At 45.4% G+C, this 144179-nt stretch overlaps 3 protein-coding genes across 4 annotated transcripts in view; 2 read left to right on the plus strand and 1 right to left on the minus strand.

Annotated features, from left to right (window-relative positions):
* The first annotated feature begins 5971 nt into the window (after positions 1-5971).
* On the plus strand, positions 5972-37063 carry CDK5 (cyclin dependent kinase 5). The gene is made up of 12 exons (XM_066585320.1): positions 5972-6060; positions 13500-13588; positions 13669-13736; positions 14511-14571; positions 16630-16686; positions 17620-17715; positions 24349-24423; positions 24512-24608; positions 26118-26187; positions 26285-26345; positions 27223-27303; positions 31537-37063. Exons 1-12 carry the CDS (start codon positions 6024-6026, stop codon positions 31621-31623), a joined length of 879 nt encoding a protein of 292 aa, XP_066441417.1. The 5' UTR covers positions 5972-6023; the 3' UTR covers positions 31624-37063.
* Positions 37064-44216: 7153 nt separating this feature from the next.
* LOC136587051 (KAT8 regulatory NSL complex subunit 1-like) lies at positions 44217-114621 on the minus strand. Of its 2 annotated transcripts, XM_066585476.1 has the most exons (14): positions 113721-114620; positions 82899-83043; positions 73262-73468; positions 66691-66809; positions 60670-60874; positions 60115-60274; positions 53143-53301; positions 52718-52864; positions 52005-52147; positions 51596-51714; positions 51317-51368; positions 49288-49400; positions 46113-46371; positions 44217-45277 (listed from the first exon to the last, which is right to left on the minus strand). In XM_066585476.1, exons 1-14 carry the CDS (start codon positions 114371-114373, stop codon positions 44969-44971), a joined length of 2790 nt encoding a protein of 929 aa, XP_066441573.1. In that variant the 5' UTR covers positions 114374-114620; the 3' UTR covers positions 44217-44968. The 2 variants fall into 2 exon arrangements, with proteins under 2 accessions (XP_066441573.1, XP_066441574.1); XM_066585477.1 differs by lacking the exon at positions 53143-53301 and having other exon boundaries at positions 113721-114621.
* Positions 114622-136920: 22299 nt separating this feature from the next.
* The window catches only part of DHX30 (DExH-box helicase 30), a 28981-nt gene continuing 21722 nt past the window's right edge, over positions 136921-144179 (plus strand). Inside the window, exons 1-3 of the mRNA XM_066585797.1 lie at positions 136921-137099; positions 139518-139645; positions 142193-142303. Coding sequence (XP_066441894.1) covers positions 136937-137099; positions 139518-139645; positions 142193-142303 — 402 coding nt within the window. The 5' untranslated portion in view covers positions 136921-136936. The remainder of the gene's footprint in view (positions 137100-139517; positions 139646-142192; positions 142304-144179) is intronic.

Genomic DNA, 144179 nt, shown 5'->3' on the forward strand with positions numbered 1-144179 from the left:
CCGTCTATTACAGTTTTATGAACACATACGTTAAAATATGGCGGAGTATTCTTATAAATACATGCAGCGACTGACCTTCTGCCAACGATGAGCCCAAAAATCAGGGAAGCCCAGAATCGAAGTGGCAAGACAAGGGCCTACCTTTCACCTGTGATTTTTGGAGTCTGGGGTCCCGTGATCCTGGTCCCGTGGTGTTGGCAGTTGGCGTCGTCAGATATCGGCTGCAGGTAAAGAATAAACTCCGCCCCACGTTCTGGCGCCAAGTAACTGTCGGGGGTCCTTCCAAGGGGGACCAGATGCTAATGTTGCCTAGGTCCAAATTGGTATAAGCAATCAACGAGCGCTCGGAGAAGACACGCTGACCAGACAGTGTGATCAAAATGGTTTCTAGTTTATTGAAGCAAAAACATCATATTATATAGATCATAGACCACTGCCCAGTCAGGAAGGGCTTGTCTTGTGGTCAGCAAATAATTGCAAGAATACATTCCTTCTTAATGAGCTACTAAGAAGAGAAAACTGGGGGCCAGGACAATCTGTGAATGTACCATAGATAAGCAGAAACCTTGAACAATTCAGAGGAGTCATTTCTGGCCACCTGGCCCCCTATCTTTCTTAACCAACGCACATTTTATATTTCAACTATTTATTCGTATTTTGATAGCTTAGCAACTAAATTAACCCTCTACACAACCAAAAGCCATGATGGAGCTACAGCCTATGGGCTTAGTCAGACGGGCGTTTTTCGCGCGATTTGCGCATGCGCATGCGTCCGGCGATTTTAGAAAACCATTGCTTTGCAATGGTATCGGACACATGAGCGCTTTTTATGCGCTCGTCCGATAAATTATAGAACAAAAAATCGCAGATCGCACCTATCTGCGATCTGCGATTCCTGTTCTCTTCTCTATATGCGCTCAATGGGGCCGGCGGCAGCAGCGCCCACCCCATTGAGAACATATAGAAGACAAATCATTCTTCTCTGCCACAGCTGTAACAGCTGTGACAGAGAAGAACGATGTTTGCCCATTGAAAGCAATGGGCTGCCGGCGTGCGTGGGGTGAATTGTCGGGAAGGGGTTAAATATATAAACCCTTCCCTGCAATTCATTCTAAAATGTGTTAAAATAAAAAAAAATTGTATACTCACGTTTCCGCTGCAGCCGGAGTCCAGCCGCGGCCGCTGTCAGTTCTCCTGAACTGCTTCTTGGCACTATTCAGCCGGCGGGGCTTTAAAATCCCCGCCTGCTGAATGATCTGCCTCTGATTGGTCACAGCCCTGACCAATCAGAGGCTGAAAACACTCACACACCCATTCATGAATTCATGAATGGGTGAGTGACTGCTGCCTCTCAGCGCTGAGCCAATCAGGGGCAGGTCTGACTCACATCCATTCATGAATTCATGAATGGGTGTGAGTGAGGCATGCCTCTGATTGGCTCAGCGCTGAGCCAATCAGGGGGCAGGTCTGACTCACACCCCCTTCACACCCACTGCAGGACGGCCACGCGGAGCTCCGGCTGCCGGGAGAATGTGAGCATACAATTTTTTTTTATTTTAACACATTTTAGGATGGATTGCAGGGAAGGGCTTATATATTTAAGCCCTTACCGACAATTCATCCCGGGCTCGCCCGCAGCGCATTGCTTTCAATGGAGACGGCTGTATTGCCGTCTACATTGAATGCAATGCGCTGGACAGCTCCGGCCCGTTTCTAATGAAACGCGGCTAGGAGCAGATTTTCGGGCGATTTGCGGGCGACTTGCGCGCACCGGTCACGCGATTTGTGGATGCGCATCCGACATGCGATCCGCAAATCGCGCGAAAAATCGCCCGTCTGACTAAGCCCTATATGCGGTATTCGCATCTCCACTCTTATGGCATATCCCCTGGATATTGCTATAAAAGTCTGAAGGGTGCAGATCCCACCTTTGGAACAGCTGAGTGAGCTCTGCTACGCTTTTCTGTAACCCATTTAAAAGTCGGTGCGATTATGCACACAGCATAGCACAGCGACTCTGACTGCAAAACTCGGGGCTGCATAATCAGCATAGCGCAATATGCTGTGTATCTCTCATTGATTTCTGATGGAGTTATGGAAACCATGTCTCAGCCAGCTTGTGGACAATGGTGCTCCCTCCATGGCCATGTCCGACCGAGCTGAGAACACCCCTTTGTAGTGCAGCGGCAAATATAAATATGGTCTAGTCAATATTAACAACTAAAGTCATTGGGGAAAAAACTTATCACATATGGCGCATTAAAGGGAACCTGCTATGACTTTAAGGCTGGATTCAGACGAACGTATATCGGCTCGGTTTTCACACCCAGCCGATATATGTTGTCTCTCTCTGCAGGGGGGTGGCTGGAAGAGCCAGGAGCAGTGCTCTGAGCTCCCGCCCCCTCTCTGCCTCCTCTCCGCCCCTCTGCACTATTTGCAATGGGGAGAGGCGGGATGGAGGCGGGGCTAATTCTTGGAACTTAGCCCCGCCCCCTTTCAGTGCAAATAGTGCAGAGGGGCGGGGAGGGGGTGGAGAGGAGGCAGAGAGGGGGCGGCAGCTCAGTTCCTGCTCCTGGCTCTTCCATCCTCCCCTCCCTGCAGATGAGGACACCGTATATTGGCTTGGCGTGAAAACCGAGCCGATATACGGTTGTCTGAATCAACCCTCAGCCCCATAATTATGTGTATATGCAGGTCCGTGCATTGCCTTCAATGGTCTGCCGGCACCCCTTGTTTTTTAGGGAAGGGCTTTACAGGGATGAAGAACACATCTGCCGCATGTGGCAGATGTTTCCTTCATCCCCATGGGGAATAAAGAATTTCCTGCTGCCCCTGCCACATCTGTGACAGATGCAGCAAAGGAATTCTTCATCCCTGCGGGGAATAAAGAATTCCCTACCACAGCTGTCACAGATAACAGCTGCGGCAGGGTATCCAGCTGCTGGCATCCTGTAATTGTTTTTCAAGGAAGGGCTTTAAATATAAGCCTTTACCTGAAAACCATGAAAAAAAGGTGATAAAAAAAAATGCTCACCTTTCTTCTGCTGCCGGGGCTCAGCCGCATCTAGACGGCTCTTCTCCTGCACTGCTCTGGGAAGTATTCAGCAGACAGGGATTTAAAATCCCTGCCTGCTGAATGGGCTGCCTTTGATTGGCTGAGCACTGTGAGCAATCAGTGGCAGCTCTCAGCTATTGAATGACAGCTGAGAGCTGCCTCTGATTGGTCACTACGCACAGCCAATCAGAGGCAGCACTCACTCATTCAAGAAGACAATGCGTGCATTCCCTGTGGTGTACACATGTCCTATCTTTACAGGCACGTAACTGTAAAACACAGACATGTGAACATACCATAGGGAATGCATTGGTTCTAATGGATGCGTGTTTTTGTGCGCACGTATGCACGCACAAAATACACGCACGTGTGACGCCACCCTGAGGGACGAGAGAGAAAAGATAAAAACATAGCAAAAGAGCAAGTTATAGATCAATCTTCTCTTTTGAGTAGTGCGCAGACTTTGTATATCCACAGTACATTGAATGATGATTGTTCAGTTCTGCAGGATCCAGCAATAAACTGAACGGTTTCACTGCGCAACAAATTTTTAAAACATTTTCGCAACAGAAAGTAATTGATCCGTTTCTGTAAAATTAAAACCTGCTGATTCCACTGGCAAAACTGAATAATAGCGTCACGTCTGACGCGCAAGTTATTTACCCCTTAGTGACCAAACATTTTTTTCGTTTTAAAAAACCATAACTCCCTTATTTATCCATCGGCGTCACTGTATGGGGGTTGTTTTTTTGCGGGACGAGTTGTATTTTTCAATGGTGCTATTTAATTTACCATATAATGTACTGAAAAACTTTCAAAAAGTTCTAAGTGAAGTAAAATGAAAAACAAAAACATTCCGCCATCTTTCGGTGCATCTTGTTTCTACGGCACACAAACTGCATCAAAAATGACCTGATAACTTAATTCTATGGGTCCGTACCAATTACTACGATACCAAACTTATGTCGTTTTTTGTTTTTTTTTGCTGTACTACTTTTATTTTTTTTCAGACCATTAATTTTTTTAAAATTATTTTCTGCCGCCATCTTCTGCGCGCAATAACCTTTTTATTTTTCCGTCCACAGAGTTGTGTGTGGGCTCATTTCTTGCGGGACGTCCTGTAGTTTGTGTTAGTACTATTTTGGAATACATGTGAATTTTTGAACACTTTTTATAGCATTTTTTTCTTGGAGACAGAATGACCAAAAAACCACATTTCTGGCGTTCTTATTTTTTTTCCGGACGACCTTCACCATGCGGGGTAAATAATGCATTACTTTGATGTATCGGACTCTTACGGATGCAGCGATACTAAACATGCATTTTTGTTTTAATATTTGGATTCTTTTCTGTAGTCTAACCAATGACCTATAAAAACACAGTTCATTAATTATAACTTACTGGTGGACGATCCGCAGTGTTTCCGCCACGTGGAAACATACTCTATATGTTACATAAACCTACCCTTATAGTGTTTAGTCACCACGTGGAAACATGCCCTATATGTTACATAAACCTACCCTTATAGTGTTCAGTCACCACGTGGAAACATACTCTATATGTTACATAAACCTACCCTTATAGTGTTCAGTCACCACGTGGTATGAAATAGTGATTGTGAAATAGTTGTGCAATCACTTTTGTTATTCTTTTCATTAAGCAAGGTTAATGGCGAGCCGACTGGATTAATTGTATAGGCAGATTTCCCAAAAATACAATAAAACAGCAGTTGGATTACATTATTCTCCATAATTGGAAAACCTTATATGGCGGAAAAAAAACGGATATCAGATTTGAATTCAGCGCACTAAAGTTACTATAAGCCGCCTATCTGCTTATCAGTTACAAAGATTGTGTTGCACAGTGTAATTGTTCGGTGTACAAGGGCCCTAACACATTCTTAATGTCCAGTTTGGCGCAAACTCAAATGACCATGGCCGTGGCAGTGGGGGACAATAAGAGCGTAATATTTATTAGGGCCCTTTTACACAGAACAATTATCGCTCAGTTCATCGCTGGATCGTATGAAAGGGAACCATACTCTCTTGCCATATTAAACATTTTGCAAAAAATGCCATCATATTTAGATGTAGCATTCCGTTATATCTCTATATTTTGGCCGGCTACACACGGCCGTGATGGGCTCCGCCGCGAAATTCTGAAGCAGAGCCCATCACGGCGCCCCCCAGGAGACCCCATACTTACGTGCGGATCCGGCGTCCTTGCTCCCGCATGACGCTTCCCCGCCCACCTCCACCACGTCATGTGACACGCCTACCGTGTCACATGACGCGGCCGGCCGTGATACATGACTCGGCCGGCCGCGTCATATGACGCGGCGGCGGTGGGCGGGGAAGCGTATTTACGCTATCTTCCGCTGTGCTACAGCGGAAGATAGCGTGAACGGACGGCTTCCATTGACTGCAATGGAAGCCGTCCGCGCATACACCCGCGGCAAATAGAGCATGCCGCGGGTGAGGACGGGTGAATTCACGGTGCAAGTGGAATTCCGCACCGTGAGCCCTGAGCTATTAGGTTCAATAGGACCTAATAGCTGCGGGCAACGCAGCGGATTTCCGACGCGAATTACGCAGCGGGAATCCGTTCGTGGGAAGGAGGCCTTATACTGCAGCGACTCCTTATTACACTTCAGAGCCAGAAAAAGATGAGGAAAAACATCTGTCACTTTTCCCTTTAAAATCATTATTAGGGTCACTACATCCATCTTGCTCCTCCTGCTTTATATGAGGGAGTACAAATATGTCTGACGGCTCCACCCACATCCGACTGATTTCCGCATTATTAACACGGATGGGCGGGTTTAGCGTCTGCCTGTTACCATGGAAATAATTTCTAGGGTGACGTCAGCCACAAGCCTGTCGCTATTGGCCAGGGGGCTCCGCCTTTCAACGCGGATTATAGGTTGAATGGCACGCATGCGCAGTGTGAGAGCGGCCTGACAGGCGAGATGCAGAAATACGAGAAGCTGGAGAAGATCGGAGAAGGTAAGCAGGAGGCGGCTGTGGGAGAGGCCGGGGATGTGCGGCCTGCACTGTGCCTGCAGGGGGGCCGTGCTGATGGGGTGCGGGGCCTCCGTCTTCTTATACTGTCATACAAACCTGCGGCCATCCTCCATTGAGTCCTTGTTGTAGTGTGCTAGTATCAGGGGATGGCCTCTGTATCATCAGAGCACTACCCTCCTCATCCTCCATAGTATCGGAGTACTACCCTCCTCATCCTCCATAGTATCGGAGTACTACCCTCCTCATCCTCCATAGTATCGGAGCACTACCCTCCTCATCCTCCTCCATAGTATCGGAGCCCTACCCTCCTCCTCATCCTCCATAGTATCGGAGCACTACCCTCCTCATCATCCTCCATAGTATCGGAGCCCTACCCTCCTCATCATCCTCCATAGTATCGGAGCCCTACCCTCCTCCTCATCCTCCATAGTATCGGAGCACTACCCTCCTCATCATCCTCCATAGTATCGGAGCCCTACCCTCCTCATCATCCTCCATAGTATCGGAGCACTACCCTCCTCCTCATCCTCCATAGTATCGGAGCACTACCCTCCTCCTCATCCTCCATAGTATCGGAGCACTACCCTCCTCCTCATCCTCCATAGTATCGGAGCACTACCCTCCTCCTCATCCTCCATAGTATCGGAGCCCTACCCTCCTCCTCATCCTCCATAGTATCAGAGTACTACCCTCATCATCCTCCATAGTATCGGAGCACTACCCTCCTCCTCATCCTCCATAGTATCGGAGTACTACCCTCCTCCTCATCCTCCATAGTATCGGAGTACTACCCTCCTCATCCTCCATAGTATCGGAGCACTACCCTCCTCCTCATCCTCCATAGTATCGGAGCACTACCCTCCTCATCATCCTCCATAGTATCGGAGCACTACCCTCCTCATCATCCTCCATAGTATCGGAGCACTACCCTCCTCCTCATCCTCTATAGTATCGGAGTACTACCCTCCTCCTCATCCTCTATAGTATCGGAGTACTACCCTCCTCCTCATCCTCTATAGTATCGGAGTCCTACCCTCCTCATCCTCTATAGTATCGGAGTCCTACCCTCCTCATCCTCCATAGTATCGGAGTCCTACCCTCCTCATCCTCCATAGTATCGGAGTCCTACCCTCCTCATCCTCCATAGTATCGGAGTCCTACCCTCCTCATCCTCTATAGTATCGGAGTCCTACCCTCCTCATCCTCTATAGTATCGGAGTCCTACCCTCCTCATCCTCTATAGTATCGGAGTCCTACCCTCCTCATCCTCTATAGTATCGGAGTCCTACCCTCCTCATCCTCTATAGTATCGGAGTCCTACCCTCCTCATCCTCTATAGTATCGGAGTCCTACCCTCCTCATCCTCTATAGTATCGGAGCCCTACCCTCCTCCTCATCCTCTATAATATCGGAGCCCTACCCTCCTCCTCATCCTCCATAGTATCGGAGCACTACCCTCCTCCTCATCCTCCATAGTATCGGAGCCCTACCCTCCTCCTCATCCTCCATAGTATCGGAGCACTACCCTCCTCCTCATCCTCCATAGTATCGGAGCACTACCCTCCTCCTCATCCTCCATAGTATCGGAGCACTACCCTCCTCCTCATCCTCCATAGTATCGGAGCACTACCCTCCTCCTCATCCTCCATAGTATCGGAGCACTACCCTCCTCCTCATCCTCCATAGTATCGGAGCACTACCCTCCTCATCCTCCATAGTATCGGAGCACTACCCTCCTCCTCATCCTCCATAGTATCGGAGTCCTACCCTCCTCATCCTCTATAGTATCGGAGCACTACCCTCATCCTCCATAGTATCGGAGCACTACCCTCCTCCTCATCCTCCATAGTATCGGAGCCCTACCCTCCTCCTCATCCTCCATAGTATCGGAGCACTACCCTCCTCCTCATCCTCCATAGTATCGGAGCACTACCCTCCTCCTCATCCTCCATAGTATCGGAGCACTACCCTCCTCCTCATCCTCCATAGTATCGGAGCACTACCCTCCTCCTCATCCTCCATAGTATCGGAGCACTACCCTCCTCCTCATCCTCCATAGTATCGGAGCACTACCCTCCTCCTCATCCTCCATAGTATCGGAGCACTACCCTCCTCCTCATCCTCCATAGTATCGGAGCACTACCCTCCTCCTCATCCTCCATAGTATCGGAGCACTACCCTCCTCCTCATCCTCCATAGTATCGGAGCACTACCCTCCTCCTCATCCTCCATAGTATCGGAGCACTACCCTCCTCCTCATCCTCCATAGTATCGGAGCACTACCCTCCTCATCATCCTCCATAGTATCGGAGCATTACCCTCCTCATCATCCTCCATAGTATCGGAGCACTACCCTCCTCATCATCCTCCATAGTAGTATTATAGTACTATGCTGCTCATCTGCTTATAGCATCTGAGTACTACACTCATCATCCATCATAGTAGTATTACAGTATCAGAGTATTATCCTCATCTCCCTCCATTATAGTATCAGAATACTATGCTGCTCCTCCTCCTATAGCATGGGAGTACTACGCTCATCATCCTCCATAGTAGTATTCTAGTACTATGCTGCTCATCTGCTTATAGCGTCGGAGTACCATGCTCATCCTCCTCTATAGTATTATAGCATCTGAGTACTGTGCTCATCCTCCTCTAGTGTTGGACTACTATGCTCATCATCCTCTATAGTATTATAGCATCTGAGTACCATGCTCATCATCCTCTATAGTATTATAGCATCTGAGTACCATGCTCATCCTCCTCTAGTGTTGGACTACTATACTCATCATCCTCTATAGTATTATAGCATCTGAGTACCATGCTCATCCTCCTCTAGTGTTGGACTACTATACTCATCATCCTCTATAGTATTATAGCATCTGAGTACCATGCTCATCCTCCTCTAGTGTTGGACTACTATACTCATCATCCTCTATAGTATTATAGCATCTGAGTACCATGCTCATCATCCTCTAGTGTTGGACTACTATACTCATCATCCTCTATAGTATTATAGCATCTGAGTACCATGCTCATCCTCCTCTAGTGTTGGACTACTATACTCATCATCCTCTATAGTATTATAGCGTCTGAGTACTATGCTCATCATCCTCTAGTGTAGGACTACTATACTCATCATCCTCTATAGTATTATAGCATCTGAGTACTATGCTCATCCTCCTCTAGTGTTGGACTACTATACTCATCATCCTCTATAGTATTATAGCATCCGAGTACTATGCTCATCCTCCTCTAGTGTTGGACTACTATGCTCATCATCCTCTATAGTATTATAGCATCTGAGTACTATGCTCATCCTCCTCTAGTGTTGGACTACTATGCTCATCATCCTCTATAGTATTATAGCATCTGAGTACCATGCTCATCATCCTCTATAGTATTATAGCATCTGAGTACCATGCTCATCCTCCTCTATAGTATTATAGCATATGTGTACTATGCTCATCCTCCTCTAGTGTTGGACTACTATACTCATCATCCTCTATAGTATTATAGCATCTGAGTACCATGCTCATCCTCCTCTAGTGTTGGACTACTATACTCATCATCCTCTATAGTATTATAGCATCTGAGTACCATGCTCATCCTCCTCTAGTGTTGGACTACTATACTCATCATCCTCTATAGTATTATAGCATCTGAGTACCATGCTCATCCTCCTCTAGTGTTGGACTACTATACTCATCATCCTCTATAGTATTATAGCATCTGAGTACCATGCTCATCATCCTCTAGTGTTGGACTACTATACTCATCATCCTCTATAGTATTATAGCGTCTGAGTACTATGCTCATCATCCTCTAGTGTAGGACTACTATACTCATCATCCTCTATAGTATTATAGCATCTGAGTACTATGCTCATCCTCCTCTAGTGTTGGACTACTATACTCATCATCCTCTATAGTATTATAGCATCCGAGTACTATGCTCATCCTCCTCTAGTGTTGGACTACTATACTCATCATCCTCTATAGTATTATAGCATCTGAGTACCATGCTCATCCTCCTCTATAGTATTATAGCATCTGAGTACTGTGCTCATCCTCCTGTATAGTATTATAGCATCTGAGTACTATGCTCATCCTCCTCTAGTGTTGGACTACTATACTCATCATCCTCTATAGTATTATAGCATCTGAGTACCATGCTCATCATCCTCTATAGTATTATAGCATATGTGTACTATGCTCATCCTCCTCTAGTGTTGGACTACTATACTCATCATCCTCTATAGTATTATAGCACCTGAGTACTATGCTCATCCTCCTCTAGTGTTGGACTACTATGCTCATCATCCTCTATAGTATTATAGCATCTGAGTACCATGCTCATCCTCTTCTAGTGTTGGACTACTATACTCATCATCCTCTATAGTATTATAGCACCTGAGTACTATGCTCATCCTCCGAGTGTTGGACTACTATGCTCATCCTCCTCTATAGTATTATAGCATATGTGTACTATGTTCATCCTCCTCTAGTGTTGGACTACTATGCTCATCCTCCTCTATAGTATTATAGCATCTGAGTACTATGCTCATCCTCCTCTAGTGTTGGACTACTATGCTCATCATCCTCTATAGTATTATAGCATCTGAGTACCATGCTCATCCTCCTCTAGTGTTGGACTACTATGCTCATCATCCTCTATAGTATTATAGCATCTGAGTACTATGCTCATCCTCCTCTAGTGTTGGACTACTATGCTCATCATCCTCTATAGTATTATAGCATCTGAGTACTATGCTCATCCTCCTCTAGTGTAGGACTACTATGCTCATCATCCTCTATAGTATTATAGCGTCTGAGTACTCTGATAGTATAATACTACTTTGAAGGATGATGAGCATAGTAGTCTGATGCGATAGGATGAGGACAGTACTCCAATGCTATAGGAGGGTAGCCATAGTGCTCTGCTTATCCTCTTATAGCATTGGAGTACTATTTTCATCATGCTTCATGGTGTTAAAGCGTCAAACGCCTATGCTTACTGCGATCTGACAGGCAGCCTATCAAGCCATCACACGCAGGGGGTGGGCGTACGGGACCCCCAAACATCATTCGCGGGAATTTAAATGACGCTGCCGATTATTGCAGCTATTGCCCGTGGGTGTCAGCTGTAGTAAATCCGCAATCTCTCTTCTACATACCCCGCACCTGCATGAATGTACATCAGATAGCGGGACGTGGTTAATAAGCGAACTGTAAACATACAAGTGGGGTTCACAAGCTGCGGAAATAACCCAGCAGAGGGCGCAGTTGCGCCTGAATGAGGGCAGTTTCTTCCCCTTTGCTGGCCGTTCATACTCCGCACCAGAGCGCAGGAGTTGGAAAAAAACTGTGGAAATATAGGTGTTGCCCGATCTTCTCCGCACAATCTGTTTACTACGGAGCAGCGCTAATCTTTTCTCTGCCATAGTATTAAAGGGCAAGTAAAGAACTAATTAAAATGAAGCCATTGAAATCCATTGGCTTCAGTGTTTTGTTTTTTTTGTCCCGTTATACGGCCGTCATTATTACAGCAGCATAAGGGGAGAACACCGTGTTCGCCTAAAAACTACCCCTAAGGGTAAAACAGACGGCCATATGTGCAACTATGTTCGCCACTACAGAGCATAGTTGCGCATGAAGGTTTTTTTTTTTTTTTTTTTAAATCAGGCCATTCAAACTCCTCTGAAACCGCCCTTCTGGTTACATTGCCATGTTGGCACTTTGCAATAAATAAGTGGGTGTTGGGTTGCAATTCGGGCACTTGGTCTCTAAAAGGTTCGCCATCACTGATCTAGACTCTATGCTTCTCTTAATACATCCCAGAATTGAGTTTGCCTTTTTGGCTGCTGCATCACATTGTTGACTCATGTTCAGTCTATGATCTAGTAGTATACACAAATCTTTTTCACATGTGCTGCTGCTTAGCTCAATTCCTCCCATTCTGTATGTGCTTTTTTCATTTTTCTTGCCCAGACGGCAGACTTTGCATTTCTCTTTGTTAAATACCATTCTGTTAGTCGCTGCCCACTATGCAAGCTTTTCTAGATTTTTTTTTTGAATACTCTCTCTCTCTTCCCTAGTGTTAGCTATCCCTCCTAGCTTTGTGTTGTCAGCAAATTTAATCAGTTTTCCATCGATTCCCTCCTTCAGATCATTTATACAAATGTTGAACACCACTGGGCCGAGGACAGAGCCTTGTGCTACCCCACTTGATACATTCTTCCACTTGGATGTGCAGCCATTAATGATCACTCTTAGGCCTCATGTCCACGGGCAAAAGAGGATCTAAAACCCGCAGCAGATCACCCGCATGCGGATACGCATCCCATAGGGATGCATTGACCACCCACAGGTAGATAAAAACCCGCGGATGTTCAATAAAAGTGAATAAATAAAAAATGGAGCATGAAAAAAAGCGTGACATGCTCCATTTAGGTGCGGGTCTCCCGCGGGGACGGCTCCCGCAGGCTTCTATTGAAGCCTATAGGAGCCGTCCTGATCCGCGGGAGACCTAAAATAAGAATAACTTACCCGCAGCGGACCCGGCAGCTCTTCTCTTCTTCACGGCCGGATCTTCTTTCTTCGGCCCGGCGGATGTGCCCGGCGCATGCGCGTGGCACGCAGCTGGCGTGCCGAGCACATCCGCCGGCCGAAGAAAGAAGATCCGGCCGTGAAGAAGAGAAGACCTGGCCGGTCCGCTGCAGGTAAGTTTACTCTTATTTTCAGCGCTCATGTCCAGGGGGCAGGAGGGACCCGCTGCGGATTCTCCATGTAGAATCTGTAGCGGGCCTGATTTTCCCCGTGGACATGAGGCCTTAGAGTACCATCACTCAACCAGTTGTGAATCCACCTAACAGTTGCCTTGTCAATCCCATATTTGGTCATTTTTCATTAAGTATGGTATGAGATACTTTGTCAAATGCTTTACTGAGGTCAAGATAAACTATATCCACCGCATTTCCCTAATCAACCCAGTCGGTGATTTTGTCATAGAAGGAAATTAGGAAGGAAATTTTCGTCTGGCGTGACTTGTTTGTTGCAAACCCATGCTGACTCTGGTTAATTACTCGATTTTTATCCAAGTACTTGCATACATGCTATTTGCTATTTAATAACTTGTTCTAAGATCTTCCCTGGTGTAAAAGTCAGGCTCACAGGCCTGTAGTTTCCTGGATCCACCTTATTCCCTTTTTTGAAGATGGGAACAACATTTGCCCTTATGGAGACAGGGAGGAGGTACACGGGCGGGGTTACTTCTGTGTCACCTCTCTCTGTTTCCCAGTATGATGTCATCAGTGATGTAGAAGTGCAGCAGACCTATCTGGCTCTCCCTGGCTGAACTCATCGTCCTGAAACTGTAGAAGTGGTAATGGTTAACCCATTCTTCTCCTCTGTCTCTTGCAGGTACTTACGGCACCGTGTTCAAAGCAAAGAACCGTGAGACGCATGAGATAGTGGCACTGAAACGCGTCCGTCTGGATGACGACGATGAGGTGAGAAGGGATGTGCCACCAAATGGTCTGTATGTGGGATGGCTGCTTATTATATGTCATCTCCACGTCTCTCTTTGCAGGGGGTCCCCAGCTCTGCTCTTCGAGAGATCTGCTTACTAAAGGAGCTGAAACACAAGAACATAGTGAGGTGAGGAGGGGAGGGGGGAAGCAATTCTAGCGAGTTGGGTTTGATCATATGGGTCAGATCCTTTCCGCAAAAAAGGGTGAAATCCGCAGCAAATAACTGACTTGCTGTGGATTTTAAATCCACAATGTATGCCAAGTGCACTGTGGAACTGACACAGATAGGACATTAAAAAAATGTATCTATCGAGATTTAAAGGGGTTGTCCAGTTGCGAAACATGCCTCCTTTAGTACCCATTGTGTTAAAAGAAAAAAATGAGCAGTACTTACCTGTTTCCTATCGCCACGATCCAGGGATGCAGCCCCGCTGTGGTCCCAGTGTTTGTTGCAGCAGATGATTTCACCGGAAGTCAGGTGACCAATACAGCCAATCAGAGGCTGCATCATCATGTTCACAAACTCCTGGCATCATGGCTCTCAGGATGTGAATGCTGATGCCAGGAAAATGAGGGGTGATACTGCAGCCTCTGATTGGCTGCATCTGTCATAACAAACAGCGGGACTGCAGCGCTGGATCGTGGTGGCAGAGAACAGGCAAGTACTGCTCATCTTTTTATTTTAGCACAGTGGGCACTTAAGGGGGCATATTTTTCGGTAACCTGACAACCCCTTTAAATCTCATCCACATGGCTTGTACTGTTCAGAAAATCCCCAGCATTTACACCCCTGTAGACGTACCCTGTTGTATTGCTTATTGTTTTCACTTGTACCAGGATAAATACTTTATCGCCCTTCATCATGGACTATTTGACGCCATTATTGGTTCCTTGTTGGCAGGTTACATGACGTTCTTCACAGCGACAAGAAGCTGACCCTGGTTTTTGAGTATTGTGATCAGGTGAGTATTGACTGCCCCGTATATATGCTGCCTCACAGAGAAGGGCGCACCGTGAAGAAGTGCTTGAAATTAGACAAAATTCAATCCAGACAACAATCCGTTTTTAATTTCAAAGAATTATACGTCTCCTCTGATCATTGGCAAGCCGTGGGGCCACCATGGTGGGCGATAGTTGCTAATGCGAGGTGGCATTGATTCAGTGAGTGCTGGAGTACTGTCCTCGGGGAGTGTTGGCCATGTGGTATTGACTGTAGTCTACAGTTCATCTCCGTTACGAGGCGGTGTGAGAACGTTCCCTCCATGTCCAACCATGTCCCACAGATTCCTTGATTGCAGAGAGATCCGGGGATCCTGCTGGCCAAGGAGTCACCTGGAGATCTTGCGAAGAATGGCGGCTGGTGTTCGCTGCGTGGGGCTACGAGTTAGCCTGCTTGAAAATGGCGCTGGGCAACCCCTGAAGATACGCCGGTGTGACGGGCTGCATCATATCATCAACATAGCGGCGTGCATCAATGTACCCCTGATGTGTACTAGAAGTGACTGTCCGTTGATGCTGATGGCACCCTGAACCATGACTTTACATTGACTAGCTGTGTGGCATTCCAAAATGGCAGAATAATCAGGCTGATCGCCTCCACACCCTCGTTTCATGATCATCATTGCCAAGACCATCTCAATTTGCAGCTGGACACCACACTGTGCCACGTGTCACGCCAGGTAGCTCTGAAGTGACCACTGCTAGCGTTTATGATGATGGTGCGGTGGGAGGAGCAGTCTTGGCAATGGATGGCTTGACTGCAAACCTGCCTCAGCCAATCCATATAAAACTGTCATTGTCCATATTGTCCAGTCTGTACACTTTGCTGAATGTCGCCAGCTGTGGAGCCGCTACTGCATGACGATGGATGCTTCGTCCCACTACAATGATGGACGTTTCCTTTTGCTGCCCGTCTCCAAACTATACCCAATACTTGTGGCCTCCTGTTGAGCTTCTGCTGTATTATGCAGCACAAACCAACCGACTGTACATAGTCCTCCGGTAAACCCGTCCATCTGATGAAACGGCTCTCGACGGCATCTTATAGGTATCTTCACTTCTCAATCTCGCAGACAATGCAGTTTCCGAAGGTTTCCAAAGTTGGCTTCACAGACTGGATTTCCACTTGGGATCTGGGAGCATGATAAAGTGTCTGGCCCCAAATGCATCAATTTACATATTCTGAAAACTGCATAATGCTGCGCCAAAACCTTCACGGTGTTGCATTCTCTGTGAGGAGGTCCACTTCAGGGGGGGGGGGGGGGGGAAGTATTTGTAGATTTTATGGTTTTGATTATCGCTTCCTTTGAAATTGCATTCTGTCTCAGTGGTTTGTATTTACTAGTATTTACCGTTAATGTCGTCTTAGCTTCAAATGGCAGATACCAGAAAGCACTAAATTCTGTTTATCCTAAACTCATCTTTCCCCAGCCTAGAATGGCTGATAACTGGGAATGATTGAATGTATTAATCTGCACAGTAAGCGGAGGGCCTGTGGGGTAAGCACATCAGATATTCTTTGCAAAGATGAATCCTGTGTTGTGCCACTGCATATACTGTAATAGGAAGTTATCCAGGTACCGCCTTGCCAGGACCTTACTCCTCAAGCAAATATATGGCAGAACCGGGACCTTACTAAATGCATGGTTGATGTCTTTCTAGGCGATGGCGGTCTGTCATCAGTTGGCTAAAAAAAAAATTTCATAGTTTTTTTTAACTTCGTTTTATTGAACATAGACCTTTTCCACATAGCGCTGGCATATAATGACAATCGTACTTGTTGTCTATTTTGCAATTATCAAACATCATTGAAATATCAACAAAACATTTTCCCAAATGATAAACTTTTTTTTTCCGTTGCTGCTCCTGCTTTAGTCTAATGTTTATGAACACGTTTCATTCTTATTCCATCTTTCCCATAAATATCATACTGCGTTCACCTTGACAGGAGGGAGTAATAGTCGATCCATGTAAATCCAGCTTTCCTGTACTGTGGAGTTTATTAATTATCTTTCTTACAGGATCTGAAGAAGTACTTTGACAGCTGTAATGGAGACTTGGACCCAGAAATAGTAAAAGTAAGATTGCTGTTTTGGTGCATTTGTTCTATTAGTGCCTTTCATCACACTCTCTAAGGCTTGGTTCACAAACGCCGGAATCCCGGCGGAAATCTTGCGATTTGGCCGCAGCGAAAAACCACGAGATTTCCATCAGGAGAAGCGCTGCTTCAAAACCCGCGGCACTTAGCCGCGGGTTTTGAAGCGGCCTGGCTGCTCGCTCTTCCGCTGCGGTCGGCGCTCCCATAGAGGAGAGCGCGGCCGCAGCGGAAGAAGAAAGAGAATAAACATGCTGTGGCCGGCGAATCCGCGCCGCAACGCCGGCTTCGCTGCCCCATGTGGACGAGGTTTCTGAGAAATCTCGTCCACATGGCTGGCTAATCCCGGGATTAGCGGTTGCAGGTGGATTTGCCGCGGCGATATTCCAGACGGAGTTTCCACGGCAAATCTGCCCCATGTGAACCCAGCCTAAGACTGCTTTGTGACAAAAGCGCCTTGCATCAGTGGGCGCATCGCACAAGCGCGATATTGGGCCGAGTTTCACGGCCTGATCTCGCACTCTGACATGTGAAACTAGCTTAATGGTAATGAGATGACTCGGACCACTCTCTCCACCAAAAGGGGACATTTTATGGGAAGCCCCGGTGTAGGCCGCAACTTGTAGCTAAACTTTGTTTTGGGTCTCTCGCCATTCTGCAGAAATTCTTTTGCAGTGTAACGGTTCTCAGGCATTGTGGTGTCACAGTTGGCTGCAATTTTGCATGATCAGTTGTCACTGTAGTGTTGAGGTGTACTAATCTAGCAAGCTATGGTCTGTGACTGCCACTCGACTTCGCATGTTGTCCAGCGTCATTGCCTGCATAGTATGTGGATGTGATTGTTACCGTTCGTCATCAGTGTTGTGATGTTTGTATCCAGTCTCTCATCTAAATTGTAATCTGCTGTCTCCTTTAGTCCTTCATGTATCAGCTGCTAAAAGGTCTGGCATTCTGCCACAGTCGCAATGTTTTACACAGAGACCTCAAGCCTCAGAACCTGCTCATCAACCGGGTAAGAATACATGGAAGGGGGGATAGAGACTTACTAGATGCCAGGTGGGACAGAGTCCAAGGTTTAGTCTAATATAATCTGAAGTCTACCATTTATAATATATAGAATTCCTATAAAAAAGCATTTTATAGAAAACTCTACAAGATGAACTCAAACGTCAGTGTGCAAGAATATAACTACTATAATACTGCCTCCTATATGCAAGAATATAACTACTATAATACTGCCCTGTATGTACAAGAATATAACTACTATAATACTGCCTCCTATATGCAAGAATATAACTACTATAATACTGCTCCCCTATGTACAAGAATAGAACTTCTATAATACTGCCTCCTATGTACAAGAATAGAACTTCTATAATACTGCCCCTATGTGCAAGAATATAACTACTATAATACTGCCCCCTATGTACAAGAATATAACCACTATAATACTGTCCCCTATGTACAAGAATATAACTACTATAATACTGCTCCTATGTACAAGAATATAACTACTATAATACTGCCCCCTATGTACAAGAATATAACTGCTATAATACTGCCCCTATGTACAAGAATATAACTACTATAATACTGCCCCCTATGTACAAGAATATAACTACTATAATAATGCCTCTATGTACAAGAAGATAACTACTATAATACTGTCCCCTATGTGCAAGAATAGAACTGCTATCATACTGCCAGTTATGTACAAGAATATAACTACTATAATACTGCCCCTATGTACAAGAATATAACTACTATAATACTGCCCCTATGTACAAGAATAGAACTACTATAATGCTGCCTCCTATGTACAAGAATAGAACTACTATAATGCTGCCTCCTATGTACAAGAATAGAACTACTATAATGCTGCCTCCTATGTACAAGAATATAACTACTATAATGCTGCCTCCTATGTACAAGAATATAACTACTATAATACTGCCTCCTATGTACAAGAATATAACTACTATAATACTGCCCCTATGTACAAGAATATAACTACTATAATACTGCACCTTTGTACAAGAATATAACTACTATAATACTGCCCCCTATGTACAAGACTATAACTACTATAATACTGTCCCTATGTACAAGAATATAACTACTATAATACTGCACCTTTGTACAAGAATATAACTACTATAATGCTGCCCCCCATATACAAGAATATAACTACTAGAATACTGCCTGCTATGTACAAGAATATAACTACTATAATACTGCCCCCCATGTACAAGAATATAACTACTATAATACTGTCCCTATGTACAAGAATATAACTACTATAATACTGTCCCTATGTACAAGAATATAACTACTATAATACTGCCCCCTATGTACAAGAATATAACTACTATAATACTGCCCCCCCATGTACAAGAATATAACTACTATAATATTGCCCCCTATGTACAAGAATATAACTACTATAATACTGCCCCTATGTACAAGAATATAACTACTATAATACTGCCCCCTATGTACATGAATATAACTGCTATAATACTGCCCCCTATGTACAAGACTATAACTACTATAATACTGTCCCTATGTACAAGAATATAACTACTATAATACTGCACCTTTGTACAAGAATATAACTACTATAATACTGCCCCCTATGTACAAGACTATAACTACTATAATACTGTCCCTATGTACAAGAATATAACTACTATAATACTGCACCTTTGTACAAGAATATAACTACTATAATGCTGCCCCCCATGTACAAGAATATAACTACTATAATACTGCCTCCTATATACAAGAATATAACTACTAGAATACTGCCTCCTATGTACAAGAATATAACTACTATAATCCTGCCCCCCATGTACAAGAATATAACTACTATAATACTGCCCCCATGTACAAGAATATAACTACTATAATACTGCCCCCCATGTACAAGAATATAACTACTCTAATACTGCCCCCCATGTACAAGAATATAACTACTATAATACTATCCCTATGTACAAGAATATAACTACTATAATACTGCCCCCTATGTACAAGACTATAACTACTGTAATACTGCCTCTATGTACAAGAATATAACTGCTATAATACTGCCCTCTATGTACAAGAATAGAACTACTATAATACTGCCTCCTATGTACAAGAATATAACTACTATAATACTGCCTCCTATGTACAAGACTATAACTACTATAATACTGTCCCTATGTACAAGAATATAACTACTATAATACTGCACCTTTGTACAAGAATATAACTACTATAATACTGCCCCCTATGTACAAGACTATAACTACTATAATACTGCACCTTTGTACAAGAATATAACTACTATAATGCTGCCCCCCATGTACAAGAATATAACTACTATAATACTGCCTCCTATATACAAGAATATAACTACTAGAATACTGCCTCCTATGTACAAGAATATAACTACTATAATCCTGCCCCCCATGTACAAGAATATAACTACTATAATACTGCCCCCATGTACAAGAATATAACTATTATAATACTGCCCCCCATGTACAAGAATATAACTACTAGAATACTGCCTCCTATGTACAAGAATATAACTACTGTAATACTGCCTCTATGTACAAGAATATAACTACTATAATACTGCCCTCTATGTACAAGAATATAACTACTATAATACTGCCTCCTATGTACAAGAATATAACTACTGTAATACTGCCTCTATGTACAAGAATATAACTACTAGAATACTGCCCCCTATGTACAAGAATATAACTGCTATAATACTGCTCCTATGTACAAGAATATAACTACTATTATACTGCCTCTATGTACAAGAATATAACTACTATAATACTGCCTCTATGTACAAGAATATAACTACTATAATACTGCCCTCTATGTACAAGAATAGAACTACTATAATAATGCCTCTATGTACAAGAAGATAACTACTATAATACTGTCCCCTATGTGCAAGAATAGAACTGCTATCATACTGCCAGTTATGTACAAGAATAGAACTACTATAATACTGCCCCCGATGTACAAGAATAGAACTACTATAATGCTGCCTCCTATGTACAAGAATAGAACTACTATAATGCTGCCTCCTATGTACAAGAATAGAACTACTATAATGCTGCCTCCTATGTACAAGAATATAACTACTATAATGCTGCCTCCTATGTACAAGAATATAACTACTATAATACTGTCCCTATGTACAAGAATATAACTACTATAATACTGCCCCTATGTACAAGAATATAACTACTATAATACTGCCCCCTATGTACAAGAATATAACTACTATAATACTGTCCCTATGTACAAGAATATAACTACTATAATACTGCACCTTTGTACAAGAATATAACTACTATAATACTGCCCCCTATGTACAAGACTATAACTACTATAATACTGTCCCTATGTACAAGAATATAACTACTATAACACTGCACCTTTGTACAAGAATATAACTACTATAATGCTGCCCCCCATGTACAAGAATATAACTACTATAATACTGCCTCCTATATACAAGAATATAACTACTATAATACTGCCTCCTATGTACAAGAATATAACTACTATAATACTGCCCCCCATGTACAAGAATATAACTACTATAATACTGCCCCTATGTACAAGAATATAACTACTATAATACTGCACCTTTGTACAAGAATAGAACTACTATAATGCTGCCTCCTATGTACAAGAATATAACTACTATAATACTGCCTCCTATATACAAGAATATAACTACTATAATACTGCCTCCTATGTACAAGAATATAACTACTATAATACTGCCCCCCATGTACAAGAATATAACTACTATAATACTGCCCCTATGTACAAGAATATAACTACTATAATACTGCACCTTTGTACAAGAATAGAACTACTATAATGCTGCCTCCTATGTACAAGAATAGAACTACTATAATGCTGCCTCCTATGTACAAGAATAGAACTACTATAATACTGCCCCCGATGTACAAGAATAGAACTACTATAATGCTGCCTCCTATGTACAAGAATAGAACTACTATAATGCTGCCTCCTATGTACAAGAATATAACTACTATAATGCTGCCTCCTATGTACAAGAATATAACTACTATAATGCTGCCTCCTATGTACAAGAATATAACTACTATAATACTGTCCCTATGTACAAGAATATAACTACTATAATACTGCCCCTATGTACAAGAATATAACTACTATAATACTGCCCCCTATGTACAAGAATATAACTACTATAATACTGTCCCTATGTACAAGAATATAACTACTATAATACTGCACCTTTGTACAAGAATATAACTACTATAATACTGTCCCTATGTACAAGAATATAACTACTATAATACTGCACCTTTGTACAAGAATATAACTACTATAATACTGCCCCCTATGTACAAGACTATAACTACTATAATACTGTCCCTATGTACAAGAATATAACTACTATAACACTGCACCTTTGTACAAGAATATAACTACTATAATGCTGCCCCCCATGTACAAGAATATAACTACTATAATACTGCCTCCTATATACAAGAATATAACTACTATAATACTGCCTCCTATGTACAAGAATATAACTACTATAATACTGCCCCCCATGTACAAGAATATAACTACTATAATACTGCCCCTATGTACAAGAATATAACTACTATAATACTGCACCTTTGTACAAGAATATAACTACTATAATACTGCCCCCTATGTACAAGACTATAACTACTATAATACTGTCCCTATGTACAAGAATATAACTACTATAATACTGCACCTTTGTACAAGAATATAACTACTATAATGCAGCCCCCCATATACAAGAATATAACTACTAGAATACTGCCTGCTATGTACAAGAATATAACTACTATAATATTGCCCCCCATGTACAAGAATATAACTACTATAATACTGTCCCTATGTACAAGAATATAACTACTATAATACTGCCCCTATGTACAAGAATATAACTACTATAATACTGCCCCCTATGTACAAGAATATAACTACTATAATACTGCCCCCTATGTACAAGAATATAACTACTATAATACTGCCCCCCCATGTACAAGAATATAACTACTATAATATTGCCCCCTATGTACAAGAATATAACTACTATAATACTGCCCCTATGTACAAGAATATAACTACTATAATACTGCCCCCTATGTACAAGAATATAACTGCTATAATACTGCCCCCTATGTACAAGACTATAACTACTATAATACTGTCCCTATGTACAAGAATATAACTACTATAATACTGCACCTTTGTACAAGAATATAACTACTCTAATACTGCCCCCTATGTACAAGACTATAACTACTATAATACTGCCCCCTATGTACAAGACTATAACTACTATAATACTGCACCTTTGTACAAGAATATAACTACTATAATGCTGCCCCCCATGTACAAGAATATAACTACTATAATACTGCCTCCTATATACAAGAATATAACTACTAGAATACTGCCTCCTATGTACAAGAATATAACTACTATAATCCTGCCCCCCATGTACAAGAATATAACTACTATAATACTGCCCCCATGTACAAGAATATAACTACTATAATACTGCCCCCCATGTACAAGAATATAACTACTCTAATACTGCCCCCCATGTACAAGAATATAACTACTATAATACTGTCCCTATGTACAAGAATATAACTACTATAATACTGCCCCCTATGTACAAGACTATAACTACTGTAATACTGCCTCTATGTACAAGAATATAACTACTATAATACTGCCCCCTATGTACAAGAATATAACTACTATAATACTGCCTCCTATGTACAAGAATATAACTACTAGAATACTGCCCCCTATGTACAAGAATATAACTGCTATAATACTGCTCCTATGTACAAGAATATAACTACTATTATACTGCCTCTATGTACAAGAATATAACTACTATAATACTGCCTCTATGTACAAGAATATAACTACTATAATACTGCCCCCCCATGTACAGGAATATAACTACTATAATACTGCCCTCTATGTACAAGAATAGAACTACTATAATACTGCCCCCCATGTACAAGAATATAACTACTATAATACTGCCCCCCATGTACAAGAATATAACTACTATAATACTGCCCCCTATGTACAAGAATATTACTACTATAATACTGCCCCTATGTACAGGAATATAACTACTATAATACTGTCCTCCTATGTACAAGAATATAACTACTATAATACTGCCCCCTATGTACAAGAATATAACTACTATAATACTGCCCCCTATGTACAAGAATATAACTGCTATAATACTGCCCCCTATGTACAAGAATAGAACTGCTATTGTACTGCCCCCACCCTCCTTCCTTCTCAGGTCCAAGAACATAATTGCTGTAATACTGCATCAGGGATTCGGCGTGGGTTTTTTTTTTTTAACCTTTTTTTCTTTTGGCTCCTAATCCTAAAAAAAAATCTATAATAAAGAAGGCATTCCTCCTAGACTGTGCACTGACTATAGACCTACCTCTTATGTTTCTAGTAATTAGTTATTAGCTGTTAACGACCCTTTGGCTCAGTCTGGTTTGGGCTTCTGTGTAACACGGACCTATGTGCTCTCTCTTCTCAGAATGGAGAGTTGAAGCTGGCAGACTTTGGCCTGGCTCGGGCGTTTGGTATCCCAGTTCGGTGCTACTCCGCCGAGGTGAGCCTGGCATTAATATACTGCACACTGCAGCCCGAGATCATCCTGCACCTGTTGAATGCTGCACTTTTTCCCATGTGTCCTGTAGGTGGTGACTCTTTGGTATCGTCCGCCTGATGTGCTTTTTGGTGCTAAGCTTTACTCCACCTCTATAGACATGTGGTCGGCTGGCTGCATATTCGCAGGTAAATGACATCCTAACGATCAGTGTGTTCTATCGGGTAGATTTAAGATAACGGCTCAAAGCAAAACCTCACCTGCCTGTGGCAACGAAGGGCCACAGAATCGTGCAGCATTGTCAGCAAGTTTGTATAGCCATTGGCTACTGTGGTTGGGCGTGATTTCCTCTGTATGCGATCTACTGCATCGTGCGGCGCAGCCTATTTATTGCAGCGGTCTAGACTTGAAGTGCATTAGGCACTCCATACTGTACTAGATTGACATATTGTAACTATATATATATCAGTTCATTAATGGTTGTCTGAAGAATGTTCTGCCATGCGGAATACATTTGGTCAACCAAATCATCAATGCACTGGCAGCTCTTTACAACTGCTGACCAATGATGTTCCAGATGTGCTCGGTGGGAGACAAGTCCAGAGTCGCTGCAGGCCATGGCAGCATGGGCAACATGCGGCCTGGCGTTTTCATGTAGAAATACTGCTTCTGGGACACTTTGGAGAAATGGCTGTATCGCCGGTTTCTCAACCAAATCATCATAACCCTCAACTGTTATGTACCTGGAATGAAGACTTCCGGGATCTGCTACTGTACATTATGCCCCCCCACTATAATCCTGTAAGTAGGACTGGTATGAAGTTTCCTTGTGAAGGCCTCTCCATGGTGTAGCCCACCCAATTTCCAGAGAGCCGTGGCGTGAACTCAGTGGGACACCAGTCCCAGGACGTTTGGCTCATAGCGCAGGGTCATGCAAGCATCTTCTCTTGGTTTGTGTAGACTGTTCAATGTCCCAGGCCGGGATGTGACATCCAGCTTCACTTTGTACCATTCTTCTAATTCAGGGGTCCCCAACTCCAGTCCTCAGGGACCACCAACAGGTCATGTTTTCAGGATATCCTATGGTAGGAACCCCTGTGGCAATGTCTAAGGCACCAACAATAATTACATCACCTGTACAACACTGAGGAAATCCTGAAACCATGACCTGTTGGCGGTCCCTGAGGACTGGATTTGGGGAACCCTGTTCTAATTTCTCTCTGTAGAGGTTGATTTTATGCACCTTCTTGCTGTCATTTGAGTTTGTCATTCTTCTAACCGCTGGGGCACGCTAAGTTGAACAGTGCTGACATCTTGGCTTACGTGTGATCCGTCGGAGTGATAAGCCAAAGTCTATCAGTTCAAGAAATCTGTCCTTCTGTTTGCAACAAGTGGCGATAACTGGCACGTTGACCAACAGGAGGCATCACCCAACCGTACCACAAGACTTTATCCAACTTGTGAGGCTTCATATGGCTGAACAAAATTAGCATTTGAACTGTTTTTTAATATTATTTGAAGCCCCTCCCACATGCCATAGCTTGGAATTCGGCGACGCTTTTTCCTCGATTTGCATAACCTTTACCCCTTTTTCCTCCTTGGTGTATATGTTACACATGCTCAGAACCACAGGGGCATATATATATATATATATATATATATATATCTGTCACCAATGTCCTATTCTTACTTTGCAGAGCTGGCCAATGCTGGGCGGCCACTGTTTCCCGGAAATGATGTAGATGACCAACTCAAGAGGATTTTCCGATATCCTTATCTAGTCATGGATGGATGAATGTGTGTATGTGCGTGCGCTTATTTTAGGGAACTAACACATTTAAGACTTTTCCTTAATCCAGCACACATTGCTTGGAACCCCGACTGAGGAGCAATGGCCGACCATGACCAAATTGCCGGATTATAAGGTGAGTGTGAGCTGATACACTGTGATGAACCAAGTACCTGTATCCGTTTACCAGCAGGATAGATTTTCAGCCTCTGAATATTATACCGCCAGTGAATTGGAAATGACGAGAGGACAAAAAACAATCTTGATCATGTTCAGCTTGTACACAGGCTTGTTGGTGTGTCATCTATTTTGTAACAAGGCATGCACCTATGTGAGTGGAGATCCTGAAAACTACTCTAATATGAGTAAATATGAAAAAAAGCTAATTTATTTCTTTTGGATCTGTTTTCTTGTACCTGTATAACTGCTGTCTTGTAGTTTTAATATTCTGCCATTAGATGGCAGCAACATCTTTTCTAGATCTACAGAATTGATAACAGGCTATCAGAATGATGGAGGTCTGGGGCTGCGAGCTCCACTGAGTACCGTGCACAGGGCCATACGTTTGGTAGTGTTACTAAAGCTTTTCCATTCATCCCTCATTTTGGTGCCACTGCTGCCGTTCTGTCATATATAAATGGTGAAGACTAGGGATGAGCGAGTATACTCGCTAAGGCACTACTCGCTCGAGTAATGTGCCTTAGCCGAGTATCTCCCTGCTCGTCCCTAAAGATTCGGGGGCCGCTGCGGCTGACAGGTGAGTTGTGGCGGGGAGCAGGGGAGAGCGGGCGGAAGAGAGGGAGAGTGAGATCTCCCCTCCGTTCCTCCCTGCTCTCCCCCGCAGCTCCCCGCCCCGCTGCGGCACCCGAATCTTTCGGGACGAGCCGGGAGATACTCGGCTAAGGCACATTACTCGAGCAAGTAGTGCCTTAGCGAGTATACTCGCTCATCCCTAGTGAAGACATGTTTCATCACGATTCAAATCATCAAATTAAATGTTTTCTTTTTCTCAGCCCTACCCAATGTATCCGGCTACTACATCTCTAGTAAATGTTGTACCAAAGCTGAATGCGACTGGAAGAGACTTATTACAGGTCAGTACTTTAACTTCTTACTACTTGGAAAGCATCAACAAGCTGTTGTGCTTATTTAATGTCTCATTAGGATAGAGTATTGAGTTCAGAATGGTGATCTGCTGTCATTTTGATGAGGGTCTGGCCTAGTTGATTATAGGAGTCTTGCTTGACAAGGAAAACTGATACTTGTCTTCCAAATAGGTTATCACATAGCTGGTCAGCAGGGGTCCCTCAATGGACTGCGGTCTGTGTATCAAGCAAGAAGCCGATAACGCTGTACATTGTGTGGTGGCCTGGCTTGGTATTACAAGCATAGCTCCCATTGAAGTGAACAGCTATGTGCTTGTACTACCAGGCCGGGCCACTGCACAAGGTACAGAGTGATCTGCTTTCTGTTCCGTATATAGTGACGGCAGCCCGTGAACAGATAACTATAATTGGCTGTGTCCTGAGTGACAGACCCCTGCCAGTCAGCTATTGATGACCCAACCTGATTAAAAATATACAGATTACTTACCGGTAGTCCTTTTTCCGGGAGTCATCATGACGGCCCCATTTACCATGGAGGTTGTCCTCTGACCTCGGTAGGGACAGGAAGAGCCCTTAAAAGCACCCCCCTTTCAACCATTCCTCAGGGACTTTCAAATTATTACGGTGGACAATGTTTACTGAACCAAAATTTACCTTTATTCGGTCATATTTACATTGAAAAGAACATAAATATTCTATAAGGGAGGGAACTATGGGCCGTCGTGATGACTCCTGGAAAAAGGACTACCGGTAAATAATCTGTATATTTCCAGGTCGTCATCCCGACGGCCCCATTTACAATGGAACAATGCCAAATTATAGGTGACTTTTAGGGTGGGACTACTGCCTGGAGGACTTTCCGTCCATATCCCAGGTCTTTGTCCGACTGGACCTTAACCCTATAATGTTTGATGAAGGTATGTAGGCTAGACCAGGTGGCCGCTTTGCTCGGCGGATGCCTGGCCTTTCTCTGCCCATGAGGAGGAGAGAGACCGTCTAGAGTGGGCTCTGATTTTCCCCGGGGGATCGAGACCACTGGCTTTGTACGCCTCCTGGATGGCAGTCTTGATCCATCTCGCAATAGTACTTTTAGATGCCGTCTTTCCTTTGCCCGGCCCCTGAAATTGGACAAAGAGGTTATTTTTCCAAAAAGAATGGGTAGCCTCTAAGTATGTTAGAAAGGTCCTTCTGACATCTAAGCTGTGGAACTCTCGTTCTGTCGTTACGGGGGTTTTGGCAAAAGGAGGGCAGGGTAATTGTCTGCTCTCTGTGGAATTTGGACACTACTTTTGGAAGAAAAGCTGGGTCTAATTTAAACGTGATTCTATCATCTTGTATCAGCATGTGTGGCTCCACACAACATAAGGCTTGTAGTTGTCCTACTCTCCGGGCTGATATTATGGCGACTAGGAGAGAATTTTTTAGCGTACGTAGTCTTAGAGGGAGTTAGTAGAGGGGTTCAAAGGGTGGTTTGCAGAAGCTATTTATGACTAAATGCAGGTCCCAAGTAGGGAAGGTTTCCCTAATAAAGGGCCGAAGTCTGTCTGCTCCCTTAAGGAACCTATGAACTCAGCGGTGCTCCGCCAAGGGAGAATCCAAATAGGATCCTAACGCTGCTGCCTGAACCCTAAGGCCTCATGTCCACGGGGAAAATCAGGCCCGCTACGAATTCTCCATGGAGAATCCGCAGCGGGTCCCTCCTGCCCTGCGGACATAAGGGCTGAAAATAAGAATAAACTCACCTGCTGCGGTCCGTGCGTGTCTTCCTTCCTTCGCGGCCGGATCTTCTTTCTTCGGCCGGGCGGATGTGCTCGGCACGCTGGCTGCGTGCTGTGCACATCCGCCGGGCCGAAGAAATAAGTTTCCAGCCGCGAAGGAAGGAAGACCTGCATCGCCCTTTAGCAGATTTTTCTGTTCTTGTGGGGACCCTGGGAAGATTAGAAAGAATCTCTTAGGAGGTAGGGAGTCAAATTCAATTCGATAGCCGGTTTCAACTATCTGAAGTACCCAGGGGTTGGATGTTATTCCCCGTCACTGGACCTGGTAACGTGCTAGTCTACCCCCTGTTGAGTCAGAAATGGGTTGAACTTCCTTACCCCGACCTCCCTTGCGGTACAACAATCTTCCAGTCTTCCCTTTCCCTTTGATTTCTGGAGGTGGCTGTCATGTCCTCCTTAGAAAGGATGGCTTCCTATAGGATTTCCTGTCTGGAAGGGTCTTGCTTTTGTCTCCCTTTTTCCCAAGTAGCTTATCCAAGACAGGCCCGAACATATATTCGCCTTGGAACGGAATGACGCAGAGTTTGTTTTTGGACGTTACGTCTGCTGCCCATGTTTTTAACCATAACGCTCTTCTTGCGGTATTACTGAGAACCGCGTTTTTTGCGCCATATCTAACGGTTTCTGCTGATGCGTCTGCTAGAAAAGCAGTGGGCATTTTCAGAAGGGGAAGACAGTTGGCTAATTCTTCCCTGGGAGCTCGGTCTTTAATCGAAGTTAGCAATGTTAGCTTCGACGGTAAAGGACATCGCTTCCCAGGTCTTCATCAGACAGTCGACCTTTTTGTCCATCGGGTCGGAGAGCTGAGATGCGTCCTCAAAGGGTTTTCTTGGCCCCCTTAGCGATCTGTATGTCGACCTTTTGGGGTTTCTCTATACAGGCGAACGTCTTCAGGAGCGAACGCCAGCCGATTCCTAATCACTTATGAGACGGACAATCTCTTCTCTGGTTCCTGCCATTCGTCCGCGATATGTTGCGGGGTCTGATTAACAGGAAACACGGTTTTCCTCCTTGACCGAAGGCCCCCGAACATTTCGTCCTGGACTGTGCTGGGTGGGTGGTCTTCTTCGATCTGCATAGTTTCTCTCACTGCTTTTATGAGGTGCCCTATGTCGTCTGAGGAAAAATAGTATTTTTTTTCCTCATCCTCTGGTAACAATGGCGGATCTTCTAGTTTTCCCTCTGATAGGAGTTCCAGGGACTCACCGGAGATGGAGCTCGCCGATTCCGCCTTCCTTGACCTTTTAGGGGCCCTTGAGGGACCAGGTTGAGGGTGAGGGAGGGATGCCATAGAGGCCTGCAATTCCTCTTTGATCGTGCACCTGATATCTGTTTTGAACGCCGCCCTTTCCTCCGCTAGGATGTTCGCAGTGCACTCTTCATATAGGGGTTTATTGTAGTCATCCTCTAGTCTCTTACTACAGATAATGCACTTTTTAGATTTTTTTCTTTTTTTTCCTGGGGTCCGCTGCTTTAGCCTTCAGGCCTTTCTTATCCATCGAACCCATACAAGAAATGGGGGAGAGGGGGAAAAAGGGAACATATATGCATCCAATCAATCACAAATGGCAAGTTGCATATTCCAATTTTTGGCATATAGCCACTCAGTTTGTAGGCTATCGGTTTCTCCATCTCGTGCTGAGCTGTCAAGTGTAGACATGCTGAGGCACTTCTGGCAGCTGCAGGATAACTTCTGTAGGAGTAGAGCCTGCTTTATGGAAAAGTTTGTTTGAATTTGGCGCCATTTCCGGGTCTGCGCCAGTAGCCACGCCCCCTGCATTGTGTGCAATGTCACCACGCCGGATGACGTCACCGTTACGCGCTCTGAGGACCAGGGAGGCCGCCGCTGCCGTTCCCCTGCCAGGAGGAATTACCTGATCGCGGCAGCCGGAAGGTGCCGACCTGATCAAGGAGACCTGCGCTACTCGGCGGCTTACAGCTCCATGGCGGCGCAGGTCGGAGATGCAGGGACCACAAGAGTATGCCACCCCGACCTCTTTTCTCCAGTGGATCTTTGGCACTACGTGCCTTCGGTAAGTGGATCTGCCTGGAGCTTGCATCTGGCCACCGTAGGGACAGGAAGACACTGAGGAATGGTGGAAAGGGAGGTGCTTTTAAGGGCTCTTCCTATCCCTACCAAGGTCAGAGGGCAACCTCCATTGTAAATGGGGCCGTCGGGATGACGAGCTGGAAAAGTTGATTATCAACTTGGGTAGAGTTTGAAAACTCCTTTTAATCTACTTGTTGATGATTTCCAGGTTCTAGCCAAATATTTTTTTTTCCTTCACTGTACATTTATTTACATAACTATAGAGAACCAGTGTTAGCCAAAAGGAATGATGGACAACCGTGCTGTCCTACCCTCCTAATCGCCAGACTGAGCCTCCATATAATTGTTTTCTTTCTGCAGACTCTTTACATGGATTCTTTTCTCTGTTTCCAGAATTTGCTGAAGTGTAACCCGGTTCAGAGGATTTCGGCAGATGAGGCTCTTCAACATCCATACTTTGCAGACTACTGTCCCCCATAATGCACCTTTATTCCCAGTCATACCTCATGTCGGTTACTTGCCCACCTTGCATGGTCATATACCTCAGTCAAACTTCTGGTCCCTTCTCCCCCTCATAGGCCACTGTAATGGAGACATAAGTGTGGCTTCAATAACACCCAACTCACCATAGAAGTATGGAAATATTGTACATCCTGGCTAACCTGTGTCGGTGGAGCCTGCTACCAGCACAGCCTGTCATTGATACACGAATTGGCAGTTGTAGGAAGATGGGGGTAGAACCCAGCAGGGGGCAGACATGAGAAATCATTCCAGTGCTCCAGAATTCCAATCATACAGCCTTATATTAAGTTCATGCATCCTCTCCCCCTAATTTATTTTCCAAGCACTGCTGTAGGTGGAGTTTTTGCAGTACCTCCCCCTGATCCTCTTGTATATTTAAATGTACATTTTTGGATGGTTTTATGCATTTTTTTTTCCTTTTGCCCTGTAAATGTATGTTCCTTCTGGGGGTGTGGCCTAGCGAGTGAGTTGAACGGATGTGCTGGAGACTGCCCCACTATCCTGCTTCTCCTGGACCTGGGGCTGCAAGTCCTGGCCTCCCATCAACTTCTCCTGCCTCCAGGGATTGTTGAGAGACCTTTTAAGGTCTTACCGGCACCCGAGCTGCGCTTAGGCCTGAAAGACTCTGGGCTCTATTACCGGGTGCTGGTGCTTGGGAGAGCCCAGCTAAAGCGCTTCTGCCCAGCAGCTTGCAGTGGAGGCCCGTCCGGAGGCGCCCACGGCGAAACCGCTGCTGCCTGCTCCCTTCATTGCAGCCGAGTGAGTGACACTGCTGCCGGCAGGCACCCAGCCTTTGACATAAGAGCCCCTGCTCCAGGCTCTCTGCACAGTGGTATCCCCTGAAGTACTAAGAGCTGACGCTCACACCCTCCCTGGGCATCCTGCACCTGGGGATAGGGGATTACACCTGCTGTGCCCCATTCCTCTGGAGCTCTCCAGAGAGGAGGGAGATTGAGAGCAGGAAGATAGTGAAGAGGAGAGAAGGAGAGGTGCAGACCCAGCAGAGTGCCCCCAATTCCTTTTTGCAGGATTTCTTCTTTCCTTTTCTTGATTTGTAATGTTTCAGGGATTTACACCTGTCCTTAGTTGGGTTGGATGGGTAGGGAAGTTGGTATTTAATTTTCAGGTTTGACCCACGATACGACAATCTATGTGAAAGTGCGCTGTTGCCTTGTGCTAGTGTGACCTTCCTGAATCTACGGAGACAATATAGACTACTACTACTTGATTACACTAAGAAAAAGCTTCTGGACTCCCACCACTGCGTTTTTTGACCAAGGGGATAAAACCGGTCGACTATTAGCTTATCTTGCTCGTGAAGACTATCATTTTCCCAATTGTGGCAGTTCGGGATATATCTGGAGCTATGGTCACTGACCCTGAGCTTATCAATAATACATTTACTAACTTCTACACCACCCTGTTTATGTCTAAACTCAATTGCCCCGGGCAAGACCTAAGCACTTACCTCAACACTATTGCATTCCTGACATGGTCCCAGAGTAGTGTGACTATGCTAGATGGGAGCTTCGAGCTAGAAGAGGTAGTAAAGGCTATCCAATCCGTCCTGAGTAGAAACTCCCCGGGCCCGGACAGACTTCCTCTAGAGTGATACGTAGGAAATACGGAATTCATAGCCTCGAAACTTCTTGAGTTTTATAATAATATCCTTCGGGAAGGGATCTTGCTAGCAACCCTGCATGAGGCCTTAATGGGTTTAATTCCCAACCCCGAAAAAGACTCAGGTCGGTATCAGCCACAGTCCCCTATCTCCCTCCTTAACCCCTTCCCACTCCATGACGTCATGTAGCGGCGGGGTATGTATGAAGAGAGGTTGCCTTGCAACCTCTCTTCATACAGTGCGGGTGTCACCTGTTTATAACAGCTGACGCCCGTGGGCAATAGCCGCGATCGGCCGCTGTCATTCAAATGCCGATGTTCGGGGATCCCGCACAGCCCCCCCCCCCCCCCGTGGGAAGATCGGGGGAGCCGTGCAGGTGTCATGGCAGTCGGGGGCCTAATGAAAGGCCCCAGGGCTGCCTAATGAAAGGCCCCAGGGCTGCCTTACCAGACTGCCTATCAAGCCAACTCCGTGGGGGTGCTTGATAGCCTGCCTGTCAAAAAGCAGTATGACGTAATGCTGTAGCATTATGTCATACTGCAGGAGTGATCAAAGCATCGCTGGTTGTCCCCCAGGGGGACTTAAAAGTAATGTAAAAAAAAAAAAACCGTTTTTTTTAATTGGGAAAAAAAAAAGTTGCAAAAGTTTAAATCCACCCCCCTTTTGCCATATTATTTAAAAAAATCTAAATCGTACAATAAAAATATTTATTTGGTATCACAGTGTCCGTAAAAGTCCGAACTATCAAAGTAGCGCATTATTTTTCCCACAGTGTGAATGTCGTCCAAAAAATAAAATAACGAACGCCAGAAATGCACTTTTTTAGTTACCATGTTTCCCAGAAAAAACGCAATAAAAAGCAATCAAAAAGTCGTATGTATTCCAAATTGGTACTATCAGAAACTACAGAACATCCCACAAAACATGAGCCCTCTCTGAACTACGTCGACAGAAAAATAAGTTATCGCGCGCAAAATAACCGCAGAAAATAACTGAAAAAAATTAAATATCTTCGAAAAAAAATAAAAAAAAATAGTACAGTTTAAAAAAACCTATACAAGTTTGGTATCGTACCGACCCATAGAATAAAGTTATGTCGCTTTTGTTGCCGTTTGTGCGCTGTAGAAACAAGATGCACGAAAAGATGGCGAAATGTCATTTTCTTTTCATTTTACTCCACTTAGAATTTTTAAAAAGTTTTTCAGTACATTATATGGTACAATAAATAGCACCATTGAAAAATACAACTCGTCCCGCAAAAAACAAGCCCTCATACAGCGACGGCGATGGATAAATAAAGCAGTTACAATTTTTTTTGAAGGGGGGGACGAAAATGGAAAAAGAAAAAGGGCCGCGTCATTAAGGGGTTAACATCGATATTAAAATCATAGCAAAAGTACCGCCAATACCTATCATACATGCTGATCGGGCAAGAGTGTGACCATGAATGGAAGGTGACTTTTCACTAACCTTGCACTATAGCACTCCAACTGGGGAAAGCGTACTCTGGTCTTCATTCCACTGAATCAAAGGCCTTAGCTTGGTCGATGGAGATGGCTGTGGGAGGTGATAACAAGGTTCGGTTTTGGGGCAAGCTTTATTACATGGGTACAAACACTATACTATCTTCCAGTGGCTTTGATACGCACAAACACCAATATATCTGCACAGTTCTCCCTGGCTAGAGGAACGTGTCAAGGATGCCCTCTGTGCCCATCACTTTTTGCGATTGCAATCGCATCACTAGCGAGCCAAATCAGGGTGTCAGCTGAGGCTGTGGGGTTCCGACAGAGCATATGAAGAACGGGTGGCCCTTTACGTGGACTATACCCTCTTATTCTTGCAAAACAAAGAATCCTCCTTGGCCGCAGTACTGTCTAATTTTGATATATTTGGAATATACTCTGGGTTGAAGGTCAGTTAAGACAAAACTCGGCTGCTGGCAGTTTATGTCCATGTGACCTCTTTGGCCCTCCCTGCTCCTCTGAGGTGGACTGCCAGAGTTACCTACCTTGGGATAGTGGTGCGAAAGCTTGCTCAACTTTCCTATGCAGACAACCTTGCCGCACTGTTGGAGTGGGTAGGAGTTATGGCAACCCGATGGGCTTCACTCCCACTGATGCTAGTAGGTCACGTAAACCTGATCAAAATGAAGCTATTGCCCAAATTTCTCTATATATTCCAAAATACACGTATTTTGATCCCTAAAAAGTTCTTTATGGCTCTCCAAGATACTCCTCCGTATACTGGGGCAAGGATCCACCCCGAGAATTAAACTAGAAGCTCTCTGCCTGCCCGTAGAAAGAGGGGGACTAGCCTTCCCCCACTTTCACTACTACTACCGGGCTAGTCAGCTGGTATGTGCGGGGTGGTGGCTGTCTTCTACTAATTATAACCCAGTGGAGGGGCTTGAGCGCAGAATAGTAAAGCCGGAATAAAGTTTGAGAGGATTATTGCTAAGGGGCCCTATTTTGCGCAGAACTACCCTGCCCTATACCTATGTGGGTGACTCTAAAGGTTTGGAGTATAGCTCTCCACGTGATACAGGACGAGGTAGCATAATGGTCCCATCCTTCTCCCTTGTGGAGAAATCCTAACCCCCCCCCACACTTGCAAGAAATGCCAGACATTATCGTCTGGAGATATCATGCGATAACTACCCTCTCGGATGTGGTTGAGAATTGTGTTCTTTGTACCTTCTCACAATTACAGATGTGATTGGACCTCCTTAATAACTCCCTTTTTTAGATATTTCCAACTGAGTCAGGCACTTGGAGCCCAGTTTGGAGACCTGAACATACCCCTCGCACTGACACGGCTAGAAGAGCTAGCACAGATGGCCAACATTCTGAAGCCGCTCTCCTGTTTTTATAGACAACTGACAAGCGGTCTTGCCTCACTGAGATACAGGGCTTTTGAAAAGTGGGGCTTGGACATACCAGACCTAGACTCGGACGACCGGGATGGCCTCTTGGCCAGCTCAGGGCCGCCCTTGATCAGTGCAAGGGATAAGTTAATCCAAGCCAAGTTCCTACATAGAATCTACTACACTCACACCTGTTTGTGTACCATGGGCCTAATCCCCAATGCAGACTGCCCAAGATGCTTGATGAGTGCGGGAACCATCATGCATGTGGTTTGGGAATGCCATATTCTGCAGACCTATTGGAGAGGTCCTTGAGTTTATGGAGATGCATCTATGATCCCCACGCATCCTGCATCCAAAAATTTGTTTCTCTGGCCTTGTGGGGGACATTCCAGATGACACAGGAACACAAACTTTATATAAATTGCTGTTTTTTTTACATTTAACTGGAAACAAAAAAAAAATCCTACTAGGGCTGCTTGGCAGCGTGAAGTGAATGGGGTCATCCCTCTCTATAGAAGTTGACATATATGGCCCGAGGCTGCCCCGCCAAATTAGCTAAGACATGGGGCCGGAGGGTTGACTGCCCTAATACTGCATCAGGCTTTTTGGCCAACAGGAAATTTGGAGGTTTTTCTTTTTCTACTCCTCACTCTGCGCAGGGATATTGAACGTTTGCTGTGATGACGGTCGTGTCGTGGGTGAAACCTTTGTTTCTATGTTTTAGTTACTACTATTTCCCGGGTTGGTAATCTTCAGTTCTGTGTTGGGGGGAGATAAATAAAAGGGTATATGTAATTACAAAGGATGGGAGGAGTACAAGAGTTCTGAATTTTGAAATTTACAAAACACTGCTCTCTCTTCCTGGGCATGGTTGTATTATAATACCACCCAATAAACGTTTCTTTAAATGTATGCCTCTTTTCTGGAGAAATACAGTTCTTTTTTAGATATTTTGGGTTATTGGTTTTGTATGTTATTCAATTTACACTTCACTTCTGGCTTATTTATCAATGAAATGCAAGTTTTTGGAGTTATCAAACATGCTGGTTTATTTTTAAGACATGCATGCTCAGACCTCTGCTGCTCCCGCCTACCCACCGGCAGGGGGCACAACGTTGTCAGGATTGCTCTTGTATACATGTGTGTAACCGTATATTTACACCTTTTAGAAATGGAAGATCCTGGCCAACTCTGGAGATGCTACAGACTCTTGTGTGTCACCTACCTGTGTATTAGAGCTGCCTTTATGCATCTGTAATACGGATGAGTATCCTGACCTGAACTCCAAGTGGCATAAGACTCTGTGCTGCTCAAGAGTTCAGGTCAGGATACGGCAGGGATGCATAGATACCGTAACATGCTTGGCCTTAGGGCATAGCCACACGCACACATTGTACAAAATTGCATATATAATTTTCTGCGCCAATCTGCAGTGAGTGGAACCTATTTATGTCAATGGGTTTTTGTGCATGCCTTTCAGTTGTGCAAAAAAAAACAAAACACATGTGCTATTTTGGTGTGTATTGTGCATCAATGAGCCTATGGTAGAAGACCTTCCTATTACTCAGCTCAAAGTTTCTCTGTGCCTATATTTTCATTGACCTTCTGGTCCTTAAAGTTTTAGCATTGTACCTTTGCTGCCGTCAGCACGGGTTAGAGCAGAAAGTTAGCTACAGTGCTTCCCTTTATCTGGAAATTTGCTAACTTAGTAAATAGGCATGTGCGAAGCTGTGATAGTCAAAGTTGGGTTTCTTTCTCACAAGCGTAGATCAGCTGGCCGTTTTCACGGCCTGCTGATACATGCTGATTTTGATGCATTGGATTCCAATGCATCAGATCACATAGCCATATTTCTGAGCCGTAAAAGCCCCCGGCCAGCCCAATATAGCACTGGACGTTTTTCCGTCGGGCCCAAAAGATAGTCCTGGAACTATCTTTTGAGCCGGAATACATCAGGCGCTGCCTGGCAGCGGCCGCAGGTGGGAGGGAGTTTAGCAGCATGGCTGCTAAACACCCTCCCTCTCTCCTCCCCCAATGCAGGCTCACCCCTCTTCTGCTTCGAGCTGGCTCTCTGCAGTGGGAAGGGGTGGGACAGGGGCAGAGCTAAGTGGTGGCCTATCCCACCTCCTCACATTGCTGGTTGTTAAAGACTGGGACTTGGATGGAGCTTAGCTCCACCCCCTATCCATAGCCATCAATGGGAGGTGGGACGGTGTTTAGCTCCACCCTTGTCCCCTCCCACTGCAAAGAACTAGCAGGGAGGAGAGGAGCCTGCAATGGGAAAGGAGGAAAAAGGGGTGGTGTCATGGTAGTCTCAGCTCATATGCACCGTGACCCATGCAGTCTCAACGGGCACCCAAACGTTTGATTTGTGCCCCCGTTCACCAATTTTCTCTCTCCCAACATAGCATAAAACGTCCAGCCGATAGCCGCTCGTGGGAAAAAAGCCTTGCGCTGATAATCCTTAAGATTTTTTTTTTACAACTTTATCCATGGCTGGCAGACATGGCTATAGCGATGGTATAGTACATATCTAAACAAAATCAAAACCACGAAGCTGAAGTAGTAGTTTTCTATTGCCTATTCTCAATACCTAACAGTTGGGGCAGAATAGCTCCGGTGGGGGGTAAGTTGTTGAGATGACCATCTAGCAATCCAATAATGCGCCTCCTCTCAAGCTCTAGTAATGGAGTGAAGTATCTTGGCTTACAGTGTAGAGGTGTCTAGTGGTGAACAAGCTCCACACAAGCAGAAAATGAGTCCACTACACACAAGTAGCCTCCGGGAACCTCTTATAGGCCAAAGGGTAAAACCACTTTTAAGGCTTTAGGGCATCATTTATCTAATCCCACCGCAACCTTGATTATTTGTGCATCATCCTGATACGTAACGGCATGCTGAGTTTTTCTGCAAAACGACAACTATGGTACTTCTAGGATATAGAGATGTGGCTTTTACAAGACATAATGAGCATCTTTAAAAATTGTTGTTTTTAAAAAAAAAAAAAAAAAAAATTATATTTATATATATATACATATATATATACATATATATATATATATAACATACATACACACATACATACATACACACAGTGTATAAGAATGCTCACTGTGTAAAAGCCACATTTTACTGCAGATTTCACCCTTTGCACAAGATGAAGTCTGTCTCTCCTCCCCCCCCCCCCCCAAAAAAAGTGCATGTTACATACGGATTTTCTGTAAATCTGTGATTACACTTGAACATCTATGATGAGACCTGAAAATAGGTGCCTGTAAATCCTGACAGCATCAGAGATCTGCAGAGAAGAATCAGAATATCGTGAAATACAGGAGAGCAAAGCTGGGTGGGTTGTATCAAAAAAAGACCCAAGTCTGAAAACCGTGCAAAAGCTCCTAAATGTAGAATTTACATTCACGTGGTGAATTTTATTTTATTTTTTAAAGAAAAATGCACAAATTTCTATAAACCAGATTCTGCTTTAATGGATATTATGTTACAGCCTTAAAATGGGTAATGTGGGAAACCAGGAAGGGGTGCAAGTGCTTTCTGAATGCACAATATAGTTTTATGACAGAAGATTTAGTATAACTTGCACATTTATACTCCTGTTCACTTTGGCCAGTCCTACTGATTCTTGGATAGCCGGTCCTGTATGAATGTGCTTGTATAAGCGGTGGATTGGGAGGGGTATAGTTTCTCCTGGTGGAGAGCACCTAATGTGTAAGGAGACTTATAAGGCCATACAGTACTCCTCTGGGAAATGTACTATACAAATTGGAAATGGTACAAGGGCTGTAGGGCACCACCTAGCAGAAGGCCTTGTAACATGACTGGAAATATAAGCTAACACCAGACTTTTGCAAGATCCCAACAAGAAATTATTTTGGCTGTGCTGTCTCATTTATTATGGGTTTGTGTGTGTTTTGTTTTTTTTATCTGACAGATTGTTTTTAAAAAGCCGCTAGTGTGACAGAGGCCTCACTGATTTTTCAGAGAATATAATAGACTCTAGGCTTCACAACAAATACATGGGGTTGGATCTGTGAGTCCAGAACGCTGCTGCCTTCACTAGCTCTCATGCACTAACAACTTCATCCCTGTACGGCTTACCCCTGCTACAGACACTAGTCTGGTATCTGTTTAGGATATGGCCTCTGCCCTTGCAGACTAGCCTGAAGTGGGTTTTAAAAGTCTACACCCCACTGTTAAAGGTCATGTTGGAAATCTGAAATTCATAGTAGTCAGAATTTTTACCTTTGATGTGACCCTCATCTGCACAATTCAATTGAAAACAAAAATTTTTAGTGTGGAAAATTAAACAAATAAGCACCTTGCCAACTATAAGAGGTATTAATATTTATGAAACCTTGTTATTGTGTTCAGAATTAGCCAATCACATTTAAACTGATGACAGTCAGTACTTTGCTGCCATTATTTATAGTGATTCTGATTCACCCCCGTATAGAGTTCAGCTCTTCTAGTAGGATTTTCCAGACCTTTTTTAATTGCATTTTTCAGCAAAAGCCATAAAGCGCTTACAACCCATCAAGGAATCTGTGTTGAAAGGTATTAGGCAAAAAAAACACTTAAAGGCATTATATAGACCAAGGGACACTCTGAAACCGGTCATCAAGAAATAGACTAAATTTGGCACAACAGTAATTACCAAGAACTGGACATCCCTCCCATTAATGAAAAGACCACAAGATAATTGGGCCGGGAGACTGCAAAAAGGCCTACAACAACATTAAAGGAGCTGCAGGAGTTTCTGGAAAGTGCTGGTAGTGTAGTTCATGTGACAACCATCTCCAGTATTCTTCATATGTCTGGACTGTGGGGTGGTGACAAGACGGAAGCTTCTAACATCGAAGCCCGGCTAGGTTTTGCCAAAAACTACATCAAGCCTGCCAAAAGGTATGTGGGAGAACGTGTTGTGGTCTCATGAGACCAAGGGTGATCGTTCTGGCATTAATTACAAATGGTATGTTTGCTGCAATGCCAACATTACGCATCACCAAAAGAACACTCTAGCATTGGGCTTTGGGGCAGCTTTTCTACTGCTGGAACTAAAGCTTTAGTCAAAGTTGAGAGGATTATAAACAGTTCCAAATATCAGTCTATTTTGGCACAAAACCTTCAGGCCTCGGATTTAAAAAAAAAAAAAAACAAAAACAAAAAAACACAGTACTTTCACTTTTTGGCGTGACAATAACCCAAAGCATAATCGCCAAATCAACCAAAGAATGGCTTCACCAGAAGACCAAAGTTTTAGAATAACCCCACCAGAGCCCAGGCCAGAATCCCATTGAAGATCTGTTGGTTGACCTAAATAGGGTGCTACACACGGGATGCCAGCACATGCTGGCAAATTTGGTCAAAGATTGCCAAGTCAAGATGTGCCATGCTGATTGACAACATTGTCTTTTTGGGTAGGTGTCTTAATCAAAGGGTACATCAACAAAGTTTTAGTTTTAGGGCATGCATATTTATGCACCCACATTATTGTAGGTTGGTTTTATTCACTCTAAAAGGGGTTTGTTTTTCAATGGGTCACACTGCAGGTGGAAAAGGCTAAAATTAGGTCAGATTTTTTCTTCTTTCACCATGACATTTTAACAGGTGCGTAAAGTTTTTATATCCACTTTATGTGCCTTCTTCTGATGAAGAAATGTTAAAGCTGCAGGGATTCTACAGGAAAAAAAGTGATAGGAATTTTTTTATTGCAGACGATTTAGAAAGTCGCTCATTTTTTGCATTCAGAAAAAATGTAAAAACAAAAATAAAAAAAACTATGGAGAGACACCCATAAAATTTACCAAGTAATTAGCAGAGACCCAGTTTAACTATTTAATATGTTGGCTTCATACCAGTACCAAACAACTTTACATACACACAATACAGGTCGTTCATGGTGTGTAGAGAAAAAGGGGAGGGTTGTTATGCGCAGAAATTTGATGTCTCACCAGTGGCGTGCCAAAATGACATCCTGATTACTGGACAACCCTCATGCAACAGGACCATCTTAAAATAATAAGTGATCCATACTTACCCCTCTATGGCCAGCAAGAGCCACTGCTGCAGCTATAGCCCCTTGATTTCCTGTGACGTATTTTCTAAAATATATTATATATAATTTAAAAAAATTTAGGCACAAATTAAGCCGTCTCATCAATATCAGCAATTGTGAATTGCTGCCCCCTCATCTCCTGTTCTCCATATGTGTGCAGGTTCTTGACTGCACAAGCAATCATTTTTCAGCTGGTTAAGTCTATTCGCCCACACATGCCAGATTTTTAGGTTTCTTTCTTGCTGTAGTCTTCAGACTTAAGCATAAACCTCCAAGTTGATCAGACGGCACCAAGTCAGGACTCTGGGAATCCCCAGCATCATTCCTGAAACTTGGGTTATGGCTCCTTTTGTCTGGAGACATGGACCATGGCAGCAGCAAAAACCCCGATGCAGGTTGATCCTTCATCACAAAAAAGCTGAGCAACCTATGACGGCTTTATATGCCTAAGAGCTATCAAGATCTCTGCCCAATAGGGTGAACACTGTAACATAAAGACTGGCATCTAATAGAACTGCTCCTAGTGTGATGTCCATTAGGCACAAGAAATGTATTAAGAGTTGCATGCCATCTCTGGCCTCTATGCTAGCCATGAGCTGCTGCAGGTTTCTGTTATGAATTTTTGCCTAAAAATATGGCAAATTGGTCAGGCGGTGGTGAGCCTACCCACTTTCAGTAAAGTGCCTGGGGTAGCTGAAAGAATTGAATAAATAGAAATTTTGTGGGCATATGGCTTGTGCAAAAATGCACAACTTACACCAATATTCTTGCACACAGCCCTTTGTAAATTATCCCCAATTCCCAGATCACTAAAAGCACAGAAATGTTTGGTTGTATAAGCCAACAGCGATTGTTCCCGTCAGTCATGGATAGAAATTGAAAAGAACGTATTCACACAGCGTTTTAAGCGCGCAATTCAGTGAATGGAACCCAATGATTTCAAAAGGTTCATAAACGTATTTTGCGCACACATCTTTTGAGCAAAATATATTTAGAAAAAAAAAAAAAAGTGTATGCTTGATTTCCCTGAGCATTTGCACACATTAAGCTAACTTAAATGCTTATTTCAATGAATGGAAGCATCCGTCTGTGTTTTACTGTACTCTACAAAATATACACAGCTGTGTGCATAAATATGCAATACCCATTGCACAAGTACTCTGATGCCTGTGAGACACCGGCCTTACACAAGTTTTGCTGCCTCAGTAGATCATGGAAAACATTACTAAAAATCTGAAGTTCAATCATAAACATAAGGTTTTTAAGCTCTTGCCAAAAGAAAGAAAAAACGGTCAACACTGTAAATACTGAGTCCTTGCCTTGAAAGACTTCTGTAAATTTGCTCTGACATGCTGGATAGTTTCCTGGCCACTGAAATTTTGTATATGTTTTCTTCACCCAGCCACGTCATTATCACTTTTGCCGTGTGACACGGTGCTCCATCGTGCTGGAAAAAACGCATTGTTCATTACCAAATCTGTCCTGCATCGTTGGGAGAAGTTGCTCTTGGAGGAGGTTTAGTTGCCATTCTTTATTCATGGCAATGTTCTTAGACAAAACTGTAAGTGAGCCCGCTCCCGTGGATGAAAGGCAACCCAACCCATGAATGGTGTCAGGAGGCTTTACTGTTAACGTGACAGGAGTCAGGGCAGCCAATATCTGCTTTTATAGACCATTTTGAAAGGGCTGTCAGATCTAGACAGCCATTTTACATGACCTGTTACATGTCCTCCAAGTGCCAGCGGGGATGGGGTAGGGAATAAGACTGCCCCGGGAAGACAATTCTACCATCTCACACAAGACCGTGTTCACAGGAATAGTCATTGGAGATTATCAGTTTGGAAAAGTAAAAAAAATAAAATAAAACTCAAAAACCTATGGTTATCTGGAATCTCTGGTAATCTAGCACCTACCAAGTCCCATTAGCATTAGATTAAGAGAATTGTCCAGCTCACCACACATGAGAAAAGTGAAACACATGACAGCTGGTCTAATATGATTTAGAATTTATTATTTGTAATCTACCTCCATATATCCATATACACCCGACTATTCTCAGACAGGAGTCAATTCTTCCCACTCATTCAACAATTACACAATTTTGTTCCCAGGGAAAGGGAGAGGAATATCAACGCAGTTGCTTCTTTATTATTCTTTCCTTATCAATGAAGCCAGTCGCCGTTCATGGCGCCATGTTCTGTGGTGTCGCTCCAGACACAGGGAGAACCTGTTTCTCCTGCTGTAAAGTTAAACAGTGATGAAAAATAGAACAAACTAAGAACTAGTAACAGGAAACTGAAACGTGAAAGGATTCTTGCTGCCTGAGGGGCCTCCAAAAGCTGAAGAGCACTCCTTATGGCGGCCAAGGGTCTAAACCTGATTCTTATTCCCCACCTCTGAGACATTTAGAAATGCCTATTAAATCCTCCCCCTCTCCTCTGCCTACATCAGCCTGCTTCATGTACCTACACTGCCTTATGCACCTCAAGGAAGCGGCAGGAAATTGGAGTCGTCCACGTCTGGAGACTTTCCCGCGGTTTAGCACATGAGGTTCAGCCTTTGCTGTGCTGCAACCTTGTCACAGGCATTTTACTTCAGCGTGCTGCTGAGCCCAGAACCCCAATCATTACTGGTGGCTCCTATGTCTCCGCTTGGGCCGGCAAGTCAGCCAAGCACTTGATACTGAAATAAAGTATATGGGGTTTGCATTCTCTGATCGTACACATCTTGTAAAGAGAAGCTTTCATCTCTTGTTAACCGGCCTGGCGGGAAAATATTCCAGGCTTGCGATTTTTTCACCACTATGGGCACGAAATCGAACTACTGAAATGCTATTGGGTAGAGGGGGATCTTTGGAGGCAGGGGCGAGGTTTTCTGTTGACATGCCAGAGTCTATACTCTCAGTCCGAACGCCAGACTTGCTCCCTGCATTCCACAAGACATCTGGCTGAAGCTTGTTCCGACCTCTGTTTGGTGTTCCTGGCAAGTTCTGGAGAGCGCAATGGTCTTGGTCTGAGAGGGGAAATGAACGAGACTCCCAGGGTGCAATAATCTGTAGAATGACAAGAACAGCACATTACTACATTTCAGAAGAGTGCAGATTAGTCATTTACCTACATAACCTTAAATGGGAACCTTTCACCGGGTTCATGCTGCCCGAGTCACTTCTGCACTGTTTCAGAACACACACACTTTGAAGTTTGAATCGCAACGAACCACAGAGTCAAAAATACAGACGACACCGGTTTCTCTATACCCACAGCATGCTGACTGACAGCTTTCCCCTTTAGTGTATAGGAAGAGCGCTGTCTGTGAATATGCTGTGGGGTGTAAGATGTGGGCTATGCCCAGCTTTTTAACTCAAAAGTTCTATTGCCAAGTCCTACTTCAAAGTGTTTATTCTGAAACGCCACAGCATTTCAGACCACCACATACACGGAGCAACTGGCATGCTCATCCTGGGTTCAAGCCGCATGAACCTGGCACAAGGTTCCCTTTAAGGACATGTTCACACACATTTGGTCATGGATTATGCATGAAATGTACATCCCATTCATTTGAATGGAGATCCCCATTGTTGTCTAAGACTTTTAAATCCACATTTAAATTTAGGGGGGGAAAAAGGAAAATTGTAAAATGCGCCAGTTTTTACACAGTAGTTCTGGTGAATTTTAGGATTGTAGAGTCTTATTTTTATACCACCTTTAAGTTTGATTCATTTGATAAAAAGTGCACCTTTTTGACACATTGTGTCAGACCCTTTTTGGCACTTTTTTTTCAGTGCACAACACGTTTGACAGTTTTTTGGCGCAGTTTACAGATTAATAGTTAATAAGCCCCACTATGTGCCTTTTAGTTAATATCGCAAAAAAAAAAAAGAAATAAACCTGTTCTTCTTCATCCGGAATCTCAGGAGTGGAAGATCTAGTGTCTTCACTCCAGGAAAGCCCCCTGGTGCGGCTGTGGATAGAGAGGCATTGGACAGTACTGTAAGGCTCCTGGTTGTCTATTGCAGCAGATGACAGGGTTAGCGGGATATCATTAAGGCTATGGAATCCAATGTCTGGAGAGGCTGGCTGCTGAAAAGACCCCTGGCTATTGGATGAAGGTTGTGGTGTCCATCGACCGTCAGATTTGTTGGAGGATCTAAGAATTGGGGTGAAGGAATAAATATTACTCCATTTCAAAACTCAATTGTCAGATGTATGCAATGGCATCCACAAGCAAACACCTCAAGAGAATAGAAAAACCCATTTCATTAATCTTTAGATCTATTTATAACACCATTAAAGTTATCCCTTATCCACTATCCACAGGATAGGGGATAACTTTATAATCGTTAGTGTTTAGACCTCTAGCACACCAGTACCTCTTGTCCTTTGGTTCAGTGACTAGCCACATATGGAGCCAAAGTCGTGCATCAAACTTCAAAGTACATTTATTCTGAAACGCCATGGGTATAGGGGGTAAGGCCGGGTTCATACAGCCGTACGCTGAATCCGCTTGCAGAGGCCTGCAGTGGATTGCAGCTGTGAGCCCAGCCATGACCCGGCGTACAGCTGCAAAATTCTACTGTGCATGACTGCAAACTCACGCAGGCAGTCATGCACAGTACACTTTTGTTTACATCTCCCATGAAGTCGACAAGTGATGATGCGGGTACTCGCCACTCATACAATGTAATTGCATATGGGCGGCAGGTATATCTGCAACTATAGCGAACAATGGGCTCGTGTGGTGGATATTTGTGGCAAAATAAAAAACCTGCTGCATTTTATTTTTCGCTCATAGGATACACAGTTCCATCACGCTTATGTGATCGAAATAGCATAATTCAATGCATTTGATTGATTCATGTAGTACTGAAGATCATATGCTCATGGAATCCACAATTCAAATCCGGTCGTGTGAGACCGGCCTAAATTGAGAACACCTATCCCAGGTTTATGCTGCCATAAATTCCCTTTAATTTAAGTAGGTCATTTTCTGAGGATCTGTTCTTTTAAAAAGTTCTTCCATTAAAGGGGTTTTCCAGTGAAATACTATTGATGGTCTATCCTCAGAATAGGTCATCAATAGTTCATCAGCTGGGGTCCCAAGTCTTGTATTTAAAATCCAAGACAGCACATCTCCATTCAACCCTCAGGGTGAGACCGTCCAATGTGCACGCCACAGCAGGGACCCAGATCGCTCAGCCCCAAACAGCACAGTATATAGAAAGGACCGTGGCAGCAGGCAGTGATGCAGTTAAAACTTCTTTATTCCTCCAGACACCATACAACGTTTCGATCAGTGAGCTGATCTGACCACAGCTGATCAGGTACCTGCTGTCATTGCCACTACACACAGGGGTACAGAGCGGAAGCTACTGCTGCAGCCCGTGTAGTGGCCGGCACTTTGCAACTGCTGGCTCATTTTCCATTTAAAATCGGTGACAGCTGCAGTTACAAGTGCTAGCTTCTGCACATGGGCTGAAGCATCAACTTCCGCTCAATTTTCATGTGTAGCGGCAATAACAGAGGGCACCCGATCAGCTGTGGTCCTGAGCAGTGGACACGCCAACTAATGATCTGAGAATAGGTCATCAACAGTTTTTCTAGAAAAAACATTTTAAAAGTGCTTTTGCAGGGAAGAAAGCCCTTTCACTTTCAGCTGCAGCAAACCATTGGTGAGATTAACAGGGACATGTGACCATATCAACCAATCACTGGCTCGCTTCGGCTGGCAATTAGCATCTTATCGTAGGGACAGACCTCTTCATTGTTGGAGCTAGAAGTGAAAACACGCAGGGGAACAGACACTGGCGGAATGGGAGCAGCAAGAGATCAGGTGAGGATAGCAAAAAACACATGCGGCTTGAAAAGGTTTAATTACCAAATAACCGCTTTAAATGCTTCCTCAAAGTCCTCTGGTGCACAAAGAGTTCCAAGCATGTTAATTCTGTACATGGCGATTAAAAAAAGAATGGTGCAGAAGTAAAGCTCGTTTATTCAGACATGAAGTGACATGATAGCCAGAATGACATGGAGATATTAGAACTCAGTTTTTAACACACTTTACACATGTATGAAGTGGGTGCAGTTTAGGACACTAGAAGAGCTATAGACCACCACATCTCCACTGCAGTGGAATTGATAACAGAAGACATACCAGAACACATCTGGGCAGAACAGGACTTCCGACTTTACATGTGTGTGTTGTGCGCACCACTGGCGATACAGCAAATGTAAAGTGCATTAAAAATTGTGTCATTCTGTCAGTTTATGTATGAATAAAACAGCTTTACTTTTTCATTCTGAATTACCCTGTACTGTGAATACATGTAATGATGACAAACTCTGCAGGCATACAATACATTATCACAGAGGATAGTGGTCTATACCCCCGTATGTGTGGCCACCTCTGCCCTGTAGCAAATACATGAGTGGGAGATATGTGAACAGAAGCGCACTAAGCACATCGCAAAGGATATAACAGTGTAAACGCACATAGGCAGGCACTTAACTGGTTTTTAACATAGTACACCTTGGACTGAGTTAAGGTTCGCACCAAGCCATAACAGTATAGTTTGATCCCTTCTGCAGTAACACATAGCTATAGGCCGGTGCAGCTCAATAAACAAAGTGAACACTTTCCAAGTACTGTATATTTGATAATGAAACACATAGGGAGTGTAACTAAAATTTATGAATTAGGTATTCTTGAACATTAAAGTTCCTGCTGGGAATAACACTAAACACAAAAATCAAAGCTATTGGCACAAAAGCGTTTATACTGGTGGCTGCAGAATGACCTTGACTCAAAAGTATTAGTGACAAAGTTCTGCCCGTGTGACAAAAGATCTGAGATTTTAACCAGGACTGCATAATGCAATGAATGCACCAGGATTTGTACACCTTCATCTATGGGAGGACCATACAGGACAGTGCCACATTCAAAATAAATTGCTACGTTCAAGAGGCATCATGGTCAGCTCTTGCGTGTGCAGTCTACAATAAAGGGGACCTGCAGAGGGCAGTCGTATCTGTTTATGTGCCATGTTAAGAGAAATAGTTAAAGTACCTGCTTCCTCGCCTTTGTGGAACAGCTGAAGTCCAGGAATCCCAGCGGGAGCGTTCCACATCCTCGTATTCACCGTGACGATTCTGATACGTCTCATCAGACAGGTCTTCAAGCTGCAGAAGCACAAACGAGTCAACTAAACAAAGCCAGAGTGTAGGAGATACAAGCTTATCATGTGGGAGAACTAATGCACTAGGTAGGGTCTCTCCTGAACCTTCAGTACCACGCAATATCAGAACAGTGTTTTATTTATTTAATTACATTTCTGGATAGCCTCTTTAAGAATATACAGTGGGTCTTCCTTTGTCAATCATTCTTCAGTCTCATTTTTGTTTACAAATGTTAATTTTGTTGCAAAAATAAAACCCTTTAAGGCCGCCTGCACACGGCAGAGCCGGATTCCACACGTGGGTTCACTCAGTGGATTACGGCTCTGACCGTGGCCAGCGACCCCGTGTACCTGTCTTCTTTAGTTTTCATCTATACTGCAGATGGATCTGGCGGCTCGCCATCAGGCATGCGCAGTACGGATTTTTCTTTAATTTGTTTCTTGCGCCATCAATATGCGATGAACTGGGTCCCACGACTTTTCCGCAATGTCAAATGTGAAAGGGCCACCGGTCAGGCGGCTTCCATTGACTTCAATGGAAGCCAGCCGCTCTGAAGCCGCACAAAAATGGAGCCTTCTGCGATTTTTCCTCTGTGAGCGGATTTCGCAATTGGTTTCCCTTTGTGTGCAGGAAGAATAGATTTCCCAAAACATGCCATGGACGGTTTGCTGTGGATTTGTGGTGCAGATGCCTGCCACGGATTCCATAGCAAAAATCTGCCAGTGTGCAGTTGGTCTAAGAAGAGGTTTTTGTTTTTTTTTGTTTTTGGAGTTTATGGGTGACAGATGCCACTATATGCTTATACAGTGCCATCTGTCAGTTAGGTCTGGCTCACACAGGCGAACTTGATTTGCGGAACCTGCGCAGGGGCACTCGCACGGGAGATCCACAAATCAAGTTTCCCATAGGATTACATGGGTGCCGCATAACAGCTTTTCAGTATGCGGGAAGAAATCGCAGCATGCTTTATTTTACTGCGAATCCCACAGGGACGGCTTCCATTGAAGTCAATCTGCGGGAAAGGAGGAAATTCAAGGGGGAAAAAAGGCACTGTATGCACTGGGCAAGTGGGTCGGTGTGCCCGGATGCATCCGCAGTGCTGAAGAAAGAAGATCTGGCTGCAACGGAGGAGACCGCACTGGTTCCGGAAAAGGTAAGAAGCTGCTTTTAATGTCTTTTTCTGCAAGCACGCACGGATTCCACTGTGGAATTCAGCACTGGATTCCGTCCATGCCCTTGTGAGCCAGGCCTCATACATCAAGGAATCCTACAGATATACTTCAGACACTGCAAATCGTAAAATAAAATAAAAAATTCCTAATGTTTCATTAACAAAATTTCAATAGTCATGCAGTGCATAGAAGAGCAAACCTACTTATGTTATTGTACTATTAGAGATACTTATGGGTCCGACACATGTTGAGTTTTTGTTACAATAGAATATGCTTGTTTGTTGTATTCCTACATTTTTTTTTTTACTCCATTTAAATTTTTCACTTTTGATTAGGTTAGGCTGCCTGTCCACGGGCGTTTTAGCATTGCACTCCCCGCGTGAAAAGCGCAGCCGCCCCTGTCCACGAGCGGAGAATCAGAGATTCTCAGCTCGTGGCCAGCAATTCGCAGCATGCTGCCAATTGCCGTGGTCAGCCTATCAGATAGGCTGACAGCAGAGATCCGTCTGCAGGCTCCTGCTCCCGGGCGGCGGTTTCCGCAGCAGAGATCCGCTGTGGGATACCGGAACGCCCGTGGACAGGCAGCCTTACTTTTAAAAGTGTACTGGAACACTTCTATATACCAGTGCATTTTATATTACATCATGTGTAGCATCCACAGACCAGTTAGGGTATTTTCTTGACTTTATTTCACACACCATAGAATGCACCTTACACCATCAGAAAGTATTTGGCATAGAAACTTACTTGTGGATCTACTTCCAGGGTGGTTTGCTCCGAAGGCTCCAAAACTCGCCAGCTGAGGAGATAAGAGGTGATAAGCTGTCATAGTAAAGACAAAGAAAAGTAAAATATTCTGTTTAAAAAAAACAAAAAAAAAAAAGGAGGAACACACAAAAAGCAACACTCAAGTCACTAATGAGCCAACAAGACTCCATGTGCAAATGACACCTTGAAAAGACACTTTGCCAAAAGAAAGTCATCCAATGGTCAAATTTTAATGCTTGTGTCCAGCTAAATGCATACCTAGGGGTCAGAATTTCCTTGTACTGTATTTTCTCCACACGAGCTGCAGCCGCCATAGACATTGGAATGACAATGTTATCTATGTCATATGAATTTTCAAACCTTTTCCGCTTGAGAGCCTAAAAAGATAAAATGGGGAGAAAAAAAAATAAAATAAAAACACAGACCACTTAGTAAAATTTGTATGACCTGAAGGCAAAAAAACAGCTATGTAAAGAGAGAACCAATGTTTAGTTTTCAGTATGGTGTACATTCAAGATTTCTGGAAAACCTGGGTTACAAAAGCTGGGTGACAATTTATGAAAGCTTTTGTAAGGCCCTTATAAAGTAATGAGGTATGTGGCTCTATTCTAGAATAACCTCGTTATTGTGAGGTTAAGCTTACGAAGCCCCAATACTCCATACTCACCGCCGAGTTGGATGAAGGGGGCGTTTCTATGAGGGATGAAAGCTGCTGGGCTGCACTGCTTGGTCTTGGAGTAACAGGGCTGGATATGTGTATGCTGGAGTTCAGCATTCCCTTGAACTGTCTGTCCTCTCGAAACAGAGACCCTGCCAGCCAAAAAGGGGAAATTATTAAGTTTTCCGATTAAAGACATAAATCAAAGATGACGTATCAATTAGACGAGATGCAAAATAATGAGCAGGTATCTTAAAGAAAGAGAAAATTATTTTTTAAAAAGTGTCTGCAAGCCTGCAGCATGCACGGCTGTACAAAGTCACCACTGTGAGCAAAAATGAGAAGTGTGAAAAGGCTTACTTAGTAACAAGACCGGCTACATGTTTACTGACCAAATCAGTGCCAGGGAGCGTGAACAGCCCCTACAAATAGCACAGAAATTCATTCCTGAGCAAGCTGAAACCTAGGTAAAAGCCTGCATGGAGAAGTACATAGATTAAAATATCAGCGCCCCATGACAACTGCCACCTACATGATTTCCTGCAACTCACTAGAAAAGTAGCTTCATGCACTTACTACTGTCCAGGATATTTTTCTCCTAAAAGGTTCAAAACCTGCAATGGATCCTTACAGTGGGGAGGAGCGCAAAAAAAAGGTACATTTCCCAAAAGGTTATATGAATATGAAGTAGCATGTGCCTAAAAGATGCAAGTTGGTCTCACCTGAATGTGTTGGATTTGGAGGCGTTCTGCGAAGCTGTAATTTAGTTCTTTCCGCTGCAGAGTCCGGGGTTAATCTAACATTCCTTGACCAGGTTTCGGTTCGATGTTGGTTTAGCCTTTCTTGGTCACTTCTACCATAACAGCTACCTGTCGCACAAAAAGGGTAATTGCTTACTACTGCCCCTACGTGTTGAAAGGGAGTACTACAAGCAATTCACATAAAAGGGCATAGATGAGAAAAGAGCCACGCACCATTCTATGTAGCATCCTTGTCATGTACAAAAGCTAGAGGATTTTATGGGTAAGTAACCGCATTATAAAGAAAAGTCTCAGAGGAAGAACAAATGACACTTAAAGGGGTTGCAATATCCATAGAACCACCAGGTAGAGGCATTTTCCAGAAAGCGGCATCCAGTGGCACTTACTGCCTGTGAAATCCGGCGTCGGGCTAGAACAGTCTCTCCGCAACTTTTCTGAGGGTTTCTTGCTGAGCTGAGAAAACTTAAGAGCTTTGAGTTTGTGAGAGAACCGGAACTGCCTGTCTTCTTTCAGCAACGCTTCAAAGTGCAAGTTAAGGGGGGTATCTAAAAACCGAAGCAGCCGATGAAAGTATAGTTAGGAATCAGAACACATGCATGTCAGTTTTAATAAATATGAAAAAAATACGTAATGATGATACAAAATTAGATGAACTGTCGGCACTTTCTTGCCAAGCACACATTTAAGACCAGGGGTGCACAACCTATAGCCTGCAATGCGATTCTGGCACTCTTGTGGGGAAGGTTGGGGCACTGAATGGCTGGTGCCGCTTATATTAAACGCTGGCATGCAAGTGTTCGGTCTTAACTCCTTTTACCTCCGTGATGTACATGTCACAGAGGTGCAGGGTGGGTATGAAGCGAGCCTGCAGTATACCCAGGTTGTGACAGCAGCGGTCGGAGATAGGTGTGATCGCGGCTATTTTGCAGCTTACATGTGCAGTCCATCCTGACCATGGCATGTAAACGGTACGCCAGAGGGCTTCCTATCCATAAGCAGTCGTTCCCTTCTCAGGCTGGTGTAAGACTTTTTTTGGTGTACAAACACTGCCCAGTCTGCAGCACTATTCCAAAAAGTCATCCAGTAAAAAAAATTATACTATAAATTGATTTTGGGTCGCAATCTACCCCAGCAGATGCTGCTGTATGCCTATTCAGAGGAGTCTACCACATGCACACATCAGGAAATCCAGCCGACAAACGCAATGTGAAAGCATTTATTCAATGTGGTGATAACCAAACATACACCATGTTATTACATAATCACAACCCGGTTCTGGGGGCCTTACACCATTGTGTCCTCTAATGCTACCTAGAGTGGAATACCCATACTCAACATGGCCGATTTGCCCTGGTTAGTCCCTAGGTGGTATTTCTGTTTAGCAACAGCAGCCATTCTTAATATATAAATAAAGAAAGCCCATCGACAAGCAAGATAAACACCACTATGTGTATTTGGAGTTTGGTGACTGTTGCCACATTTGTGACAGACATGGGTATCGGAGTCAGTTTATTAGTGGACATAACAGGATTTTTGTTAAAGTAAAATCCCTTTCTTGTCACATTCATTTGGGGACACAGCAAGACCTTGAGTGAATGCCTCCTGCCAGCTATAACCCTCCCAAAGACACGGAGCTAAATCAGTTTGTATGTGAGCAGTAGGCGAGAACCAATGAACATAGGAGGTCGACCAATATAGAAACCATGAGCATATAGATTAAAAAAAAAAAAAAAAAAAGAGTGCCTTAGGCCTCATGTCCATGGGGAAAACAACAATTAAAATCCGCAGCGAATCACCCGTACGCTGATCCGCGCCCCATAGGGATCCATTGACCACCCGCGGATGGTCAATAAAAGTGAATTAAAAAATTTCTGGAGCATGAAAAAAAATGGACATGCTCCATTTAGGTGCGGGTCTCCCACGGGGACGGCTCTCGCAGGCTTCTATTGAAGCCTATGGAAGCCGTCTGGATCCGCAGGAGACCCGCGCCTGAATTAAACTCACCTGCTCCGGGCGATGCAGATCTTCCTTCCTTCGCGGCAGGATCTTCTTTCTTCGGACCGGCAGATGTGCTCGGCGAATGCGCGTGGCACGCAGCTGGCGTGCCGAGCACATCCGCCGGGCCGAAGAAAGACGATCCGGCCGCAAAGAGGGGAAGACACGCACGGTCCGCAGCAGGTGAGTTTATTCTTATTTTAAAGCCTCATGTCCGTGGGGCAGGAGGGACCCGCTACGGATTCTCCATGGAGAATCCGTAGCGGGCCTGATTTTCCCCATGGACATGAGGCCTTAGACTTCGTTCTTGACAGGTGGACATGCTGGCCCCACGGCAGCCTGCTCAGATTTAGAAGAGTTGTAACATGGGACGTAGCTCGCCACAGTCCGCTGGGCATCACCGATATGGCCGTAGTGATGTGTGCATTTAGTTAGCTAGTAGGCAGTTGCTGCAGTCTAGTTTCTTTCTGCTTTAGCTCTCTTAAATCATTCTTCTGCCCTCCAGACGCCGCAACTAACGAGAAGAACCTAAATGATGATACCAAGGTAGGATCTGTGTCTGCTCTGTCCCGGGATGATAGAGAGAAACAACCAGACTCTTAGATGACCAAGTCCGAATGGAGAGCGAACAGCACCAGAGAATAAAGAGTCAGGATGCTGCAAGTGTCTGTGCTACTGTTTGGATTACGTGGAGCCGTTCCTAAAAAAAGTTGATTGGAAGAAAGACCGGGTTGTATGAAGCTTTGATGTCCAGAGGGCTACAAGTGAATACAATGGAATGCACCCGTCTGCCGTACTGTCCAAACGTTTAGGCTTTTAATTACCAATGGCTGTAATAAACTGCCTACCCTTTTATGGAAGGGGCTGCAGTAGTTGCCTAATGCGGACTGATGATCATGGTGGTTACGCTTTGCCGTAGGAGAGCTTAGTAACTCACAGGGGCCATGTACCAACTGAAAAGGTCCTCACAATCTTCCTTACACACCTTTTCATACCTCCACCGACAGATGTAGTTATGAGGTTGCCTAACCTGCGCCTTCACTGCAAAAGCATATGTGCTAGAGGGTACAGGGAATATACAATGCTGCTCCTGTGGAAAGGAATAAGGCAGTAACCGAATATTTGAAGTAAATACCATTAGTCCTGTATCTGATATAATACAGATTACTACTGGGAAGGAGGGTAATGAGGCTGATTACTTGCATTCACTGCAAGAAATGCAGAGATAAGATGCCATTGACTGACTGCTTTAACTGGCAATGACATGAGAACCTGAGAGTTGCCTTTGCCAACACAGCCAAGAATGACCCGGTTTACAATCTAAGAATCCCCCCCACCTGTACGGACATGAGTGATAGAGTATCACAGCAGTACAACGACTCCTACATTGAAGGGGTGACGAGGCATATGCTGCTCATCATAATTGTGTAGACCGGAGTCTAGTAATAATACAAGTTTTCCTCCTATGGAAGAGAGTAATGAGGCAAATGACTTCTGAGTAGTCCTGAGATAAAAACAGAGGTATGAGGGGTACAGAGTCTCTGTACTACAATTACACCTGCTATGGAAGAGGGTAATGAGACAGATGATGGCTGTCAGTAGTCATGGGATATACAGAGTGATGAGAGATACAGAATCTCACTGTACTATAATTACTCCTCCTATGAAAAGGGATGAAGCGACCGATATCATAGGGTAATTGGGAGAGCTATGGAGGCTCGCCTTACAGCAATTACACTACTTCTGCTGGGAGGGGGTAATAAGGTTGATGACACTAGGCATAACTGCTGTAATACATGAACATGCTGTAATACCATCATGCCTTCTATGTTGGGGGTAAGAGAGCTGGCTTGAGGTTTGCCAAAACGGTATAGTTGCGTCAGGCATACACTAGTCATACAATAATTACCCGTCCTATAGGGAGAGGCTAAAGTGCACTTGTAAGAGCTACATTCTCGCTCTGTGTGAAAGGCAGAAAATCATCCATCATCCATGCCCTGTATACCTGGTACAGGCAAAGTAGACAAGACCAGGGGAAAACTAGTACGGGACACGAAAAAAAAAAAAAAGGATATGCACGAGTATGGCCATCGTATATGGCATTTATTCTTGGATACTGAGCGAAGGGGGTTCACCCTATTGATTGCCTGGCAACAAGACAGGCTGGGATGCATGCGGCCCTTAGTTAAGGACATTTTAAGTCTAGGGCAGTACCTCTATAGCAGACATGCAGGCAATAACGGTTACCTGAAGGTCCAGAGTCATGGGCTGGGAAAATTTGGGTTTTGCTCTAAAAAAAAAGTCATGCTGACTAAGACTGGTCAGAGAGGGGTAACCATTGCTCCGTCTGAGGGCTTGTGAACGTTAACGCACTCAATGTGTAAGCTGGGTAGCTTTTATCTGCTCATACTTCCCCAAAATGCTGCCAGAGGCAGCTGGCTGCATATCCTCATCTAGAGGGAGGGTCACAAGTGGGGTGGTGTTGGAGGAAGCAGCTGTTCTATAGTGATAAAAAATGGAGAAAAGTCCCAGTTCCCGTAATGGCTTTCCTATAGTGCTACAGGACTGCGAGGGGAAAGACCCACCCCCACCAGCACATGTCAATCAGAAGACCAGCTTCTCCAGCGGCCGTCCTATAGCGACACAGTAGGAAGGGATCTTTTGCAGCAAGGTGAGGGGATACGGTGAAGAACGCCCTTAGTGTTGAGGATCACGGGCCACAGATGGCAACTAGCGCTGGAGGTCATACAAGAAAAGACTGTATATTTTCCCAGGGAAGCGGAATGGTAGGAAGAGAAGGACCTGTAGTTCTCCAACTTAGGTTTGAGGGAAGCGTATGAGATGAAGTGTGGAAGTGCGGGTCAATGGCATCATACTTACCTAGACTTGTTTTCTCACCTAATCATAATCATCCTCAGGGTCAAATCTTCAGTGACTCACATTTAAATGGTGAGAGATCGCTGGTTGTGGGGGAGCCAGCAGGAATCTCATGAGACCCCATGCTTGGAGGGAAGCAGAGTGGTTAATGTCTGATGCAGTACTAGTCACCCTCCACACTTGGGGACAATCAGAGAAGTTAGCTCATTCCTAGCTTTAGGGAAAGAAGGAAAAATAAACTAAAATAAGACCAGACAGAAGACCTGCAGAGCAGGTCTGCCTCCTACAGACACCGAGCTAAAGTGGATTTAGCTGAATGCCTATGGGAAGAGTATAGCTGGTAGGGGGAATGGAATGACTCTTTGCCTAGTGTCCGCCTCCTAGTTCTATGGCCCCCAATGCAATGGACAAGAAATACAGCCACAGTTTGAATTGTTACCATTGAAAACATGCAAAGTATTGCCAGGCAAGATCAACAGTACAACATTTATATAAGGTTGTCAAAGTACTCGACATCCTGCATGTCCATAGACAAACCACAATGAGCTGTTGTCCCGCTATCAATACTACCAACTATGTAGAAGAGGTAAGCGGCGATCATAAACATTTTTGGTGAGAAGCGATCATCAACTGCAATTATATACGCCTCCTGCTGAACTGTGACTCTCTTGATTATGTCCTCTGCCCTTGTAGGTTATGAAATGGAAATGCCAATTAGTGACTAAACCAAGGCATATTGGGGTGACTTTCCAGTGTGGGATTGCCCTCATCAGGGCAGGTATTTTGCTGTAGGTACGATTAGTAAGAGTAAAGCAAGACCTTGTACCAGTTTGTAATAAGGTGTGGTTCCAAGTTTGATCTTTAAGCACACCTAAAGCTTAAAAGGAAAAAAAAAATTACAAAGTAGCCCAGGATTTTCATTGGCTGTTTTGCTCTGCTGCCGTTTCAGCTTTATCAATTAAGTTTTCCATATAGGTTTTTGCCATTTTTCTGCTACCCTGCTGTTTGCAATTCACTCACAGGTAGTGGGGTGTGGGGGTCAGTCTTAAGCCAGCCATTCTGCCAGTACTGTACTGGTTAGGGCACACTCTCCCACAAATCCCATGCTGCTTTACGTAGCCATGCTCCAATCAGCATCTGAATGCCTACCACTTTGCATGTAGTAACAGAAGAGTTGGATATTCAGCAAAGCAGCAACAAAAAAGGTGTGTCATACACCGTCCCGCAGACCCCTATTACTAGCCCAAAGTCTCAACTTCTGCTTTGTCAACAGATTTGTGACAGCAAGCGAAACCTTGCTCAAGCCAAGTGTTCCCACTGCTAGCAGGACATCTCTATGTCCCTGGTAAGGCTCATTCGCACGCCTGCGATTTTGACACATTACGGCTAGGATGTATGGCTGCATGACACGTGGTGAATGGAGTCAATGAAAGTAAATCCTCTCATTGATTTGTTCACGCTAGTGCATAAACACTGTAGGTACGCGTGAGACACACCGCAGCATGCTGTATTTCTCCATGTACCACGCAGTGTAAGCCCTGCACTTTTGTATGGGTAGTGTATGAAACGCTGCCCACACGCAATACATTGCATATGGGCGACGGTTTCATACACAACCCTGCTATAAAAGAGAGTGGGAAATTAAAAAAAAAAAAAAAGGCAGTCACACTGTGCATGACCATGCGCGTGAGATACGCGATTATGTACAGTGCACTCACTGGGATGCACGTTCTCTGACATCTCACACAGACTGGTAAAACACTGCGGAAATCGACAGCATTTTACAGAGTCTTGTAAATGAGCCCTTACTAGAGAAGCAGAATGCATTACAGGCAATGGGTTGCAAAGGTGCTGAAAGGGAGACCCCTAGTGGCAGGCAATTAAAAACCTATTTTACTACCATAAATCAAGTTTTGAAGTATTGCAAATATATTAGAAGATTGAGGATACACACAAAGGCCGTTAGATGAGCACAAGTTGTGTAAGAGGTTGGTGTCCATTTAACTGCATTGAATTTGTTTTTAAAGTTAGCGTTTGCGTTGCTAAATATGCATTTCCTTTTTGGCCATTTTAAGTAGCACTTTGGGCCCCTGATGGCTGTTTAGTCAGTCCAACCTGCAGATTCTAGCAAGGCCAGTCAGCTCTATAAAGTATAGAAGTGCTCCCCAAAAAGTAGTCAATTATTTTGCTGGGAGGCTTTGTGGCCCAACTATAAACTTCTACCAAAGTGGAATACAGAAATGCTGATCAATACTGTGCGTAGATATATATGTAGCCTGAAAAAGGCATTATTAGTTATAATTCAAGGCAGTGGAAACTCCTGGGCAACCATAGCAATACTGAACCATTTAGACATAACTTGTGAACATGCTTTTTAAGTGATTGAGATGTACTAATGGCAGCTCCACTATGAAGCTACATCTAATTTTTAGTCATGGTGTTTTACATACAGTGCAGAGGATGCAGTCCGTCATCTCGCAGCTTACCGTAGGGGAAGGAGAGGATGGGGTGGTAGCATGGATCTACTAGTGCTATGCGCTCACTCATGGTGCTGGGATGTGCAGTCTTCGTGTAGGTCTTGCACCCACAAAGAATACAAGTAGTTGGAGGCTCACAGCTACATTTTGCAGACAGTTGCTTCTGTGGCTAAATACAAGAAAAAGATGGTCAAAATATACATAGGGGCAGGTAGAAAAGGGGAACTTATGAGTAATCACAATATAACCACTTCATTCATGCAAGGGAACTGCAAAACAAAATGATTATAATGTATATCCATTACAGAGGCTATCCCTTACACATTCGATCGGTCTAATTCAAACCATGCAGCGCTGTGCAAATTTACTACAGCTAAAATTATGGGTACCATCTGCACTAATATGACGAGGGTCAAGGATTTATAATGCCTTCTTAAGGGAACTCTGATTTTAGAAACTTGCACTGCAGAAACTAAACCTCTTTGGAATAAAACCTCCCTATGCACAAGAATTGACTTCAGTATTGTGATCTGCAGTCAGGACAAGTTAAAAGTGCATTACTACCTTCCTACTGAGAGACGCCACTTCACTGGACCTGACCAATCGCCGTTTCTTATGTCCACGCAAGGGCCGTGTTCTGGCTGCCACACAGGTGGAGTCAGGGAGCGCTGGTGTTGTAGGCAGGCCTTCTACACGGCGTTTTTTCCCCAGCACTTCTTCAGGATCCAGCTCCTCTGCGGAACCATTACAAGACAGACTGGAACGCACACTGCAGAGGAGAGAAGCAGCAAATGAAGACCCAGAAAGTCAATAACTACAGATTATTATTGCCAGCATGTTACTCTAGCAGAAGAAAGGTTTCCAAAACTAGCATAAAATAATCTTCCAGTTGGATATGTTGGCGTTAGACCATTCATCCATATCCTCCTCGGCTGCTCATACACGAATTCCAATAAAGGAGATAAGTGGCAACTCTGGTTACAGTTTATCAAATGAGTTAGGGCTCATGTCCACGGGTGTACGAAAAACCGCTGCAGGTATCATGCGTCTGTGCAGCACATGTGTAATACGCAATTAAAACAGTAGTGTACGTGAGCCCTTAGGGACATAATGTTATTGTATACGCTATGTGACAACATGCAGGGGCTCCGTGACAGATGCTGAACACAGCTGACAGAATCCCCCAAAGGAAACAAACTGCTCCATTCACTTCTATTGTAAAGATAGCTGACTACTCTATTCTATACTCTAAACAGAACGTAAACCAACAGGAACTTTGTAAGGCAGATGCCAAAGAGGTGTCTGTTTCACAATAGAAGTGAATGGCTTTGTTTCCTTAGGAGAATTCCATCACCATGCTGTTTTCAGCCGCTGTCACAGATTGTCGAAAAATTTGGAATCTCTGCGTCCATAAAAGTCTGATCAAAATAACGCATTGTTAACCCAGCACAATGAACGTTAAGAGGTTGGGGGGGGGGGGGGGGGGGGGAAGAGAGACAGAAAAAAACAAAAAACAAAACTACAGGACATCCCACAAAACAATGAGCCCTTGCACAACTAGGTTAACGAAAAAAATTGAAAAAGCTATTGTGTGCAGAAGGTGGCAGTAGAAAATTTAAAAAATGAAATGTCTTTGAAAAAATACAAGTAGCACAGCAAAACAAACAAAATTGAAAACACAAACGATATACCGTATTTTTAACTCTATAAAATTGCACTCCCGTTTTAGAGCAGGAAAAAATATTTTGAACTCACCCAGGGACAGCGCAGGGAAAAGTTCCGGGCAACAGACCATAAGTAGCAGCCGAGGTCTGAAAAACCGGAGCTCCGTGTCACAGCGGCACTTGTGGGTGGCAGGAAGGAAATAAGTTTGGTGGAGGCGGGGAGCAGCAGCAGTTACCGCCGGCGCTCACCAGCAATCAGCGGTACGCATGGGCGGCAATGGAAGGAGAGAAGACTGCTAACTGATCACAGATTTGTCTGTGCGTTTGCGAATTTAACATGCGATCGCACAAACTAAATTACGGTCACGCAGTAAACTCTCAATTGCGAGGAATTTTGGCACATTCGCTCTAAGATGCAGCAATCCCCCCCCCCCCGCTTTGGAGGGGGAAAAAGTGCATCTTAAGAGTGAAAGATACAGTAAGTTTGGCATTGTACTGACCCATAGAATAAAACTGTCATTTTTGTTGCAGTTCGTGCGCCGTATAAACAAGACACCAAAAGATGGCAGATTTTCATTTTTTTATTTCTCTCCACTTAAACTTTTTCAGTAGATTATATGGTACATTAAATAGTACCACAAAAAAAAAAAAAAAAAAAAACTCGCCCCATAAAAAAAACAAGCTCTCATATAGCCAACGTCGATGGAGAAAGGAGTTATGACTTTTTAAGAAGGGGTGACGAAAAAACGAAAATTGAAAGAAAAAAAGCTTGGTTACTAAGGGGTTAACATCCACATTACTGTTGAAAATGTTATTCACCGATAAAGCCGATAAAGCCGAAATACAGGAGAATCCTGCTGGTTTTTAGCTACAAGAGCAATGCATTATGGGAGGTCAGATGAGTGCTACATGGAACACATGACTGTCCGGAAGCAAGATAATCCTTTTACATTACGGTATGTCAGCACAATTTTATACTTAAAACTTACTTGAGTCATTGTGTGAACTTTCATGCCCAAAATTAATGCGGAGTATCAAGAGACCCCTTCTGGATTTAAAAAGTGTAATCAAGCTTTTTAACCCCTTAAACACATTTAATTTACCTTATAATGTAGCAAAGAAACATTTGTAAGTGGAGTGTAATTGTTGAAAAAAAATTCTATATATCCCCATTTTTTTCTGTGCGTCTTGTCTTTTATGTTCTACACATTGCAGCAAAGATTGTTGTTCTCGTTAGCTGTTGGCGACCCTAAATACTCCCTCCTTCCATGTTTTTCGGGTTTGCACTGCTTATTTCAGTTGTGTGATATCCATGCCAGTATCAGCTCTGACAGTAGCAGCCATCATGTCCTTTTGCCACTGATCTGTCCAAGCATTATAGATTTTTCTAGCAACTCGCATTATATGGCCAGAATCTATAAGTCCGAGTCCAGTCCTCTTCCCCTCCAGCGATATATCAGGTATATCACGATTCAGGGCATATGTCCAGGGCATACGCAGCAGCTTTTGCCAGCACAACAGCTCCAACGCATCAACCCTCCTATCAGCCTTTGCCATCCAGCTTTCACATCCATGCATGTCTATGGGGAAAACGGTGGTTTGCACTTGCGTTTAGTTGCTATACCGATATCCCTAATTTTCCAGGATTTGCCCATGTTTAGCATTGTGCTTCCTACGTTTTATCACTGGCATAGATTCTCCAGCCTGGTCAATTTTTGAGCCAAGGAAGATGAAGTCTCGCAATCCTTCTATGACCTCATTGTCGATTTTGATTTGAATTTGGCCATTTTTTGCAGTTGTCATAATTTTAGCCTTCTTTAATTCTGGCAAAGGCCCATTTTTTTAACTTTGTTTTAATCTTCCATATCAGCGGCATCAGACCTGCTTCTGTTCCTGCAAGCGAAGTTGTGTCATCCCCATAACGGAGAATGTAGATGTTTTTTCCACTTATTTTCCAACTCGTCTAGGTCCATTTTCCACCTGATCACTTCCACATGTAGGTTAAACAAGGGTGAGAGGATGCAGCCCTGTCAGACGCCTTTCGCTGATCCCAAACTTTATTCTATGGATCAGTAAGATATCAAATATATATAATTTTTTTCTGTACTACTTGGCAACCATAACTTTATTTTTCCAATAGTTATGGTAGGTTGTGTTTCTTTTGTAGTAAAGCCAGTAGTTTTTATTGGTACCATTTCGAAGTAGGTACAACTTTTTGATCGCTTTTAAACACAAACGTAATTCTGGCATTGTGTATTTTCTTTAACAGACAACGGTCTTCGTGTGTTACTTTAATAGCCAATTATCTGTGGCAGTACTAGAGGCCCTAGGTGCCGTGGTAAGCGAACTACACCCTGTGATCTGTGTCGTTAAGGGGTTAAAACCTTCTGACATGCAGGAAGCTTTGATCCATAGGGGCTAGGTGCAGAGAACCTCATGGATGACGAATACCAAGAGTCAGTAGCGCTCATGCGAGCGTTGCAGTTGTTTGGCCTTGTTTGCAGCGGTCTACAGTCTCCAAAGGCTATGAGTCGGTACACAGATCACCGATAACAGCAAAACCGATGCACACGAGTGTTTGTCCATTAACTTTAGCAATTGCTGGTGGTCTAAGCACCCAAACCCCACGGATCCAAATTTCTAGCATGTCACTGGGGACAGGTCAGAAGTTTAGAATTTTTTTTCTTACACCAAGTTCTTCTCCTTTCCAATCAATCTCTGGACTTGAGCTGGGCACATGATGTGGAAATTTATGTGAAGTTGTGTGTGTATTTTTAGTGGATTTAAGGTGCCAGATTCAAGACAATGGCAGCTTGCTTTCAAAAAGAGTGCCACTCCTCTAAAGGCTGCATCAGGTATTGCGTAAATCAATTGAACTTATCTGCAATACCAGACAAGAGTCTATAGGCTGATTTACACACAACGATTATCGCTCAAAATTCATCCAAACAACGGCTTCTCAGCGTTGCGTGTAAACATGTGCCCATTGTGCACTCTTCGTTTATCGCTGAGTTCAGCTACGCATAAAAGCAGTCGTCCCTGATAGATGGATGGCATGCTGTGTTCTCTGTGGGCAGCGCGGATGGCCCTGTATGCATCCTGCTGCCCGTGCCAGAACAAAAGCGATGAATTTATAGAACAGACCACCCACTGTTCTCTAAATACATGCAAATTAAGCTACTTCGCTACTAATGCAAAATGATTGCTCAAAACTGGCAGTTTGACTAATTTTGAGCGATCATCTTCGCGTGTAAATGGACCATAAGGTGCTGCTCATTCTGGAACTAAACAGCAGACTCTTAAGGCCGGGCTCACACGGGGCAGGATTTGATTTACAGATTCCACGATAGTTGTCCGCATGGACGATATGTGGGCACTGAAAGGCATGAGCTTCCTTCGCTCAGATGCGTGGATGCAAATTGTAGATTCCATGAGGAAAAAAAAACAGAAACGCAGCATGCTGTATTTTAGCATGGATTCTGCGCGAATGGCCTCAATAGATATCTATGGATATGAGCTAACCGCAGGCCATAAGCAATTACCATTGCGCATGAGTAGCGTAAACGCTTAGAGAGCGGTCTGCAAAAAATAAATAAAAAATGAAATTTTAAAAAACAAAAACTGCATGTGGAGACTAAAATGAATTCAATCAAGTATCAGAAAATCCTAGGAGAAAACAGGCCTTCTGTATGCAAGCTGAAGCTTACACATCATAGGACCTTCCAACTGGAAAATGATCCCAAGCATACCTCAAGGCTTTGGTTAAAAAAAAAAACAAAAAAAAAACATTAGAGAGAGATATATATATATATATATATATATATAAATATATAATATATATATAATATTTATTTATTTAATTTATTTTTATATATATATATATATATATATATATATATATATATATATATATATATATATATATAATATATAATATATATATATATAAATATATAATATATATATAATATTTATTTAATTTATTTTTATATATATATATATATATATATACATATATATATACATATATATATATACATATATACATATATACATATATACATATATATATATATATATATACACATATTCACACACACACATACATAGTGTTAATTTAAATTACTCCCATCTAATTGCAGGGTCAGCCATTTGTAACAAAAAAAAAAAATTATTATACAATTATTGGTATTGCAGTGTAGTATGCCTGTAGGATAGCTTCCTGGCTACCATGGAAACCCATCAGCACCCTGCAATCCTGTTTCTACCTATTTAGCTCAGGGGAATTACATGGCTACGAGTGCTGCATCAAGGGGTTAAGAACCAACTAGTGGTGTAAACAATTGTGGAGGGCAGAAGATATAGGTCACTCCAGTATCATGTAGGTCAATATACACACCACATTGTGTGTTTTAGAAGGCATGCACAAGCTGGAAAAAAGGCAAACAAAACAGCTAAAGCTCCACTGCGCTTTTTTGATCAGTGAACAAAAAAAAAAAAAAATAATGATAATGTAGGTTAGTGCTACCATGACAACCTTAGTGGTTCTCTATAGAAAAAGAAAAAAAAAGTTAAAAGCCTTCACGGTCGGAATTTCTGGCCGTTACTTGCAATAAGTTTTCACATAAAAGCATCAGTTTATGTTGTTGATTGAACGTAAAAGAGCAAAATGGGCCACAACATTTACACACTGAAGATGCCTGCAGCCACAACCACGAGGTGCTGCTGGTGCAATCAGGAGATGGTGGTGCTCAAATAAGCTTTTTCCCCCTTCGGTAGAGAAGACAACGTTTTCTTCCCTAAACCAGAATTCAGGAGAATATGCTACAGAGGCAAACGACAAGACGGCCACCTTCTGCTCGCCCCAGTCATCAGCCATATTCATGAGGTTTCACGTGAGTAGCAACCTGAAAACACTAACCAATTAATAAATCCGTTGACTTGACGAGATGCTTTTTGGGATCCGGGGGATGCACACACTGATGTGGTGGGAGGATTTTGACACGCAACATTTTCAACAGACTCTGTAAGTCGGGAACACTAAAAGAAAGAAGGCAAAAGAGGATTTCAAAATGAAGCATGAAGGTGAACGTTCCCTTAAAGGAAAACTAAAACAAAAAGCTTCCAGACACACGTACCGCTTCAGCATTAAACAAAACTCTGTATTAACCCCTTAATGACCTGGCTTGTGTTTTGTTTTTTTTTCTTATTTTTAGTTTGAGCTCCCCACTTTCAAAAAATCTTAACTTTTATTTATCCATTGGCGTAAATGCCTGAGGGCTTGTTTTTTGTGGGACAAGTCATTTTTACTATTTAATACCAAATACTGTACTTAAAAATCTTAAGGCCTCCTGTCCACGTGGAAAAGAAGAATTAAAATCCGCAGCGCATCACCCGCACGCGGATCCGCGTCCCATAGGGATGCATTGACCACCCACGGGTAGATAAATACCCACAGATGATCAATAAAAGTGAATTAAAAAAATTTCTGGAGCATGAAAAAAAATGGACATGCTCCATTTAGGTGCGGGTCTCCCACGGGGACGGCTCCCGCAGGCTTCTATTGAAGCCTATGGAAGCCGTCCAGTTTCGCAGGAGACCCGCGCCTGAATTAAACTCGCCTGCTCCGGGCTATGCAGATCTTCCTTCCTCCGCGGCAGGATCTTCTTTCTTCAGCCCGGCGCATGCGGGTGGCACGCAGCCGGCGTGCCGAGCACATCCGCCAGGCCGAAGAAAGAAGATCCGGCCACGAAGAAGGGAAGACACGCACGGCCCGCAGCAGGTAAGTTTATTCTTATTTTAATGCCTCATGTCCACAGGGCAGGAGGGACCCGATACCGATTCTCCATGGAGAATCCATAGCGGGCCTGATTTTCGCCGTGGACAGGAGGCCTAAAATTTGTGAAGTGAAGTGAAATGGTGGAGGGGGTGGGGGGAGGTGGTCGGCCACCTTTTGGTGGGGTTCTTGTTCTTAATTAGAGATGAGCGAGCGTACTCGGATAAGCACTACTCGCTCGAGTAATTGGCTTTATCCGAGTATCGCTGTGCTCGGGTCTAAAGATTTGGGTTCCGGCACGGAGCGGGGAGCTGCAGGGGAGAGCGGGGAGGAACGGAGGGGAGATCTTTCTCTCCTTCTCTCCCGCCCGCTCTCCCCTGCGACTCACCTGTCAGCCGCAGCGGCACCCGAATCTTTAGACCCGAGCACAGCGATACTCGGATAAAGCCAATTACTCGAGCGAGTAGTGCTTATCCGAGTACGCTCGCTCATCTCTATTCTTAATCTATACACACTGAGGCAAAAATGACAGCTATTCTATGGGTCAGTATTATAACGACGTCATATTGAACACACTGCAATCACTGTATTTGCATGCTTTATCACCTGTGTTACCAGTGTGCACTTCATGGATAGAAATCTTTACAAGCTGTAACATACTAGCTAACATTTTTGATTGCAGCTTTGAGTATAGAGTGGTCTTGGGAACTAAGCCCAAGCTTACTTAAGGCCCATTTACACGGAACGATGATCGCTCAAAAGCGATCATTTGAGCGATGATCGTCACGTCTGAACACGCGGCCATTGTGCACTGCTAGTTAATCATTAAATTCAAGCCAGCCTAAAAATCATTGTGCAGTCTTATCAGGACCGCACGCAGAGTTTTCCACGGGTAGTGCTGATTACATTGTTTCAGCCATTTTAACCCATCGGAGAACAATGGAGCTGAATGAAGATAGGAGCCCTCTGGCTATTAACTGCATTCAGATAAAAGCTTCATTTGCACTATTAAGTAGCTGAGTAGCCACTTAATAGCTTATGCAAAATGATCGTTCAAAGCTGTCACTCAAACGGTCGTTTGAGCGGTTATCGTTCTGCGTAAATGGGCCTTTACTTGGCGATTGTCGGTTTCATACAGTTAGTTCCAATCACGGCCTTTAAGTATTTAGGAGCTGCATTTGATGCCAACAGTTGAATCATCCTCAGCATAGGTCATCAATAAAATATTGGCAGCGCTTCCATGTGACGGACCCCAGCCAATTGGTTGTTCGCCGGAGCTACTGCATGTCTGAACTAGCACTGCTCTGTAGACTGTGCAATGAACTGTAATGGTATTGCAGGATCTTCTCATTCATTTTGGTGGATAGGGAATAACAACATCACATAAGACACCTGTAACGTCCTCCGTTATTATTGTGCCAACAGTCATTGGGCATATTCTATTTTTACTAATTTTTTTGTGTAGGTGGGGTCTCCAACTTGGGTTTGTAGGATCCCATTTCTCCTAAAAGGGGTTTTGCCAGCCGCTTTGAGCCCTATAAGCTAAACTTATGGTCTGAAAGTAGCTGACCTGCTGTGTCACTTGCCTTCCCTGCAGTGCAATGAGCATACTGCATGGCATGCCAAGTAGTCCTCCTATTCCAAAATTAGACTGGGAGGCCTTCATACATTGCTCAATGCATTCAGTGACTGCTTTCAGCAAGTATAAAGAAAACTTACATCCCTGGAACAGGGAGTCAGCTATTTTGAACCCTATAAGCTTAGCTTATGACCTCCAAAGTAGCTGAAAGTCTCTTTAATGAGAGTGCCAAGTTATCAAAGGCCTCTCTGCTCCTCATCGGTGCAGAGTACTGGCGAGCTGGCTAACACCCTGAAACAGCAGCTCGGCTGATGGAGGCATCTTCCTTCTTGAGAAGACACGTTCGGCTTATATCCTTAATAATGTTGCCAAGGCCTGTTAAAAGGTTGAACACTGCCTTATAGGAAAGTCGCCTTCCACTAAGTGGTCTGTGGAGGTAATTTTCCATCCCCTATTTGAATTTTTAATGTGGTGCATATTATTTTCCGCCACTTCCTGAACTAAAGTCGACTGTTAAAGTGTGTGAGCACTAAATCTGCCCTCCCAGCGCCCCAACCGGGTGCAAGAGTTCAGTAGCGAAAAGCCTACTTGCTAACAAGACAGCAGAATTCTCAATGCAAGTATATCCAAAATGGTACTCCAATTGGTTGAACTTAAACAATCCAACCACAGGTAATTGGAAGATGGGAGAAAAGGTTTCATAAAAATAGAGCTCATTCTAAACTAGACAATATCACAGCTGGGCACAAGGCCAGCCACAGCATACACGGGACACTAGGAGCATGACCACAAGTGCCTTTTTAATCCAGGGAATGACTCACTATCTGCATACTGTAAACAGCCTGCAAATCAGCTTCAAACAAACTAACCAGAAGATGACTACAGCAGGCCCACCAGCCAGAGGAAAGCATAGAAGCCCACAGGGGAAACTTGTGCCTAGAAGATATCAGCAAAACTAGCTGCGTGATTTGCAATGCAAATTGATTCACCCATGCACCATAAGGCTGGGTTCACATGGACGGATTTGCCGCGAAAATGCCATGCGGCAAATCCGCCCGCGGCTCCCAATTCTGGGATATGCCAGCTATGTGGATGAGATCGCAGCTCGACCGCCCGACGCTGTCGGCTCGTTCGCGCAAGCTGCTCGAGCGCCCGACGCTGTCGGCTCGTTCGCGCAAGCTGCTCGAGCACCCGACGCTGTCGGCTCGTTCGCGCAAGCTGCTCGAGCGCCCGACGCTGTCGGCTCGTTCAAATGAGAAATTTGGTGTAAATGGCCACTCAGCTACAACTATCATCTCATAAGTACAGCCATGTGAGAATGCCCATGGATCACTACCAGGCTGCACACTTCATACACAGATTGTGACAAAACAAATCCTAAAAACCAATATCCATGGGTATTCTTCGCTAAGAGAAATGGACATGTCTACACCCCCTATACTACTGACATGCATCCATATTCAAAAAAAAAAATAAAAAACTTCACTGAAGCAGAGGAATCAACTATATTTTCAACTATTCATTGGATTGACTCCTAAACTTATTCCTTATTCTAAAATAATGGTCTAAAGAACCCCCCCCCCCCCTTTCCTCCACAAACATAGAATACACCAAATACTAAATATTTGGGTACCCCGCCACCCTCTAATGGGATCCTGCAATCGTTCTATGCGCATCAACTACAGGTCCCAATTCAAGAATCCCCAGGTTATTTATCTTGATGTCTTCAAAGCACTCCCCATCTTCAATATACTGGATGGGGCAGGGGCATTATAGAAGACGACAGATCTCTTCTATGGAGTGTTTACCTCTTAGGGTCTCAGTAAGTAGTTCTAGAATCTTTAGGTCGGTTAGTGTAATGTCCAAACCCAGAAACCTAGAGATCAGTGATCATGAACCCCATATGCTCCAACATCCAGTCTCAATCCCATTCATTTTCTAGGTTCATGGGTATGGTTTGTGTATAGATGGTGATAGCAGTTACTACTGTTGGGGGTGTAACATCGCAGCATTTACATGTCATAATGTAAGGCCAACTACTATAGTAAGGCTGAGGCTAAGGTGGCAGCGCTGAGAAACATATATGCAGAAGCAACAGCGTGTGTTCTCCGTGCTGGCCGGTATTTCAGGCAAGCATAATAGGTGCGCGGCCGCTCACCTCTACGTTCCACCCGCAGCCTCCGTCCCCACCTCAGGGCTCCGTCATGGACCTCCGCTGTCACCACCTTAGCGCTGGTGGCAACACTGCTCCATAACGGCCGCTTCAGTGAAACCACTGTCAATTCTGTATGGCCTCCCGCTGCCAAAGTTTTGGGGATTGCGGCTTGTGGGCAGTCGCAGCCACCAGTGAAGGATCTTTGTCTTGGGTCCGCGCGGTAGCAGCAGCAGCTGCTGTATGCCTTTTCTATGATTAAGTGGGCTTGCAGGACCTCATGCTGAACAGCCATTGCAGCCAATCAGCATCAGGGGGTGTCTTCCCCGTCAATCTTGACTCCACCAGGAATTCCTGGTGGCGTCAAGATACACTAATACCGGAACAGTCTACCTAGACTTAGGTAGGATCTAGCTGAGAGAGATTGCTTTTTATCCTAATTATGCCTCTACACAGAAGAAAAAACCGTGATAGATGAAGTAGACCTTAAAGGGGTTGTCCCGCGGCAGCAAGTGGGTCTATACACTTCTGTATGGCCATATTAATGCACTTTGTAATGTACATTGTGCATTAATTATGTGCCATACAGAAGTTATAAAAAGTTTTTTACTTACCTGCTCCGTTGCTGGCGTCCTCGTCTCCATGGTGCCGACTAATTTTCGCCCTCCGATGGCCAAATTAGCCGCGCTTGCGCAGTCCGGGTCTTCTGCAATCTTCTATGGAGCCGCTCGTGCAGAATGCAGGCTCCGTGTAGCTCCGCCCCGTCACGTGCCGATTCCAGCCAATCAGGAGGCTGGAATCGGCAATGGACCGCACAGAAGAGCTGCGGTCCACGAAGACAGAGGATCCCGGCGGCCATCTTCAGCGGTAAGTATTGAAGTCACCGGAGCGCGGGGATTAAGGTAAGCGCTCCGGTAAGCTTCCTTTACCTCCCTGCATCGGGGTTGTCTCGCGCCGACCGAGGGGGGGGGGGGGGGGGGGGTTGAAAAAAAACAAAACCCGTTTCGGCGCGGGACAACCCCTTTAAGAGCTGGATGAATGACTGATAGACGTACACAACCAGCTAACAACTTGACAGCAGTTAACCAAATCTTAAAAAGGTTATTGCTAGAAGCTTTCAAAAAAAAAAAAACCAAAAAAAAACACAGGACAACTCCATCTCTAAATTATAGATTTTCACAGCTTTTTTATGGATACTGAGATTTTGCTTACAAATGTCCACATGATGAAATATTCCTCTACCCTTCGGAAGAGTTCTTGTAAACTAAGACATTCTGCGGGCAGCCGCTGCAGACACGTGACCTCCCATCTGACTCAGCACAGAAGCTGCAGTGTATTACAGTACATGGCACACCGCTCCTGCTCCTCTGGGGCTTTTGCTTCCCTTTCAACATTTACGCAAACAGCACTGCTCAATTAAAGCCATAATCAAGAAATGGAGCAAGGGACAAAACTTCTAAATTAAAAGCAGCACATGAGACAATGCTGATCTGTACATGGAATAGCAAGGTGTCTAAAGTGTGTCTTTAATCAGTTCTAAGTCTAAAGGGCCCATTTACACGCAGCGATTATCTCTCAAAATTCATTCTAACAAGCACAAAATGAGCGATAATCGTTGCGTGTAAAAAAAAAAAAAAAAAAGAGGCACTATGCATGCCTGTGACGCCAAATTCTCAGGCATGCAGTGTGCCAATATCAGCCCGTACATGATCTGTCAGCTCTCTGCTGGAACAGCGATAGGGCTGCGATGCGTACAATGCTGTGCTATACATGCAGCATTGTATACATACACCCGTGGGAATGAGCTCTTTACTGCATTTTTTCCTCACATCTGTTTGAAATTTTCACCCAGCTTTATTGAACAAATGTTTGCTTAACAGTCCACACAAATTCTGAGACATTGTACAATACTGCTGCAAACAATGCAGGTTTTCATTCACAGGTAAAACTATCAAATCTTTCCATCAATGGTTGGAGAAACTAACCTGTTTGTCTGCATTTTGCAGAGGAGGGGTGGGAGTGCTAGATGAGGCTTCACACAGATTGTCCCCAGAAGGGGCTTTAATGACAGACAGGGAACATGAGGAAGAAGGCAACCGGCTGCCTCTTGTATTCAGCACTGCTGAGGGTCCTGCTGATTGGTGCAGCGCTGCGCCTTCGCTCTGTAGAGAGTCCCCGAGCACAACACTTCCCTGAAACAACATAACATGTCGTAAACATTACAGTAATCACCTGCCATCGTTCCCGTTGTAACGCATGCCACTGGCGCTTCTACTCAGCAGCAGGAGACATTGCTAAGCATGAAACCACAGCAGCTGGAAATGGTCCGGCTACAAGACAGCTGTCTGAATGTACATTGGCACTGCCGAGCAAATGAGCCAACTGCAAAAATAGAGTCTGAAGGAATATTGGAAGCTATTGTAAAACTTTCTTCAATGTCGTTTGCAAGATAAACATTTTAAAGTCAAGGCCACATGATTTTCTACACTGTTGAATCTTTCTAGCATGAGAGAAAAGCAGATCTTCTATACAATAGTGTCATGCTAATGTCTGAACCTCAGATGATGCCAATTATCTACTGCAAAACATGAATAAAATCAGAAAAAGAGAGGGGGGGGGGGGAAAGCTTGCCATACCTAGAGGATAATACACACCTGACCTTTTGATACTTTACTTCAACATTAGCATATCTGTTATGTGGAAAGACGCTATACAATGGGCAAGTAAATATGTCCCAGCCAAACTGCAACAACCAGAGCAAGGAATTCTGGATAGGCATATATGGTGTTAGTGCATCTTGACGCCACCAGGAAACTAGGGGTTTGACAGGAGGAACTCCCCCTATCACCCCCTCCAGCTCCTGATAGGGTCAAGAAGCAAAGGCCCTGTAATTGGCTAAATTGCATGGGGAAGCGCCATACTCAGTGAGTGAGGAGTGCTCTGTGTGTAATAGGCCTCTCATCTGCTGCGCTGTTATATCAGCTAAGCGGCTGTCCCCCATCCTCCCAGGTGTCCTACTGCTTCAAGTGTCTGCGGCCCGGCAGCTGTATCCTGCGTTATGGTGACCGGGGGTAAGGAAACGCTTTCAGCGCTGCCGCAGCCTAATCCAGTTCAGGGCACTGTGGGTTTCCTCATGGCCACCCCGGCTCAGCAGTGTAAGGCATATCGTGCTGCATTGTTGTATTGTGTAGGCGGAGCGGGGATTTCAGAGGCGGCAATGCACGACTCCGGCGGGGGCTTGGAAGTCATGGAGGTGCAGTCCTCCATGCTTTGCAGCAGAACTTGTTGTGGCTGGCCGCCGGTAAGGTCTATTGTCTTGCCCTAAATAGCAACACGCTCCCTTCTTCAAGGCGGCCGACAGAAAACGGGGTTGCAGCCACAGCCTCTGCTTACTCGGCTGACAGCACCTGCAGCACACCCACCTACTCCAGCCAATCAGGTACGGGGAGGGGGCATGAAACCCCTTTCAATCTTTACTCCACCAGGACTTCCTGGTGGGGTCAAGATACACTAATACCAGGATATATTACCACAGGCATACTAAAGGAGTGTTATTTCTATTTCATAAAGGGATTGCGTATTGCTAGGATAAGGCATCACTTTATGACAACGGGTGACAAATCTGTGGGACCCCACAATCCACAGAACAAAAGTGACAGCGTGCAGGTGTAATGCTACAACTCCTAGGCTTTCCCTGAGAAGTGAAGGAAACTGCAAAGGGAAAAAGGGAATTACATGGTTCGCTGTAACAGCCCTTTACTTTGGCAGATCTGTTGCACAAATTTCTCACAGTCTCATTTCAATGAGGCATGCATTAATCCCATTCGATAGCTGCAGAAGATAATTCCATTCACACATATGGATCTGATTTTCTCTTACATAAGTTTCTGCATCAAGGGATTACTTGTGGTTAAAGGTTATTTTTCAGTGCTCATTAGTTTGATACACTTCAAGCCTGAAGTGACCAAGAAAGTGGCTTTGTTAACCATTGAGAATTCAATGTCCATTTAAAACTGGAAAGAGAAACACTAGGAGGGGAAAAAAAGTTGCTAAGGGCAATGAGGTCAGTTGTGATACAGAATGTCCAATATGCATTAATTATATTCCAGAGCTCCACGGCATTAGTTTGCATACAGTTAATGCACAGACAAGGACTGTGCGTGTTGACTCTTGTACATAGATATAACAGTGGTCTAACATGCTCTTCATGGCCTTCTATTGGAATGCATTGCTACAGCAGTCTCAATTGTGACTGGGCTTCGAAGCCTGTGAGCCCCAGGGCCTCTCACAAGACCAATGCTGGTAGACTCAGACCTCTACAATTGATCTTCACACGGCGCACCTCAGGTGTTGGCGCATGGAAATGTGTGCAGTTAGCATGCTCCTCTGCTAGTATATCTCTGAAGAGAGGCGGCCATACGAAGAACAAGTCCAACGTTCTGAAGGTACAAAGACAACCCGTATGCAAGGGACCAGCACAGCCCCGTGTAGGGGGAAGCCGGATTATGGAAGACACAGAGGACTACCAATATCGTGTGTGCATGTGATCACCACTTTGGGCACAAAGGACCTATTACTTTGTGGAGCACTACCACCACCTTGCAGGAGCACAAGGAGGGCTTACTACTTTGATACACAATGTATTACTATGTGAGGGCACAGAGGGGTTATTATTTTGTGAAGGCACAAAGGAAGATTTTTTTTAGTATTGTGTACGATCAAAGCGTGCAGCCAACTTTGTGGGGGCATAAAGTAGGAGTAGATTATTTTACCGCGAGATAGATCCGAAGATCCGGCCGCGACGGAAGGAAGACACGCACAGACAGCTGCAGGCGAGTTTATTCTGATTTTTTAGCATGTCCGCGGGGCAGGAGGGACCCGCTACTTTAAGGCCTCATGTCCATGGGGAAGTCTTCAAATATATCCAAGGGTGTATGGTGAAAAGTTAGTTATGTTTTATGGGTATGCACCAATCATACAAAACCCTCTCCTCTTCTTGTAAGTAGATGGGCTCAACATGGAAACTCAAAAGGTTGCAGACGTCTTAAGTAGTAACCAGGGAAGACCAACAACCTCTGCCGTCTACAAGCTACTCGGGTCCTATAATTAGATGCTGACAACTCCATGTAATTAGATTGCTGCTGAATCACCTTACTAGCACCTCGAGCTCGATCATACATAGTCTTCATTTCTCACAAACCATTGGCAGACAACTATTAAGACCGTATGTAAAGCAACCCGATTGATATCAAGCCCGACATGCTAATAACTACACTGGAGTAAGAAAAAGGCTTTTAACAATAGGCAGCTGTCATAACGGTGTGACAAGCCGCTGCATAGGCAACACCGGAGGCAGCATTTTATCTAGCCTCCTCAAGGGAATATTCATTCAGCAATTTATGGATAAATGATCGCTTGCACAGTTCAGTAGTAAGTGCACAATGCATGGGAGGCTGCACAGGTCTGTATGCGGCAATGTGATCACCTCCAGAGATGGTGCAAGGGTGTGAAATAATGCCCTGTGCACCCCCATTACACCAATATCACATAATGGGACTTCCTTTGCAGATACAACCATAGCCAACCTTTTCATACAGGTTAGGCATTGACGAGATGTCAAGAACTTCATCCTTACAACAATTATGCATAAAATTATCTGAATGTGTGCATCTTTAATGTCACCTTAATGGTCTCCATTATTCAGAGACAAACTGATGTACTGCAGGTATAAAAACATTTCACGGCTGTAATTACTCCATCAAACACACAGAGCTAGAAGGCGCAGCATATTTAGGAATGCAGGCAATATAGGTCTTCCAGGGTGTTGCTTTTTTGAGTTGCAGGTTGTGGCAGCGCTGTTGGTCGAAGAGAGGGGAGAGTGGGCGTTGCTTATAGTGGCTGACGGGAAGTTTGTCTGCAGCTGCTTTTCAGTTGCCATCATGCAGTGGACACGTGAGGAGCGTTCATTTTGTGTTAAAGCGTATTTTTCAAATAACCACTCGATCATTGCAATGCAACGTGCTTTTCGTTTGCGATTCGCTGTTCCCCCACGCGGACGTGTTCCTGGACGGCAATCCGTTGTAAATTGGGTAAATGCATTCAGAACAGCAGGGAATGTGTCATCTGTACGAAGAGGACCTGCGAGAAGTGTTACAACACCACAAAACATCGAACGAGTTAGAGCAGCAGTATTGCAATCTCCGAAACGCTCTGCTCGGAAGCAAGCACTTGCTCTTGGCATTTCAAGACGTTCTCTCCACCGGATTCTTCATAGGGAACTGAATTTTCACCCGTATAAAATGTGCGTGGTCCAACGATTGTCAGCACGGGATTATGTTACACGACGAACATCTTGTGAAGACATGCTTGCAACCATACCTCCTGACGCAATTGTGTTCTTTTCTGATGAGGCACATTTTCACCTCAGTCGGTGTGTAAACAAACAAAACATGCGGTACTGGAGCGATACAAACCCCAGAGAAGTTCACCAGAGACCTCTGCATTCGGACCGCGTCACTGTGTGGTGCGCCTTATCACGAGTAGGCATCATTGGCCCTTACTTTTTTCCGGCAACTGTGAATTCCGAACGTTACTTAACTATGCTGCAGGATTTTTTCCAGCCAGCACTCGAGGCAATGCAATTAGAGGATACATGGTTTCAACAAGATGGTGCCACTGCACACACAGCGAGAGTTACCATGAATTTTTTGAGGCAAACGTTTCCTGAACGGCTTATCTCTCTGAGGGGTGATCTTAACTGGCCGGCACGCTCACCAGACTTAGCCCCATGCGATTTTTTCCTTTGGGGTTACCTGAAGTCTAAGGTGTATTGCAACCGTCCCAACACCCTGGAAGACCTAAGGAACAATATTGACGCTGAGATTGCCAGAATACCAGTCGACATGCTTGAAAGAGTACATGAGAACTTCAGAAAACGTATGCAGCAGTGTGTGGATAGCGAAGGTCAACATTTGCCAGATACAATATTTAAAACCAAATAATTTGTAAATTCCACTACTGTTCAATGTAAATAAAATATAAAATAAAGTTTTTACAAGTTCATTATTTTTTTATTTCACTCCCAAATTAGCAAATTACCACGCTCCACCCTGTAGAAATAGTGCCATATAAAATACCTTAATTTATCTTATGGGGATTAACTGGGACCCTATGGACCGGAAAGTCATTCATGAACAGCAGCCTTTTGGCATGTACAAAGTGAAGCTTGTAGAGCTGCTGTGCTCAGAGAGCCATTAGTAAGGTAGCACTGGTCAGTAACATCACACTAACAAGCACAATGACAGAAGTTACAAAATAGTATTCGGTAAATGAGTAGGTTGACAAAAAGGGACATGTTGGTCAGTGTCCCTTTACACGTCAGGGATGATTAAATGTATTCAGCTAGAGGTTTTCTCTTCCTCATCACAACAGTAAGTCCTCCTGCACACTGGTGAGCTCAATTTCAGGCTGTGATTCACGGCCCAATAACACTCTCGCAATCCATGGGAACCCCAGGATGCGAGTTTTCACTTGAAAACAGCCTCGCATTCCTGCAAGGGTTTCCTTCATCCAACTGTTTTCAATGGGGTGGAAGCAGCACCGGCCCCATTGAAAGCAATGGGAGAAGATTGCACTCCTCTGCCACAGCTGCGACAGGGAATTCCTTTGTCCCGAACACTGTCAGTTTTCAGTGATGAGGTGACTCCCCACAGGGGATGAAGGAATCCCCTGCTGCAGCTGTCTCAGCAGTGGCAGGGGAGTACGATCTTCTCCCTATGTTTTCAATGGGGCCGGCCCCATTGACAAGATGAAACCCCTGGATGTGACAGCATCCAGGGGTTTCACATCTAAGGAGTCCCCTGCTGCAGCTATCGCAACATGGGATCACAATCTTCTCCCATTGCTTTCAATAGGGCCAACGCTGATGCCGCTGAGCCGTTTGCAAACAATGGGCAATATCACAAAAAGAATGGGCATGCTGCAATCTTTTTTCACGCAGCATCGCTGGAGTGAAAACATCGCAAATGAGAATGAAACCATTGAAATTCATTGGTTTCATAATCATGCGTTGTCATTTACTCTCGCAGTGCGAGAAAAATTGCCAGGTTTTTTTGGCCAGTGTGAAGGCACCCCAACTAAAAAGCTGATTACTTCAGTGACTGATGTGACCGAATTCAAAATTCCCACATCCCCTCAGCTGGTGAAGAAGTAGTCAAATTTTCCTTTATGGTGCTGGTGTCTAACCCTAGACATTCACAGTCATTCCTATGGAGAAAGTGAAAGAGGCCATATCAAGATGATCCCTGTGCACTAACTTTCTATCATAAGAATATTTTGAAAATATGTCCAAAGCCAAAAAAAAAAATTTTTGAAACAAATACGGAGGTTTGTTACCATACACAGTCCTTTCTAAATAGAAATTCTGAGTTCGCATAGTATCAGGGCTGGGCAATTTGGCCAAAAACTAAAATCCTGACTTTAGAAGCAAGGAAAAAAATTAAAATCAATAAGAGATCAAAAGTAGCTAAAAATACTAAAAACACTTTTCCTTTACATAAGGAAATTGTATGCACAGCAATTCCTTAGCATATACTGATTATCAGATGTGAATGGGACAGTTGTGTAATTCTGATAATCAGTACTTATCAAGGAATTGTTGTGTATATGACACCCGCAAGTTAGGCCCCCTGTCCACGAAAATTGCGGTAGCCTGTGGCGGACCTCCGCCACCCGGAAGCAGGAGCCGCAGATGGATCTCCGCTGTCAGCCTAATCTGACAGATAGGCTGACTGCAGTGAATCATGGCAATTCAAGTTGCCGGCCACGAGTGGAGAATTGCAATGATTCTCCGCTCAGGGACAAGGGGCCGGCGGTTTCAATAGCAATGCTATGGAAAGGTTCAGATGGCGCAATTTGCCGGTGATTTACCACCAACAAAATCACGTCAGTGGACAGGGGGCCTTAAAGGGGTTGTCCCGCGAAAGCAAGTGGGGTAAAGCACTTCTGTATGGCCATATTAATGCACTTTGTAATATACATCGTGCATTAAATATTGGCCATACAGAAGTTATACACTTACCCCCTCCGGTGTTGGCGTCCCCGCCGCACAGGTCTTCTGCGCATGACCTGTGCGGCGCGAGCACGCCGGAGCGGCCCCATTCAACAGAACAGAAGAGCAGACTGCGCAACCGCGTCTAATCGAGGGAGAAGGCGGCTTCGGTCGGCGCCATGGAGACGGGGACGCCAACACCGGAGGGGGTAAGTGTATAACTTCTGTATGGCCAATATTTAATGTACGATGTATATTACAAAGTGCATTAATATGGCCATACAGAAGTGCTTTACCCCACTTGCTTTCGCGGGACAACCCCTTTAAGAATAAATAAATTACCTGAAAGCGCTGCGTAATAAGTTGGTGCTATAGCAATAAGATTTATTTATTGCATGAAGTGCTATTAAATAGAAGTACTAACGCTTGGTCTTCTGAGACCAAGTTCCATGATATTAAAGGTCTTCTTATCGAAGCACCCCCCCCCCCCCCAACCGATAGCACTGGCATCTGTTGTGATCTGAATTACAAGGTCTTGAAACTGACCGATTCCTTTCGCCAGATTGTGGTTCATTAACCACTAGTGTAGAGAGGTTATTTCCATATTCCTCATTACCATCGTGTCTAGTGAACAGATATAACAGAAATAACTGCGTTGGAGTTTTTGTATGAAATTAGGCCGATGCTACTGCTGGGAAACAGGTGGTTAGTTTCCCTATAAGGGACATATCTAAAAACAACTGAAAATCAGATAAGTAGCCATTTGGAATAGGGACCTCTCCTTTGCTTGGCTAATGGAACTGGAATCACTGCCTCCAGCTGTAGTAAATCCTGAACTCCCTGTCCCATCAGCATTATTTAAGATGAGGGTGAAGATAGAGCTTACTTCTCTCCCTCCTCAAAATTTCACTAGCTGGTGTCCCTCCTTTATCATGTTTGAGATCCATGCATTCTTGAGTGCACTTCCCTGAGGCAGCCTGCTGGTCTTGCCCCTACTGAAATGGCGTCACCGATTTAGTCTTAGATCATCCTTTTGGATTGGGGTTAAGAGGAAGGGTCTTCCTCTACCCTCTTACGTACAACTCCAGTGTTCCGTTTTGACTTTACCTCTGCTAGCCTCTTGATTTTGCACTGAGGTATGAAAAAAGGCCTTTTTGTGGTCTTACCGCAGGAAAACCTTTTCCTGTGTGAAGCCTTCTGCAGGATTTTATCTAGATCTGGTCTGACTAGAAACTGATCATGGGAGGGAAAGTACCCACTTATTTTTTGACGTCATGTTTTCATGATTTAAAGGGGTTCTGTCAGGGGGGGAAAAAAAATATAAAAAATTCATACGGGACCGGTCACCAGGAACCTGCTGGTAGTCTCCTCTCCCTCCGGCAGCCGTCCTATCGCAGGGCAGAAGCTGGCAAAGCTCCAGCTTACACCCCTGCTCAGACCAGTGCCGGACAGCAAGCCCTGCTGCCGGGGTCAGTGGTCGACGAGTCACAAGTAACGCGTCGCCAACTAATTGGCCTGGCTGTGTCTAACCTCCGCTGTCCTCGGAGAGTCGATGGCGAGAGCGCATGTGTCCCCCCTCCTGACATGCTTGCGCACTCGCCGTCGACACTCAATAGATGTTAGAGGTTAGACGCGGCCAGGTCAACGGGAGCGCACAGGAGCCGACCCCTCACGCACCAGTTAAACAATGGAGGGACCAAGCACAACGGGATTAGGCGAATTTATTTATTTTTTTTTAGTTTTTTTTAACTCTTCTCTTTCAACAGGTTAGACTCTACAGGGATGCAGGACAGGATAGTATAATTTTTCTTTCTTTTGCTGAAAGAACCCCTTTAAGCCATAAAACCCTACTTTTGGAATTATACAAGGCTGCGGTACGTTCTGATAATTTGACAGACTGCTGTCGTGTGTGCCAAGAATCTTGCGGCCACCTTAAGAACCAGTAGTGAATCTAGAAATCTGTTCACAGAGTGTTCTGCTCTGAATATGTAATTCTAACTGGTTTAGCCAGATATTAAGAGTTCTAGCCACACACATACCGTATATGGCGACGGGGCGTATAAGAGGACCCCCCAACTGTCACCTTATACGTCTGAAATACAATTTAAAAAAAGAAAAAGAAAAAAAGCACTCACCTTCCCCGGCATTCTGCGGCGCTGCTGCATGCTGTCGCTCCCTCATCGCCCCCGACAGAGCATTGCTTTCTGGAGGCGGGGCTTGAAATCCCCACCCTCCAGAAAGCTAATGCTGTGATGGGCTAACTCACGCGCCGTCAGCCAATCACAGCCATTCAATGACATCATTGAATGGCTGTGATTGGCTAACTCACATGGCGTCAGCCAATCACAGCCATTCAACATTGTTGATCTGTTCCCTGAATACAACTCCTGGTGGCTCACAAGCTGTTAATTGGTACCAATAGGCATTAGTACCAATTAGTAGTTTATGCAAAATGATCGCTCAAAAGCCATCTTTTAAGCGATCTTTGTGTCTAAATGGGCCTTTATCTTCACATCTGCATAATTCTGCAGCATTTACAAAGCAGTAGTTAAGGCAGTAACATTTATTGTTACCTTAGTACATCGGATTTGCTTGTAGATCTCCGTCTGTTGCCTTATCCGAAACTCTAGGTCAGAAACCTGAGCCTGTAACCATGTCCACCGACAGATAATAGCCGCCCGCTCAATCGCCCACCTCCACTCTGCATGTTCATTAGACCTGCAAAGAAATGTTATGTTTGTGATCATTCTGTAAGATGACAATTCATTATAATTCATACTGAATGGGGACAATGAACATGAATATAAGGACAACACACCGAAACTGACAGTTTACAGCAAATAATTGGAAAAAGTGAGCAAATAAGTATTAAACCATAAGAATGTATCAGTTACCTATTGTATTAATAAAGTTATGTTAAACATATTTAGGCATTTTTTGGCAATTATGTTTTTCGTGTTACTGTGTATGACAAAAAAAAAATCCCAATAGTGTGATATGTTCAGACTGATTATTAAGCCTAGTAGTCTGACACTTTCTGTTCTGTAGGGAACACTTGTATGTTAGCTGGCATTACAACCGTGCCAACACACCAGATCCACTATTCACATTAGGAAATAGTCACAGCTCACCTCCTCCACCTCCCTGCACAATGACTTCCGCACTGGTCATAGATCATATCTAGAATAGTTTCCCAAAGAACTCACTGGACCCATGAGGCCGCTACCAGCAACTCTGAGGCGGTTAATTGCAGCTCAGGTAAGATGGCAGCTCCCATGGTTACGTACAAAATATGTTTGTTTTTTATTCGTATTAAAAAAAAAAAAAAAAAAAAAAAAAAAAAAAACACATCTTTTGTTTTGGCAGCTTTAGGCCTCATGCCCACAGCCGGGTCGGATTCTGCCTGCGAAATATCACAGCGGAATCAGATCCGACACCCTCAAGAGACCTATATTCACCTCTCTGCCACGAGTCTCACCCGGGGAGCATGCACAGCGCATGACCCACCAGTACTGGGCTGTGACGTGGATTCGCACAGTACTTCTGCAGTGCTCACTGTAGAAGTATTGTGGGACGAACGGTTTACATTGACTGCCAAGGAAGCCGCCTGCGCAATTTTCTGCACACAACAGAACATTCGTGCATGCCGCCACTAATCCACTTTAATGGAAGCACTGGAGATTACCAAGTGCTTGTACTCAGCCATTTCCAATGCTCCCGTGGAAATACATGGAGTGGTAGCACGCACGGTATCAGCTCCATTCATGCGGGGACTTTTAGAACCCCTGTTCTCTGGATGGCTACGAGTCCCCGTGGTCATCCCCTTTCCTATCCAGCTTTGTGGCAGATCTCAGAAGTTCATTAAAACTCAGCAATTCCACATACACATCAGTCTACGGGCAAAAATACATTTCTACTAATGATTTTTTTTGCTTGTATTTGCAATCAATGTAGTAAGCATCTAGAGCTCTGGTGCAAAGTAACTTAGGGTCTTGATGACATCAGTGTTGGAGGTTCCATTCTCAACATCAGTCCCAGAGTTTTGTTAAAGGGACACTGATTTTATTAATTACGCAGCCATCACAGTATTTATAAGTGAGCTAGTGTTACCTCAATTAGTTACGTCTTAGAGTGCCTTTAGTACGGAACGATTATCTGTGAAATGAGCGATAATCATTTAGTCTAGAATAGTACATTTTATGCAAACACCAAAATCATTGTTGGCTCATTCGCTTATCGTTCAGTTTAAATAGAGCACGTTTAGTGCCTCTCAATATATACAGAGACTGAACGATCAACATACAGACTGAACAAGCCAACAATGCATTTGCCTGTCTAAACAGTCTGCACGGCTGCGAATGAGTTAGCGATGACGTCACTCGCTCGTTCAAACGAGAATCGGCACATCTAAAAAGTACCCTTGCGGTCCAAATCTTCAAATGGTCATGTGATCTAAATTCTGACCAGCTCAGAACTACTTGGGGTTATAGATTTATTTTCTAGTTCATTTCTCAGTATGTGTGATGCTGTTAGATGTATCTACCACAAAAACTGCTTAGAGGGAGACACCAGCAATGCCATTACAGTTACTGATAATCACACAGCTCTAACAAAGGAGATCACAGCTCATCCTCCTGACTGTATACTTATGGTCTGTACCTTATTCAGGTGAATAGGGAAGGTAATAAATTAAAATGCCCGTCAACAGGCAGAAGTGGTATAACCTTAACCATTGACGGGCTGATGCATCCTGAAATTGATTGAAAATAAAAAAAGTATCACCCTCAAGATTGTCTGACAAGCATCAGACAGAGGACTGCACTGCAAGGAAGTGACTGGAATATACAGAGGAGACCTCCAGACTGATAGGCAATCAAATAGGGTAAGGGGGGGGGGGGGACAACCCTTTAAAATTACTGAATGTTAGTTTCTCCTGTAAGATACCAAACAGAATGGACTCTTTAGCGCGGGCCCCGTGTCCACGAGCGGAGAATCATTGCGATTCTCCGGTCGCGGCGGGCAAGTCGCAGCATGCTGCGAATTGCCCCGATTCTCCGCAGTCAGCGTATTAGATTAGGCTGACCGGTGGAAATTCGTGTGCGGCACCTGCGGAGGAGATCTGCCACAGGACTTCGCAACGCCCGTGGACAGCCGGCCTTAAACCTAAAAAGTCACTTAATTAAATTTTGGAGGAAAAGGCCACCTAGGATTGAGTTCTAGGACATTTTCTTTTAAGATAAATAGTATCCAATAACGTCAACCCAGGTCATTTTTGATAACTGCTCAATATTCTATTCAGCAATTCATAAATTGTCTTGTTTAACAGGTGCTGGATTTTTAAGAGGCGACAGCCACCAGTTACAGGGCACAGAATATTCATGGCATACAATTAAAATGTTTGCATGGCACATTTGGCATAGTTAGGTATTTAATTAGGAAGCTGGAAAGTGCAACAGTCCAATTGATACATTTGTATTGCTTGTTCTGATGCATCAAGCCCTCTCGTAAATAAAGTTTATCTTTGCATCTAGTGCGCAGTGTAATATTTAATATAAATTGGCATTTAAGGTAAAGACAGCGTCCCGAACATGTGATTCAGACAACACAGGCTCAATAGTTACCAGCCTAGAAAAACACTGCATTAATACAGCCACACACCGGCTCTCCAAAGTCTGCATCTCCACAGTAAAGGCAGATTAACTTTGTAGGCCAATGCTTTTATCAGAAAGGCCTTTCAGTGTCACGCGGGAAGGTAATACAACAGCTCAGTGCAAGAGTGAAATTACAGCTCAACCGTTGTATTTCCTGGAAAGAGCGATGAGAACAGAGGATGCTATAAACTACACAATTAAAGAGGGAGTTAGAACTGCACAACACTTTCAGTGCCGGACCCGTCGGCACTAGGTGACCTAACCCTGCACATCACACACACTAAAACTGCTTATTACATACAGCAGCCGACCTCATGAGAAAGTGTTTGCTCACAGAGCATTAAGTCAAACCAATAGGATTACCTGGAGATTCACAATTTGTGAAAATTAATGCAGATGAGCAGCCGCGCCACAGAAAGCCCATAGGGTACCATCACACAGACCAGAAGATTCCACTATCAAAATAAGACTAACACGAAATTACCGACAAAATCAAGCCTTTCAAATCTACATCAACATCCACACATTAGACATGCAGAGGTTTCCACAGTAAAAGCATACCTTTACAGGTACTGGAATAGTGTCCCATTTAGATGTGATGAGTCGTCTGAACGAGGGCTGCCCATACTAGAATACGCCGCTATGAATGAGCCCTAATAGCGCCAATAGCCAGGCTGTGCCCGCACTTACAACTCAGCAATTATTAGGGCAATACGTGTGATAGTGGCAGCCACTAGTGCATATGTAATAACAGAAGGCTGGGCTCAAAAAATATATTTGCATTACATGGTAAAAAGGAGTCAATGAAAGTACATCGATTGTCATTACTCCATTCACCCTTGTGTATATTTAATGCGTATGCTACACATGTGAAAAAAATAAAATAAAAAAATAAAAAGCTGCATGTGTGTGCGAAAGCCCTATTGTCCTATGGGTGTGTTCAAAATGCAGTTCATACGCAATGACACGGCACTGTTTGTTTTTTGTTTTTTACACGTATATTGCTAAGAGACTTAAAAACAAAAAGAAACACACACACACACACACACACACACACGAAACCAGTGCAGAGTGTTAAAATAAAACACTGTAAATGCAGGCATACGCGAGTAAAATGCTGATAAATGCTGTACATTTTCACACAGCACATCATACAGTTATGTAAGCCTGGTCTTAGAGTAGCTGCAAACATTTACACAAATGTCTCAATTGCTCAAAATACTTGACCCCTTAGGGCTCTTACCCACAAGCGTATATCGGCCCGCCGTTTTCACGGTCGGCCAATATACACTACGATCTAATGCATTGGATTCCAATGCATCAGATCACACGGCCGTATTCCTGCGATGTAAAAGCGCACAGCCAATATAGCGCCGGGCATTTTTACGTCGGGCCCAAAAGAAAGTCCTGGAACTATTTTCTGTTGGCCGGAATACGTCGGCCGCTGCATGGGCTCCTATGGGAGCCAATGACAGCGGACGGAGAAAAGTGGGAGGGAGTTTAGCAGTGTGACTGCTAACACGCCCCCCCCCCCCCCCCTCACCTCCCCTCTAGCTGATTGCAATGGGAGGGGGTGAGACGGGGCAGAGCTAAGTGCCGCCCCATCCCGCCTCCTCATTGCTGGCTGTAGACAAGGGGCAGAGCTAGCTAGCGACTCCTGCCACTGGAATCAGCCGGAGGGGAGGAAAGAGATGAAAAAAAATTTGTTCACGAGGATTAACCTCAGCAGCGACAGGGCAAAGCTGGTGCACCCACTGGACATATCAGAAGACTCAAGAGATCTCCTGACTGCCTCTATGCCCCTCGTGTGTCCAATGGACGTATATAAGGCTGTGACGTCAAAGGAGACAAGAATGGTATTCTCTGTCACCTCTATAAGGGTGCTCTTGTTCAAAGAATGGGTTGTGTCCCTAATATAGGATCCCGCATCCTCTGCAAATGTGTAATAGTTTGTCCAGGAAATGGGTCTTCTCAATGTTTTCATCCCAAGTTATTCCACCTCCCCGAGTACCTCACTGGCAAAGACCTCCACATGGTGATTAGTATGATTAGTAGTGCGGGGGGGGGGGGGGGGGGGGGTTGGAAAATGGCTCCTGTTGTGCAGACCAACACCCACCAAGGAAAAACCCTCACGAGTGGCAAGATTGGAAGCCTCCTTTGGTGATGTGGTGGTGTTACATGCCGCTATACACCGTATGTGACTGTAGTTTAAATGTTTATATATAAGCACGGCTGCACATCTCACGATACTATGGTTGCCGTGGTTACACGTCCAGATGCTGGGAGCCGACGTGACATTAGTCCCGCAGGATTTACAGCATTGTCCTGCGCATGCGCAGTACAGGTATGGGATGCATGCGTACTGGCCTTCCAGGGACGCTGCTACCGCGAGGTCTGAGGACAGTAGGTGGAGTGATTGGAGCATCGGACAGGTGTGCCTTGATGTAATCAATCATTACCTGTGTGAAGACATCTGTGGTGAAGAGGTGAGAATTTGTGATGGGTGTGTGGGCATGGGACCGTTTACTATATATTGTCCGTTCCTATGCATGTAAAGCGAGCACGAAGAAGGCCATATGGCCAAAACGTCGCTACTACTTTTATATGATGGGAGAATAAAACTGAATATTTGATTGCATCCTCTTCATGCTCCGGGTCTTCTACTATTTATCTTATGGGAACCAAGTGAACCTTTAGCAGTAAAGTAAGTCTGAAAGAGCATTTTGTAACGGATTATAGAAATATGCACAGACGCCTATTAATGCAGCAAGAGGCTAAACATGGACAACTTAGACGACAGCATCAATCATGGCAGTACTGTCCTCACATCTGTCCAAATAGTGCAGATTCATGCAGGTTAGTGTAGGAGTGAAGCAGCGGCAAGAACAGTCAGTTGCATCGCTGGTCTGCCTGGGCTCATAAATTAGGCCTTGGCAAGGTTTCCAGCCACATGAGACCGGTTGCATTTCATTGCCTCACTTGACCTTTTTACAGAGGTTTATGTGTGAGCACAATGAAAACTGGAGAGTTTAACATAACGCGCGACCACTAGCGGTACGTCTGAAACAGGTTATGGCTGCTTGTCCACGGCCATGACGGAATATTGCTAGCGATAATCCGCCGCGGCGGAGCACCGATAGGCTCACCGCAGAGAAACGCAGCAAATCCTAGCATGCCGTGATTTTAATCCCACAAGCGTAGCATCGCTATGATTCTCCGCACATGGATGTGGGCTGCGCCTTCCATAGTTAGCCCATGGAAACCTTTTCATAGCGTGGTCTGCGGGAGATTTATCGATGCAGATTATGCTATGACACTCGCCCGTGGACGGGCAGCCTAACTGTAGCCGTGACTTTTGTAATTATTTTTTGAATTTCTCTAAATAAACCCTTTAACGTTTTCTACTACACGGATGCTGGAATGTGACATGAATTATAGCAGTGTACCCTACACACCTGTGCATCCTTTGTGAAGGCCAGCAGGTTAGAAATACTGAAGTTGCAACACTAGCATATGCACACACATTACATCGTACCATTGAGAAATACAACTGCCAGCAAAAAAAAAAAAAACTTTTGGGGAGGGTTTTTCTTTTTAACTTTATTGTTTAATGTAGCTGTCCATTGTAGATTTTGAATTTGTGCCTCATCTATATATTTGTCAATGTCTGTTTGTTGGAGCGTCACGCACAAACTGTACGACCGGCTGACATGACGTTTTGTATACAGTATAATCTGGACCCGGAGAAGGTTATAAGCTAAAAAACAAATTGTCATTTTGTCTTCCTGGGAACCTTAGTTGCATTTTTTTTGCCTTTCCTTGAATTTTCGAGCAGCAACCCCCACATTTTCTTTCACCAATTGATTCTACGGACTAAGTTTAGTATTTCTGGTTATTTCCAACAAGTGATTCCCACTAGAAGAGTCATATTGTGCGTTGACAATTTGTGTTTCAGGACTGCTGTTTAGCCCCAGTCTCACCCTGGTGGAGCCACCAATCATTTGCCCATTTTGTCCTTTCTCATTCCATCTTGGATGTCCGTGTGGATAACAGTTTGCAAAAATGATCTGTCCCCAGACAGAAGTACATGGAGCAAGTTTATTGACCACCAGTCCTCATTTATCAAAACTGTCTAACAGTTAAACCATAAAAAGCCGTTTTTGGTGCCCATAGCAACCAATCACAGAGCCCGCATCCTCAAGGGGTTAAAGGAATATTCCCATCATGACTTTTCACAGCCGAGATGGGAAACTGCTGCGATGGCTACCAGCTGGAGCCAACAGAAAGAGCCGGCGCTCTTATTGAAGTAAATAGGAGCTACGGAAACAAGGCTCAGCTCTTTCCGACAGGTGTTTAGAACAGAGCATTTAGGTATTTCCATTTTGGCTTTTTATGGCCAAGATGGGAAAAACAGGTAGTCAACGAATTAGAAGGGAGAGAACCCAAGTGGTCAGCACTTGAGGGTTGTTTTTGGCAAAAAAGAAAAAAGAAAAAAAAAAGAAAAAAAAAAGTAAAGTTAATGGGGTTGTCCCACGAAAGCAAGTGGGGTTATACACTTCTGTATGGCCATATACATGCACTTTGTAATATACATCGTGCATTAAATATGAGCCATACAGAAGTTATATACTCCCCTTCCCTGAGCTGGCGTCCCCGTATCCATGGTGCCGTCTAATTTCAGCGTCTAATCGCCCGATTAGACGCGCTTGCGCAGAAGGGTCTTCTCCCTTCTGGTCGGTCCGGGCACGAGCAGCGTTCTGGCTCTGCCCCCCTTCTACGCGTCATCACGTAGCTCCGCTCCGTCACGTGTGCCGATTCCAGCCAATCAGGAGGCTGGAATCGGCAATGGACCGCATAGAGCCCAAGGTGCAGCATGGGAGAAGACCCGCGGTGCATCGTGGGTGAAGATCCCGGCGGCCATCTTGGAGGAAAAGGAAGAAGTTGCAGAGAGGGGATTTGGGTAAGTAACATTTTTTTTTTTTTTTTAAATTTCAACACATCCCTTGGGTTTGTCCTGCGCTGAACGGGGGGCCTATGCAAAAAACAAACAAAAAAAAAACACGTTTCGGCAAGGGACAACACCTTTAATAAGCCAATTTGCAAATCACTATCACATTGGGTGTCACATAAGCACAAGTGTGTTCAAAGTTTGTTGTCTATAAGATTAGAAACACTACATTTTTTGTACACGTTTCTGCCAGTGAGAAGAAATCTGATACTTTGTACCTAAATGACCAATTTTTCCCCAATGCCTCTAAAACCAAAAATAAAGCAACTCTGCAAATATCCGTCAAAATACACATTCATTCTTTGCGTCTACGGCTTCCATGCAGACCTATGCATCTCCATAGTAACAGACAGGTCCTGTAAAGTTCTATCCCGCAGTCTAACTCCCATGTGTCCCATTTCTTGGTAACATACATTTGGGCAGATTTGTCGTCCTTAATGCAACAGAACATTTTGTTTTTCTTTTCAATAGAAGTGGAAAGGTAGAAGCTGTGAAGGTGGACAATCCTGAAATCCTTCCTACGGAGCCCACTATTGTGCAGGCATTCAGTGATTCACTTATTTTCCTTCTACTTCTTTTATCTTCTTCCAGATTATTTCAGAGGTTATTAACCAACACAAAAGAACAGGATAGCGTATGATCTATTGTGGATAAACATGGCCCACAATAAAGAAAAAGTGAACATAAACGGGTTAGTACTAACAGAGCAGACCGACTCCTCTGCACAAACCTGGAGTCCTAATAAAAGATTTTAGAATGGCAATACAGCGCTACATATACTGTGACTGCAGGTTTTACATATATTAGAAAGGTAACTATTGAACACTGGAAAACCCCTGAATGTAAAATGACAGATTTAGGCCGCCTGCACACGGGCGGAAATTTCCACCACTGAAAGCCTGCATAGGTGTGCATTACAATACGCACTCCTATGCAGACGGCCGCGGTTTGGCCACGCAAAATGTCACGCGGCAAACAAACCGCGGCATGTCCTATTTCTGTGCGGGGCTCGCAGAGCCTCGCACAGAAACGTCACTCACCCGGCCGCCGGCTCCGGTCTGCGCATGCACCGGCTGCCCGGCAGCTGGCACATGAAAGAGCCGGGGCCGCCGGGTGCGGGTAAGTACGTGCTCCTCCCTGCAGGCGCTGGGGTCGGGTCCCGCGGCGAGAATTCTCGACGCCGGATCCGACCCGCCCGTCTGCAGGCGGCCTTACAAAGTTAACTTTTTTTTTTTAATCCACCAAAACATCACCCGCAGCCTCCAAGAAACTGGAATGTCCCTCGATGGCAGATAATGGATTTAGTAAGAACTCCATTCCGGAATTAAGTCCCAGCAGCCCTGTAGTCAAATGCAGTTAGATATTTATCATTGGCTACTAAGTTTTTAGTTTGAGGGCCATAATATTCTTTCCTAGAAGCAGAAAACATTCCAGCTGTTGCGGCTCTACAAGCTCTTTAAATGTTTCAGATACTGTATATAGACAAGTCACAGAATGATTAGCGATGCTGGTTTATGCTTACAGCAACCGACAAGGAGCAATAGTCGTGTACATGAGTTCTGGCCCAAGTTTGCGTGACCTTAACTGCAGATGCGATACAGACACTACAAATAGGATCTAACAGAGATCCAGAAGTATTTATGCTTACCGGTTTCGCGATCATGATTTATACAAAAATGTAGCAAACAGTCGTGTAGAAAAATTTTACATTTGCGCTGCAGTTTTGCAGAAGCGCTGCAGTTTTTTGGCAGAAGTTTTGCAAAGAACCGACAGATAGAAAGTCCGAATACACCTATAAGGCCTCATGTCCACGGCAAAACATTAAAAATCCGCAGTGTTTTTCCCGCACATGTGATCCGCACCCCATAGGGATGCATTGGATACCCGCAGGTAGTTAAATACATGCGGATGTCATTTTAGCTTGAGGCGCGGATTGCGTGTGCGGGAAAACACCCGCAGCATGCTCCATTTTAGCGCGGGTCTCCCGCAGGCTCCTATTGAAGCCTATGGAAGCAGTCCGGATCCGCGGCACACCCGCAGCTGAATTTCTATTCTCTGGCGCGGTAGTGCGGGAAAGCAGGAGTTTTTAAAAAAAGGGAGTGCACGGCGCATGCGCGCGGCACACTGCCGGCATGCCGAGCACATCGCCGGCGTGCCGAGCACATCCACCAGGCCGAATTAAGAATATCTGGATGCGACAGAGGGCAGATCCGCAGCGGCCGGACAGGTAAGTAATTCTTTTTAGGCCTCATGTCCGCGGGAAGGGAGGAACCCGCTGCGGGATTCTGCATGGAGAATCCGTGGCGGGCCCGATTTTCCCCGTGGACATGAGGCCTAAGACTTGGGTGGGCAGAAGCCGGTGATGGGCTTCAATTAATTGAGGCAGGAGCCTCCCATCTATGAATTATATCCATAGATGGGGGGGGCAGGTGGGAATGAAAACTAAAAACATATCCAAGTGTTTTATTTTCAAATTATAAGAAGCTGAAATGCCCCCACCGCGAAAAGAGCCTCATCTCTGCACGCCATATGCAAATCAAGTGGTTTGAAAAATCAGTATCTGACAGAACATGCCATCACTAGTGTCACTGTACACATGAAGCCATTCCTGCTCACAAGTATAACCGTAGCGCTATATTATATACACATACTGTAAACTACAACCATTTACTAATACTGCAGACAATGTGGGTACGTATCAAAATTACAGCCACATGTACGACTCAATGTGTGGACCGCAAAGCAAGGTTGGAGTCGGTAAAACAGACACCTCAATTTTCCCGGACTCCGATTCACGGCTCCTTCCTATGGCTTTTAAGTCATAAGTTTACTGCAAAATTGCATTAGGCCTTTAATCACCATTATGATAAAGTTTTCAAGCTATTTAGACAGAAGAAAATATTTTTTGGAACGGTTTCAGAAATTGACATCAACTGGCCAGACTTAAAAATTGTATGTATATTTTTTTGTATAAAATAGTGCAAGCTTATATTCCAAGTTCCCTGCAATTGCCAAGCCACCAGGTAAAAGGCTAAATAATCCAACAAACCCACTCCCTTTCATTCAAGATCATGAGTGTAGCATGCCTTATGTCTACTGCCCCACTTCCCCTGCTTTTGTTGCAATTTGCGGTTCTTCCGCAATTAGGTAATTAGGTGTGTATATGAAAAAAACAAAAAACAAACACCTTAAAAACACCGCATGCGGTTAATAGCGGAAGGACAGAAAAAAAAAAGCCACAACCACCATATGTGAACGCAGCCCTAGGGCGTATTCACATGGTGTGGAACTTCCCAGCGGATCTATAGTGTTCGTTTCCCTCTACATGTGAACAGTTTTGCTCTAGTTCCACTTTAATAGCAAGCTTCTCTTGGGCAGTTATCCCACAACATGTTAACGCACCCATTATAAAGGGTTTTTCCAGGTAGTTTTATTGATATATCTCCTCATGACAGGTCAGTAACTGATCGACTGAAGTCTGCTGCTCAAGACCCCAATCAGCTGTTCTGGCGCCCGCTGACCCCAGCAAAACACAGTACAGAGTGAAAGCAGATCTGACCCCCGTGTAGTGGGCGGCAGTACAGATTACAAATGCAGTTCTGATTGGGAGTATTTTCATGCAAAATACTCAGCATGCTGTTGTGTAAGTATTTATAACAAACTGAGAAGTGACCTACTCTAGAGCTAAAGTAACTGAACGCCAGAGTTTTATGTACCATCTAGACCCTGTATTGCTTTTGAGAGCTTTTACACGCTTTGATCAGGACTACAAATTTAACTGACTTAGCGGCTTGTAATAGGACAATAGAAAAATAGGACAGAAAGCACTTAAAAAATTGAAGTTAAAAACACCGCATTAAAGCGAATCAGCCCGCTCACTCCGATCGGCTAACACACTCAGACTAAACACCCCTGTAATACGAACCTCACATGCTCGCCTACAGGACTTCACCAGAGCAGCACCCATCCTCTGGAATGCTCTACCCCAAGGCATCCGGACAATTCCCGATGCACGAAATTTCAGACGTGCCTTATAATAATAATAATAATCTTTATTTGTATAGCGCCAACATATTCCGCAGCGCCTTAAAAACGCACCTCTTCAGGGAAGCATACCAAATCTCCTGACCTAGTCCCTCGCCCCTCCCTATGGTGCCCCACCCTGTTTGCCTTCTAATAAATGATCTGTACATGAAATTTTCCTATTGCCTGTGTTCCCCACCACCTGCACCTCCTGTTCCACCCCAACCCATTTTTGTTTAACCCAATGTATCTCATATTGTAATTGTTGTATTGTTTTGCATTTATCCATGCCTGAAAGCGCTGCGGAATAACTTGGCACTATACAAAGATTATTATTATTACTACATCTGTGAGACGCCATTGAAGTCAACGCCGCCATTGTACTGCATTTAGCGCCGTAAGAAGAGTTGTGCGAGAGTGGCCTTAAACTAGGGTTATTTTAACACGTAATGAGAAATGGTTCGTCTAAGCGAATGAGCAAACTATGAGAGAGTTTGCTCGATCAGTTTAAACAAAGAAATTGTTTAAAAAAAAAAAACCAAAAACACAGCATTAACACAGGTGCTGTTCAGTTTTACCAATGAAGCAGAACTGAATGAACGGTGTTTGAGCCAATGATGAATACTATGCTTGCATAAAATGGATCAACAAGCAGCAAACAAGTTATCGTTCAATCATTGGCTGTGTTCACACTGAGCGACCATCCTTCAAGTTCAAACGATTCAGCGCCATTTGTTTGGTTTTTTTGGACTATAATCGTTCCGTGTAAAAGCACCTTCAAAGGAAACCCATCACATCCCAACAGCACCATGTACTAAGTTATGGTGCTGTTAGGGGGCGTGACAGGGAGCCGCGTGATGTATATATTTCTTTTTATACGCACCTGCTCCAGCGCCACCACCTGGTCAAATCAGCGCACAGCACAAAAGTCTGACTCTTTTCAGAGTCCCATACGTGCGCTCCCCTATACAAGTCTATAGCAGACTTGGCACGGGACTCTGAAAATAGCCAGACTTTCATGCAGTGGCCAGACTTTCATTACTTCGCTGGGTGGCAGGAGAGTATATAAGAAAATGAAATCAATTACCCGGCTTCCTGTCACGTCCGCTAACAGCACTAGAACTTAGTATATGGTGCTGTGGGAATGTGACTCGTTTCCTTTTAAGGAGCGGGGAAGTAGCTTCAAACCAGTATCAGAGCCAGTTTTCCTACCCATACACAGGACATTGCTCGTAGGCATCAGATTAAACACTCTGCATTTCTCCCCTTTAATTTTCAGCTCCAGGTTCAGCCTCATTTCGTTTTCAGCAAAACAAGTACATTCACCCTCTTGTTTAGTGTATAACATGATCGCTGGTGCTTCCTGCCTGCACCTGTCAGTGACCTAGTTGATAAGCAATAAACCTTCCTTTTGTTGGTGATGCTTGAATTGACCAAGAAAAATATTTCAGAAATCCCATTTAAAAAGTTAGGGAAGCTGGCCATAGCCCAAAGCAAATTAGCCTAGACTGCCTCTCCAGGGTCTCTGCTGCTCCAGCACTGCCTCCTTGTTCACCACAGCGGGTCTCAAGTTACAGGCTGCAGTTAGCCCCTATACAGGGTGTTACAAGCTGCAGTCAGTGACAGGGCCCAGCAATCCATTTTTTTGCACAAGCACAGAAGTATATGCAGGGACGAGTGTCGGGCATAGTTTTCTCAACATTTGTCCCGTCTAAATGGATCCTTTCCTGGGAACTTGTCAGTGAACTCCAAGAGACAAATTTATCTTTTCCATCAATGCAGTTCTCGAAGGACTAGACTTGAGAAAAACTAACTTTCCTTGGTGCCTTTTTTGGGGGGGGTGGGGGAACGACACACTTGCTGTCTAAACAGTATACACCATGCAGGATAAATATTTTAAAAGGCACATTCTCATTTGAGACCTTCATAGTATATCTGCAGGATAGGTCATGAAAGTGAGATGCAGGTCCCTTGTCTAGGACTTTCACCTCTCTCTAGTTCTGGCTCCCAATGCAGAGTTCAGCGGCATCCAGGACTCACAGAAACAACTAAGCCAGGCTAAAGGGCTTCCATAAATTGGGAGCTGCAGAACCAGTGTAGCTAACTATGCTACACTGTGTAAAGGCCCGTTTAGACAATGATCGCTCAAAATTCACTCAAAAGCTGTTTTTTGAGCGATAACTGTTGCATCTAAACGTGTGGCCTTCGTGCACTGTTCGTTTACTCACCCACTTAGTTTTCTAGAAATAAGCGTTGACTTGTCAGCGGCGCAGACTGATATCTCAGCCGGCAGCGCTGATAAGATTCTCTCAGCGGGACGCCAGCCGAGCGCTACGAGAACACAGCAGCTGTATACGAGCTGAGCGCTCTGAGAAAAAAAGCAGCTGTATACAGAAGACAGCACTCCCGCTGTCTTCTGTACATAGCGGGAGCATTCATTTACACACTAATAAGCCCTTAAAGGGGTTGTCTCGCGCCGAAACGGGTTTTTTTTTTTCTTCAATAGGCCCCCCGTTCGGCGCAGGACAACCCCAAAGGATGTGTTTAAAAAATAAAAAAAAAATTACTTACCCGAATCCCCGCTCTGCGACGTCTTCCTTCTTCCTTCACCAAGATGGCCGCCGGGATCTTCACCCACGATGCACTGCGGGTCTTCTCCCATGGTGCACCGTGGGCTCTGTGCGGTCCATTGCCGATTCCAGCCTCCTGATTGGCTGGAATCGGCACACGTGACGGGGCGGAGCTACGATGACGACGCGGGACCAGCTCTTCGGCACGAGCGGCCCCATTCACCAGGCAGAAAACCGGACTGCGCAAGCGCGTCTAAAAACGCCAGAAGACAGCGAATTTAGTTGGATCCATGGCGACGGGGACGCTAGCAACGGAGCAGGTAAGTGAATAACTTCTGTATGGCTCATATTTAATGCACGATGTATATTACAAAGTGCATTAATATGGCCATACAGAAGTGTATGACCCCACTTGCTTTCGCGAGACAACTGCTTTAAGTAGCTAGTTAGCCATTTAATAGCTTATGCAGAGTGAACGCTCAAAACTGTCACTTAAACTGACGTTTGAGCGATCACGTTGCCGTGTAAATGAACACAACGATTATCGCTCAAAAGATCGTGTCTAAATGGGCCTTAACTCCCATGGAGTTAAGACTCTTCAGCTCTAGAGAAACACAGATGTCTGAACCACTTCTCTGAACCCCGACAGACTACTATGGTATATTAATCCAGTGTGTGAAAGGCACTACATACTGATGAGACTGGTCAACACTGCTCAATCAAAGCAAGTATATAGTGGCTTAGACTAAGTATAATTCATACTAATACAGTGTGCATCAGGTAGCCAGAGAAGCTGGTGTGGCCATCTTTGTTTCTGGATTGAACGGTCACGTTAATGAAACCATACCTCCACAACCATGTCACACTTCCATGGTCTAACCAGTGACCAGCTTTATCACCAATAGAACAGGGACTGAATACAGCAGGAGCAGGGACCTGTGGCGGCAGCAGCAGGGGACGGTCACAGATATACTTACAACATCAGCGGGGAACTTCCATCAGCAAGGCAAGCCAAAACAGTAGCAGATTAGTGGGCTGCCAGGACCTGCAGGGGGTGTGTTGTCCGCAGCCAATGAGGTACAGGGGACATCACCCCCTGTCACTCGTCTCCACTAGGAGTTCCTGGTGGCCTCAAGATACAATACCACCCTCATCCACATGGCACGGATTTTAAATGCACAGCATGTCAGGGATTTCAGCCTGTGCAAAGCAGAGGATGAAATCCACAGACAATTTACAGCAGTTATAACTCACCTGACCATACCCCAGTAGTATAGAGGGGTACAGAAAGTACCCACAAAACATTAAAGTGCAGAAAACAGAAAATAAAACACGTGCGCTACACCATTATTTCATGTAATGGTGCTCCTGTATGTCAAACCTGCAGTGAGATAGTTGAAATGCAGCCTAAAGATAAAAGGAAGCAACATCTTCACTATAAATGTCTAAAGAAAAAAAGGAAAAAATTCACATACTAAAGACAGTCCTGACTTCAGATGACCTACTTTACTGTAGGCTTTTGCAATGCCCTTTACAGCGCAGCAATTAAAGGGAACCTGAGAGCAGTTCTTAAAGTAAACCAATAACAGCGGTTCACTTTATGTGGGAACCTTTTTTCCAACTTTTTTGCTTTGAATGTGGCTAAGAACATACCTGTGTATTTGCACTTTGGTACTTATCACTGTGTGGATGCAAGACTTCAGAGCGGTGTGCGAATGATGTAGGAGTCACCCACGTCAAGGGGCGATATTTCCGGCTTAAACATGGCACTAGCAGACGGCCCAGCACACCCCGCTTCATTTACATGCGGCGCAGGAAAATTTCAAAGTACAAAAACACAGGTGAGCTTTTAGCCATATTCAAAGCAAAAAAAGACAGCATGGAAAGACCGTTCCTGCATAATTGTTCCGCTGCTATTGGTTTAATTGCCAATAATTGCTGACAGGTTCCCTTAAATAGGGAGAGTGTGTAAAGTAGTGTGCACAATGCAAATCTCGTCCACTTTGCTGGCTAATCCCGGGATTAGGAGCCGCGGGCAGAATTGCCGTGCGTACATTGCATCCTGTGTGAACCCAGCCTTAATGTTAATCACCCGCTTCAGTTCTGGGGTAACAGTAACTGAAGACACAGGTAAGAGGGAGGGGAGGAGGGCGTGCAGCTGCAGAAGGAGCGTCAGGGTAGTCAATTGGCCAAAACACGCAAAGCACAATGCTTACATCACAGCTGGAGAAGCCCGACAACTTCGCACAGTTATATAAAAATGTTTTAAAGGAAGACCAACATATGCAAGTTATTCAGTACCTTTTTGGCTGGAAGGGCAACTGTAGATGCGTCTTTTCATACTTTTAAATAGGTACTCTTAAGGTAGGTCCTGCCTACAGTCCACACCAACCTGAAGCAAATGGGTTGTGTTTTAAAAATAGCCAGACACAGAAGTAGGTAGGTGGTTGAACTAGGACTGGGAAATTAATCAAACTTGGCACTTGCCAGGGAGCACGGCTGTGATCACTGGAGGGAGGATACTATAGAGAGGCTGAGATCGGGGGGAGCAAAGTACATGGATGATTGCAGGATGTGGAACCCCAACCTCCATGTGTATATAACTTAAGTTCAAACCCAATTTACTTAAGGGAATCACATAATCAGTACTCCAAAGGAATTGCTGTGTATCAGAACTGTCCCAGTATATATTAAAGGGGTTGTCTCACGAAAGCAAGTGGGGTTATACACTTCTGTATGGCCATATTAATGCACTTTGTAATATACATCGTGCATTAAATATGAGCCATACAGAAGTTATTCACTTACCTGCTCCGATGCTGGCGTCCCCGTCTCCATGGCTCCGTCTAATTTCGGGGTCTTCTTGCTTTTTTTAGACGCGCTTGTGCAGAAGGGTCTTTTCCCTTCTGGACGGTCCGGGCATGAGCGGCGTTCTGGCTCCGCCCCTTCTACGCGTCATCGCGTAGCTCCGCCCCGTCACGTGTGCCGAATCCAGCCAATCAGGAGGCTGGAATCGGCAATGGAACGCACAGAGCCCATGGGAGAAAACCGCAGTGCATCCCTGGGAGAGGACCGGCAGCCATCTTGGGAGAATAATTTTATATCTTTCATCACATCGGTGAGTAGCAAGCGGTTTAAAAAAACGCTTTAAAATGCTATTTTATGTCAGGGGGGGGTGACAGGGGGAATGGGCCAATGTAAAATTTTGATGTTCGCCGCGAGACAACCCCTTTAAGGAATTGCTGTGTAAGTGAAAAAAAGGTGCCTTGGCATTTTTTGCCAGTTTAGCAACAAAGGAAGAAAAATTAGATTAAAACGGAGAAGAGATTGGGTGGTGGTGGGTGTGGGGGATGGATTTTAGTCTACGGCCAAGTCTAGCCCTGGGTTGAACAGACGATTACTCTGATGCAGCCACACATTTTCACTGAACATGTACAGTCAGTTTGAAGGACTATGAAGAAGTTAGTTAATGGCCGACTGCACCACATACTTTAAAGGTCTAGTAATTGGAAGAAAGCAGGGCTAGCTTCCTCCCAGACCGCAACGGTCATTGTCAGCTAAAGCAATTGTGAAATTTCAGCCACCGGATTGTTCCAGTTGAAATCATTCATTTTGCACAATTTTAGATTTCTGAGTAACTTCTGGACAACAGTATCCTAAACGCTAGAAACAAAACAGCCAAGACTTATTTCATTAGGGCCAGCTGCACACAGACGGGTCGGATTCTGCATGAGGGAGATTCTTTTCTGCATTGTGGATTACAGCGGCGGCTCACCGTCTGTCATGCGCAGTACAGGTATTTTTTTAATCTTTGTTTTTTCCCACGCCACCACTATGCGATGCCGTGGGTACCCAATGACGTATCTATCCGCGATGTCTATTTCGGATGTGCCGCGGGTTGGATGACTTCTATTGACTTTAATGGCAGCCGTCCGTGCAGAATCTGCTCAAAAATGGAACATGCTGCGATTTATTTCCACTCGCAGAAATCACAAGCACCGTCCACTCATGTGAACAGACATGCGAATGTTCCATTCTTTCAATGGATGCGGAATACCCTGGATCGTCCGCAAAGGTGACGAACATGGATTAAGCAATTCAAACCTGGTGGTGTGCCACCGGTCTAGTGCTGGCAACAGGTAGGAGAAAAGGTGAAACTCCTCCACAGTTGGCTGCAGCGCCTTCTCACTGGCAAAGAGTTCCACTTCAATGTTAAAGTGATTTAGCTCACAGGCTAAAAGGTTTGTTCTGGAAAGCCATTTTAGGGCCACCGCCCTCTTGCCCGTAACTGTAACGAATCATATTTGGATCACCATGCAAACAGTGACTTCAGAGCAATGTGAAGATTCCCTGCGAAGGAGAGTGAAACCAACCCTGAAAAGTTCTTTAATCATATATAGTGTTAAAGTGAAAACTTCAAGGTGTTGGCCTTTTAAGGACAGGCTCACACATGCGTAAATTAATAACTTATCACGTGCGCATAATACACAGTGAATGAAGTCAATGAAAGTAGGTTGATTTTCATTGATCCATTTTATTCAGAGGAAACTGCATTTCACGTGACACGGGTGCAATAAGTATACTCTGCGTTACATGTCACCTGCCTAATGCACCTTTTAGACGAACGAGCAACGTCACCACTATTTAGACGGGACGAATGTCGGGCAAACGATGCCCAACATGTGTCCCGGCAAGCAGCACAGGAGCAAGTATTGTTGCTTCACAGGCTGCAGGAGATTTCACTCCATGCTCTCCCCCACCCCTCTCCATTCACTTACCACAGCAGCCATTCAGTGCTGAACAGCTGCTGTTTACATTGAACAATTAGCGTTCAGGAGTTTATGCGGCTTAAAATCCTGAACGCTGATCGTTCAGTGTAAATAGCAGCTGTTCAGCACTGAGCAGCCGCTATGTCCTGCGGCCGCCCCGCTGTGAAGCATAGATACTTGCTCCTATGCAAAAGTACGTGAGCGGGCACTTGTGAGGACGAGTGTCTGGCATTGTTTGCTGGACACTAAACTTCTTTCCATCCCTGTTCCCCTCGTCCGTTTGCCTTTCACACTCCCCTGTATATTCTCATCCCATCAAAGCGCAGCCTCTGGTCTGATGCTTGTCAACCCCAATCTTGAGGCCAGCTTCATACGACTTGCCAGCTTCATACGGCTTCTGCATTACGCATGACCGCAGCCACTCACCGGTCACGCGCAGTACAGATCTTTTTCTTTCATCAATATTTGTAGTTCCTGCGCCGTTGCTTAACGACGGCATGGGTACCCATATGCAATGTTAATTGCGTATGGGCTGCAGGTCAGACGGCCTCCAATGACTTCAATGGAACTGTCCACGCAGAGTCTGCAGCAAAGGCTGAGATTTTTTTACTTTCAATTTCACATTTATCCCAAGATGCATCAGCACAGCATTATATACCATTGCTGCCTGCTGGGTAACTTTAATCATTCTCTTCTACATTTACCTAAATAAACTACAGACCTTAGGTCTACAGCCAAGATAAACTAATCTCCTCTATTATAACTGAGTCAGTCTCCATACAGGCAGTTTCTGCAGTAGTTTCATTTCATTTCCTCACACAAACAAAGAACCTGACTAGAAACTGAGCACAACCCCAAGTAGATCTGAGCTAGTCAGAACTGGGCTCACATGACCATCTGAGATCATGGTTATCTAAAACTCCTAGCCTTTAACCAAAGTAAACACTGGAATGTTAGGCAAACGATGCCCGAAAATCGTCCCCGCATATACTCGTTCCCGTGTCGTTACACAGGAGTGAGTATCACTGGCTCGCTCAGCATGGAGGGGGGGTAGCTGGAGATTTCACTACTCTCCCTACCCCTCTCCATTCACTCTAAGCAGCGGCCGTTCAGTGCTGAGCGGCTGCTGTTTAGGCCGCCTGCACACGGGCGGGCCTCGCATGCTGGATTACCGCAGCACAGTTCGACCCAATGCCCAGCCAGTGACCCCAGCTTACCTCTCCATTGTCTTCTCTGCTGTGAAAGCGCCGGCCGGCACATGCGCAGTGCAGAGGAAGTTGTGCCGTTGCTATGGCAATTTACGCTGCTCCTGCAACCATTCTACAAGGATGATTGCAGAATGACTATGGAACGGATGGTTTCCATTGACTTTAATGACATCCTTGAATGGCTGTGATTGGCTCATCGAGTGCCGACTGTAATTGGGTCAGGACTGCAGCCGCAGCCAGTCACAGCAATCTCTTGCTGGAGGCGGGGTATTTAACCCATGTTACCAGGAAGAAAATACTCTCAGAACGGAGGACTACATGGAAGACTGCCGTAGCGTCTGGAGAGCGGCGAGAGGGACGGCGTCTGCAAGATCCCCCCCCCCCCCCCCCCAAGAAGTGTAGCTAGGGCTTATTTTTGGGTGAGGGCTTATATTTCGAGCACCCCCTCCCTCTTGATTTGGGTACGGCTTATTATTGGGGTAGGTCTTATTTTGGGGAGGACACTATATATACTGGGGGGGCTAGCTACATAAGAGTTTAAAAAAATAAAAATAATTCACTGGAGTGGCCCTACAGACACGTTTCACACGTGCTACAAAATCTCGCTACAAAACAAAGCCTGAAGGAACCCATTGGAACCATGGGCTTCACAAACATGCGTTTTGTAGTGATTTTGTAGCTTGTGTTAAAGAAGCCTTAAAGGGGTTGTCCCGCGCCGAAACGGGTTTTTTTTTCAATAGCCCCCCCCCCCCCATTCGGCGCGAGACAAACCCGATGCAGGGGTAAAAAAAAAAAAAACGTCCGGTACTTACCCGAATCCCGGCGCTGCTGCGACTTCGTACTTACCTTGCTAAGATGGCCGCCGGGATCTTCACCCTCGGTGGACCGCAGGTCTTCTGTGCGGTCCATTGCCGATTCCAGCCTCCTGATTGGCTGGAATCGGCACACGTGACGGGGCGGAGCTACGAGGAGCCGCTCTCCGGCACGAGCGGCCCCATTCAGAAGAAAGACCGGACTGCGCAAGCGCGTCTAATCGGGCGATTAGACGCTGAAATTAGACGGCACCATGGAGACGGGGACGCTAGCAACAGAACAGGTAAGTGAATAACTTCTGTATGGCTCATAATTAATGCACGATGTACATTACAAAGTGCATTAATATGGCCATACAGAAGTGTATAACCCCACTTGCTTTCGCGGGACAACCCCTTTAATGGTACAAACCCAGATTGGGTTACAATTACTATTGGGGTACCAGAGGGGTTAATATTGTTAACTATACTCTTAACCTGGTAGCAGGAGTATACAGTAAAATTTTCAGATGGTACAAAGCTATAAAGAGGACAGCATTATGTTGCAGGTGCATCTGGATAAATTGGAGGCTTGGGCAGAAACGAGGTTTAATACTGAACTGTAAAGTTATGCACACAGAAAGAGAAAATAGATGACACCTTCACATGCTACATGGGAAATCACTGGGTAAGAAGGAAAAAAAGGGAGAAGGACTTAAGTTTATAGTTCATTAAAATTCCTAGCAGGAGCGGTCCGTGTCAGGCAGCTGCTGCCAAGGTAACTAAGGTCAAGGGGTTCATCATAAGCACACAAGATGAGACGATTGTTCTGCTGGAATCAGAGCACACATGGAATATTGAGGATGATTTAGGAAACGGCCTTTGCTGCCCATAGCAGCCAATAACAGTGCAGCTTTCATTTCTCATACTGTTTTTTGTAACGCGAGAAGCAAAATTAGCTATTTTTTGCCATTTTTTTCTTCATGACCTACACTGTCTGGTAAAATAATGTGCCAATTTTTTTCCTCTGGGTCATTACGAATGCAGTGATACCACGCATGATTTTTTTAAATAGTAAAAGGGAGAAGGTGGGCTTTTTTCCCTCTGATTTAACAATTTTTTCCCCACAAGGGAACTTACCATATTTTATCATTCAGCTAATACACTACTATACTTCAGTATAGCAGTGCATTACAATGGCTATGAGATTAAGGCCTCACGTCCACTGGTAAAATAAGATTTAAAATCCGCAGCGTGATCCGCGCCCCATAGGGATACATTGGACACCCGCAGGGAGTTAAATACCTGCGGATGTTATTTTCCCTTCAGGAGCGGATTGCGTCTGCGGGTCTCCCACTTGGACGGCTCCCGCAGACTGCTATTGAAGCCCATGGAAGCCGTCCGGATGCGCGGAACACCTGTACCTGAATTTCTGCTCTCGTGCTGAGCACATCCGCCAGGCCGAAGAAAGAAGATCCGGCCGCGACGGAGGGAAGATTCGCAGCGTCCGGACAGGTGAGTTTAATCTTATTTTTAGCCTCATGTCCCTGGGAAAGGAGGGACCCGCTGCGGGATTCTGCATGGAGAATCTGCGGCGGGCCTGATTTTTCCTGTGGACATGAGGCCTTAAGCCCTTTAACAGCCATTGGTAAAAGTAGTATGGGTGGTCGATAAAGGGTTAAACAGACTGATTTAGATATTTTTCTGTCCGAGAAATTACTGATGTATGGCCCTAATATAATCACTGTCGTGTACAAGTAATCAAAGTGACATGCATGACGCCGAATGGTTGGGAGGGGGGGACCCCACATACATAATACCATATGCACATATATACCTATCCTTACATGCATCTACAGGCAAGAGACATCTGCAACATTTCAAGTATTCAATTCTGTACAGTATGAGACAGTAAACCTCGCTGACAGGAAGGTTTCTGAAATTCTGCAAACATAACCTTGTATAACACCAGGAAGAAACTGTCCAACATTGGGAAAAATAGTGACGAAACGACATTACATAAGCCCATTCACATGGAGCAAGGTAAGGTTTACGTGTTGTGCCATTACTGACGTGTTGCCAAGCAATTAATGAACTCAATGTCTGGAGCAGCAGAACGTACGACCTGTCCATCTATTGTGTATTCAGCCTCATGTAACAGGGGACATGACATGCAGCAGTCTATAGTCATACCCTGGTACAATAAAGCTGTAGACTGGTTGAGAAACGGTCTCTTGTTTTTCTCCCAACATATACTAATATCAAAACTAAACCAACAAACCCATATACAATTAAACACTAAGGCCACTCACACAAGCGCTCTTTACCATGGTACAACGCTCCTATTGATTTCAATGGGGTCTTGCAGATCTGTGCTAACGCCACGATTTGAGCGCTCTGCTCTATTTTGGCACGTTTTTGCACTTTTTAACATACATCACCCATCAGAATATGGGGCGCATTTAAAAACGGTGTCAAGTGCAGTAACCTGCGATCAAAAGTGCCGATATAAACCTGTGTTAGGTCGAAACGTTGCTGGGCTGATTTATTGTGTCAGAGGAATAAAAAGCACATCTTTGGATGTTTTGTTTGCACCATTTATGCTGCCCGTATTTTATCATTACTTGGATGCAGGATACTGTGGGCTGTGCATCTTATCCGCCTCACTGAATACAGTGTCAGGTCTGTGCTACTGACCAAGTTGCGCATTGTGCTATCCTGCGGATAGGACATCAATATTTGACCGGTTGGGGTCCCGGAGCAACAGACCCCATCCGATCAACTGAGCGGGCACATGCTGTCAGCGCCGCAAATACAGAGGTCAGAGCGGAAGCAGAGATCAATGCGAGTTGTGCCTGCAGCATTGCATTCAGCACTATTTGTACAGTGTTTGCACAAGGGTTCTACGTGAAATGCCAATTTTAGCGCTCAGAAAGGACTTCCGGCAGCCCCATAGGAGGTCCTAACTAATCCGGAGCAAAGCTCCAAGCTTTGGTCTCAGTTTCAGCACGTTTCTATTCATTACCGCCAGTTTAGCTGGCCAGAACAGCATATTCAACTACGCTATTCTGTCCAGCTGAAACACCAGAAATCTGCTCAAAAAGGTTAGAGTGTGCATCTTTGGTCTCTGCGCCAACAGTGACCGCCTATGGGTCTGTCCGAGTGCAATTTTCAGCATTTTACATGGAACTGGAAAATGGAAACCATAGACATGTGGTGGAATGCAGTGTCAACACGTATGCCAAGTGAATCTTGACACAGGAGTGAGAAGAGATTTCGCAATGCATCAGTTCACTCCTGCTCCTTTATGGAGCCATAACAACGACACTTTTCAGGAACAGTTTGACAACTATGCTTTTTGGGAAAACTTCTTTAACAATGTTGCCTTCTCAGTTATGGCTCCATAGAGCAACAGTAGTACACTGATGCATGCCGAAATACCACTTCCTCATGTTGTGAGACTCACTTGTTCCTAGATCACTGATAAAAGCACAACGTTGCAACATTGGCCAGCTTTAGAACTGCACTTCAGATAGTGGCCACTAGCCATCCTTTCTGCCCACTCTCCTTACATTGCACATTTCAGTCGACCATGTGTGTATGCTGATAATGGTGTAAAAGGTTTCCTTTTACATGGGCCAATTATTCTAGCCATGTTAATGGTCTGATAAATTATAAATCAGCCAAAGAAAAAAAACTAGCAAAAGCTCATTCTTTGGTTGACTGTGTGAACAGAAACATGCTTAGCCAGCCTATGGGGACGACTGATCGTAGTGGCAATTGATCATCAGCCTGTGTAAATGAAATTAAATGATCCCCAATTAATATGCAAGTTGATCGGCACTCCAATTGGGCATAAAGTTCAGCCAGTCTAAAAGGACCCTTAGCCACTGGAGTGGCTCAACTTCCCTAAGAACAAGAAGATGGGACGTGATGGATGCCGATCCTTCTTTCCTCCAACATATCTACAATCAGTGGAGAGTCAAAAGACACTATATATTAGTTAACTGGGGGATTCAGCTGTCAATCTATAGACACCTTAAAGGGGCCCTTCATACTGGCGAGAAAAAGCGAGTGATTTTCTCGCAATGAGCGAGTAAAAACACACCATTATGAAACCAATGAATTTTAATGGTTTCATTCTCATTTGCAATGTTTTCACCACTGCATTGCACTTGCCACAATGTGAAAAGCCCCGAGGATACGAGGAGTTTTCATGTGAAAATAGCCGCGCCAGAGGATTGCAAAGTTCTACCATTGCCTTCAATGGCACCATGATGCGAGAGCATGCAGTAAGTTAGCACCGCCATGCAGAAAAACATTCCTCATGTGTACGAACCCATTCAAATGAATGGACCTCATATTTGTGCATGTTAAAAGGCACAAATCTTGTGCGATTTTCTCAGCCGTATGAAACAAGCCTTACGCTCAGGCTGAAGTCACAGATCATGTGAATCAATCTAAATTACAGAACTTCCCCAAGTGTAAAAAGCAAATATAGTTTTACAAAAAAAAAACTACAACTAACCAAACCGTGGGCAAGGACTATGAATGTGACCACCAGTGAAGGCAACTTAATGACATCCAACGAGTGTACCAGGCATGGGTTCTGAGCATTGGCAACTGTGCTGCGTCACTCCATGCCCAACAGACTGAACAGAATATGCCTGGAAGCATGTAAGCAGCAGCCAAAGGCCACGCTCAGATGCCTGCAGTGCTAAGGAATCCGACTTTGCAAAACTGTGAAGGGTCTGGGTGTGAAAGACAGACCATTTAACACTGGTACAATTTGACCATATTAAAACCACAATGCTGCAGCTTTAAGTGGCACCTCCGACATTTCAAGTCATATTTAATAAAACGAAGTGTAGAAAAAAATTAATATATACATTACACAGAATCTTGCACCATTTTGTCATTTCAATGGCTGACCATGGACATCCGTCTGCCGGCTCCTGGGCGACGGAGATTCGCCACAGGATACTGCTACGCCCGTGTAGAGACATGTACTAGAGTTCAGTAGTTGCTACATTTTCCTCCATAGACCTGCCCTCCATGCCATCCTCAGCTTTAAATAAGGGAGATGGAATAAATCCTCCACAGCGCCACCTATTGAAAGGCAGCATTCCTTCAAGTCAAAGTGGGACTTTTTATACAAGTCTTGTTACAATGACTGGGAATCAAAAGCAAAGCCAGACTCCATGTACATACAGCTGTTTCCGGGTTATTGCCCATCATCAGTGTACAGTAGGAGTCTGGCGACGCCAGTAGATGCCAGACTCCTACTGTACACTGATGATGGGCAATAACCCGGAAACAGCTGTATGTACATGGAGTCTGGCTTTGCTTTTGATTCCCAGTCATTGTAACAAGACTTGTATAAAAAGTCCCACTTTGACTTGAAGGAATGCTGCCTTTCAATAGGTGGCGCTGTGGAGGATTTATTCCATCTCCCTTATTTGCATATTACCCAGAGGAGCGTGCGTGGCCATTTGAGTCTCCTCACTTAGTTTATAGTATTGCTCTCCCTAAGGAGAAAAGAGCGTTTCTGACCCCTATCCTCAGCTTTTGCATGCAAGGAGATCCCAGCTAGCAGATGTTATACAAGTAAAGCCCCATTATACAACTATAGCCACAATCAAGCCACACAAGTCCAATTGAAGAAAAAAGGTTTTGTTTTGTTTTTTTACTACTGTTAGTGCCAGTTTTTGGAGTAAACCTGGTGATGCTTCAACCATGTTCACTGTCATACGTGTCTATGGGGTACATGCCATATCACCTGGCCATAGAAAGTCTAGCAAGTCTAGGTAGCCATGTGCTACCTGAAGACCAGGAACTTTCATTTACAGCTGTGAGTCAGTATCTGCAAGTCAAAGTTTACTAGCAATGAGAATATGTGTCACAGAAAGTGAATTATGGGAACCTCATGACAAGCAGTCAGCGGCATATAGATTCTATAGGACAAGGAAGAAACTGAGAAAGTTCATGTGTACAAGACAGCCAACCCTATATAACTTGCATAGGTGTCAGTACATAGCAGCAGGGGACCAGTAGAACACACAAAGCTTTCCCTACAGAAACAGCATGGTGTCAATATGTAGAGTAGAATGGCCTGTGTTATGTACAGTCTCCTCTATATAACCTACATAGTGCTCTATAGTAATCACCTTCATATAGTGGATGCATATCATGCAGCACTCTACCTCCCCTGATCTTGGGTTCGGCCCCCCCATTGGGGGCCACAATCTGTATTTATCTGTATGTTTTTAGAGTGGGAGGAAACCCACACAAACACATGGAGAACATACAAACTCCATGCAGTGGTCATTCTTGGTCAGATTTCAACCTAGGACCCCAGTGTTGTAGCTTATATAGAAGCTGCTGCCTTGCATTGTGTCAATATATAGGAAAAGTGGCTCTGTAGTACATACACAGCTTCCACTATTTAAAGGGGGTTGTCTGGAACTTTGTTAGATCATTCTCCATCAAAAGATGATTGGTGGTGATCCGCTGTCCAGAATCCTCAACAATCAGCAGATTCCTGGTGCTGCTGTTAATGTCAGTGATGGAAGCAGATAGCATCAACGACGCTGCACCCACCCATTTTTTTTTTTTTATACTGCAGGTGCGGCTGTACCTGCAATATTAAACCAGGGCCACTGCACTACAGACAGCGCTGTCTGTTTCCTGCACTGTCTATAGTGACAGTGAGCCTGGGAAAGAGCTGATCAGAGGGCATCCCAAGTGGCAGACCCCCACTAATTCATCTATTGATGATCCGTCCACAGGATAGGTCATAAAGTAGAGAAAGAACCAAAAAAAGTCACGTACAACCCCTTTAACCCATTTGGTAGGTACTGGTGCATCTTGTCTCCACTGGAAGCTAGGGTTGACCAGGTTTAGCTGGAGAGTACGCCCTGGTCACGCCCCTAGCTGCAGATCGGCTGCTGGTGGTTAGTGCAGTTTCGTCCCCATCTCCAAGACAGCAGCAATGGCGGCTGACAACCCAACAGCACAGACCCTGCAGGGGACGGAGGTGTGAGTCAGCACCCAGTCTTGCCCTGTGTTGGGCATCTGTGGTGAGGACTGACAACTGCTGTGCAGCCAGCAGCAGTAGTAACTGGCTAAGATTCTAGTATGCTGGAGCTTGCCACCCAGTAGCAGCCGCTGCCTCAGTGCTGATGGTGGCGGTTACAGCGGCATGTGTTGGGTGAGGGGCGGGAAGCAGCAGAGGCCGCTGCCTCAGAGGCAGCACCGGTTGAAGCGGCATTTGCTGGTGTGGGCCAGAAGAGTTGCTTGAGCAGGTCAGCACCCAGCAGTAGTAGAGTCCACAGAGTGCCAGTGCCCCTTCTAGCGGCATGTGTTCCTTGGGACAGGGAGGGTGAAGCAGACCTAAGGAAAGGACGATTCGTCTGCAGCAGCCAATCAGCCGCTGGGGGCGTTTCATCATACTCAACTGCCAAACAGGTCTCAGCTCATTATTGTGGTGGAGACAAGATGCACCTGTACCCACATGGTAAGAGCATACGGTGGTGGGGGTCAAGAGTATGCACACAGCTTCTATTATACAGATATAGGTGGTCATTAGTATATACATAACCTCGACTATAAAACCAGCATGGAATCAGTAGCAAATACAGAACTTATGTGTCATTCCCAATTAAGGCCCAATGTCCACTGACAGATTTGATTTGCGGAATCCACACGTGGCACCCACGCATGAGATCCACAAATCAAGCTTCCCATAGGGAAGCATTGAGTGTCCGCACTTCATTTAACATCTACGGGTTTGTTTTTATTTGATTTGCGGATGCCATGCACGAATAAATTGCAGCGTGTTCCATTCTACCACAGATCATGCGCGGATGTGCTCCATTCATCTCTGTGGGAGTTTACGATCTGCAGTGAATCCGTAAATACATTTGCGGATTCACTGTGGATTTCAAGGTTAAAAACCAATTAGGGAGGTGATCCACAGTGCATCCGCGTATGTCAATACGGGTGGGGTGTTTACTCAAAGGGATAAACACAACTTTTAGGCTGGGTTCACACAGGGCGGATTCCCGTTGGAAATCTCGCGGTTTGGCCGCAGCAAAAAGTGATATTTCCGCCGGGAGAACCGCCGCGGTTTAAGCTGCGTTGGCTTTGAAGCGGCTCGGCCGCATGCTTTTCCGTTGCGCCCGCGCTCTCCTATGCGACGAAAATAAACAAAAAAGGAAAGGTAAACAGACATGCTCAATCTTTGGAAACCGCGGCTGCAGCGGCCGCAGCCGTGGTTTCAACCGGATTTACTGCAGCGGATTAGCCTTCCCGTGTGGACGAGGTTTCTGAGAAATCTCATCCCCATGGCTGGCTAATCCAGAGATTAGCGGCCGCGGGCGGATTTGCCGCGGGTGGATCTGCTGCGGCAAATCCGCCCTGTGTGAACCCAGCCTTAATGGACCCAGAAGCTATATTTGGTCAAACAAGGCATACATTTGACTACATTTAGCAAGGCATACTTTTCAGTGCGATTGAAAGAAAAGTCTACTATGCTTTGTGTGGGACAGAAATGTATACATTTAACATTGCAGTCAATGGAAAACAAAACCGTATGGCTGTAAGTTTCCATACAGTTAACGGATACATTGTTGCGCTCAAACACCTTATAGGAGGGTTAAAAAAAAAAAAAGGTTGAACGTTAAAGAAGCCGTCGGAGTTCTAGCTCTTGTGTAAGCTTCATTCCCCAAGCAGTAACAACAAATTGGCTTATACGTACCTTCTGCTCCTGCTGTGTTCCGCGCCGCCGTCCGGGATCCCTGTGACATCACACTTACAGGCTACCCCGCCAGCAGAACTTAAGCAACTGCTGTTATTGGCTGCAGCACTTGTGACGTCCCATAAACCAGGCGAGACGGTAGCTGTAAATAAGCAACGGAGGTCCAAGCAATGGCGCAGGACACATCGGGAGCGGGGAGTATAAGCCTATTTGTTATGTTACTATAGAACTCAGACAACCCCCTTAACAAAAACTAAAAAAAAACTTTAATGTAACAAACAAAAAACATTTTATGCATCATGACGCGCCCCTGCATGTACAATTTAAAAACGTAAATGAATGGGTTTTTTGTTTGTTTTTACCCTTTATGTACATTACTGGCATTCTTAAAGTGCCCAGGCCCACATCTAGAGGTGCAGGCTCAGCTGTAGATCACGTGGTAGTATGTACACAGCAGCCCCCGTATAACACATGGAGGCTGCAGCACGCACGCTGGTAAAGCCTGCATGGCGTTAGTTTCTAAGTGCAAAGCTGCGGTTAAACAGACCCCAAAGCAGCGCAGGCGGCGGCCGTCCCGCTCTCTCCCAGCACTCTCCTCCGCTCACACGTGCACTCACCCCGGGGTCAGGCGTTGCTGCTCCTCCTCGGTCCCCTCCTCCTCCTCCGGGCTCGCAGCCGCCTCCTCGCCGTCGCTTTCTCCCCCTGAGCTGCTCTCTGTAGCGTCCGAGTCAAATCCTCCCTGAGCGGCCCGCAGCCGCGCCGCCGAGCTGCTCGCCAGCCTGTCCAGCTCGGTGTGCGGGGAGCCCGGCAGCCCCGCAGCTCCCCTCTCCGCCAGGAGCTCCACCAGGCCGGCCAGCTGCTGCCGGACGTGCCGCTCTACCTGCTTGGCCTGGATGACCTGCAGCCTCCGACACAGCCTGCGGGCGCGGGCCCCGAGCTCCTGCTGCCGGCCGGACATGCGGGCAGCCCTCAGCGCACACAGGGCCCCGGGCTCCGCTCCCTCCTCGGGCCCGGCCTCACCCACATGTCCCGGCTTCTCCTCGGCTTCCACGTCCGGCGCCCCCCTGCTCTTCCCCGGCCGCTCCAGGGTACAGTCCTCGCTTCCCCCGTTGAGAAGGAGAAGGCTGCTCCTCTGAGCGCGGCCCGCCCCGTTCAGCTCCGGTTTCCATACGGGCAGGCCGGGCTCGGTGGCGGGGGACGAGGCGCTCAGCTTCAGCCTGTGGGGAGCTTCCTGTGCGGCTCCAGTTAGCGCCGGGGCCATGTCCGCCATACAGGGAGCTCCGGCGGCGGTAGAGGAGGGGGGCGGCACACGCGTCACAGTTCCGGGGGTCCTGGGCTCTTCATGGCCCGGCCGCCGGGGGGGGCTCGCTTCTCAAAACCCCCGGCACTCGAAAACGTTAACTCGCTAATGCGTCTCTTCAGAACGCCCGAAACGCGGCGGCAGCAAAGGCCTCCTCCCCACCCGGGCAGCCAAGGGAACAAAGCTCCTTTACTCCTCCTCCCGCCTCCTCCTCCATTGCGCGCTTACCCCGCCCGCCGCCATCTTGTGCCGTGCCTGTCACTCCGCGCCCCGGAATGTACCACTAACCGGCACGCATCAGTTAGGAAATGAACACATTACCTGACATGATAGCATTATTAAATGTTGGTTACTCTATTGTCTAATTAGTTCGGTTAGGAGCGACGTGTAAAACAAAAGCGATCGAGGAAAAAACAAGACAATAAGCCACCCCTCTCTCCGCCACTAGTTGGTACACTCCACCCTGACTGAGGCGACGTTCTGTAACTCCTATTGCGCACCAGGCTAATCTCTCTTTCCCGCCTCCCTCTCCTGACAGAACGCCCCGCCTCTCGCTCTGATTGGCTGAGCTCTGAACTCCTTTGTCTCGCGGCTTGTTTTTTTTCCCCTACATGTTTCTTTCAGGTTGGCCGCCTGAACGTCAATAGGCATGGCGCACGTCCCGCCTTCCATCAACGTGATTGACACTCTTGTCAACCAATCAGATGAAAGTACACAATTCCCGCCCTTAGTTCACACGCACATTTCGAAGTTGTCTCAGCTGGAGAGTTATGAGGGCCTCCTTCATAATGTTTACTTAAATAAGCGCCAAAAACACAATAAAATTGCAAAACAATGTAAAACGTTTAACAGTTTATATTCTGAGTCAAATTGTGTTAAATTACATGTATTTTAATACGTTTTAGTGCCCCCCTTGTAGTAACAGGGGTGTGGCTTAAAGGTAGCCAGGTAGGATGGTAACATTTGATGTGAGTAAATGAATGGCTTGAGCCATCAGAGTAGCATATTGAATATGATTACCCCTAAGGGTACATTCATACGGGACAGAAACGCTGGTGAGGGGGAGCGTATGGAGCTGCTTTGGATACTCTTTCTGGTTAAAGTCTGCACCCACGGAGTGGATTCTGGCCCTTTTTTAATGCAGAAATGCTGCAAAATCTTCCACTTTGCTAATTCTGCAGCATTTCCGCTATGTGTGAAGTATCCGCAAAGGGGTTTAAATAACATAATTGACACCGTGATGGATATTCATTTAAGTGTCTACAAGTTACCTAAGACCCACTGGGTCGAGGCAGTGAACACGTTGGCCAGATTCGAGGAGATGAGGGCTGAGGAGGATGCTACGGTGGAGAAGTTTTATGCAACATGGAGGCCATGGTTGGACTTTAGGTTGTCACCTGGCCTGGGGGACTGGATTTCCAGGACAACAAATGCGTCGTAAACACCCAGTGCCCTGACACCCCCCCCCCCCCCCCCCCGCGAGCGGAACGGGCCATGCAGCCCTTCCTCTGGCGCAGGGGACCTCAGATATGATGATACCGGAGCCCACCCACTAATGGAGTTGCCTCACCAGACTATAAGGCTTGCGCAAATAGGTACCCAACAGGCGAGCATAATCCACTACCCGGACCACCCACACCCCATCCCCCCCCCCCCCCCCTAATCCCCCTATGGGCTTCTAGGAGCCTTACCCTTGTTTAACTTTTTGCTTTCATTGTATGTCTCTTTGTTTTGTTCTGTTCCACCTCGCGGTCCCCTACCCCGAGGTGGGACCGACTTCTGTTAATTAGAAGAAAAAGACTGGGCGGAGGCAAGCCAGCAACGAACTCCACGGAGGAGAGGTGGTGGAGTGGGAGAATGGGCGCATCAATAAGTATGTATACGTATCGACTGTACCATTGTATGTGATGCTACTATGGCTTGATTATTGTAACATGCTTGTCCGTCCAAATAAACACTTATTTTCCAATTAATTGTCTACAAGTTACACTGCAAAGTTCTGTGGTAAATATTGTTTGGCCGACTTTTACCAGTGATTTCTATTGGCACGGGATTTAGGTCTGCAGTAGGAGTGCCGTCACTTGGCAACTTCTACTACTACCAAGTTAACATAAGGGGGTTTTCTAGGCCAGTTGCATTGATGACCTATCCTCAGTATAGGTCATTGATTGTTAATTACCGGGGATCCACCACTCAAGATCCCCGGCGAGCAGCTGATGAGTCAGATGTCATGTTAAGGGTGCGGGCAGACGAGCGCATAAACGGCGCGTTTTTGCGACCAAACGTATATACGTGACCATCTGAGGCAATGGTTTCGAATGTATTCGTTCACATGGGCGATTTTACGGCGCGTAAAAACGGCAATTCGAAAAAAAACGGAACATATGCGACCGAAATACGCGCCAACGTATATTCGATCGCCGAAAAGACCGTTTGCAAAGTAGGAACAAACGAAAATACGCTTTCTAGCTCTGGTCGTGATCGGTGAAAAACGATCGCTCGGGCGATTATACGTTGCGCTCATGCGAACGTAAATACGCCTACGCTCGTCTGCCCGCACCTTAAGGGTGGATTCAGACGACCGTATATCGGCTCGGTTTTCACGCCGAGCCGATATACGGTGTCCTTGTCTGCAGAGGGGGGGGGGGGAATGGAAGAGCCAGGAGCAGGAACAGAGCTTCTGCCCCTCGCCACTATTTGCAATAAGAGGGGCGGGATAGGGGTGGAGCTAAGTGGCAGGACTTTGCCACTATTTGCAATAGGAGGGGGTGAGATGGGCGGGGCTAAGGGTGGAGAGGGGCCGGAGCTCAGCTCTTGCTCCTGGCTCTTCCATCCTCTCCCCCCCCCTGCAGACAAGGACACCGTATATCGGCTCGGCGTGAAAACCGAGCCGATATACGGTCGTCTGAATCCACCCTTAGGCTGCATTCACACAAACGCATATACGTCGTCCTCATCTGCAGGGGGGGGGGGCAGGAACTGAGCTCCCGCCCCCTCTCTGCCTCCTCTCCGCCCCTCTGCACTAGTTGCAATGGGGAGGGACATGGGCGTGGCCAAGTTCCGAGAATTAGCCAGGCCCCGTCCCGCCTCTCTCCATTGCAAATTGCAGATGAGGACGACGTATATCGGCTCGGCGTTAAAACTGAGCCAATATACGTTCGTGGGAATGCAGCCTTAGGGTTGGAGCAGAAATTCTTCGTAGCGGCGTTACTCCCACTGAAATCAGTAAGAGCGCTGACCCTTATTACACTTCAATGTCTGACCCCAGTGTTTGAGGCGGAAGTATAATAGGAGGTAGCTCTTCCATTGATTTCAATGGGAGTGAAGCCTTCTCGGAGACTTCCTGCCCGACCCCGAAACCAGCGATTAACCATTGATGACCTATCCTGATAGGTCATTAGTAAAATTTGCCTGGAAAACCCCTTAAAAAGGTATTGCTGTTATAGGATGTTTTTACCCAGGCACTGGATAGGTGAAAACTGATAGATCGGTGGGGGTCCGACCACTGGTCCTGAAAATAGTGGACACGTGTGCCCCCTTTTCAAGTCAAATCTCTTCCCATTGGAACGAGTGGTCTGAGGGAGGAGGAGCAAGCATTCTGGCACAAGACTGGGTGGACATGGGCCATGTTTCCAGAGGGGGTCAGATCCTAACACCAGTTGGACGTGTGGGACAGCTTTCCTATGGAGGCCTGTCTTTCCAAGCGCGACACGGTTCCTTTCTGAGGGATCAGTGGATTTAGTTATACCACAGTGCCTGCCTTTGTCGAAAGTGTGAATAAATCAGGTAGAATGAACGAACTTCCAAATAACCGCTCTGGTTCTCGCCCCATTGCCCTCCTCTCACCCCCCATCGGATAGTAAACAAACTTGGCCGCCTCTGCCTTTTTTACGGTGAGTTCTTAAAGTAACAGTGACCCTGAATCCGTCTGGGCACAACATTATTGCAACGTTGTCATTAAAAGAGCCGCAGGCCAAGTATCGGGATTTGGACACTCGTGCCCATGGTATACCACCTCCTCAGCCAGTGCGAGGTGTCTGTAGAAGTTACTCAACAGTGTCCTTACCTGTGCTTATTCCATTGGGAGCTTCTGCCTCGGAGCCCTCCTTGCCAAAACTTGGACAAAAGTACCCCCAAAAGTTCGTGCCAAGCTGAAGCACATCGAACTACCCTTCACTTCGGCTTCAGCCTCATAGAAATGAATGGAGCTGTGCCACTGCTCCATTCATTTCTATGGGACAGATAGCCTAGCACAGCACTCAGGTATTTCTGTTTGCCCCGTTGAAATGGAGTGGTGACACTCCTTTTATTTCTATGGGGCAGACAGATAGCTGAGGGTAACGCTCGGCTATGTGTCTGCGCCATTGAGAGGAATGGAGCCGCTGCTGCGAACGTGAGGACAATCCCCTGTTACACTACAGAAACTAATTCAACTATGAAATAGAGGGGGTGGGGCGGTAGGAGTCCCCCATTCTTGGGGTCTTAACAGTTGGACCCCCACCGATCTACCAGTTCTCACTCATCCAGTGGGAATGAAGTGAATAGAAGTTACGGAAACAGTGTAGCACAGTACGCTATGCTGTTTCCGTAGCTCTCATTAAAGTGGAGGAGCTATGAAAACTGCGTTGTGTTAAATACTCGGCTTTTTCTGTAGGCTCTGGTCCGTAGCCATGGCAGCAGTTTTCCATCCCAACTATGGAAAGCCAAGATGGGAATACCCCTTTAACTTTAAATATGCAAGGGGAATTCTTAAAGGGGTTGTAAAGGATTAGAAAAATATGTCTGCTTTCTTCCAAATACAGCGCCACCCTTGCCTGTGGGTTGTGTCTGGTATTGAAGCACATGTCCCATTCGCTTCAATGGAGCTAAGCCGCAATACCAGAGAATCCCATGGACAAGGGTAGCAAAGTGTTTGGAAGAAAGCATCCATCTTTTTCTTACCCTGGACAACCCCTTTAAGCGCTGTGTGCCATAAAAAAGATCATAAACTATGATGCATGCCAACGTGGTGCAGTAATTTGTAACTTTTTGTTCTTATTTCGCAACTTTTCCAAGATGAGCTTTAGCGTTAGTGGGCGGGGCATAGATTTGCAGTTCTGGCACACATCAAAAGGTGTCTCAACAAGTAACATGTCATAAGACGTTTGGCTATAATAACAGTCCAACACTTAGGGATTATTCAGACGACCGTATATTGGCCGGGTATTCACGCCAGCCGATATACGGCGTCTCTCTCTGCAGGGGGAGGAGGCTGGAAGAGCTCGGAGCAGTGCTCTGAGCTCCCGCCCCCTCTGCACTATTTGCAATGAGAGGAGGCAGGACAGGGGCGGGGCTAAGTTCTGTAACTTAGCTCCGCCCTGTCCCATCTCACCTCATTTCAAATAGTACAGAGAGGGGGCAAAGGGGGTGGAGAAGAGGCAGAGAGGGAGTGAGAGCTCAGTGCACTGCTCCCGGCTCTTCCAGCCTCCTCCCCCTGCAAAGAGAGACGCCATATATCAGCTGGCGTGAATACCCGGCCGATATACGGTAGTCTGAATAAGCCCTTAAAGTGACCCTTCAGTCTTGAACAAACAGATGGCTGCACCGCTCCTCTGGCTACCTGATGCACACACAGGGGTCCAGGATTGGAAGGTGGTTTACAGGATTTCAAGTCATTTTTCTTATAGGAGACAAAACCCAGATTTTGGCGAGGCTACATAAAACCGTGCTGAACTCTCTGCGTTTGTGAAATCAGATACAAGTCTCCGCAGGAGATTTTTGCTGTAAATTCATAAAGCAGAAGAGGAAAGATCCCCTTTGATTATCCTCCAATCTCCACAATAACTTAGAGATGTGAACTTATTTTTCTGGGCAGAAGATATATCAGAGGTTGGAGGAATAAGCTGCAGGAATTATACTTCATAAAGATCCAGAAAGATAAAAGGAAACATATTGCTTAAATTGCAAAACACTGAGACGGGGTTAGATGGAGCCGGTAATTATACAAAATCACCAAAGTCCCACTAGTATTGGGTCTAGGAACGTGGAGCAGATAGCAGAGCAGCCTCTGATCTTTTGGCGATGTGCATGTTACCACTTAATTATAGCCATTTTTTAACACTCTATTAGACTTTGCCCAAGAATGTGCACGGATGAGGATTCCCCCGGCAGCAAAGCCGAAAGTCAGAAGCAGTACAGCCGACCCTGAATATCAATCGGGGTAAAAACTGTCCCAACAGACGCGTCCACATCCATCCATTACGCAGAAGACTAAACCGCATCAGGCAAACTTTATTAACAGGCTGGATACATCATAAAATGCAACACTTCAGTTCCAAGAATGAGCCCTTTTCAAACAAATAAGTCATTCTATAGTGCCAAAAATTAAACATATGCAGCTATCAGACACATTAAAGTAGTTGCCCCACTTCTAGACATTTTGCTGCCTGAAGCCAACAGCTCGGTACATTGCAGAGTGGCCAGGGTTGGTACTGCAGGCCGAGTTCCATCCACTTCTATAGGATTCAGCCTGCAGTACCAACCTGGGCCACTGCGTAATGTACAGAGCGGTCTGCTTTTTGCAGCCAGCAAAACAGTTAGAAGTGGGACAACCCTTTTAACCAATGAATTAGTAATTCCCAAATAACCATATTAAAATACAGAGTATGTTATCTAATATATCTCAAATATATGCAAAAGGTCCATGTAAGGGGAGTCTATGGTGTCAGACGAGTAACAACTGGCCAACACACTCAGCGTCCTCCAGTGTGCCCTGCGTATGTCCAAGGGGCTAGACGATAATCAGTTATGTGGGTAGCTGCTTCAGAATGTTTACGCAGAATTGCTCAACGAGGAATCAACACCGAGTCAAAACCATTGCAAGTGAAACCAGTGCAGTGGCAGTTTCCAAAGGCTGTTTTTGAGTTGGTACTAATAGACTGAGATGCAGAGTCTGAGGCATGCCACTGTTCTTCACCCTTAACCCCCTCAAGTGATATAGACTTTACTGATTGAATACCTGGGTCGTGGTCCACAGGATAGTCCCAAGCAGATAGTTGGATTCAGAGGCGTAACTTGAAGCTCCTGGGCCCCAATGCAAAACCTGTTACAGGGCCCCCAACTATAATGCTTTATTCATAGTACTGGGCTCCCTATATGGAGAGGAGAGTCCTTATGGGCCCCCTGATGCTCCTGGGCCCAGGTGCAACCGCATCCCCTGCATCCCCTATAGTTACGCCCCTGGTTGGATTGCTGGTAGAAAGCTTGACCAGATACAAGTTGGTAAACAGACAGTTGGCATCAGGTACAGGAACTGGTAGCAATAGAAAGGTCCTGGAGGTCTGGCCAAAATTGATGCACAGGTGATCAAATCAGACTTAGGGTGAAGTGACACGAACGTATATCGGCTCGGTTTTCACGCCGAGCCGATATACGTTGTCCTCGTGTGGCGGGGGGGGGGGGGGGGGGGGTAGGGGGATGGAAGAGCCAAGTGCAGGCACTGAGCTCCCGGCCCCCTCTCCGCCCCTCTGCACTATTTGCAATGGGGAAAGGTGGGATGGGGCGGGGCTAATTCTCAGAACTTAGCCCCGCCCCTCCTATTACAAATACTGCAGAGGGGCGGAGAGGGGCCGGGAGCTCAGTTTCTGCTGCTGGCTCTTCCATGCTCCCCCCCCCCTGCACACGAGGACAACGTATATCGGCTCGGCCTGAAAACCGAGCCGATATACATTCGTCTGAATGCAGCCTTAGGCAAGCTGGGTCAAAACATAGGAAATCAGGAAAAAAAATTAGGAAAAAACAGCAGAAAACTCCACCAGGGCTGATAACCAAGCAAGGAACTACTGAATCTGTCAAGTGCTCGGGCAGTGGGGCCAACTAAATAGCGGTGCAGCCTTGGCCCTGATTACTGTTGTGGCAAGTTGGGGTCTACTTGCCACGGGATTTCCCACCTTTAAAACCAGAATGGCCACCAGTCATGTAGAAATGCTCCAGAGACATGGATGTTCTTTAAATCTGGCTCCTGCCAGCCTTTATTTACAGCACATACGGAAACAGAGTCCAAATAAGCATTCTTCCGTAAAACAAAGTCCATATAAGCACCCCACCTGGGTGATAGAGGTTAGGGTTGTCGTCCCTGTCAACCTCGTGTCTTTCTGGGTCTGCACTGGACCCTGGGGCTAGCAGCCCCTCCAGCTCCACTGAGCTGTCTCTCTGGCTCCATCAGCCAACGTCTCTCTGCTTTATGCACTAACTGCGTCTTTTGTAGCTAACTCTTGCTACACCTAGGGTATTAACCCTCTCTTTCCCTCTTGCAGGTATTAGAGTGCCTGACTAGCACACTCTGCAGGTCATTCTGTGTAATGCACCACTGCACTGTATTGCGGCTTTTCTTTTCTCTTCACTACCGCTGTTCCTCCATACAGAGGCCAGATAGATTTGGACAGAAGGGCTTTGAATCTGAAAAGTGGGCAGGTTCCACTGCTGTCAATCAAACCTAACATCAACCTTTGACAATAACGAGACTCAATACAGGGGGATGAGGAGGAAAAGCTGTGTCAGAGTCTGCAGCGTCACAGCTACAAACCTATAGAGCTAGCCTTGCTGACCCAAGGACAGCATCAGACACCGTGGCTGGATCGGAGCTCAGCACAGTGTAAAAAGCGGTGGCATCACCTTGGCAATGGGATGCCACGGCTCTGGGAAGTCTGACATGTTGCTTCCAGGTAGATGTAGCACCGGAGTTGTCCATGTCAGCCTGCAGCCTCCTACAATTTTACTTATTCAAAGCCCTATTAACCCTTTCCAATCCACTGTCTGAAATTTTCAGATATTCTGATTGAAGGCTGTACAGCTCCAATGTCGGAAGACGTCCGGCAGGGTATTCTTACTGTATATTACTGACCGCTCTGTTGTCGGGGGCCTCTCCAGCATGTCCCATACCACAGTACTGGCTCTAGCCAGCAGATGGCGCCATTGTATAATGGCAGAAAGAGAAAGCCCCCTAGGAAAGCCTGAATCCAAAATTGGATTGCAAAGGGTTAAGAGTTGAGATGAGCGAGCATACTCGTCCGAGCTTGATGCTCGTTCGAGTATTAGGGTGCTTGAGATGCTCGTTACTCGAGACGAGCACCACGCGGTGCTCGTCTCGATTAAACGAGCACTGACCATTGAATTCAATGGAGCTGGCAATACAGCCGGCTCCATTGAAAGCAATGGGCTTCGGCGATCGCGGGATGAATTGTCGGGAAGGGCTTAAATATATAAGCCCTTCCCTGCAATTCATCCAGAAATGTGTAAAAAAAAATATATATATACTCACCTTGTCCCGGCAGAACGATGTTAGCCCATTGAATTGCTCCATTGAAAGCAATGGGCTGCCGGCGATTGCGGGATGAATTGTCGGGAAGGGCTTAAATATATAAGCCCTTCCCTGCAATTCATCCAGAAATGTGTAAAAAAAATATATATACTCACCTGGTCCTGGCAGACGGAGTTCAGCGCGGCCGGCGGCAGTCCTCCTGAGCCAATAAGAGGCAGCAGTCACTCACCCATTCATAAATTCATGAATGGGTGTGTGAGTTAGATCTGCCTCTGATTGGTCAGGCTGTGACCAATCAGAGGCAGCTCATTCAGCAGGCGGGGATTTTAAATCCCCGGCTGCTGAATACTACTCACAGCTGTTCAGAGCAGTTCAGGAGGACTGCCGCCGGCCGCGCTGAACTCCGTCTGCCGGGACCAGGTGAGTATATATATATTTTTTTATTTTTACACATTTCTGGATGAATTGCAGGGAAGGGTTTATATATTTAAGCCCTTCCCGACAATTCATCCCGCGATCGCCAGCAGCCCATTGCTTTCAATGGAGCCGGCTGTATTGCCGGCTCCATTGAATTCAATGGGCTAGCATCGTTCTGCCGGGACAAGGTGAGTATATATATATATTTTTTTACACATTTCTGGATGAATTGCAGGGAAGGGCTTATATATTTAAGCCCTTCCCGACAATTCATCCCACGATCGCCGGCAGCCCATTGCTTTCAATGGAGCCAGCTGTATTGCCGGCTCCATTGAATTCAATGGGCTAACATCGTTCTTCTCTGCCACAGCTGTTACAGCTGCGGCAGAGGAGAACGATCTTTATGCTGACAGTGTGGGGGGGGGGTCTCACTCTTGCCACTATTGTGGCTTAATAGTGGGACCTGGGAACTTGAGATGCAGCCCAACATGTAGCCCCTCGCCTGCCCTATCTGTTTCTGTGTCGTTCCCATCACTTTCTTGAATTTCCCAGGTTTTCACAAATGTAAACCTTAGCGAGCATCGGCGATATACAAAAATGCTCGAGTCGCCCATTGACTTCAATGGGGTTCGTTACTCGAAACAAACTCTCGAGCATCACTGAAAGTTCGACTCGAGTAACGAGCACCCGAGCATTTTGGTGCTCGCTCATCTCTAGTTAAGAGGTGTAAGGATACCTGTCCTTCCCATGTAGTGTGCAGAATAATGTGCTCGGTTAGTTGCAGAGGGCTAGCAAGGGTTTCCTGACCCAGGACTTCTAGTAGAGTTTGGGTCTCGAAGTTAGAGCGTAAGGTCCTGTGGAGTGGCTTTTGGGCAGCCAGCATGCAGCTGAACAATGTGCTGAACAGGATGTCGGTGCAATTAGCAAGTTGATTGTTCTTGTCTGTGTGAGTTTTCCAGATAAGGCTGCTAGTTACCTGTAAAGTTGTGCAGCCATACAACAATTTCAAACTGCGCTGAACTGTACCATGGCCTGATTTTTGGCCATGCTGCTCTGAGGGTCTACCCTAAACCCAGGGGTGTAGCTAAAGGCTTATAGACACTGGTGCAAATGTTTCTTTTGGGCAGTTCATTCTGAAATGGGTTGTGTCTGTTTTCACAACCCCTTTAAGGCCACCATGTTACTTGTCACAAAAGTAAAGAAAACAACAGTTACTTTGTTTTCCTTAGTATCAGATAAGCCATTTATGCAAAAACCATGTTCTCAGCATTTTGTTTCTCTTTTACACATTGCTTGATGTCAAAGTACCCAAGGCTGTGTCATGGTTGACTTTAGAAATGGGAAGTTCTACACTCAGAAGCAACACCAAAACCTCCTTATGTTTTTCATGAACGCTATGTTACTTTTTGTGGATCCATTCAGTTCGTTAGTGCAAAAATCAATATTTGCTATACTGGAGGGGTCCAAATTCTTAAGGCCCATTTACACGCAACGATTATTGCTCAACATTCGTTAAAATGATGGCTTTTGAGCGATAATCGTTGTGTGTAAATGCTACCATCGTGCACTTTGCGTCTAAACGATGATTTTTAGGTGAGTTGAAAATCCATTGTTTAGACTGCACACTATGTTCTCCATGGGAGCAGGAGATTAGATTGTATTCTCTCCGCAGCTCATGAGAGAAAACAGACCGCAGGCTCAATAACACGCAAAAACAACCTTTCAAACGATTGAAAGATAAGCAATCGTTTTGCATAAAGTACTAATGGGCACTAATGCTGCTTGCAGAACTCAGCAAGTGGTCTGAGCTCTGCAATTAGCTCTATCATTCAGCCACAGGGCTGCCAAGAGAAAACAATCTAATCTCCTGCTCCCGTGGAGAACACAGCGTGCAGGCTGAACGATGGATTTTAAACTCACCTAAACATCATTCAGACGAAAAGTTACGATGGTAGCATTTACACACAACGATTATTGCTCAAAAGCTATCATTTTAGTGAATTATGAGTGATAATCGTTGTGTGTAAATGGGCCTTTAAAGGTAAACTGAGCTCAGAAGATTAACTCTCACCACAGCAACACTTAGCGTGATCAAAGTAATCTGTTTATTGATTGTTAGGCAACAGTTTTTATATGGGCACATGATTCAATTACAATAATTAATATCTATTATAATTAGTTTATTACCATTGGTCAAAAGAAGCAAACATAATATGAATATGCAAGATAAGGAATTTAACATCTAAAATGCAAGGCAAACACACGCAAGCGCAGAGATAATCATACATGATTAACTTCTTGGAACAGAAAATCTAAACAATAAATTATTTAGAGAGTATGTTTAGGAATATATGTGAACAGCTAGGAACATGTCAGTTTGACTCACCAGTCAGTCTAAATGCCACATAGCTATCTTGTGGAGCAAAAGCTTTAGTCATTGATTTAAGGCTTATTGACAAACTATTTAATATCTAATTTGTCAAGAAAAAGGACAGATGAATATAATGAAAAGAGGCATACAAGATGGCTAGGGGAGAAGAAAAATGTCTACGCATAAATAGAACATGGAGTCATATTCATTTCACCAACAGTCCGCCCTTTTGCGACTACTTCATCGTGCTATACAGCTCCCCCCAATACTGTCAATGACATGATCTCTTCCCTTATCCCAAAAACTTGAGCTAACCACTGGGGAATGTGTTGCCTTACCTAACCAGGAAGATGGAGGTTCCTAGAAACCATCCATGGTCCTCTGATTACACCCATGTAGGGCAGTCCCAAATCATCCCTAAGGCCTCTATTCTAACCCTGGGTCTAAGAGCGAAAGATTCATATATTCCGAATACTGGGATAGATGATGAAGCATGACTTAACCATTTAGTCGTATCTGAGTTGGATGTCACCTAAACAACATAACCATATTTTTTCTTTTTAAGTCTGACTGTCCATGGGCGAGCTGTCATTGCGAGATCTGTGGCGATAAATCGCACGCAGAGCTCACATGGCGCGCTTTTCATAGGATAACTATAGAAAGCGCAGCCTACTGCACACGAGCGGAAAATAATAGTGATTTTCCACTCGCATGATTAAAATCACGGCATGCCATGATTTGCCACGGTAAGCCTATCATTAATATAGCTCATCGCGGTAACCTTTTTGCGCTCTCTCCTCCTCCCCCATGGCCAAATATCGCTAGCGATATTCCTTTGCAGCCGTGGACAGGTAGCCTAACAAACATAAATTACAAATCTCTGTATTAACGGACCCGTGAACCAATAATTGTATAAATACTAGATCAGGTATGCATTGAATGCAATAGCTAATGCTACTTTCACACAAGCGTATATCGGCCCGCTGTTTTCACGGTCGGCCGATATACGCTGCGATCTGACGCATTGGATTCTAATGCATCAGATCACATGTCCGTATTCTCATGACATAAAAGCACCCGGCCGGCCAATATAGCACCGGGCGTTTTTACGTATGGCCCAGAAGATAATCCTGGAACTATCTTTTGGGCCGGAATACATCGGCCGCTGCATGGGCTCCTATGGGAGCCCATGACAGCGGCCAAAGGTAGGAGGGAGTTTAGCACCGTGGCTGTTAAATTCCCTTCCTCTGCTCTCCTCCCTCTTTGCAATGAGAGGGGGTGGAGCTAAGCCCCGCCTCCTCCCATGGCTGGCTGTGGACAAGGGGCGGAGCTAGGCATTGAACTGACGAAGGGGCTCGTCCCCGAAACGCGTTTTCACTTGATGTTTTTTTTATTTTGTTAAATAATAAAAAAAGAAGTGCTTTCACTATCGCAAACCAATATAAACTCCAAGACACCTACGTCTGGTAGCTGCATGCAGTCATCTGCAGTCCCTGAAACAGTTAGTCTAGCTCACAGTGAGGAGGACAAGGGTACATTGACCAATTGGTCTGGATTGTAACAGGAACATACCATGCAGTCCAGTACAAACCAGGTTGCAGCAGTGTTGAACCCTGGGGCAAATCAAACAGAAGACACTATACCACACAGTACCTCTTCAGAGCGGTGGAATAGCTCATGTCTCAGGTGTGTCATCATGGTGTAGACTTCCTCCAAAAGTTTCTTCCTCCATGGTCTTTCTCGTTCCTACAATCAAAACAACAGAGAAAATAACCAAGTTAGCAGTTAAGGAGAGTTTGTCTACTGCATCTACTCTCTGGAGTACTCTACTGCATCTACATCCCTGGTGTGAGATCTAAGGTAGGCAAAGTCCCCTGGTGTGAGCAGGCTGTTTTTGCCTTCCCCAGTCATCAAGCTGGGTACTCATCTTACCAATGGAAGGCTGAGTTAACCTTGGGCCGGCTACCTGAACCAAGCTAGGATTGAACCCACAACCTTCAGGTCTTGAGTGAGACTGCATTTCTGCTGCCTCAATGCTCTGCACCTCACGAGGCTTTCTGGGAAGATTTACGTGGACTTGTATAAAAATAATGAAACACTGTTTCTGCGTTCTAGATTGATTTACCCAATGGTTCAACAAAAAAAACCTAAAAATTTCCACTGCGCCACAAAAGGTGTGAAATTAAATGCGATTCCAAAAGTGTACCTCAGGTCGTTGCTTACCTTCAAGCCAGTCCACCCATTGCAGCGAGTGCCAACATCTCCAACCTCCTCGGATATGTCCCAGGAAAGGAGTGGTTATTCCTCCCGCTTACCAATATTGGTCATCAATGCATAACCTGTTCTGCTTGTCCATCATGATATTCTGGATTAATCTACAAAAAACTTGATTTCCTGTATATTGCATTTTAAATACTTTCATACATATGACAAAAACTGCCTAATTCACATCAACAGCAAAGCTTTAGTTGTTAAACCCTTATCTCCTTCCAAACATCCACTGTACAAGTACAGCGGAAGTAGAAAGGGAAAATGTATAGCCTACTCAATAGCCGAGCCCACTCCATACGCATTGGGTGCCAACTTTGTTACACCTTACAAACCAACTTCAGCAATCATGATCAAAGATAACACCAATCCCAACCATTTAATCCCTTAGATGCTATGGTTAATACTGACTACAGCATCTAAGTAGTTATAGGGAGTGGTCTTCCTTTGCACCATGATCACCTTTCCACCAACAAAACAAAGGTGGAGTGGCAAAAGGTACTTATAGCAGCTGAAAGACTTTTGAGGGCACCTAAGGAATCATGGGCCTGACATGGGAGATGGCCGGCGCTGGAAGCCTGCACCAGGGACCTGACATGGGAGATGGCCAACACTGGAGGCCTGCGCCAAGGCCCAGACATGGGAGACAGCAGGTGCTAGAGACCTGTGCAAAGATAGGTCAATAGTATTTTCCTGGGAAACCCCTTCAAAACAGTTCTTTGTAGACTGCAATTTATGTGAAAACTAAAAGTCGCAGGAGGTTCTGAAGATCTTGAGCTGTCAGGACATGCTAGGAGTTATAGCTTCTCATATGGTGAAAAGAAGAGAGGAAACTGAAAGTAAATTTTAAAGGGTTTATCCCTTAAAAGTGATAAAAATCTGAGAGCCCCACCAACCCCTAAGAACTGGGATGCTGTATCTCCCTCTCCGCCTCACTGCGACCCCTGACTGAATGGAGTAGCAATCGAGCATACGCAGTGACGCTCTATTCATCTTAAATGGGACTGCCAAAGATAGATACAGAGTAAAAACGTTTGGTTATCAGCCCCATTGAAATTAATGTAGCGATCCTACACATGCTCAACTCGCACTGCATTCAATCTCCTCCTCACCACTAGGAGTGTTTAAGTCTGAAGTGAGGAGAAGAGGGTGACACAGGACTCCTGTTATCAGAATTTTGAGTACTGGTGCATTATGTCTCCACCTGATGTATGGGTGTAGACATGGGTTGGCCAGTGTAAGTGACTGGGAACTCCCAGGGCACATGTTCCCTCTCAGCTCCCAAACATGTCCCCAGCTGACTCCCACCTCAGCTCCCACACATGTCCCCGCCGGACTGCCATCTCGGCTCCTGTTCCCCCAGTGGCTGCTGCAGCTGGAACAGCAGTTACTCTTGTTCCCGCCGGAGCGGTCAGGTTTTGCGGGCCACGGGGCAGCCAATCAGAAGTTGGGACTGTGCACTTTGCCTCCACTCATTCTGGTGGTCAGCCAATCCCAAATTGTCGGCATTGCTGTGCGTGTGCACTTTGTCTCCACCCATTCTGTTGGTGGAGACATAATGCACCGGTACCCAGAATCTGTCGGGGTCTCAGTGGTGAATTTTAGGATAACCCCTCAAGGGAAACCTGTCATTGGATTCATGCTGTTCAAACCACAGGCAACATGAGCGCAGAGCAGTTTGTGCTTTTTTAGCACACTGCAGCATTTCAGAATAAACACGCTTTAAGGCCAGATTCACACAACCATATTTGCACTTCCAAAATTAGTGCACACAACATGCAATGAATAGAACCCATTGATTTCAATGAGTTCGTTCAAAAGCCTCTATTTTCCATGCGCAATTCTGTCACGCACAAAAATATGCAGCCTGTTCTATTTTGCTGCGCATTTGCACAGGGAAATATAGCATATGAAACTAATTAGGCAAATTAGCCATTGAAATATACGGGACAGTGGCTGTGTTTTTTGTTGCACACGATTTGTGTATGCAAAAATTACAGTAAAAAAAGTAGTTATGCTTGCAAATACGCAACACATTGAAATGTGGCGTAAATGCTTGTGCAAATATGCATATGCTCATGTTAATACGACCTAAAATTTGACTTGGAATGGAGCTTTGTGTCAATGAGATGGGCTGCACCCGCTTTTCCCTACCCACAGCATATAGACTAAGAGTTTTCTCCCTATACACAAAATGGTAAAGAGCTGTCAGTCGTGTAGGCAAGGACAGGCCAGTGCAGCCCGCCTCTTAGGGTGGACACCCACTGGCGTTATATTCTCTCTTGCGCTGCGAGAGCAAGTGAAAACACTTGCCTCGCAGCGCAAGAAAAAACACTGGAACGTCGTCAGTGCTTTCAAAGGGGCCAGCGGCAGCAGCGCTAACCCCATTGAAAACATAGGGAGAATACCGCAGACTTCTGCCACGGCTGTGACAGGAGTTTCCTTCATCCCCGCGGGGACTGGCTACTCTACACCCAAGGCAGAGGCCTGGCTACTTTACACCCAAGGCAGATGCCTGGCTAGTCTACACCCAAGGCAGAGGCCTGGCTAGTCTACACCCAAGGCAGAGGCCTGGCTAGTCTACACCCAAGGCAGAGGCCTGGCTAGTCTACACCCAAGGCAGAGGCCTGGCTAGTCTACACCCAAGGCAGAGGCCTGGCTAGTCTACACCCAAGGCAGAGGCCTGGCTAGTCTACACCCAAGGCAGAGGCCTGGCTAGTCTACACCCAAGGCAGAGGCCTGGCTAGTCTACACCCAAGGCAGAGGCCTGGCTAGTCTACACCCAAGGCAGAGGCCTGGCTAGTCTACACCCAAGGCAGAGGCCTGGCTAGTCTACACCCAAGGCAGAGGCCTGGCTAGTCTACACCCAAGGCAGAGGCCTGGCTAGTCTACACCCAAGGCAGAGGCCTGGCTAGTCTACACCCAAGGCAGAGGCCTGGCTAGTCTACACCCAAGGCAGAGGCCTGGCTACTCTACACCCAAGGCAGAGGCCTGGCTACTCTACACCCAAGGCAGAGGCCTGGCTACTCTACACCCAAGGCAGAGGCCTGGCTACTCTACACCCAAGGCAGAGGCCTGGCTACTCTACACCCAAGGCAGAGGCCTGGCTACTCTACACCCAAGGCAGAGGCCTGGCTACTCTACACCCAAGGCAGAGGCCTGGCTACTCTACACCCAAGGCAGAGGCCTGGCTACTCTACACCCAAGGCAGAGGCCTGGCTACTCTACACCCAAGGCAGAGGCCTGGCTACTCTACACCCAAGGCAGAGGCCTGGCTACTCTACACCCAAGGCAGCGGCCTGGCTACTCTACACCCAAGGCAGCGGCCTGGCTACTCTACACCCAAGGCAGCGGCCTGGCTACTCTACACCCAAGGCAGCGGCCTGGCTACTCTACACCCAAGGCAGAGGCCTGGCTACTCTACACCCAAGGCAGAGGCCTGGCTACTCTACACCCAAGGCAGCGGCCTGGCTACTCTACACCCAAGGCAGCGGCCTGGCTACTCTACACCCAAGGCAGCGGCCTGGCTACTCTACACCCAAGGCAGCGGCCTGGCTACTCTACACCCAAGGCAGCGGCCTGGCTACTCTACACCCAAGGCAGCGGCCTGGCTACTCTACACCCAAGGCAGCGGCCTGGCTACTCTACACCCAAGGCAGCGGCCTGGCTACTCTACACCCAAGGCAGCGGCCTGGCTACTCTACACCCAAGGCAGAGGCCTGGCTACTCTACAACCAAGGCAGAGGCCTGGCTACTCTACAACCAAGGCAGAGGCCTGGCTACTCTACAACCAAGGCAGAGGCCTGGCTACTCTACACCCAAGGCAGAGGCCTGGCTACTCTACACCCAAGGCAGAGGCCTGGCTACTCTACACCAAAGGCAGAGGCCTGGCTACTCTACACCCAAGGCAGAGGCCTGGCTACTCTACACCCAAGGCAGAGGCCTGGCTACTCTACACCCAAGGCAGAGGCCTGGCTACTCTACACCCAAGGCAGAGGCCTGGCTACTCTACACCCAAGGCAGAGGCCTGGCTACTCTACACCCAAGGCAGAGGCCTGGCTACTCTACAACCAAGGCAGAGGCCTGGCTACTCTACAACCAAGGCAGAGGCCTGGCTACTCTACAACCAAGGCAGAGGCCTGGCTACTCTACAACCAAGGCAGAGGCCTGGCTACTCTACACCCAAGGCAGAGGCCTGGCTACTCTACACCCAAGGCAGCGGCCTGGCTACTCTACACCCAAGGCAGAGGCCTGGCTACTCTACACCCAAGGCAGAGGCCTGGCTACTCTACACCCAAGGCAGAGGCCTGGCTACTCTACACCCAAGGCAGAGGCCTGGCTACTCTACACCCAAGGCAGGGGCCTGGCTACTCTACACCCAAGGCAGAGGCCTGGCTACTCTACACCCAAGGCAGAGGCCTGGCTACTCTACACCCAAGGCAGAGGCCTGGCTACTCTACACCCAAGGCAGAGGCCTGGCTACTCTACACCCAAGGCAGAGGCCTGGCTACTCTACACCCAAGGCAGAGGCCTGGCTACTCTACACCCAAGGCAGAGGCCTGGCTACTCTACACCCAAGGCAGAGGCCTGGCTACTCTACACCCAAGGCAGAGGCCTGGCTACTCTACACCCAAGGCAGAGGCCTGGCTACTCTACACCCAAGGCAGAGGCCTGGCTACTCTACACCCAAGGCAGAGGCCTGGCTAATCTATACCCAAGGCAGAGGCTGCTCTGTAGTTTAAGGGTACTTTGACATGGGACGACTTTTACAATATAATTCAATACTTCCACACAACATTCTTCATCAAACTATGGAGCCTTGATCCATCAATATCCCCCACACTCCATGCACTCTAATGCACTTCATATCTGTACATACACAGATATCGGCTGGATGAGCAGCTCATGCAGCTTTATGTATACTGCTCTGTTAACAAAATAATGCCTGGCCTATTGTATAGAATAAACACTAGTACCTCTTTGTGTCACCCATATTTCTTTAAGTTTGTACAAATCATTTAAAGGTTTTCTGGGAATAAACTATTGATGACCTGTCTTCAGGATAGTTCCTCAATAGTTGATCGTCAGGAGTCCCCTCAATTGAAATGACAGTGGCACTGGGGTAAGCGCCATGGCCGCTTCAGTCCATATCAGGCCTCTTATGGTACATTGTATAGCACCTATGCCCAATGTAGCATCTCAGTCACTTTCACTTGAATGTGACCGGTGAACGAGACATCACATGGCTGAGAAGAGGCCATGGAGTGTTGGGGTGATCAAGAAAGAAGTGTCTTTCGAAAAGCGTTTGGGCATAGACATTGGGTCATATGGTACCTACCAAGCTCTCCATGGCGCCGTGCCACCGTAGACCGCTTCCCTTCTGTCTATACATCAACCAGCCTGTGCACTCCGTTCTGCTAACACATTAAGACTAATGTGTTAGCATTAACGCTCCCCCTAATCCGAACCTCACATTCTCACCTCCGGGACTTCTCTAGAGCAGCACTGGTCTTCTGGAATGCACTGCCCCAAATCATTGGGACAATCCCCGATGCCCTAAAAAAACACACCTCTTCAAAAAAGCATACCAAATCTCCTGAACTAACTCCCCTATTCACCATCTTCAATACCCCTCCCCCCCATGCCTGGACTATGGTCTATCTACGTCACCCCACACTTCTCCACTTTGCTTACCGTGTACATCTCCCACCTCTGTACCTCCTGCATCATCCTCTCCATATTGCATGTAAACTTGTTGGAGCAGACCCCCCACCCCAACCCCCCTTTTGGTCCTAATAACTGATTACTCCCTGTATTTGTTGTATTGTCTATGTTCCCCTGTGTTTTGAAAGCTCTGCGAAATAAGTTAGCGCTACACAAATAAAGTTTATTATTATTACTTGAATTTTATGGATTTTTTCGAATAAAAGAAGTGTTTTTAAGGAGCCAGCTTTTTTCCTTTCTAGGTCATTAATATTTGATCAGTGGGGGTCCACCGCTTATGATTCCCACCGATCAACTGATCCTCCGACCGGTGTCCCTGCTGCGGAGTCTGATGTCCTCATCAGTGGTCAGACCCAGAAGTGTAATAGAAGGCAGCACTTCTATGAACTTCAATGGTGGTGAAGCCTTTCTATTAAACTTCCGGCTCTGCCCACTGATGCTGACATCTGGCTCGACTGCATTGACAGCGGCCGGAGGATAAGCTGTTCGGTGGGAATCCTGAGTGGTGGACCTCCTAGCCTGAGGATAAGTCATCGAATGCCAAGTAAACCCCTGTTAAGCAGCCCTGACTGTTTGTTATGTCTGATTTGGTCTGTTCATGGTCCTTCTGATTCACAAAGTGTGGTGGAATACATTGGCACTATGTAGTGGCCCAGAGTTAGTAGGGCCCCTCCATAATGTTATACGTCTGTCTAAACTGGATCATATTTTCCTCCAGCAGGTTTCGGGGTATTCTGTAGCTTCCAAATTGTATAGTGTGCACACATCATCGACCAGATCAGACACAAATGCCGGTCTAAGCTGAGTCTGCCCTTACAATTTGTAGAGCCTCAGGCTTTATTGTAACACATGATACCTGCCCTTTGATGGGCGTGCAACAGATTACATCAGTAACATATAGGATTCTCATTTGTCGGATCATATAGAATCCCCCACCCCTCTCCAAAGTCCAGTGTGTAAGCCAGTCATTTGTTCTATCAGCATGCGGTCAAAACTGAAAGTATCTCTTTGTTGCAGAAGTTAGTATGGAGAAGTTTCTGTGTGGGGGATGGGAAAGGACTGGGAAAACACTCAGTATTCAATACAGGTATACATGTAATACTATGACTTTTAACTCTCAGAGGCTGCTTGTGGAACTTATGTATTAGGCTAACATTATACCACACATCTTTCACCATGCCATTGTCCAGCAATTACTTTAATGAAATTATGCCGTCATTAGCCTCTAAGAGTTAAAGTCACTACAGCTGCGTAATACATCTAGTTTAGTACAAATCGATAGACATTTTACGCTAACTAATTATCATGTCTACCACATATCTTGTGACAATGTCTTCTCAGTGTCTTGTTTGTGGTATGCATTAGATTTATGTGTATTGGATGTTTGCAGGACTGAAAGGGTTAATGTCTGGTATCTTCTGTCTTGTCTGGAAAATGTATCGTGTTCAGTGTATCATTTGTGATCATGTGATAATTGTTATATGTATGTGTTTGCAAGAGTGCAAGACAGAGAGAGAAAGAAAGAGAGAAGAGGAGGAAGGAGAAGAAGGGTGTCGGTGAGTGAGGGTGTCACTCTGACACTGCAGAGAGGCTGTGAGATCGGCTTCTGTATGGAGAACATTTGACCCAGGAGACCTCAGTGCTTCTGCTGAGCTCCGAGAGAAGGACAAACCACAAAAAGAGAGAGAGTGTTTGCCGGTAGAGAAAGAGTTTGCCGGGAGAGGAATTTAACAGATAACTTGGACTGTGGATTATCTAGATGCCCCAAGAATCCTCCCGGCTGCACCCCTATGACTTGTTGTTTCTGTATAAAGTTTGTTTATTTGGATCTAAGTTCAAGAGTTTCCAGTGAACGAACAGAATCGACCGTTCCCGGTTCTTGTTCAGAAAGTTACCCTGTGTGTGGACTACTTTATTACATATGAGAGATCTGCCGCAGAGGATGGAACGATGGTGTCACGAGTGACAATTGCATTTAGGTAACCCCGGTTACTACCCCTGTGATCTTCCCCAGCAGTAACGTGGTCGGGTCCCGTGCTACCCCCAGGGGATGAGATGGTAGGGCCCTAGGACAAGGCGTTTCTCTACCCCGCTGTCTCCTCGGCTGTGGGCCACCTCCTCAGGCACTGCACACTATATAATTTAAGATTATTACTATTATAATGCACCTAAATCTCCATATATTTATCTAATAGGCTACATCTACCTTTGGATATACTTTATATCTAGGGGTAGGTGAGTATACATAGAGATAGGTTTATTAGATGAATATATGTAGGTGTGATATATGAATATAATACTATTATCCTTCTTATTTCCTTCGTTCTATACATTTCTTTTCGCTGCCTATGTTTTGTAGCTGGTGCTGCAGTTCCTCTGATGGCCCCTGGTCCTCCAGAGTCGCTGTTGAAGACCCAGCTACCCTTTCTGTCGCTCATCTCAGTGCTCATTAGCGATGGCGGCGCCCACAGTCGTCATGCCGTTCCTTAGCAGGTTGTTATGCCGGCTCCGCATCACTCCTGTCCGGCCGTTATATTCGGGGAGACACCGAGTTAATACATTGAGGGTAGAGGAGGAGAAGGAGCAGCCGGCGGCCCCTGCAGCGGACATGGGGGCAGGTAAGTGATCGCCGGCCTTTGACCTACAAGACTCCGTTCTCCATGCTGTTGGGTCTTGTCAGAGGTGGAGCTGCACGTCCTGTCATAGCGCCCCCCAGCATCACGGTCTATGCGGCTCCTCCAGCAGGATGACCTTGTCGGATGCCCTCTCCTCCTTGCCCAATGTCACCCAGCATGGATCCCCTCACCCTCCTTCTTGCTGCCCCCACTTTGCCTGCTGCGGGTGTCCTCCCATCACCATACTGCTCACTTTGCCCAATGTTTGCTTGTAGAGGTGTAAATGGCAGCTACTGAGCCCCCCCCAACTGTAATGCTTCACCCAGGGATGTACATATAGAATCCATAGGGGCCCCATAGTGTAATTGTCCCCTAAAGAGTGCCTTTACACGTAACTATTATCGCTCACTGTGGACGAACTATAGAGCAATAATCGTTGCATGTAAATGGACCTTTAATCAATCTGTTGCAGAGAGCTAATTATAAGTCTGCCCGGCAACCAGCCATATCTTATTGGCTGCTGGCAGACACAGCTCTGATTGGTCAGATGCAGGAATGAGCTCTGATTGGCTGCTAAGCGGTTGGGTGACACGAGCATGGACGCCTGTGATTGGAGCGTCCGTTGCCTGGATACACCAGAGCTGCTCCAGGGATATTTTTTGTAATTGTGTAGGCCAGTGTTACCCGACCTTTTCAGCCTTACGGCACCCCTGGGGAAAGAAATTTACAGCATGGCACCCCTACCAAAGGGGGTGTGGCTAGAGTGTGGCTTATTATGACATATGGTTTTTACCTCTATCCTTATTAAAAGGACAGGACTGTTTATAAAAAAAAAAACAGAGTCGCGCTGGGTGGGCTATTGATCTACATTATATGTAAAATGAACATGCTGCGGAATTCTATCCCGCGTTATATGTCAGCGTCCACACAGGTTTAGTACAGATTGTTTCCACACCATGTGGATGATTTCAAAATCTGAACCACTTTGCTGCCGCAGTTACTATAGATTCCACAACAGACGCCGGCTGTAATAGCGCCACCCCATTACTCCCCCCGTAATAAAACTAACCCCCTCCCTCCTCCAATAACAACATTAACCCCCCAACCCATATATATACCCACTCCTTGCAGTGCCGCGCTCACTGCGCCCCGGCTGCTGGCTCTGTAAGGCAAGTGTCCCCAGCGCCGGCTAGGTCAGTCAGGGAGGCAGGCGCCCCTCCGGCCAGCACTATCGTCTCGTCAAGCGTCGCCGGCTCTGGATTAAACACGCCCCCAGCCAATCAGAAGATGGGGGCGTTAACATTTGTCAAAACTGCTGTCTTATGCCACCACCCTAACTTAGGCCTCGTGTCCACGGGGGAAATCAGGCCCGCCGCGGATTCTTCATGTAGAACCCATAGCGGGTCCCTCCTGCCCCGCGGACATGAGGCCTTAAATCAGAATAAACTCACCTTCTCCGGACGATGCGGATCTTCCTTCCTTCGCGGCCGGATCTTCTTTCTTCGGCTCGACGGATGTGCTCGGGACCCGCACGAAAATGGAGCATGTCCATTTTTTTTCCCGCACGCGGATCCACGCCTGACAGGAAAAATGACATCCGCTGGTATTTAACTACCTGCGGGTGCCCAATGCATCCCTACGGGCGCGCGGAACCGCGTGCGGGAGAAACGCTGCAGATTTAAAATAAACTTTTCCCCGTGGACATACGGCAGCGACATAATACACTAGTACCTAGCCGGAGAGCCGCGGCACCCCTGGCAGCCTCTCACGGCACCCCGGTTGGGAATCACTGGTGTGGGCAGCTGGGCAGTTAGACCAGTCAGAGGAGAGCAGAGGGAGAGGGGAGTCGGGTCAGTCGGTCTTGTGAAAAGAGAAAAATTAGTCTTAGGCCGCCTGCACACGAATGGAATTGCATTGCGGAATCCTGGATCTGCAGCAAATACCGCCCATAGAATGCTACGGGGAATCGATTCTTCCTGCACGCTCGCAGAAATAAAGTGCGGTTCCAGCGAGCGGAGGAGAAATTGCAGCATGCTCTATTTTTGTGCGGCGTCCGCATGCGGGATCCGAGCTGTCCGTGTGCAGCGGAGAAGGGGTGTAGTATGAGATTAGAGCAGACACACCAGGATCTCTCTACAGGAAGTGGGTAAGTTTATTTGGGTGCGCACAGACCCTGGGGGATGTACATCCAAAGCCCAGAGTGGGTTCCCAGAGAAGTCTATGTCCTCGTACCACAGAAGTAAAAACGGCCGGCCGATGTGCGCTCGTGTGAAAGAAGCCTTAGATTGTAAGCTTTTATGGGCAGACTCTTCTGTAGAGTGTTAGCTCTTAGGGGTTGCAGGGTCCTCTCCTCTTTTTTAGGTTATTTTCTCTTGTGGTTAACCCTTTGTGGACACTGACCTTGTTTTCTTCCTTTTGTAGAAAAAAATCTTCTAAAACAGTTCCCGGCTCCAAAGAATTTACTGCACTGCATCCTCAGTCAGTCCCTGCGTAGGTCACACATAAAGGACTTGCTGACCTATATCCATAGTGGCAGTGGCAGCAAACACGTGAGTACTGCAGCACCTCCTTCCGCAAACAGAACAGTCCTTAAAGGGGTTATCCCGGTTCTACTACTGATGAATTATTTTCGGGATAGGTCATCCAGAGTAGATCGGTGGGGTCCACCATCTGTGACCCTCAAGGATCAGCTGTTCCCCCAGGCTAGTGTCTTTGTGCACTGAGTTGTTTGGTTCAGAAAGCAGACAGCTCCGTACATTGCGCAGTGGCCTGGATTGGTACTGCAAGCTTAGTTCCTTTTACCTCAATAGGACTTAGCTTGTAGTACCAATCTGGGCCACTGCGCACTGCACAGAGCTGTCTGCTAACTGCAGCAAAACAACATGGTACATAAGGACATGAACCAGGGGGAAACTGCTAGTCCCTGAGGGTCACAGGTGGCGGGTCACCACTGATCTGTTAATGACCTATCCTGAGGATACCTCATCAATGGCTAGAAGTGGGACAATTTCTTTTAAAGGGCTCATCCAGTCTTCTGGACATTAATTCTTGTGTGAAGAAAAGATCTCCAACAATCTGATAGAAATTCTGTTTTATTCCTCTGACTTTGTGTCCTGCTTCCTGTCAGTGAATGTGACATTGTTTATATCTGCAGGCTGCAGCATTAGTTGTCCTGTCTAGATCACAGGAATGCCATTAGGTTCCCCACCACTGGCCTAGGCTATGGCATGCGTGCCAGAGGCAGCACGCAGAGCCCTGCCTGCTGGCACTCGCGCCGGTGGCTGCTCGCCATGGTAGTGAATAAATATTAAAGTGCTTGTGCAGCTTCTCATATTTTTTTGTGTTTGTTATAATCCTCTCCTAGCATCTTGTGTATACCGGACACTGAATAGTCCTCAGACGCTCAGCTGAGCTGTTTGATCGCTGCAGTCCATAAACTTGCTGATGGTTTCCAACAATAATCAATAGAGCGAGTGCAGCTCAGAAGTATAATGCAGGCTGTAACTCAGGATCAGTACCAGATCAGTAATGTATGTACACAGTGACTCCATCAGCAGAATAGTGAGTGCAGCTCTGGAGTATAATACAGGATGCCACTCAGGATCAGTACAGGATAAGTAATGTATGTACACAGTGACTCTACCAGCAGAATAGTGAGTGCAGCTCTGGAGTATAATACAGGATATAACTCAGGATCAGTACAGGATAAGTAATGTAATATATGTACACAGTGACTCCACCAGCAGAATAGTGAGTGCAGCTCTGGAGTATAATACAAGATGTAACTCAGGATGAGTACAGGATAAGTAATGTATGTACACAGTAACTCCATCAGCAGAATAGTGAGTACAGCTCTGGAGTATAATACAGGAGGTAACTCAGGATCAGTACAGGATAAGTAATGTATGTACACAGTGACTCCATCAGCAGAATAGTGAGTGCAGCTCTGGAGTATAATACAGGATATAACTCAGGATCAGTACAGGATAAGTAATGTAATGTATGTACACAGTGACTCCACCAGCAAAATAGTGAGTGCAGCTCTGGAGTATAATACAGGATGTAACTCAGGATGAGTACAGGATAAGTAATGTATGTACACAGTGACTCCACCAGCAAAATAGTGAGTGCAGCTCTGGAGTATAATACAGGATGTAACTCAGGATGAGTACAGGATAAGTAATGTATGTACACAGTGACTCCACCAGCAAAATAGTGAGTGCAGCTCTGGAGTATAATACAGGATGTAACTCAGGATCAGTACAGGATAAGTAATGTAATGTACACAGTGACTCCACCAGCAGAATAGTGAGTGCAGCTCTGGAGTATAATACAGGATATAACTCAGGATCAGTACAGGATAAGTAATGTAATATATGTACACAGTGACTCCATCAGCAGAATAGTGAGTGCAGCTCTGGAGTATAATACAAGATGTAACTCAGGATGAGTACAGGATAAGTAATGTATGTACACAGTAACTCCATCAGCAGAATAGTGAGTACAGCTCTGGAGTATAATACAGGAGGTAACTCAGGATCAGTACAGGATAAGTAATGTATGTACACAGTGACTCCACCAGCAGAATAGTGAGTGCAGCTCTGGAGTATAATACAGGATGTAACTCAGGATCAGTACAGGATAAGTAATATATGCTCACAGTGATGCTATGTTTTTACATGTACATTTATTCTATAAACTAAATGGTGAGCAGATCACAGTTTAGTATATTGAATAAATGTATATGTAAAAACATAGCATCACTGTGAGCATATATTACTTATCCTGTACTGATCCTGAGTTCCATCCTGTATTATACTCCAGAGCTGCACTCACTATTCTGCTGGTGGAGTCACTGTGTACATACATTACATTCTTATCCTGTGCTGATCCTGATGTACATCCTGTATTATACTCCAGAGCTGCACTCACTATTCTGCTGGTGGAGTCACTGTGTACATACATTACTTATCAGTACTCCTGAGTTACAAGGAGTTTGTGTTTGAAACTTCAGTGGTTGGCGATTTTAAAATTACATGAAATGTGAACATCTTTACGTACATTTGTAGTAATTCTTTCTTTAATCCTCTTTCTAGAGAGTTACCCTCCGCCTAAAATGGCCAAAACTCATTGAAGTAGAAGGTTATGGACCAAAAAAGATTGATGCCGAGCGGCAGGCAGCAGCCATGGCGTGTAAAGTATTACAGGTGAATCCTTAGGAAAATAGAAATGTAAACATTTAGGGCTCGCTCACACTGCCGTATGTGTAGTACACATGCAATACACAGTGCTAAAGGCCCTTTGATTTACCTTGGGCCATTTGAAACACTGCATATCCTATTTTGGTGCATTACAGGTCATAGGGGTTTTAAATTACACGTTACATGTATATCTGCTGCGTTACGTGCGTTAAAAAAAAAAAACGCATAATACACCGCAAACATGCACCCGTGTGAATGAGCCCTTTGACATCCTTGGCACACTGCCATCTGCTGGTCACACTGAGAATGCAGCCAGAACTCTGCTAAGGCCTCCCTCACACAGGGCGTTTGCAGAAACGCAGCGTTTTTCAGCACTGTGTTTACTGCAGATTCCGCCCCGTTTCAGCAGTGCTGGCATACTTTATGCCAGCGTTTTGGCTGCGTTTAACGCAGCCAAGGATGCTGAAAAGAAAAAAAAGAAAGCAATACTCACCTAGCCGCTGCAGTCCGGGTCGCGGCCGCTGGTCTCTGCCGCTGATCCGGGCTTCCTCTGCACTCCCAACTCTATTGCCGTAGGCCAGGTTTGAGAACCCCGCCTCCAGCAATAGAGTGCTGTGATTGGTTGTCGGCGCGCTCGATGCCCAATCACAGCCCTTCATTGACTGTCTCGGCCAATCAGCGCCGGCAAGCTCTGATTGGCTGAGCCAGGCAATGAAGTGCTATGATTGGGCATCGAGCCAGCGCCGACAGAGACCAGCGGCCGCGACCCGGGCTGCAGGGACTAAGTGAGTTTTACTTTCTCTTTTTCTATAGCTAGCTGGGACTGATTTTTAGGGTAGGGCTTCTATTGCAAGCCCTCCCCCCGAAAATCGGTGAGCGGTTAATGCTGCCAAAAACGCGGTACCAAGTGTTGCCGCGTTTTCAGCAGTGCTGAAACCGCTGCCCATTCATTTCAATGGTGAAAACACCCAAAAATAGAACATGCATCGCTGTCAAAGCGCAGCGTTTTCAGCCCTCTGTGAGCAGCCCCTATGAAATGAATGGGAGTGTCATACAGCATTTAGCGCTGGGCTGAAAAGGCAGCGCTAAACGCTGTACAAAACGACCCTGTGTGAGGGAGGCCTTAGGCTGCTTTCCCATCTGTGGCAGTGATTCCGTTTTCCTGCTCCATTTGGGAAGCAGGGAAGAGGAATACGCTGTCCGAACTGGTCTGTCTTATGACAGAACCGAATAGTGCCGAACAGAGCCCATAGACTATAATAAGGTCTGTTCGGTTTCTGCTCAGCTGCTGGCACTTTATCAGAAGCTTATTCTTCTGCGACTTTGTGCCGCATCTATAACAGAATCTCCAAATGTCAGTCTAAGGGCGCATCAACATGAATGTTATTATCGGTCAAGACTCACATGACAGCCATTCTTTTGAATGGATTAATTCACGCAAGATACATATATATCTATATTATTTACTTATTTTGTTTCTTTTTTCCTCACCCATTATTTTTAATGGGACCTTCAAAAACCTCGCATGGCACTCGCAAGTGTGATATGTTTCCTATTAAAATCAATGGGAAACATTTGCAATCCTTTTTCATGCGTGAAGATAAAGATTTCACAGAAATTATAATTTTTTTAAGATGATTCGCAAAGCTGTGAAAATTGCACATTTCCCGTCCATGTGAATATAGCCTAAGGGCTTATGTCCACGGGCGTACATGCGCCGTTTTACACATACGGAGACTGCGTGTGGGCCGGGTATGCACTGCACATGTCTGGGAATCTGACGGCACAGACATACGCAGTGGTGGTTTCTTGTTTGTTGTGTTTTGTTTTAATTAATTTATTTTAGATTTCCTACTCTGTTCAGAGCGGGGATGCATTTCAA

This window comes from Eleutherodactylus coqui, chromosome 12 (assembly GCF_035609145.1).
Source record: "Eleutherodactylus coqui strain aEleCoq1 chromosome 12, aEleCoq1.hap1, whole genome shotgun sequence".
NCBI lineage: Eukaryota > Metazoa > Chordata > Amphibia > Anura > Eleutherodactylidae > Eleutherodactylus > Eleutherodactylus coqui.

Bases quoted from the DNA above. Each gene is read 5' to 3' on its own strand.
- CDK5 (XM_066585320.1), top strand. From the start codon at position 6,024: ATGCAGAAATACGAGAAGCTGGAGAAGATCGGAGAAG. The intron at 6,061-13,499 runs GTAAGCAGGAGG...TGTCTCTTGCAG, and splicing joins GCTGGAGAAGATCGGAGAAG to GTACTTACGGCACCGTGTTC. The intron at 14,572-16,629 runs GTGAGTATTGAC...TCTTTCTTACAG, and splicing joins TTTTTGAGTATTGTGATCAG to GATCTGAAGAAGTACTTTGA.
- LOC136587051 (XM_066585476.1), bottom strand. From the start codon at position 114,373: ATGGCGGACATGGCCCCGGCGCTAACTGGAGCCGCACAGGAAGCTCCC. The intron at 52,865-53,142 runs GTAAGTGCCACT...TTTGTGCGACAG, and splicing joins GACGCCGGATTTCACAGGCA to GTAGCTGTTATGGTAGAAGT. The intron at 49,401-51,316 runs GTAAGTTTCTAT...GTGCTTCTGCAG, and splicing joins CCCTGGAAGTAGATCCACAA to CTTGAAGACCTGTCTGATGA.